Source organism: Rattus rattus, chromosome 13, assembly GCF_011064425.1.
Source record: "Rattus rattus isolate New Zealand chromosome 13, Rrattus_CSIRO_v1, whole genome shotgun sequence".
NCBI lineage: Eukaryota > Metazoa > Chordata > Mammalia > Rodentia > Muridae > Rattus > Rattus rattus.
The window spans coordinates 61,356,781-61,500,959 of record NC_046166.1 but is presented as its reverse complement, the minus strand read 5'-3'; the positions used below and the strand labels follow the sequence as shown (position 1 = coordinate 61,500,959).

Sequence of the window (144,179 nt, the reverse complement as noted above, 5' to 3'; positions counted from 1 at the left end):
GGGAGAAGAGGAGGAAGAAAAGGAAGAGGCGAAGGGAGAGGAAGAGGAGGGTAGAATACTTCGGACTCTGAGGGTTACATCAGCACACTCAAGGAAAGTGTAACACAGTAAGGGACAAGCAGGGTCCTAAAGTCTGCATGGACATCGAGAATCATTATTATTACAGCTATAAGAGAACCACATGCTTGACTGGGCTTTGCTGATATTTCTTCATTTACTAAATTAATTACTAAATTAAATTTAACTACTAGATAACTGAAAACTTCAGTTTCTATGTAGCTAAAAACCACATAGTAGGTAATATTATTCTCATTTTATATGAAATAAGCCCAGATTCAGCATTATGTCAATTTCAGTCTATATTTTTTCCAAACTAGAACAAAGAACTTGAACTTTGGTCGAGTTATAATGCCCTCTATAATAAACCCTGATTCAATATGCTAAAATTGAGTTTTGACATGGATTTCTCTGAAAACTCAACATACTGACTGAAAAGTATCAGGTATCTGAATTATATAAACCTTATCCCATCAAAAGTTATTTCTTAAAATCTGGTTTCAAAACTGAGAGTTCAAACTTCCTATGCAGGAATGGATAGGGAAGGAAGACATGGAAATTCCCAACACATGTCTTCCCTATATCCCATGTTTTAAATTCTAGTTAGAAAACCTAAGTCAAATGCCAAGCCCTCAATCCCACTTGCAGTGTGTGTGTGCGTGCGTGCGTGCGTGCGTGTGTGTGTGCGCGTGCGTGCGTGCGTGCGTGCGTGCGTGCGTGTGTGGGTGTGTGTGCGTGTGTGTGTGTGAGATAAGGCCTCAGTAGGTAGTCCAATAGGTACTCCAGACAAGCCCTGAACTCACAATCCTCCTGCCTCAGCCTTCCAAGTGCTTTACACAAGCCTATGCCATCATGGCTGGCTCCCCACTACATGTTTATCATAGTAAAAGAACACTAAGATTCATAGAACCCTTTTTTAAGATTGCCACCTTCTATGCTAGATCATTAACAATTAATTTAATTATCTAAGACCCATTAAAAAAGAAAGGGCTAAGCACTCATACATTTGTGATCTCTTCTTCCTGAAGGTTTTCCTCAGTTCATCTCTCTTGATGAAGAGGAAAAAGGCAGCCGCAACCAGGGGGATGATTAGGAAGAAGAAGACCAGAAGCCCATCCCTCAGGGCCGTGCTCTTTGCTAGAAAGACAGAATTGACAGTGATGGACAGTTACGTTAGCATCAAACCCTCTCTCTCCACACAGAGCACACCGGTGATCGTACATGGTTCGCATCAGCATCTTTCTTATTTAATCTGCTGGGGTTTCTGCATGCGAATATAGAAAGGACAAAATACATCTCTTGGTCGTCCTTTGTCACATTAAGAGGCCACATCCTACCAACAGACGCTACTGGCACATGAATTTGTCCTCCTGATCCTGTCCTTCCTCTCTCTCAATACAGCTTATAAATAAACAGCGAGGGTTCTCATATGTGCTGCTACTTGTTCAACATCTCAGGACTGAAGAAATGCTACAATGTGTAACAACCACTGTGACTACAGAATGATTTCCCCAAGAGATTTGTTCTACGTCAAGGAAACACATTCATCCTTTTGTAGATGTGTTATAAAGCTGTCCTCCACAGTGATGGTTAAAGTTTGGTACACTCCCAAACAACCACATAAAAATTCTCCACAGCCTAACCTGCTAGGCCGAAATTCTGGCTTTCCTCCCAACATGGAAGGTAATAAAAATGGTATCATATGTGATTTCAAATTAACTTTTATTCTATTAGTTGAACATTTTTCCATGTTTTATACTGAATATCTGGTTTGCTTCTTTTCTATTTTTCTGACCTCACTGTATATCAGAGATTTAGCCCTACCGCACAGCTCAGAACTACCAGACTTTTAAAGGCAGTGGAACAGTGGTGGTCGTCAAACTGCTCCACGCACTACAATGGGAAAGAAAGCTTCAAGCATCACTTGGCAAAGCTAGTGTTACCCTTATTCAGAATTCAATAAAGATGCAGCAAAAAAAGAAAACAAGTGAGGTGGGGGAGGATTATAGATGAATATCCTTCATAAAAACAGACACAAAATCCTCAATAAAATTAAATCTAAAAACATACTTTAAAAATTGTGCACCATGATTAATTAAGATGGTTTCATTCCAGGATATAAGGAAGGCTCAGTATATAAGGATGGCTCAGATATCAATAAAATATCAGCACATGAACAGAAAACCATGGAATCATCTCAAGGTGCAGAGAAAGCCTAAGGAAAACTCAACATCCTGTCATGAAAACCCACTAGATAAACTGTGTGTGGAAAAATCATATGTCATCATAAGTGATACATTGACCATAGCCAGTATTATATTAAAGTATTAGATTACTATAATACATTATATTGGATTATAGTGTATGTATTGTATACAATACATTATATTTTATTATAATACTCTATATTATAACACAGTACTATATTATATTACTTTACTTCCCTGTGATCACATGACCTCTCATGCAGGTGTATGAGCTGATACAACGTCCTTTTGCTGAGTATGTGATGTTAACAGTGGCATGCTACCTGACAATGAGTCAGAACAGGGTCACCTACTTCCCTGGAGAAACGAACCACAGTGACTGTCCACACTGATCGTGAGGAACAAAGAACCACAGCATGTGTGGCAGACAGACAGCATGAGACTGCTACAGTCTCTGACAATACTAAACCCGTGGGCCAGTTACTCCACCCAGGGCTCGCCGGGGAGGAGACAGTCCATCTTCTCACCAGGAACCTGGACTGTAGCGGGGAATGAAAACGAGGTGTTTTTAAAAAGCAACCCCAGTGCCGGTGCTGTGTAGCAGTCCTAGGAGAACAGAAAGAAGGAGCAGACTCACTGAGAGAGGGCAGGTAAGGAAGAACACATGTACAAGGAACACAGAGGAGACTGCAGTGTGACTCGGAGATAATGAAGGATTACTTCTTGCTTGAGGCACAGTGAGTTGCCCTGGAAGCTGAGCTGCAGGAATTCCTGCGGGACACATTAAGTCACGCAGAGGCCTTGGGCATCATCCTAATAGCTGTGGGTAGACACTCAGCTGAGTGCAGGACACATAGCAAGAGCTCAAGAAGAGACCAGAGACCGACAGTGTTATCTGCACATACACGGCAGGAAACAGGGTGCTTCCAAGCTACAGACCAGGCTCATTGGTCAGGACAGGCAGAAACCTGAAAGAAACAGGGCAAAACAGAACCCCAGAAATGTCTGCAAGCCATGCAGGAGGCACAGCGAGCAGCTTCAGTGCACCACTCCGTGGTGAGGGAATAAAGTAATAAGGATGCCAGCTTACGACCAGGGCAGCGCCAAGGCCCACAAACGCCCTCCAGGGTACTTGCCGTTGTACGTCGGCCCACTGTCCACACTCCCTCCATATCCTTTGGTGTCACAGTGTGGGGGAGCCCAGCCATCTTCACAGTGACAATTCTTATTGCTGTTACACACCTTTAAAACAAGCAAATTACCACTTGTTAGCTGTGAGTATGCTCTGAATCAACTCCAGAATGGAAGCTAAAAAGTTCACACAAAACCACGAGTCTCCTGAGTATGTGTGTGTGTGGGGGGGGGGTGTTTGTGTCTCTGGGTCTGTCTGTCTGTCTGTCTCTGTCTCTCTTCCCTGGCTAGACTGTACTGTAACTCACTCTGTGGACATGCACCACTATATCCATCAATTAAGTCTGGGGAGGGGAGTGTAAACGAAATGTCTGCCAACAGGAACCAATTCTCCCAACATCTACCCAGAAACTTAGGAACTCTCACCAACCTCCCCTGGACTATCGGCTCCACACTACCACTAAGAACAAACTAAAGGGAAGGCTGCTTACCCCATGGCTGTGACATTTTCCCTGAATGTCACAGTCATAATTCAGGACAGAAGCATTTACACACTGAAAATTCCTACAAATCTGGAAAAATAAGCAAAGAATTAAGTGACATACAGAAAAACTGGAACATTAAAAAGATCAGCAAACAGGACCAAGATCAATGTCATGACCGTTTCACTGAGGAATTATTGTTTTTACTTTATCACATTCTGATTTGGTGTGTGGAGTATGTGGGTAGATATATGTGCATGCATGTGTACATGTGTCTACATACATGCCAACATACACGCAGGCACATGCACACATGTGAGTGTGTGTACATACATGCCACAATGTGTGTGTATAAGTCAAAGCAAAACTTTTGAGCGCTGGTTCTGTCCTAGGGATGGAATCCCGGGCATGGGCACTGGGAGTAGACATCTTTACCCACTGGGTCATCCTGCCCCTGGGACCCATTGTTGGGGAATTTTTCAAATTTTCAAGGCATGGTTAATTCCAACCTTATATTCTTTTAATGAAGGGAATGAGTGACACTAACTAAATAAAGTATAATTCATGATTAAAAAGACAAAGATTATATGAAGGCAAAAAAGAAAGATTAAATTATAATCCTTTGATATGAGTATATAAATAAAGACCTTAGGAAAATATTCAGAGAATCTTTTTTTTTTTTTCAAATCAAAAGAAACCGCATGCTGGTTATGACAGTGCACATCCATAGTCCTAGCATTTGGGAAACTGAGGCAGGACATCATGAGTCTGAGGCCAGAACAGGCTCTACAGACAGACCATGTCTCCAGAGAGACCTGCCCATCTGTCATTGCTCCTCTCTCCACGACAGTCAGGAAATGGAAATAGCCTATAAGTCTACAAACTGATAACTGAATAATGAAAGTAACACACATTTACATAATGGAATCTTATTCAGTTGTTAAGAAAAATGACGTTATGAAGTTTGCAGGTAAACAGATGGGGGCAGAAGCAATCACCCTGGGGTAGGTAACCAAGACCCAGACAAAGATCATGTCATCTCTCATGTGGATTTTGGCTTTCACTCTTTAGACAGGTGTATTTAATGTAGAATACCCATAAATACCAGGAAATCGGTGAGAAGATATGGTGGGGTGGGTTGTGTCTCAAGGGAAGGGAACTAGAATGGCGTGACCCGATGTGGGAAGAGGGAACAAGGGATCAGGAAGGACTAATAGGATGTGGGATGGGGAGGCAGGATAAAGAGTACAGTGAGGGATCACTAACTCCAAAGACTGGCTGAAAAAGTCATGAGCCACTTAGACAGATATGTATAGAGAGAGTTTAAATAGTTACTCTGTAAAGGGCAACAGTGACTCTACTAAACACCACAGGCCAACAAGAATGGGGTTCTGTTTAGCTATAAAGAGAAAGGAAATAAGTGGAAGAATGGATGGAACTGGAAAACACTCTTTGCATGTGACCCTGACCCTAAGACAAATGCCATCTGTACTGCTATGCACATCAGACCATCAAAGTTTTAGATTTGTCTGGGAAGGAAAGGAACCATAGCAGGAAGGGAAGATGCCTTAAGGCGGGGAGGGTAGAATACCTGTGATGTGAAACTAAAGAAAGGAAAACTGGTGGGCAAGGCTAGACAGGGATGGAGGTGGGCAAGGCTCGGACAGGGGCAGGGGGTATGCCTTGGGCATCCATTTTTGTTTTGCACAATATTTTTGATTAATAAAATGTAATACTTTTATATACACAAAATTCCAATAAAGAAAAAACTTAGAAAAGTAACATCTAGCTGTTGGAGGTGCACTTGAAACAAAATGCCAGGGAAAGGTTTGATTTTATAGTTTTAACCTATTACACAATTTACCCATGAACTACAGAAGCAACAATATCAAGTAAAGGAAAATTTGGCATAAAAACATTAAAGTAAAACAAAAGTGCACTTAAATTAATAAAAGATGTCATCTACAATTAAAATATAATTTCCAAGAAACTGATACAAATGTAGCATTCCTGGTGCAAAAGAGATTTCTGTGAGAAGCAAAAATAGGAGACAGTACTAAGGACTGAACTTTTTCTGTCTCTAAAGCTTTAGTGCATTAAAAATTTGAAAGGCCAGAATGTATAGTTATGAAATACTACATGCTACAAGGTTATATTCCTTGCAAACACATTCAGATTATCATCTGAAGTGTCACATACTCAGCTCATTAACCACGGCTGCTGCATTTCAAACACTTGAAGAGGTATGCGCAAATTTTCAAACAGAAATATTCCCTCCCCCCCCCCCCACTCTCTCTCTCTCTCTCTCTCTCTCTCTCTCTCTCTCTCACACACACACACACACACACACACACACACACACACACACACACACTGCCATTTCTTTTGCTGACTCTTGACAAAAGAGTGTGTGTTTAAAACTGGATAGCCAGCACCTTTTTCTGTCACTGCAATCACTCTAGAGGGAAAATGCCCTGATCATCCATGCATGTGGACGCATGGTTGGATGCCATGGCCCGCCAAACCGTGGCTAGACAAGCACCATGATATTACTGACCCAGAGGCTCCAACAAATACACAAATTCCAGGAACTCCAGCTCCCAAGAATTGCAGAAGTCACCTCAGTTTCCAGTAAGAGTATCTGGGTAACAGATTCTAGCCCGTTCATAGGCAAAGAAACATATGCAGCGCATTCCAATATGGAAGACATCAGAGAATCCCAGTGAAGAAATACAGGTGGGACAATTACTGATAGCTGTCAAGTTTCTTCCCAGTGGCTTTGGATTTTCTAAAATTGCTTCCATAAATACACTCTTCCCCCAGGAAGAGGCCAGCCACCAACTTAGTGTAATGATTTTTACCGTTGTTTGTAAGTAGAAAATATTTAGGTTACCTTCCCAGCATCACATTTTGTGCCTTCATTCACCATCCCTGGGTCTGGGACATCGGAACCAAGCTGGAAATCCACACCCCAACATTTGGTGCCTCGGCTGGGTGTCTGAATGATAGCTGGCACGATTCCGAACACCGGCATCTCCTGCACATTCTCACACTGAAGCTTTCCACACAACGCGTGCCTACCGGGCAAGACAAACAATGTGAATACAAAACGGATCCAGACAGGACGTTCTCTGTAGGCATGAAGGCTGTATCTTGGCTGGAGGGAATCCCAAGGGACAGATGAAGCAGCTCTCCTTAAATGCAGCAGGGAGAGGAGAGGGAGCTTCGGCTACCAGCAGTCACCAGGTGGGGTGGCAAACAAAGCAAAGGGGTTTCCCTCCCCGCTGCCTGCCCGTGGCTCAGGGTAGTCTAATGAATCAAGTTGTTAACAAATTCGGAGTTATATAAGTAGGACTGCACAGGAAATATGACATAAATGCCAAGTAAATAAACAAATACCAAGTAAATAAACAAAAGTCTTAAAGGAATACATCCCATGTGCTGAAAGAGCAAGCATGCAGCTTATGTTTGTGAATGTCCACATATACACATGCATACACACGTGTGCAAGCACACACAGAAAGGAAAAGTGAAGACTGAACCTCTGGATGAGAGGACAGCAAGAACGAATGCTACAAATGACAAGCATCACAGCCCGCCAGCCAGCACACCGCCCACCAGCCAGCACACCGCCCCCCAGCTAGCACACCACCGTCAGCATACTCGGTCTCACTGCAACACTGAGCAATGCCTCAGCTCTCACAGGGGAGGGAAGAGGGGTGAAGGAGAGGTACTTGGTCCAGAGTCAAAGCCCTAAAGTGGCTGAACCAGGATTCAAACTCACAGACTAACTTTGAATTCGCACTCAATCCTTCAGCTAGCCTTGCAGGACTACCAGTGTTCTCAGTAAGCTCCTTGGGAATGTTAAGCAAGACATACTTTGAACATCTTCATCAAGGTAGTCAGGAAGCTATGAAACTAAACAGGGCTAAACACAAGGATGTGTGTCAGGCTGGATGGTGTATGCCTACGTGTCAGTAATCTGAGCAAGCCTAGGCCATAAGCAAGACCACAAACCCAAAGCCAGACAGGAGCAGTTCAGTCCACCAACCTGCCTCAAGCTCCCTTCCATCTCCCATACCACGTGAACTCACGTTCAGCCTACTAACACGCTCCTGACCCATCTGTGCTTGCACTCATGCGTCCAACACAAACTGGCCACCGTGGTCCAGGGGTTACACTAACCACGAGGGAGAAATGTGTGACCAAGCCTCATCTGTACGGAGGTGATAAGCAAGCGATAGGAAGTGACACTGTGGTAAACACTACGGAAGAATATTCCAGAAGGATGAAAACCTGATAACAACAAGGGGAGGACAGTCATTAAGAAGACTTAATCCTAAAGTGATGAGAGCCCAGTAACTGACAATTCGTTAACAAAGTTTACATACAGCACTAAAGAGGAAACAGACTGACAACCCATCAGGGAGTCTTTGCCTCTCTCAGTGAAGAAGCAAGGACATTACACAGCCCCAATGCCATGGAGGCACTTGATTACGACACTTAACCAGCAGCAAATACAGCTATGACATGCAGCAACTGCGGATGACACTCGGTGAAGCAAAGCAGCCTCGCAGACAAGCCGGTGCCAGGTCAGGAAGGGCAGCAGGGGCCAGGCACACAGACTATGTCCTGTCTAAACCACCTTGGAATTTATCTGTTACGTGTGCATGTGTGGTGTTGAACACGTACATACGGTGCATATACTGCGTATGTACAAAGTGGAAGCTGAAGGCCAACACTTGATGTCCTCTCAATTCTCTGTCCTCCCCCCCACCTTTCTTTTTGAGAAAGGGTTTCTTGCTAAATCTGGACTCGCTGATTGACCACACTGGAAGGCCGATGAGCCCTAGGGATCTGTATCTGTGTCCCCAGCCCTGGGACTGTTGATATTCACTGCTGTGCCTGCTGTTTATGTATGTGCTGGAGATAAAACTCAGGTATGCACAGGAAGCACTTTAAAGACAGAGCATCTCCCATTCCCAAGTTTTCTTGGTAAAATTAAACAAGAAAGCAGTTTTGGAAATTAAACAATTAACTTTTAGTAACTCATGAGTCAATAGAGAAATCAGAGCCTCCCAGAGATGGCTAATGAGAGGAGAACATTAGAAAATGGCATTGTGTGGTCTTATTGAATAAGACCAGACCCCAGAGGCTCAGATGCTCAAAACCCACCCCTAGTAACACTTTCTCCAGCAAGGCCACACCTATTAATCCTTCTAATCCTCTCAAACAGTGTCCCTCCTTGGTGACTAGCATTTGAGCATCTGAGCCCACTGAGTAATGCAGCAGTGTGGGTACATGCATAGTGCAAACACAAAACAGGGGACACATGGGATTGATTATGTGTTCTCACTTATTATAGTACATTGGTTTATTATTAACTACTTTACCTATTTTACATGTGTTTATGTGTTTATAAGCATGTATTCCCTGTACACACATCTTTACACAAGTAGGTTAGAGGACAGCTTGCTAGAATCAGGAGATCAAACTCAGGTTGTCAGGCTTGGTTATAAGTACTTTAACCTGTAAGCCATCCCACCAGCCTACAAAATAAAAAAATAAGAGTTTTACTTCCTCCTTTTAAATTCATGTAAGGCTGACAAAGAAATGAGAGGCAGGTGCTCTGGATGTGACTGAGTCAGAGAATGTTTCACTGAAGAAAAAGTGTATGAAGAAACAAGGGTGTGTTCACTCAGGAACCTTCTGCAGATCATGGATAAACAAAAAAAGGTTCTAATCCACTAGATCCACAATGTACATGCGAGGAGATGAATCGCTTCCCCAAACTTGTTCCCAGCACATCCCTCGGAGGCCTGCTGTGCGTGCTACATGTGAGACGGAAAGCACTTGAAGCAGGAGAAAGGCTGAAGTCACAGGAGCCAGTGCAGAGGACTTCAGGGACCCCAGCCCCCTTGCTTAGGACCTTCCACACCCTTGTCATAGTAGCACACACAGGAGACTTCAGGGGCCCTGGCTCCCTCGCTCAGGCCATTGGCCCCACTTACCCTGTGGCACACTTTTTGTAATCACTGCCGGAGACACCACAGTTGCCAAATCTGTCACCTTTAGAATTCACTTCAATGAAGCAATCTCTTGGGGCAGCCTTAGCTTCTGCAATATTCAACATTTAAGAGAAAAAAGTGATGGTAACTTTAGTCAGGAACAGAAGTATTCCATACGATCCCTCACACGCCTTAGGAACTACCTGCACATTCTAAATGTTCCAGCCTCACACACACAGCACTTCTGTTCCACACTCCACACACAGCAGACACATGTAAACTCAGATTGCACATAAAGTCCAGATCCAAGCACTCAGCTTCTCTACCACATACCATTGCATGGCTATCACAGTTACGACCCCCCACAGTCGGACGGTCAGCGTGTTGACCTGATTGCACTGAGAAAGACACAGATTATAAAGCCTACCTGAGAGTGTCTGAAGTGTGCCCAGGGATCCGATCTTCTAGATGCATTCACAATATGACAGGATTATTAACAGGAAATAGGGAAATGAAAGGGACAGAATCTAGGTGGAGGACAGGTCACTGGGAGGGGGGGAAGGGGTTAACGTGCCCTGAAAGCTGTATCTTGCCTCGGCCCTCTCCTGAACCCTTTTCTTCCTGTCTAGCTGATGTGAGGTAGAAAAACCTCTCTACCACAGTACCATTGCTATGGTGTTCCCCATGTGTTCATGGGGCCAGCAAACATGAACTGAACCTCTCCAAAACCAGAAGCCAATGTCTATCTCCTCTTGACTCTTCTCCCGGGGAACTGTCACAGCCATGCAACAGTAGCTCTCTCATGCATTAAGTCACAGCTCACACTCACAGGCATTCACTGTCCACTCTCACACACCCAGCACTCTCTCCAGTTACAGCAGAGACCACCACATGGCTTTATTTTACATGGATGCCCACATTAGATAAATGGAGTGAGACCTACACCGTGTGACAAAGGATTAGCCCACTCGAGTTTTCTTACATTATGGTATCACTTACTTTCATTTTCCCTCCCCAAGTGCACTCTGTTAGTGTTTCTAAGTCAAATCATCAGTCCTTCCTTCCTCCTGAATCAGATTCCCTTACCTAGCCCACATGACTGATGTGAGGTTACGTTAGCTTTAAAGAAGGTGGGTGTGGGTGAAAGGAGGCAGGGCAGCAGAGGGAAGCAGTGAGCACGAGGAGAGATGTCGACAATTCTGGCCAGGAAAAATGCCAGTGTTCCCGCCCAAGTCAGAAGAACAGGGAAAGTTACAGATTTCCTGGACGATATACGGGAAGGGACTGTGTCAAATGTGTTTGCTGCTCCTGCTGACTCAAATATAAAGGAGAGAAGGATGGGAAGGCAGGGTTCTAGGAAGGCTTTTTATAGAAATCCTCAAGTGTCAATCATCAGCCACTGCAATCTGAGAAATGTGCTGAAAACAGGACTGTCACACACAGCCAATTCCAAAACGTAAGGGTGTAGGGGACAGAACCCACAAGCACCATGACAACCAAAATGTAGGCAGCTGAGGTACCACAGTCCGAGTCCAGTGTTCCAAGCCCTTGCCTAGCATCTATGACCACTCTGGGAATCCTACCAAGAACTGACACAGGAAGAGAAAAACAAAGCATTTCATAGACGGTTCTGAGCACCGTGGAAGCATCACCCAAAAGTGAACAGTTGCAAGGTCTTTCTAGAACATCCCTGTAGTACATTTTGTGGTTCGTTTTGCTTGGAAGGAGAAATGGATGAGTTCAGGATTATGACCAGTTGAGGTGCTTAGGCCAAAACAATCAACAAAAAGGAAAACCCATTCTGGGAACTGCACACAGCCTCTTTTCCCAGCCACCTCTGTCGTCACCCAAACCCACTGGGTCTCTGATATGGCACTCTTTCCTGAGCACCAGCCAGTATCTGGGCACCAGGGTAGCTACGCTATTCTCTTTCCCTCACAGAAGGGACAGCACTTTGTGCCCAGGTACATATACACCTCTTCTTCAAGCACTGCTGACTGAGGCCTGTACACACTAGGCAGGTGCTCAACCACTGAGCGATCTCCTAACACTTGTTTACTGTTTGAGACAAGGTTTCACAAAGTTGCACAGGCTGGCTCTCTGTAGCCTAGTCAGGCCTTAAACTGGCAATCCTCCTGTCTCCGCTCCACAGTGGCTGGGATTACAGGCCTATCTGTATCACTAAGCACAGTATTTATTTTCACTAGAATGGCTTGTTAGAGTGGTGGATGTGCAGAGAATACCAGTTACAATGCCAGTCACAGGCGCTAATTGGATGGACTGGAGCATCGTTTCTTCAAAAAGCCGTATACTCTCCAAGTTAGGTCTAACAAATGACAACCTCAACTCAGTGTGCAGATCTTAAGGGGTGCGAATGGGAGTGGTAACACTCAGCGATATGACTCACTAGCAAAAACAGGCTTCCTAGACCTATGACTTCATGCTCTAATAGCTTAGAGGTCTGAGTGTCCAGAGAAGAAATTCCTCCACTAGATGCCACAATAGTGACTCCACTGCACTGGAACAAGCACTACAGGCTCAGTTGTGCTGGGCTCTTTGTGCTCTGAACTAAGAGAGAAAGGCTTTGGCAAGCGGCTGATCACAGATCCATAACCCTACATGGAATCAAGAGGAGCAGGCCTGGAATACTGGAGTTTTCTAAGTATTTACCTCATCCTATTAACAACCAAATCCAGCAAAGCTATGCATGGCCCAGGTCCTTCAGGAATGAACGTTTGGGTCACCCCACCAGGCTGGGAGCTATAACTATCTAAGGAACTCACTGATGGCAAAGAGAATACAGAACGGGCAGTGTAACAACGTAATGTGGACTAGAAAGCAGCTGAAGTGTGAGATATGACCACAGAGCAGTTACAAACTGAAGTCTACAACTACCGTCGATATCTTACTTCATTATGACTACACCTGTGACGAAATGTGCGTATCTTCTTCCCTCTCTCGCCCCCTCGCCATGTGATGTAAGACATACTTGACTCTGAACTTGTAAGAGCGCTCTGAGATGAGGCTGATATGGGTGCTTTAAACAACCAATTTCATATTCAAACAGAACAAACCACGACCAGGAGGAGGGAATTTTCCCCAATAGACACCAAGCTGAGACACCTGTAATGTTCCTACTACTAGAACCGACCTGGGACACCAGCTCCTCCTGGGTCCTGATGTGTGTGTGTGTGTGTGTGTGTGTGTGTGTGTCCCAGTATCTGAGAGTCTCTAGAGAGCATAAACAAGTAAAAACTGAAGACAGAGACATTCTGTTTAGAGTTCTTTAAACAGATTGAAATCAGTAGAACAGCTGATGCCTTTATCCACTTCAAGACAATATCAGAATAGACAGTTTGCAATTTTGCAAATTATTTTGCAATAATGGTAAGTATTAAGCATACTCATTGAAAGGGGACAGATCTAGAGGAAGGAAGTCAGACAGGGAGGGAGAGAGGGAGAAGGAAGGAAAAAGGGAGAATGAGAATCTTTCATTCTAGAGAAAGAAGATGGTAGGAAATCTATTGTACCTTACTATGCAGCTGAGAGAATAGCATTAACATGGCCGCTATGCAATGTGGCCAGCACTGCTGTGAACACTACAATTATCCTACAATGAGGAAAGAAGACTAGAAATGATCATGTGTATGTACATGAGCAGTCAGGGTTGAATGAAGAGTGAAAATTAATTAGCATCCATAAAAATAAAACCAGTAGGGGCTGGAGAGATGGGTCAGTGGTTAGGCACACTTGTTGCTCTTGCAGAGGACCTGGGTTTGATTCCCAGCACCCACATGGTGGTTCACAACCATCTGTATCTCTAGTTCCTAGGAATCCAATGCCTTCTTCCGACTTCCAAAGGCACTAGGCCTGCACATGGTACACATGCATACTTTCAGGCAAAACCCAAACGCATAAAATAAATCTAAAAGAATAAAAATAGTAGTAGCACTACAAAAAAGCTATCTAAAGACCTGGGGTGGCGAACATGGTAACCCAGACCCAGCACTTGGAAGGCTGAGACAGGGGATTGTGATTCAAGGCCAGCTTGACAAACATAGCAAGACCCTGTCTCAAATATAAATGAATAAATACACATATAAATACTTAGAATAAGTAATAAAAGATCAGCTACAAAAGTAAGTTATTATTCAAAGGATGAAAGTATGGAGCAGCAATTGACTTTAATTTTCACTTTTTGTTCATTTTTTGATCCACAGAACACTTTTCATAAAGATGAGAAGTTTAAAGAAAACAAAACCCTGAGAGCTTAAGCTACAACCTCATCAGCACAGCAACTGAAACTAGCAGCTGGGAAGATGGCTTAGCAGGTGACATGTTTTGTCACACAAGTGCTAGGAACTGAGTTCAAATCCCCAGAGCCTACATAAAACAGTTCGTATCTATAAGTCCAGTACTCCTGGGAAGAAAGAGAGGCAACGACAGAAGGATACCAAACGCTCAAGGGTCGACGAGCCTGCGTCCACACTTACACACTAAGACACATGAACTCCCATGCATAAAGACATACTTCATACATACACAAATGAGAAACTAATCAGGGTCCACTTAACTAGTGAATACCCTAATATACTGTGATAGAAATGTATCAATAATCATAAGGACATTTCTAAATGTTAAAGCCATACAGCCAGCCTTTATCAAAACAAGAAACCTGGAGGGTGAGGACACAGCAAAGCAAGTGTGCTTGCCTAGTGTATGTGAGGTGCTAGGTGCAGTCCTCAGTGCCTAAACCTCTGTGTATGTGCATACACGTATACACTTTGTGTGACGTTTGAATATGCTTGGCCCAAGGAGCGGCACTATCAAGAGGTGTGGCCTTGGGGTAGGTGTGGCCTTGTTGGGGGAAGTATGTCATTGTGGGTATGGCTTTAAGGCCCTTATTCTAGGTACCTAGAAGCTAGTCTTTTGTTTGCCTTCAGAACAAGATGTAGAACTCTCAGCTCCTTCTCTAGCACCATGTCTGCCTGGGTGCTGTCATGCTTCCTGCCATGATAATGGACTGAACCTCTGAACCTGTCAGCCAGCCCCAATTAAATATTGTCTCATATAAGGATTTTTGGTCATAGTGTGTTTTCACAGCAATGAAAACCCTAAGATGCTGTGTGTTATACAAAGTGGAAAGAGGGAGAGGGACCACACAAAACATGAACTGATTCACCAAATTAGACATAAAAGTTCCTGACCATGACTACTATAGGAGGAGGGAGAATAGAGATACAAGAACCTCATCAATGTTTGCTTCCTTCTTTAAAAACTTAACACAAACAGATGATAAAATCAAATCGATTGCTTATAAATATCTTACTTGAACCAAAGATGACCTGACACTGAGCGTCATAATACTGGCACATGCCATTGTAACAGTAGGCTTTGCTATTCTGACAAGGATAGCCGTTCTGAATGAAGACATCGGGTGGGCAGAACTGAGAGGAGCCATTGCAGTACTCAGGGACATCACACTCACTGGTCTTCCCTCTGCACATAGAGCCTCCTGGAAGGAACTAAGGTAATGAGATTCAAGTTAGACAGGAATATCAGGAGAATCTCCACAAAGCCATCAGATTTGTACCACAGTGCATACATAAAGGTTCCAACCACAAACATTAACCCACCCAACACAACATGAAGAAAGCCCAAACAGTCAATTCATACATATTATAAAACGAAAAGCGAACCTCATAAGTAACCAAAGGAAACGCAAATCAAATGCAAACACAAGGAGCGCTGCAGAAGAAGTGTGATAAGGAGGATGACAGCACTCCTGGAATCAGCGTTCACAGGATGAACGAGTTTGGGGACGGGGAGATGGCCAACATGGCCGAGCATGGGAAAGGAGGCCAGGAATGCACTGCAGTCAGGGAGCCAGTCAGGGCAGCAGGCTGAGAGCTCCAGGTTCTGTGCTGGGATCAGAGCCACAAGCCACCATGGTTATTGGTTTGGGGTAGAGGGGTGTCTCTAAAGGGTTCTGGGGATCTAATTCAGATCCTTTTAATCAGTTAACTCCCAACCCTAATTTTCTGCAGTCTATACTCTGGTATCCTTTAATCTTCCCTAGCAGATATATGTTCCTTGAAAAGGAGAATCAAGACAATGGAAGATGGAAACATAGCCCTTGGCAGAGTGTTTACCTGTAAGCACGGAGTCTCCGAAGCCTTAGGTTTACTCCCCAGCACCCAAACCAACTAACTCAGTAGCCCCGTCATAAAGAGGGCCGTTTAAATGCACAGAAGTGGGATGAAATATAAAATGACCATATGATAAGAATATATGTAGAGATCTCAGAGGGTGCAATTCCAGAGATCCATTTTCCTTCTCTGATTTGCTCCTGATAGGGAGAAGTCCTTGCCTGGCAATCTTTACAACAGTCGCCATATGCACACTCAGCAAATGACTTGAGCTTACAAGTGCTTCCTTCACAGCATGGATCCAACTCACATTCCTGCAAACAGAAAATGACCACTGATGAATAAACGAGTAGCAGCATTAATAAAGCTCTTTTTCTGCCCTATGATTTCACTCTGACCTAGCGTCGCCTCCTCTCTCCTAGCTGTCCTTTAGGACACACCAATCTCCCCCCACTCGACTCCCCAGGCACCCTCCTTCCCAGGGGCATACATAAAATAATTAATTTAAAAAATTAATAATAAAAAAAGACACTGGTCTCTAGCGCAAGTATTTAAGTCCCAACGTATTTCACAAGGCAGCTGGAAACTCCATAATAAAATACCAAAGACTGAGGACTTAAGAAGGGACATTTATTTTCTCCCAGTTCTGGAAGGTAGAAAAGCAAGGTGATAGTTCTCACAGAGAACTCCGGGCACCCTGCCCTCTCCTGCTGGCTGACAGGCTCGGCCAATCTCTTAGTTGGCACTGGAGAGAACGACAGCGATCCTAGAGAACCTCAGCTCCATCCCCGGTGCTCACTTAATCTCGTTTCCTCAGAGACCCCATTGCCAAATGCAGCATCACCGCAGGTTACAGCTTTGACACATGAATCCTGAGGGACCACAGAGAAGTACAGATCCACTGAGGCCTTTCTCTCCCTGCTCAGGGCCTTTTCTCTGGATAGGCAAACTACTGCTTTTCTTACAGGTAGGAGGTGAGGACTGGCCTCAGTGCCCTCTACATGCTAAGCACACATGCTAAGCACACACTATACCATGCAGCATTTTCCTTGTTTCTGTCACCATGCTCTGCTCCATGACACATTTTTACTCCAGCCTCCCACCCCCAGACACCTATATGAATACAGCAATCTTAACGTCCCACAAACGTATCATAACCTTGTAAGCTATCACCGTTAGGGGAGACTGGCAGAGGAGTAAATGGAGTTCTATGCACTATTCTGCAACCTCTTGTCTGCCTACAATTATTTCAAAGTAAAGTTCTAAAATTAACTTCTCTTCTTAATTAACATGTAATAAATGTACATATCTATGAGACAGTGTAATATTCATATAGTCAGGCACATTAATCAAATCAGGGTCATTATCATTTCTATCACATAGCAAAAATGATAACAAATGAACTACAATCTACACTTCCACACAGTCGCATGTGTGTGTGCACGTGCACACACACACACACACGCTCACACACACACCACTACGTCAAGATGGCTCATGGACCTAAATGTAAAGTCTAAAACTATAAAACTCCCACAGGAGCATCTGTACAAAGTGGGAGTAGACAAAGCATCAGCCATAAAAGGAAAAAATGACAAATGGCTTTCATCAGAATCAAAGTTGTGTGCTTCTAAGACTGTACACTACTGAAGAACTATTAAGATGACATTTACAAATCAAGTTTCTAACAAATGATATATATCTAAGATAAAGACGATAGGAGTCAGCAGAAAATACCACAATTTTCTACATAAAGCTAAAGAGCTGAACATGGACCACAAGACACACACATGGCAAGTACGTGCCCAGAAGTCTTCCCCACAGCCTTAGACATGGGGACATGTGCAGAGAAAAGGCAAGGAAATGGGTGGGTTGCAAAGACAGCATGGGGAAGGTCAGAGAGGGGAGGGAGGGAATGGGAGATACACACACTGAGGGTGTTTGGGAAAGGCATACAGGATATACTGTTGTATGCTTACCTAAAGTTACACATAACATTTATGTGTTATAAATGTTTAAATGAAGTGACAACTCTTGAGGTGATAATGGTTCCTCCAAGAGCCATAAACTACCTAACAAAGCCCAGCTCTAAGCATGAGACACTTCCTCTCTAGTTGTTGGTCAGGAGACTCCAAAAGGCTTAAGAGAAGTCATGGAATACATCGATCACATAAGACAAGGAAACAATTTTCTCTTAAGATACAAGGCAGGCAAGGAAAAACAGTGAGAATAACACAGTGGACCTTACATCTGAACAAGTATGTCCCGGAGCTGATGGCAGCCCAAGGGGAGAAGGGTCAATGGGCATACTGAGAAGAAGGTGGCTGGGCAGCAGTGACAATGAAGGTGGACACAGCTGGGGGCCATGCAGGTAGGGAGCCACAGGTGAAAGACACACGTGCTTAGAGGAGGAAGTGCAGACGCTGAGGATGCCGGAGGATGAACCAGCTGTGGATCACTTAGTAAATGAGTCCAGCTTAACAAGTATGTCTTTAATAGCAGACCAGACTGCAGAGCACGAAAAGGAACTGAACAATTGTGTAATGCCAGTAATAAATAATCCAATGAAAATAAAAGATGGATTGGTAAAATTTAAAAGAAGGGATCATCGTGCTTGCCTGAAGTCACAGAGTCATGACCAGGCCTGTGACACAAGAGCAAGCCTCATTTTACCACAAAAGCCCAGAGTCGCTCCTCTGAAGCCATGACTGACCTTTGGTGTGCCACAGTCACACTCCTCCCCGGGGTCCACCAGCTTGTTACCACAGGAGGGCGCGCTGTAGGCCTCGTCAGGCTTCGGGATGTTGAGCAGGCAGCTTCCTCCCTTGTTCAAAGTTAATTTCTCAAAGTCCTCTGCACTGCAACTGCTGAAGTTCCTGGACCCTCTACAATGAACAGAGAAAGAGACCTCACATCACAGTCACTGCATACCTGAAAGTTCTTAGTCAGATCTTTAACCAATAAGAAGTAAAGACTGAAAAAAAAAAAAAAAAAAAAACCAGAAAATCAAGAAAAGTAGGGGAAATGAGATCATCTATCTCTAATAAATATAGGAATCACTTACTAACCACATCGTTCACCATTAAAGCTACCCTGTGCTGTGCCCCCATGAGAATATCTTCCAAGCACATCACCTGTTAATACACTGAACCAAAATCAGAATCCTTTCAATCTACAGAGACCTTAAAATTTTACCTACTCTCATTCAGAATTGAGCTTCTCTAAAATGCAACACCTCAAATGCTGGAAGCTGCTGCTCTTTCCTAATCCTGTTATCTGCCATATGACCCATTTGTCTTCCCTCCCCCAACCCATATACTGGGAGTCATGAGAAAACCATAAATGGGTGATTCCGGACTGTCCACAGTCACGGTGTGGTTTGAATGAGAATGGCCCTTATCAGCTCATATATTTGAATAGTTTTTCTCTCTTTGTCTTTGTCTCTCTCTCTCTCTCTTTCTCTCTCTCTCTTTGTGTGCGTGTGGGTGTATGTGTGTGTCCCTCCGTCTCTGGCTTTCTGTCTCTGTCTGTGCTTGTGTCTCTGTCTCTCTTGGTATGTCTCTCTGTCTCCATCTGTCTGTCTGTCTATTTCTCTCTGTATCCCCCACAAAATCTTATAAGTGAATATCCACCATAAACACCGAATGGAACACACAGATACTATTTGATAAACAGTGATATTTGTAATACTGTTTTTATCTGGGGTCAGTGACTTTATCCCTTGTAAAACTCTGTTACAGATTTCTATAAAGTATCCTTCCCTCATGTGATACTTTCTGTGCTGTTCAATAAACACAGAGCAAATCCTTTGTTAGGGACAAACATATGTGCACACACTTGTACACACACACACACACACACACACACACACATACACACACACACACATTCAGACAGACACACAAGGACAGAGACAGGGACATGTTCACAAGACAGCATTCAGGCAGACACGGATTTAGATTCATGCAATCTACATATAGACAGCAATGTAAGAAGACACCATGAAGTAGAGAATTCAAATCTGGGCTCACTCAGTAAAAAGGCATCTAAGAGAAATGTTTTGTTTGCTTTTCTTACTATGACACCACCCTAATACTGCTGACTCCAAATTTATTATTAAAGCATTCAACCAACCACATTCTGTTCCTGTGTGAGACATGTATGAGGAACACATGAGGAGCAGCCAGGACACGTAAGGAACATCTGAGCTCACAGGAGGTCTCTTCGGTGCACTTAACCCACATGTGTAATAATTACATGTTACCTGATGATCACCTTTTGGAAATTTGTAGAAAATATAACTATAAGCCAGGAATTGTTGACAAACCCATATTTGTTAAAATTTTACCTGGGATAGTCATCTACCTGTCTACCTACCAATCTTTCTATCTGGTAACCTAAACTTTGGGTATGATGTTATTGCTAAGGTCAGTATCAAGGAATTTCCCCAGATGGTTTTGTCTTGTGTGCCCAGGTCTTTTACCCATTTTGGCATCATGTGCACAAAACATAAAAATCTAATTTTATTCTATAGTATGTGGGGAAAAGTCCTTCTTAGGAAGTATTTGCAAACCATATATTTGACAAAGGGTTAATAATTAAATGTATAAGGAAAAGTCAATATTAGAAAATACCTCAAAAATGAGAACATGGTCTTGAATACACGGTTTCAGATGGAGACCAGAAATGCCTAAGAGCTTACGTGAAGACGGTGGACAGCATCACTAATCCCACGGAAATGCAAAGCATTTCCACAAACCATCATCCCTTGGCCCTGTTTGGTGGCTGTTACAAACCCTAAAAGGGAAGTCCAGGTAGGGCTGTGAACAAGAGCAAACCCAGCAGAAACAGCATGGTATTCCTAAAGAAATTAACAGACATATCAAAAGGCCCAGAAATCCATCCTCTGCTGCAAAGCCAAGAGATTCGAGATCTCCATCATAAAGACATCTGGACTCTCTTGTCCAGCATTAGTCACTGAGCCCAACAGCCTGAACACTCATCAATGGATAAACGCACTACAGTATGTGTGCATTTCATTACACATGTGTGCTTCTACTGTGTGTTTGTGCATGCATATACATGTATGTACACATATGTGCTTCACCCTCAGAAGAGGAGACCCACAATCTGCCACAGGATGAACAAACCTCAGGGGTTCTGTGTCTGTAAAATAAGTCAGACGCCAAAAAGAAAAATATCACACGATCTTGATCATACATGAAATTGTGAAAGAAAAGAAAAAGATGAGCAAAGGTTAGAAAGTAAGACAACTGGAGGGAGCAAATGGGAAGATGGAGGTGAGAGGTGATGTCAACAGATGTGCAGGATTGACCATCGCAGAGGCCATGCACTACGTGAGCACAGACATCACTACTACAGAATACATGGGGGTTTTGCTACAGCAATAGGTTCTAGGCTCTTCTGACAAGGGAAGTCTGGGTAGCTGTGCAGGACAGTGGATAGCTAATCCGCCGACAACGGTAACGTTTCACCGCCCATGTACTGTGTAAACTGTCCCAGCACTCAGGAAACTGAGCAAGACTGTCTCAAAAACAGTAAATATCTATTTCATCTTTTAATACAGTCTTATTGTGTAGCTCTGGTTGACTTAAACTTAAAGATCTACCTGCCTCTGCCTCCTGAGTACTGAAATTGAAGCCATATGCCAACCCTATCCAGCCACATTACAGATTTTAATTACATATAAATTACAGATTTTAAGTTACATATATATATATATAATATACATAGAATACCTGTGTTATCTATAATATACATGTATGTGTCATATAATGTATGCATATATACCATGTATCATTTGTCCACTATGTACATGTATCTATAACTGATAACATATATGTAATGATAGGCATGCATATACAAACACATATAATAAAAAAATAATGCAAAGGCGAAACTGACTTGTGGGGAAGGAAATTCTCCCACAAGTTCTGGACAATAGAACCCGGTTTGCATTTCCCCACTACTCTTGAAGCTATCATGGGCCCCGCTGAGCCCATCACACGTGTACTCATCCACCAGCACACGCTGGATACCTGTGTGCATAAGGAGCTCTCCTCAGTTCAGTGGTCAGAGCCAGGAACATGGCAGAAACCCTTTCTGTAAAGTGAATGCAGCAGACTATAAATTTTGGTGGATAATTTAGTTGGGGTGAGAGAAGGTGGTGATAGTCTGGAGAAAAGGAAGCAAAGAATTCCAGGAGGCCGGGGGTAGGCAGTCCAAAGACTTCATACATCATGACACTTCAGTCCAAACTGGAAACCTGGGGGAAGAGCATCACAGACAGAAAGAGAAGCATGGACAAACACTCTAAGGCACAGTAGCATGTCCTAGGATTGACAAGGAAGCCAGTGGTCCTTCAGGGGAGTAGTAAATAAGAAAATGAATGTAACTCAGCAAAGGTGAAAGAGACCATGGTGAACTCTGACTCCCGAGTGAAACATCGTCACTGTGAATAGGCATGAGGCCAAACAAAGCACACGCCCTTTGACTCACATCAGCAGGCTCACCACTGCTGCTGGCCAAACAGAAAGACTGAAACAGGGATCTCCCAAAATCCCCTCCTCAGACGAGTCAGAATGTCAGCCCTAGGATCCAGGAAGTGCATAAGAATAAAAGAGAAGTCAAGGCAGAGGAAACTTAGCCCCAGTGAGCATGGGGACGTACGGGGATAACCAGGTGCGAAAAGGCCAGCCAGCAAGTAAAGAGGCTTGCAATTGCTGATTTCCTCTCTCTGATTGTGGCTTCCACACAGCCCGTGGGTGGGAAGATGCTGTCTGTAGAATGTATTCATCAGACAACCATGGTAGCTACACCAGCCTGTGTTTATCCTACACACCAGTCCCTAACTGCAGCCTGCAGTGTCCAGCCATAGCAAAGGCTCCTGAAGAGGCTTCCTATTCAGCACTTGAACCCCATTTTTCTCATAAACAGTGTTTGGAAATGTGACCCTAGAGCAAGGTACAAAATAAAAAAAATAAAAAAAACAAAAATGGTTCCAACTATAAGAAATTAATATAGTGCTGAAAAATCTTAACAAAATCACAGGCATGTGTGGCTATTTATAGCAGATAGGAGCTGGGATTTAGAAACATGACCTACTGTAGGCCACCACAAATGCCATAAGAGGACTTTGAGGCAAGAGAGGAAGGATAATCCTCTATAACTGTCACAGGATGGCACACAGCCTGTTACTCTAGATGATACAAGAATTGAGATTTAAAACATCTCCCCTCCCCCACTTGTCACTCAGTGAGTGCTGAAGTTACTCCAAAATGAACTGGCAATGAAGGAAGTGGCCTACCAGGACAAAGATGGCGCTTGTCCTAACTCATCACTTACAGTGCTGCTCTGTTTCTGTGAATAATCCAGACTTGAGCAGAACATGTTTTCCTCATGACCATCCTAGTCTCAAAGGCCTATGACTAAGGAATCCAGGAAGGAGACTAAAGGTGCAGGAGAAGGGAGGCACTCACTATGGAGGAGGTGGGGCAGACTTAACAGAACAGGCGGGGGCCAAGGTTAACCATGCTCCCACTCTCACAGCACCTAGGCACTCGACTTAGCACAATTGCCTCGGGCACCCACCCCAGAGGGCGGTTGGTCCAAATCTGGCCCTCCAGGCCTGAACTGGAGTTGCAGACTGCACCTCACCATCAATGCAGTCGCTTCACGACACATCTCAGAGAAGAGCTCAAAACCCAGCCCACCAGTGAAGAAACGCTGACTGACGGGTACTATTAAGTCTAATGAACATTTATTATACTTTTCATAATTTGACTTTTTTTCATTTACTTTTCTGTATGTTAGGTGTGAATCCTCACTCCAGCACACACATCGCTCAATGTTGTTGCTTAGTCAACTGGGCTATCTGGATGTCCATCCACCCAGTCAACTACTGGGCACCCTAGTGTTTGTCTCGTGCACGGATCTCATGCTTCTTCTCTCACTTTCTCTTTCTCCCTTTCCTTCCTCTCTGCATACTTAACTATACCCGTCTACAACCTTCTGCAGTGGTGTGAAAGAGAGGCTCAGGGAGAGGACCTGTTTGGGAAGGATTGGGAGGTGTGTCACCGGGAGAGAGCTTCAAAAGCCTACACCAAGCTACACCCATAAAGTCTTACGAGGGCCCAAAATGTGCAGAACAAAGACAGCAACAAAGAACATGCCAACGCGAACACAGAGAAGCCCATGACGTCTCAGCCCTCCACAAAGAACTACACGGCGCTGAGAGAATCGGGGTGCATGGAAGTAGTCCTCCTGGGAAAAGCACACCAACCAATTGTCCAATGCCAAAATTATACATAGAAATAACATGATACAGAATGAACAGGGTATACTTAGGAATATAGATGTATATGCAATATAGACACATGCATGCAGTGTAACAATGAAAGGAGAAGTCGTAAATTTGAAGGATTAAAAAACAGCATATGGAAAGGGTTGGAGGGAGGAAGGAGAAGGGGGATTTGCTGTGATTATAATCTCACAAATAAAGATTAAAGAATGAGAAAAAATAGATATCAAACCAAAACTAGTCAGAAGGGATAAGAAGACTTTCGTGCTGATTAAGGAAACAACCTATCAGATTCCAAGAGCTTTATGAAAAAGCCATAAAAAGAACACAAAAGCATTGTGCTTGTGCAGTGGTACACGGCTGCTCGGAATGCTGACACAGGAGCAGCGTGAGTTCAAGGTAAGCCTGGTTCAGATGCTGGGTCTGAGCAAGGCTGGGGATACCTGGCAAGACTCTGGCTGAAAAACGGAGTCGTTCTTACAGTTCGCAAAAAACTAATATATCAGATTACATTCACTGGACAAATAAAATATAAGCAAAACTAAGAATCCAATGGATAGGTTTAACAGACTAAATATATATGATTAAAGGATCATTGAGTCAAAAGATAGTAAAGAGATTGCCCAGAAATAAACAGGACAGTGAGAGAGACGGCCACAGTGGAAATGCCGGGAGAGTCCTTACAGCCTCCCTTGCCCGTACTCTGGAAGCCTAGAGACGCTGACCCTGCAGAGGCATGGCTCCCACCTTTGCTCCCACACAGGTCACCTCAAGGTCTACACTAGAGCCAGGGGGTCTGAAAGCCTCACCTCTCCCATCAGCGCAGCGCAGCCCTGTCAGCCTTTCGCTACATAGGCATTCCTTTATTTCTCCTTTTCTGTCATTCGGATCTCAGGGCTTTGCACCTGCCTGCACACTGCAGATGGACTTAGCATCACTGCCTTTGTTCCTCCTCCTCAGCCACCCGCCCTTGTTCCTGTGTCTTCATTCTCTCATTTAGCCCCGCCCCCTTACTTCTTACTTGTAACCTCCCAGGTTTTTAACAGTGTCTAAAATCTGGGAATTCTAACAGCATCCCAACTTTCCCCTCCCAGCTATTTTACCAACCTGGAATTCCGGTTTTGAAGCTGATCTAATACTTGATCCTTGTCCTTAACCACCTTCCTCCCCTCCTTTCTCCTGACCTTACAAACTAAACCCTGAGCAAAGTCCGTGGTAACTTTGGTTGTTCATCCTTGCACAATTATTGAAGTCAGAGGGGCCACTATTATAAATGCACACACTAGCACTTGAATAGTGGCAATATTCAACATCGGTGGTTGTCCTGACAGTCAATACTCTCTCCAGGGCTAATATAGAATTTCTCCCAGGCACCCTGAGCTCCTGCACTGAGGAAGTACTTTCTTTTTTTTTTTTTTTTTTTTCTTTTTTTTTTTCAGAGCTGGGGACCGAACCCAGGGCCTTGCGCTTGCTAGGCCAAGTGCTCTACCACTGAGCTAAATCCCCAACCCAAGTATTTTCTTAACTATATGCTCAACTCTATATATCCAACTCCCACTTGGAGAATAGAAATATTTCAACTCAAAGAATAGAGCTGCTAAAAATAAGTGAACCAAGCAATAAAATAATCCCAGGTACACAAATCCCCATGCAGTAACATAATAAACATGAAAAATTCAAAACAGTAACTCCTCTGAAACTCTGCACTTGAATGATGGTGCCTGAGAGAGTTGGGAATGTGAAACCCCATAAAGAGAAATCAACAGAATGACTGCATATTTAAAGAGACAAAGGATGAAATAATAAAAGCAATGGATATCAGGAAAGAATTCAACCAAGAAGTAGAAATCCTGAAGGAAACGTCTCCGAGATGCTGGAATAGAAAGCATATTAAGTCAAATGGGGAAACAACAGCAAAGCTTCCGGACAGTCTCAGAAGACAGGTGTAGGAACCGAAACACTCCACAAAGACAAAATCTACACAGGTAGGTAGCAGTGGGAATCCCAAATATACACATGTCACCGCACAGGGACACAGACAAGGGAGGAGAATCTTGTTCTGCAGGAATAAAAATGAAGGAGGAGTGAATGGGAAGAAGGAAATTTGGAGAAATGAAAGCAAAGGGATAAATGTTGTAATTATGCTATAAATTCAAAAAAAATAACATTTAAAAAAAAAGGTGTGCCAAATAAGCCATGAGGAGCACTCCTCTGTGTCAGCTCCTGCCTCCAACTTCCCACCCTGATTTCCCTAAGTGATGGACTGTGGTATGGAATTGTAAGCCAAAATAAGCCCTTTCCTCCCATGGTCACGGTGTTTTATTACAGTAATAGAAACCCTAGCCAAGACAATCAGAGAAGCAAGTGAAAGAGATGCAAACAGGAAAGGAGAAAAAATCAAAGAATTCCTATTTGCAGATGTTATGCTTTTATGACAAGAGACCCTCAGGACTCCCTCTGGAAACTCTTTAAACTGATAATAAACCCTTTCAGTCAAGTAGCAGGATACAAAATAAGTATATAAAAATCAGCGGCCTTCATATATACCAGTAACAACCATACTGAGAAAAAAAATCAGAGAAACGATCTCATTAACAATAGCCTCGAAAAATAAAATACATTAGAATAACCCTAACCAGTGATGTGAAGTTGTCCATAATGAAAACTTTAAAACACTGAAGAAAGAAATTGAAGCCCCTGGAAGATGAAATGCCCTCTCGTGCATGAATTGGAAGGATAATGCTGGGAAAATAGCCTGCCAAAATCAAGCTAGAGATTCAGTGTGATCCCAAGCAAAGTTCCAGTGACAGAAACAGAAGTCAATCTTAAAAATCATGTGAAAGCACAAAAAATACCAGACAGTCAAAGCAATCCTTAGCAAAAAGAACACTTGTGCAGGACTCAACATGCTTGACTTCAGGCTACACTGCAGAGCCACAGTAGTAAGAATCGCATGGGACAGACACAAAAGCAGAATGGAGATTAATAGACAAGCCCAGACACAGGCTACAGACACAATAAGGCTGGCTGATTTTCTCCACATTGGAGAAAACATAGCATCTTCAACACATGGTGCTGGGGAAATTAAATTGCTACATGCAGAGGAAAGAAACCGAATCTCGTGTGGTTCAGGAGTCTGATGGAGGGTAGAGGAGAGGTGGTGGAAGGCAGAAGTCCCCAGGGATAGCAGGCTGCTCAGGGCAGCTTGGCTAGGCCCAGGGGCCTCAGCCAGCAGGGAAGATGGGTGGGGGAAGGAAAGCTAACCTTGTGGTTCAGAAGTCTCAGGTCTGATTGGGGGGAGGGGCAGCAGGAAAATGGAGCTCCCCTGGGATAGCAGACTGCTCAGGATAACCTTAGCTGTGACCCGCTACACTGGGGATACCGAACCTGAAACGGCCAGCCTCCTGTAGCCAAGCAGGAACTCCGGTGGATAATAGAGAGACCAACCCACTCACCAAACTTTCAACCCAAAATGTATCCTGTGTGCAAGAAATCTAGGCCCAGGGGATGGAGCAGAGGCTGAGAGAATGGCCAACCAATAACCAGCCCAACTGGAGACCCATTCCATGGCAAGCACAGATCGCTGACGCTATTAATGATGCTCTGCTATGTTTGCAGACAGGAACAAATTGTCCTGAGAGGCTCCACCCAGCAGCTGACTCAGAAAGATACAGACACCCACAGCCCAACAGTGGATGAAGCTTGGGGATTCTTATGGAAGAACAGAAGGAAGGACTGCAGGACCAAAGGGGATGGAAACTCCACGGGAAGACCAACAGAGTCAAGTAACCGGGACTCTTGGGGCTCTTAGAATCTGAACCACCAACCAAAGAACATACACAGGTGGGACCTAGGTCTCCCACACATATGTAGCAGACGTGTAGCTTGGTCTTCATATGAGTCCCAAACAACTGGAACAGAGCTATCCCAAAAGCTGTTGCCTGTTCATAAAATGTTCTTCTAGCTGGGCTGGCTGCCTTGTCTGACCTCAGTGGGAGAGGAAGTGTCTAGCCTCAAAGAGACTTGAAGTGCCAGGGTGGAGGGATACACAAGGGGACCCCACACGATCAAAGGCGGGGGAGGTGGTTATGAGGGAAGGATTGTCAGAAAGGGTAACCAGGAGGGGGCAGTGATCAGAATATAAAGTGAGTAAGTAAAAATAATAAAATTTAATTTTAAAAAAAAGGAAAGAAACTGAATCTTACCACTAACCTGTACAAAACTCAACTCCAAAAGGATGAAGAACCTTAGCATAAGACCTAAAACTCTAAAGCTACTAAAGGAAAGTAAAGAACACAGTTTAAGCTATAGTCACAGGTAAAAACTTTCTGAATGGGATCCTGCCTATCCATAAAATAAGGTATTGCAATAACTGACAAATGAGAGTTCTTGAAGCTAAACTTTTTCTGTATTAATTTTCATTTCCCTAACTGCTAAAGATGCTGGATGGTCTTTCCTTAGCCACTTTCTTCTTTATACTCTGTTTCCATCTCCTTTGGGTCATTTGTTTTCTTGACTGTTTGAGTCCTCTGTCAGATGTTCAGCTTGCTAAGACTCTCTTACACCATCTGGGCTTCCTCTTCTCTCAAACAATTGTTCCCTTGGCTCTACGAATCTTTTTAGTTTTATTAAGTCCCACTTGTCAATTCTTGTCCTTACTTTCTGAGCAGGGAGAGTCCCAAAAAGCATTTTTCCCACACCTGGGATGGCAGAAGCTTTGCCTACTCCCAGCACCAGGCCTCTGTCACATAGCCCCTCCATAGATTTGTGGCCATCAGTCCCATAAGGGCAATGCCCCAAGCCCTTCCACATGTAGATGAAGCATCTCTAACATCTCAGACCAAGACAACAGGAAAAGAGATGCGACCACAGTCAAATAGGCTCAAAAGAGCTCTCCATGCTAATAAGGTACCGATAGGCCTGTAGGACGTTGCCAATAAGTTTCCATCCCCAGATATTCCTCCCTGCAAAAGGTATTTAACTCAGGACCACCCTGAGAAGTGGGGTATGGTTTTAGGCATCCATTTTCTGCCATGACAATAAACTGTTTAGAACCATAGACTGTCTCTTTTCATCTGAGATCCACCGTGATGAGGCATGAAGACGGCCTTCACCTACAGAGACACAGTCTAGTCTCCTATAGAAGGCCTCACTGAATTTCCAGCCACAACCACCACCAACTCTGCCATCAAGCCCGGGACTCTCCCCGGTGGGACCAGTCAGAGCTCCCCTTTCTCCCTCCGCACCCCCTCCCCAGAACGGGGCTAGACGCAGACCAATGGCCCCCAACTCCATTCTCTGCTCTTCTGTGACTCCCAGCGGCGACTGAATGTCTAAGAGCCTGAGAATCCCACAGCCTCAGGTCCAGGGACCGGAGCCAGTTGTGACTTTCCTAGTCTTCATACTGTGCTTCCCCACCCCTGGGGTGATGCCTCAGCGCTCCCTATATTTCTGGTCGGGTGTGAGGCTTACTGTAAAGAAAGGAATCCAGGTTGGGGATTTAGCTCAGTGGTAGAGCGCTTGCCTAGCAAGCACAAGGCCCTGGGTTCGATCCCCAGCTCCAAAAAAAAAAGAAAAAAGAAAAAAAGAAAAGAAAAGAAAAGAAAAGAAAAAAGAAAGGAATCCATGCCTAACACTATAAGCCCGGTCAAAGCTATTTACAGGAAGGTTTTTAGCTCACAGGTGCAAGTGTCTTCACAGATTTGTGCTGCCCTCAATCTTGTCAGAGGACTCTTCTTTTTGTAGAAGGCAGCATTGAATACAAAGTTATAACTGGTCAAAGTGTTGAGAATAGGCAATCACATACAAACCTAACAGCAGCAATGTGTCACCCTGCTCCCAGTCTCAGGCTGACAAAGACTGTAGAAGTGGGGAGAGAAATGTGGAACCCTGAAAGGCAGCCTGGTTCCTGGCTGAGGAGGCTTGAGACCCCAGTGGCCCTAAAGGGACAGTAGGTCTTTTCCCCTGACTCCCAGGAAACCAGGTATGTCACTAGCCCGAAGCCCTCCACAGATTTGTGACCTTCAGTCACATAAGGGCAATGCCCCAAACCCCACCACAGGTGGAGGACATGACCACAGGTCACAAAGGCTCAAGACAGATCTCCATTGATGAGGTACCTAAAGGCCTGGAGGCTTAGCCAATCACCTTTCCTTCACAGACACTCCTCCTTGCAAAAGGTATTTAATCTCAGGTCCATCTTGAGAAGTGGGGTATGGTTTTCTTCATCTACTTTCTGCCATGATAATGAATGCCTTAAAGCCATGGACTGCCTCTTTTCATCAGGATCTGCTGAGGGGAGCCATAGAGAAGCCCTTCTCCTACAGAGTTCTAATCTCCTGTAGAATGCCTCTCTGTGCTCCCAGCCACAGCCACCACCAAGCCTTCAGCCTACATTCATCAAGCCAAGGACTATCCTCGAGGTACCAGCCGGAGTTCCCCTTCCCCCTCGGCCCTGGGCCAGATCCAACCCACTCCGTTCTCAGCTCTTCCAAGGCATCCAGCGGTGTCTGGCTGCCCAAAAGCCTGAGAACCAGATGGCCCCAGCCTCCTTGCAGACCCGGGGATCCTCGAGCCAGCTCCAGCTGTGTCCTGTGCTCAGACCGGGCTTCCCCGCCCCTGGAGCAGTGTCCCACAGCTTCCCTACAGCCCAACAGCCTGGCTTGGGGTAAGTACAGTCAACTTCCTGCATCCTGCCTCCCGGAGCAGCTGAGCCCTGTGGCAGAGCAGATGTAGGACCCAAACCCTACAAGGAAACAACATGCATGAGAGGCAGAGAAGAGAAAGAGTACTGTGAAACACTGACTTCTGGATATGAGGTGGGTATCACTCTCATGAACTAATAACACCTGCATTCATGCACACACATGCACAAGCACACATACACACATACACACACATACACAAACTCACACACTCACATACACACACATACACTCACACACTCTCACACACACACACTCACACACACACACTCACACACACACACACACACACACTCACACACACACACACACACACACACTCACACACACACACACACACATACACACACACACACACACACACACACACTCACACACACTCACACACATACACACACACACTCTCACATACACACACTCACACACACACACACACACACACACACACTCACATACACACACATACACAAACACACAGACTCACATACACACATACACAAACACACACCACACATATACACACACATATACACACACATACCACACACACACATCATATACACACACCACAAACACAGATACACACACACACCACATACACATACACACATACACACTCACATACATACCTATAAACACATACACACACACATACACTCACACACACATACACACACACTCACACACACACTCACACACACACTCACACACATATACACACACACTCACACACTCACATACACACACAAACACACACACACACATTCACACACATACACACACTCATACACACACGCTCACACACACACTCACATACACACACATACACTCACACACTCTCACACACACACACTCACATACACACACTCACAATCACACTAAGGGACAGAAAAGGCTGTTACTCACGATGCTCCTGAATTCATGATACAGCTCTTTGCTGCACAGAAACACTCTCTCCCATCATCATGATTCATCCCAAGGTTATGTCCCAGTTCATGAGCAACAATGGACGCAAATGTCTCCACGGTGATTTGCCCAAACTGTACAAACACAGGAAGGTGCAATTAGAAAATGGTTTCTGGGTCAGATTTTTTTTTCAAAAGGGGACATATCTACTACAATGCTGACTGTAGGTCGGTCTAAGTGTCCAGTGCCAGCCCTGTATGTACACACTCTGATAAGAAACCATAGTGACTCATGTGCTAATAATAAGGCTTCAACAGACCATTCCCTGGAGCTTTAAAATGGGGCCCATTTCCTCATCCATAAAGACACTATCCTGACTAATTTCTTTGTCATTCTGACACTCCTGGGAAGAGAGATCCTTCAATTGAAGAACTGTTTGGATTGCACATGTCTAGGAGGCATTTCCTTGTTTGTCAAGGGATCTACAAGACCCAGTCCCTATGGGTAGTTCCTGGCATGGGGTCCTGGCATGAGAAAGCTGCCTGAGCATGAGCCAGAGAGCCAGGGCCCATCAATCCTGTAGTTTCTGCTTCAAACCCAAGCTCAGTCTTCGCCCTAACTTCCCTGAGTGATGAAGCTGAAGTGTAAGCCCAATAAACCCTTTCCTCCTCTGAGCTGCTTTTGGTCATGGTGTTTATCACAGCAACATAAAAGAACTAGAATAGATAATAACACATAGTAAGTATTAAAACCTTGACCTAGTCTCTAGGGAACAGAACACATATACTACTATTACTGTGTCCTTCACAGTGTCCGAACCACTGCTGTAAGGATCTGGGGGAGGGGTCCTACTGAGTCAACAGATGCTGCAGACTGACTATCCCAGTGTCTATACCCAAAACTACTTAAAGAACAACATACCACATTAATCCCACCTGCGTGGCTCCTTGAACATACTGTTCCTACAAATGCCATTCCTGCAGTTCCACCAAAGCCTTTCTTCCTAAATGAAAATGTAAATAAGATGTAGTTGGAGGAAAGAGAAACATATCAGCCCTGGTTCTATAGGTAATCTTAACCATATTGACAAAACCTATAGAAACTAGAAGAAAAATGACAAAAATAAATAAAATTTTATTTTGAGGGCATGAGGTCAGTATTACAAACATAATCTTTTAAATTTTTTCATAAAAATGATGTACCTTTGCATACACAAGCCACATTTGGCTTTTTCCTTGGTGGTGGTGATCTTCTGAGTTAAAAATATTTCTAAAAATGTATTATACATACTCATTCAACAAATGTTAGTGAGGAAAGACAGCAACACTAATATATTCACAAGGGATTAACTTCAAATTTGTACAAAGAAACTTCTGTGCGCAGAATTTTATACCTAGCCAAACAGTCAAAGATTGTTACAAAACACTAGGAGAAAAACCAACTCAGATGTGAGTTAGAATAAGCAGAGCTCAAAGTGAGATGATCTTTAAACTCTGTGCCGATTCTGTGAAAAAGTCTTCAGTGGGAAATCAAATATTTTTCCTTCCATACAATCCTTCACAAAAAATAACTGTAAAACATGCTGGTAACAAGGTGAGAGAAGAAGAAAGACATGGGGTAATGACAAGGATAAGTCAGACACAAATGCTTCTACATGTAATAGAATATAAAACCACTGCAATAAAATTAGCAAGAGTCATTTTTCTGATCTCTTCATTCATAGCATTTTCTTAAAGCCACTTACAAAACCAACTGTGCACTGTCATGTCTCCGACGTGTTATAAGAAACTTTTCCCGCCACTGTACAAAGTTGCCCAATACATCTCCAGCTCCTCCAATTATATTGATAGGATTTCTATCTGTCCAAATTTCTAGTCCAACTAGCACAATTCGAATGTTTAACATGATATACATCTGGGGAGAAAAGAGAAATAAGATAAATACATAAACTTTATTAAGAATGTGAGACAACATGGGGAGTTGGCTACGACAGGCCCTGTGTCCAAGCTGCCCTTGAATTCTCTGTGTTCCTAAGGATGACACTGGACCCCTGTCAGTCACTGGAGTCCTGGGATTACAGATGTGTGTCACCACAACCCGTGAAGAAAAACTTTAAAATATTTAAGAAGGAATATAGCCAATAAAATTAAAAACAGGATCCCCTTCCCCAGAAAGAAAAACTATCCTTCACCCATCAAGGACAGAGAACTAAGATTCAAACTCCGTCTTATCCCCACTGTAAAATCTGACAAAGAAGTTGAAAGTTTTGAGTAAATTTTATGACAAGACTTTCCTTTTTCATAGTCTGCTTCTGTGTCTGTGTCTCTGTGCCTCTGTCTCTGATCCCTCTATAACACACACGCGCGCACACACGCACACGCACACACGCACAGGCACACACACACACACACACACACACACGCACACGCACACACACGCACACAGCAGCAGCAGCAGCATTAAACCCTATTCTTTCCTCTGAGGAAAGCAGAGGTGCGTTATAACCATCAGCGTACCTTCCCTGATGTACTCCGAAGATACGGCAGACACTGACTGACATGAAATCTATGAAATCTCTTGCTCTTCTCATTTTGTCTACATCTCTGATTTTTTTTAAACATTATTTGAAAACTTACAGAACAAATATATATATACATCTGACAGAGCTCAAAAATGACACGTTTTGAATTCTGCTCTGCGACTGGGCGAGGACAGCACAGAAGAGAAATACAACTCACGCTATCCAGGTAGTTTGCTAAGCGAATCATCTCTTCTCTCACAGCAGTCTGGTTCCTTCCCATCATGTCGTACTGAAAAGACAGAGGAGAAAAGCATGATGATGGACGCCTGCAGTGCCTACACTGGAGAGCAAACCCCAAGGATTTCCTCTGAACCAGAAAAGGAGGCCTCTCACCCTCCACATTTCAAATGAGCCGTTCAGCGTGGCGATTTGAACGAGAAACGTCTCCCACAGTCTCGGGCATTTGAACACTGGGTCCCCGGCAATGGGACGGTTTGGAGGGTTAGGAAGTGGGGACTTGGGGTTGGGGATTTAGCTCAGTGGTAGAGCCCTTGCCTAGGAAGCGCAAGGCCCTGGGTTCGGTCCCCAGCTCCGAAAAAAAAGAACAAAAAAAAAAAAAAAGGAAGTGGGGACTTGCTGAAGGAGGTCACTGGAGGCGGGCGGGGTGGCCTCTGTAAGTAAAATCCTCCCCCCATTTCCAGTTTGCTCTCTCTGCTTTGAGTTCCTGATAGAGCCGTGAGCTCTGGGCTCTGAGCTCCAGCCACCATGCCAGCTACCTGCTACCAGGCTGTCCCCACCATTATGGATCTAACCATCAACCAGAATACACTCCCTCCTTCTGTAAGGTGCCTCAGCCCAGCAACAGCAAGTAATTAGCACACTGAGGGAAAGAATAACAATGCGTTCAAGTCCTACTTCAAATGCATGTAACTTTAGAATAAGTTTTCTTCTCAATGTTCTGTTTCCTGATGTTACTGCAAAGTAATCTCAAATTTTCACAAAGGTATAATCTTAAACAAAAAGCTTAGATAAGAGAATGAAAAACTAATAAATCTTCCTAATCTTTTATCTCTTAGGCTAATGACATCAACGATAACCTACTTCTAGACCCTACTCTAAAGTAATAATGAGAAATTAGCTCAGGGTCACTAGTTCAAAACTTATGTGGTCAGAAAAAGAAAGGCATACAGAAACTTTACCATGTTAAACCAAACACTTTATGCACCCTTTCTTTATATCTGGCTAAATTAGCATGTCTGTTTTAATGTTATTTGAAACAACCTACTTGCTAACAAAAAGAAAATCTTATAGAGTTTGTGACTTCACTCCGTGACCAGGGTCTTAACAACAGAATCTGTGGTTGTATCTGTTCAGCAAGATCCTGTATTTAACAGAGCTTGAAGGAAATGAGACCACTTTTATTGTGAACCATTTCACATATGAATATAAGCAGTCTCTCTGGAGAGAGGAACAGAGAAGAACGCTTTAATCTACTTTTGCCACTTGTCCAAGGCATTCTACCGAGCTCTGCAGCCACAGAGGCCCTGGTTCACACTGCCTCTCCCTTCTACCACAGGGACCCTGACACTGAGCATATGTGCAGCTCTGGTAACCAAGGCCTCCTCTGCCACCCTACACAGTACGGGACTTGTAAACCAGGAAACAGTCTTCAAAATGTTCCCCACAGCTCACGAGAAAATACCTGCCAAGCAAGTCGTTCCTATAAATAGTTTCTCATCCAAACAAAAAAGATAAAAGTCACCCAGGGCGTTTCCAGTGTGTTAAATTATTTAGGAGCCACATCAGAAACTGATGATCCTGTAGTAGTTGGAGACTCAACATCCCTAAATAAAACAAGAAGCTTGGTCTTTAAGGACAAATATAGAAAGTGCTGTTGCTCTCCTGTACCCTGAAAATACTAAGTGCTTCTAAAGCATGCCAGGCCCCAGACCCAGCCTCACAGGGTGAGGAAGATGTGCTCTGAAGCGCACAGAGCAAACCCACCACATGAGGCAGCAGCCAACTGTCCAGGGTTTGCAGCCGCGGCCTGTTAAGTAATCTGAAAGCTCTCAAGGCCCGAAGTGACTGACTGTGTGACAAATCCAGCATTACACAGTCACCACAAAGAGCAGAGGAGCGCTGTCCCCTTTAGGTTTATGAAAAAAGCTACGGGGACATGAGTGCACACCCATAATTCTAGCACTCAGGCTAGGAGACCAAGGGAGGTAGATTAGGAGCCCAAGACATAGCAAGACCCTGTCGATAAATTAAGTAAGTAATGCACAATTTTAGTCGACATAACTGTCGTGTTTTGTATTTCCTTCATAAGTTACTTCTCAACTGCTTTTTCATGAGAACAGAAAAATGTCAGCAGTTCTTACCCTTTCCTTGTCTACAACAATGAACAGCTCCACGTAGCGGGTCTGCGGGAGAACAGCTCTTCTTCTCTGTTAAAACACAAGCAGCGTAAAGCAGGAATTATTGTGGGACCAGACACATTCTGTATGGCTAATGGTCAGACTGAAGAGCTAGTCATGCGACTTCACGTCTGTAAACAGTATAAATTGTTTTACTTAGCATACCTATGTCAATAAAACAAAAGGTTAGCTGATATTTTAAAGGCTCTAAAGATAAAATGAGTTATCTATGTCTTCAAAGCTGGGTTGTTTCATTTTTAATTAAAATACATACACGCACAAATTTTAATGGAAATGTGACTGCCATGGTAATACAGAAAGAAAGACGCCTACTGAAGCCTGAGAGGAAAAGATGGAGAAGGGTCACCAACATGGCTTCCTTCTGTCCTTTTACAGCCCTTCATACAAAACACACACCTAACATAAGCAAACACCTAACAGCTTTCCAACTGTTAACGAGTTTGGGGAAGAAAAGGTGATGAGGTAATGTCATGATCAGGTGATGCCATGGTCAGGTGATGCCATGGTCAGGTGATGCCATGGTCAGGTGATGCCATGGTCAGGTGATGCCATGGTCAGGTGTCAGCTGATTTAAAATGTGCCTTAAACCAGCAGTGTGGTGCAGGCCTCTTAATCTCAAAACAAAACAAAACAAAAGAAAAACAAAAACTGCTTCATCCAGCATGTCAGCCATGGTGGAGAACCCTGCAGCTGAGTTAAGCTGGCCTGGGGAACCGTAACAGGCCTACATCCTGAGCATTCAGGGTATCTGCAGGGGCCTGGGTGTCCTTGAATGGTATCTAAGGTAATAATTACCTTAAATTCAAATAGCTACCTCTCTCTCCCTCCCTCCCTGTCGTGTGTGTGTGTGTGTGTGTGTGTGTGTGTGTGTGTGTGTGTGTGTGTGTGTGTGTGTGTGTCTGGCCCTCCCTCCTTTTCTCCTTCCTTCCTTCCCTCCCTGCCTCTATCTTTATCTCTCTCTCCCTCCCTCTTTCTGGCCCCAGCCTAGAGCCTGAGGTATCTGAGTAAACCTCCCTGCTCTGAGCCCAAGTGTGATAACTACACAGAAACACCTAACCGGATCGATGCCTAAGAGTTAAGTTAAAACTCAGACGGCCCGGGCTGGAGAGGTGGCCCAGCAGTTATGACTGCTCCTCCAGAGCTCCTGAGTTAATTCCCAGCAACCACACGATGGCTCACAACCATCTGCAATGATGTCCTCTTCTGGTGTGTCTGATGAGAACGACAGTGTACTCACATACATAAAAGAAATAAATAAATCTTTTTTTTTTTTTAATTCAGACTGCCCTCCTCTTGGTCGCCAGAACTACCCATTGCTCATCATTTCACATCCTGGTTCCGATCACAATGGATGGAGCTGGGAAGCGACAACAACGTTTTAGGGTGAAATGAATGAATTCTTAAAAACAGCCTGAGCCCAGAAGACTGCTACTGCCCCTCCTTACGCGCAGCAGCTGAGTCACGTTCGGGTGCTCTTCCTCTTCCCCCTGGGTGGCTTCCTGCTCCGTGTCCCTGTTAGAGACGCCACATCTCAGAGGCTCCTGGTGGACATCATCCATTGGGTAAAATACGTGCTCAAAGTGTGAGCTGTTGTGCAGAGGTTCGATTCCAAAACTGGCATTCTCCAAATGCAGCAAGCCTCTAAACGTTGGGTGACACAAACCATTGTTAAGGAAAAAGAAATACAGGACAAGAATCAGAAACTGAACTTGGGTCCTAGTTTCTAACATAGAAAGAGGCTCTAGCTCAGTAGAGAGTCCAGCAAACACAAATGGTAACTTTCGACCCTCCACTTACTTAGCTCTGACAGGAAGCTGCAGAGCAGCTGAGACGGAAGGCTGGCACCTGGCACTGGAATCCGCGCCCGGAGGACACTGTCTACTACCCCAGAGACTCTTAGCAGGTCACTTATCCCTTGCCTTAGTGCACAATCTACACTTAATTGTTCTCATTAAATTATTTAAGATGCATAAAAGACTACTGCCTGCCACACAATCGCCATTTAGGAGTTGCTTCTTAAGTGAAGACAGTGGGAGCCGTCAGGCAGAGCTGATTTGAGATGAAAAGTTCTATCTATTAGTTCAATAGACCTAGCGAGCAACCAACCAACCAGCATAGTTCTACGACAACACTACTGTGACTTCAACTGGCATGGGACAGGACTTCTCTAAACCTCGTTTTCTTATCTGAATATGATAACAGTAAGACTTTTTTATGTCACTGTGAGAACTGCATGAAATAATATAGGAGAAAAATTTACAAAGTGCTATGGAAATTTAAAATATATTTTGTTTCAAACAGCAAATTTTCATAGTCTCAAATAAAAAAAAAAAGATCATCTACCATTGGATCTTATAATTGGTCAATTACTAGGTTTTCCTAAACAAATATCCCAAGAATATCTGAAGCGTGGCTGGAAAGGTCTTTAGTAACATCAAAGTAAAATCCAACTTTGTTAAACACCAAATGACTCAGCTTGGGACAGAGAGAAGATGGAAGGGCAGGAGTAAGGGAGGGAAAACAGGAGAGTCCTTACCTGAGTCCAAAGCAGGCACTCACAGCAACGGCGGAATTGGGCACTCCCTCCACGTAGCCTCGGTAATGGCAATGACTCTAATGAAAAGTACACACGCTCTTCAAATACTGCTGCACTGCTCTAAACCATCAAGACACTGCACCCCTGAATCTGATAACCTACAAAGCACCACCTAAGGCATGCTTCGGACTATCTGGAGACGATCTGCTGTCACCTGAACAAGTACACAGAGGACACCAGCGAGGAACAGCCCTCCTGTGACCTTTTGGCCCAGAAACAGCATATTTGACATTTTAAGTCACTGTTGGCCCAGGGAAAGTTGACAGACAACTGAGTAAAGACCTTGTTGAGGACTGAGAAGGCTCCATGGGGAGCAAGCCAGGGAAGGGTTGTCAGCATGGAGTAAGTTTCTCTCTTCTCCCAAGGGCACCTTAGGTATATTAACATATTATGTTATATGCTATCTTATAAAGTTTAAGTGCCTTTGCCCTTAATTTGGGGCAAGAAAATCACTAGCTAAAAATTCAAAAGTCACTATCACTCAACAGAAATACTCCTGAGCACCATGACATTTTATTACCTGTAAGAGACTCAAAACACCATGTTAGAAAAACGGCATAGGAATTCCTACCCTACTGGACATGAAGAAGTACATCAGGCCCGGTGATTAAACAGGAAGGCACTGACACCCGGGCCAACAAGCAAGTCTCTCAACAGACCCAGGTACATATACGGCTTTACCTACCAGTGCATTCGAGCACACTGGGCAAAGACACACTTTTCAAAATAAATCCTGCTATCCACTAAACAGCCATGTGGAAAAGAGTAACATTTGTATCATATAAGAACAAATTCCAGATGCATCAGAAGTCAGAATGTGAAAACTGAAAGCATAAGAAATGTTCCAGACAATGTGAATAAGAGCCTCTTTAACCTAGGCAGATGGATGCGGAGAAAATCTCCCTGCCTGACACTCAAAACCTAGACAGACCACGTATGGCAGTACACCACTGTGATCAATCCCTCAAGAGGCTGAGGCGGGAGGCACTAGAGTTCCAGGCCACATAGTTAGACTCTGTTCCCAAAGTAATGACAGTAAAAAAAAAAAAAAAAAAAAAAAAAAAAAACTAGGTGCGATTAAAGAAAAAAACTAAACACATTAAATACATTTACTATATTAAAATGCAAGCTTCTACATGAAAAGATACACATAAACATACGGTCCAGAGAGAGAGAGGGAGGAGGAGGAGGAGGGGGGAGGGGGGAGGAGGGGGGCGGAGGAGGAAGAGGAGGAGTGCTGCGCCAGCTCCAGTGGAGCCTGTCTGACATGAAGCAATCGTGGTCAGCCGGCCAGAGATATGTGTTCCTCGGAACTTGGTCTCCTGGAGACACTTAGCCACTTCCTCCTCGACTTTCTGCCTAGCTGATTCGAGTAGGTGTGATCGGAGTTACATATTTGCTCTTTTGTTTCTTTTTCTACTAATAGGAACATCGAGACCTGATTTGGTCTTTATGGACCATGCCTCTTTGAAAGCACTAGCAAAGATTAAGTAGAATCAGAATGAAACTCTAAGAGATGTGATCAATAACTTACAGCAGGAAGAATTAACTGTGGAAAATCCAGACTTCCTAGATAGTGAAAGAATTAAGGCGATAGCTATTAGAGGAAGGTGGTGGGCCCCTCCTTTAGGTAAAAACAGCCTGAGTAGATACAGGACCACTGCCGAGCCATTGCCCTACCCAGGGACATATGATGAAGAAGGTAATAGAGGGGTTAATATTGATGGAAAGAGAGTACTATATTATTCTTTAAATTTTATAGAACGTTTGGCCAGATCAGATCCCCGTGCTTGCCTATTATCAAAAGGAACTTTCCTATCTTTAAAAAGACAATTACATGAATTTTGGCTAAGAGAGAGTAAAAGACTAAAGATTCCTTACAGCTGGCTGTCCTGTTGTTATCCGAGAGATGATATTTAGAGATTGAGGTAAATGAGGTTTATGACCACCGTCTGGTACCAGTCTGATTCTCAGGAAATTTATTTCCTGTCTTGCTTTCTGTTCTGAACTTCATGTAAACTGTTAAACTTTTTCTTGGTTATTGTTTGAGTGTACCCTGGCAAAGGGCCAAAAAATTAGCTCCTGTTCAAGCATTGTATCTAACCACAAAGCAGATTTCAGTAAAATCGCAGCAGATTCACACCACCCTGAGTGTGCTGTGTCTGTCTGTCATTGCACCGAACCTGTGCCTTCCTGAGTACCAGAGCCCTGCTTCTCCCACGGTGTCCTCCGTCTGAGTGGTCCGTGGCAGAGGAGGAGGAGGAGGAAAACGAAGAGGAAGAGGAAGAGGAGGAAGAGAGGAAGAAGGGAGGGAGGGGGAGTAGGGGAGGGAGGGAGGAAGGAAGAGGGGAGGGAGGGGATCTGAAGGAAACATCTCTGACTTACATAACAAAGAGACAACAGAGTTACTACCTTTACATATAAAGATCTCTTAAATCAGCCATTCTCAGCCTGTAGGCCACAACCACTTTGGAGATCAAACAACCCTTTACAGGGATCCTATATCAAATATCCTGCATATTGGATATTTACATTAACATTCATACCAGTAGCAAACTTACAATTATGAAGTAGCAATGAAATAACTTCATGGTGGGAGGAGGGGGGATTACCATAACATGAGGATCTGGATTAAAGGATTGCAGCATTAGGAAAATTGAAAACCAATGTCTTAATACTGAGTAGGAAATCTGACAAAAGACAGAAGGTCTACAAATGTCCTTACATGCATAGAAAGAAAGAATCCCTGAATCTATACCGATAAACATAAAGCAAGCATGATCACATGACAACCCTCACAGTAACAACAGATCTGAAGCAAATGCTAAATCCTGGAACTCAATACAAAAATCTGACAGTGGAGGGATTTCCACAGCTCTAAATCTAAAGGTAAAAATAGTACCTTTTTCAGCAGTAACTTTCCAGGAGAAACCCAGAAGCCAAATCCTTAACCAGTTACTGAGCTGTTGACAATTGCTCAGCAGGATTCTGGGTGCATTGTCACTGATGGGACACACTGAGAAACAGTAAGCTGGCCAGGCATGACAGGTGACCCTGCAGTCTACCAACCTGATGACATTTGCTTAATAACTTGCCTTTGTGAGGTATTTCCACAGCACCTAATTTAGCTCTGCTGTAGTTACCTTATCTACAAGACCAGATCTGCCAAGAAAGACCCAATACCTTCAGTTTTACTAAGACTTCATTACCCAGAGAAGATGTATGGGATGAAAACCTGCAGTCTGTCAACACGCTTAGGCAGACTTTGTTGTTACACACCATCGCCCTCATCCACAGAGGAACATTACCAAACTACCATTGGTTCTAAGGCCAAGAGGACTTTGTCCCAGGTCACTGCGTGTTCTCCAAGCCTGAATGGTTCTCCCAGACATTATTTACTGCTCCCACGATGCTCCCACGATGCTCCCCAATGTGGTTTCAAGAGCATGTTAAACTAGCTGTGACCACACTGATTTTCTGTAGTCCTTCCCCTTTTGTGTGTTAATAAATCTTTATTTGTTAAATCTCTGTCAGATCATTCCAGCAAACTTTCAAAGAACATGAGCGTTAGTTCTCCAAAACACAAGTCATGTTTGTAAGTTTACAAGAGTGGTAGTCAGACTGTGAGGCTACTGTAAGGAAATGCCCAGTGTGCACCATGTTGAAGCACATAACTGGAAATGCAGGAGCACAGCAAAGCAGACCGACCACAGACCATGCCACTAGCTCAGGGCCCAGGGAGCCTTGGGCGATCTGTTCAGAGAGGAGTTAGAGCATCCGTGCATAGGAGCGAGCTGTGAGCACCAAGACAACCCAAATCCTCAGACATCACGACTTGGGGGCGTATTTCACACAGCAACTCATGTGCTCATTCTTATTATTAAAAGTGGCCTTGTGAGAATCAGAAAACAGCTTTATGAATGTCTTCAATCTTAAGAAGTAGAATCCTAAAGGAAACCATTTAAAGCTTATGAATGTATATGTCAACTAATAGCACACTGTAAATGATGGTATGTCGTCATGACAAAGACGATTTAGCTACATGGGAAGAAATGGGAATAACAGTTTTACTTTGTATTCCAAATCTACAGACACATTATCACTTTCCTGAACAATATTAAATAACCAAGAAATAGCTGAAATACCTCATATTCATACCTGATATTTTCCAAACATCTATCAAAATACTGCCAAATAAAGCTCAAATTATTGGGGCTGGGGATTTAGCTCAGTGGTAGAGCACTTGCCTAGGAAGCGCAGGAAGCGCAAGGCCCTGGGTTCGGTCCCCAGCTCGAAAAAAAAGAAAAAAAAAAAAAAAAAAAAAAAGCTCAAATTATTGAAGTTTCTATACAGTTGAGATCTATCTTTGCAATTTTAAGCAGACAGTATCTCAGTAATGAATAAGTTACATTTATTCATAAACTGCCAGACTATCTCTTGCAAACACTCCTCAAGTATTAATTTATTCAAGTTTCCTAGTAACTCTGAGAAGTCATAATACTGTTTCCATGTTAGAGTGAAGAGAGATACCGAAGTACAAACAGGTTGATACAACTCCACCTGGCAATAAATCAGAGCCAAAACTCAGCTTAAACAGTATCTGTATAGAGAGAAGACTCCAAGAAGGAACAATAATGGCTCGAGTGGCATCATCTGTGGACTGTGACTTCTTACCAGAGAAATCTCTGGATGGTTGAAAAAAATAGATTATCTTTTATCTGGTATATACTACAGTGTAAATTTAATCTCTTCTACGAGCTGCCTATTAAACAATGCTCACATAGTAAGATAAAGGAATCAGAGAGTGGACTAGAAATAGGTCGGGTGAAGTCAGCATTTCCTTACGGTTCTGTATAGTGCAAACTAAAGAATTTGCATCCTGTTCATGTGAAGAATTCCACTGACACACATAATTCCATCTAGCAAGGCAGTACAAAGTTCTAGTGAACTAATACAGTCGATGGGAATGAAGACTTCTCATAAAAGCTATTACCAAAAAAAAAAAAATGTGCAATGTGCAAGTGCCAAGGGGACTATGTGACACTCCTTCCCAGCAAAGCTAGAAATGTTTATGCTCCAAGAAGAAAAAGCACTACAAGGCCAAGCTCAGCTGCCAATATTCGGAGATTCCAGTCCAGCTCTGTTTCTGAGTGTTGTGTTGCCTGATACAGAGAGGACCACACCTCTTAGGAATGTCAGCAAAAACATCAGAACATCAGACTACAGAACAACAACTAAATGTGATTTTGCTGGACATGATTAGCAAAGGGAAGTGCTTTTTAATACTAACATTTTACCAAAATATTAGTAAAACCTTCGGCCTTCAAAATATCACCACCACCCCACTACCTCACCCTACCACCACCCTACCCCACGACCCCTGTGTTTAAACACAAATCCTTACTGCTAAACGCAGGAGAGTGGCCCAGTAAAGATCAGTTCCTCTAGAGCCATCTTGTAAGGGCATGGAAGGTTCCCTGTGGGGCCGACAACAGGACAGCCTGGGCATCTGACAAGAGCATACCTTATATATGTTGGCTTTAAAGTCTCAAAGTATCAAGGAGAAAAGAAAGTACCTGTACGTTGGGATGGTCAGAGAGTAGGAAGCCCTCCTCGTCGTAGGTATAAACTACAAAGTCGTTAGGTAAAAGGTCTCTGGAGGAGGAATAAAACAAACCATTTAAATGTACTCCGCACCAACAGCCTAGGGCACAGGTCATGTTATTCCCAGAAGAGAGGGACAGAAATAAGTTTTTATAAGATTTTTATGTGATCCATTTTTTTAAAGAAAGAGCTACTATATAACTAAAAGCTAGTCAGCAGACTCAAGCTTGAAACACCAGTTGACTGATGTAAAGATACAACTTGCTCTCTTGGCACAAAACGTCCACTGGTAACAACGGTATTCTTAACTTTTTCTGCTGTAACTCATGAGAAAATAACAACTTGGGCTGCTTGACACTGTCATGTTTATATAGGAAAAGTAAGTATTTTCTATTCTCCCCTACCAAGCCCTCTGTAAACTAGAAACATTCACTGTGGGAACCTCCTTATGAAGGCAAATGTCTGCTGTCAACTGGTAAAGAAATGCTTCCCCGCTTGTGCCAAGGGAACAGTTGTGTAACCAGGGCACAGCAAGGGTCTTTCACACTGCTCACAGTAGCTCAGAGGTAATCTCCAGACCTTGTGGAAAGCCAAGGGGTTCAGGGTGCACTGTGCTTGTGAAAGCTCAAAACAGCCAGAGGACGACCAAGACCAACCAATCAGTCCTGTTCGGAGATGAACAGACTGATGGCTTCCCCCAGTCTCATGGCTCACCCTGACTGACTTTAGCTGCATGGCCACTGTGGTGAAACCCTTGGTGAAACTGTCTCTGCTCCCTTGAACACAGGAAGCCTTGTGGTAGCAAATCTCACCAAGAAAAGACCCTGAAATACTTGAGCCTCTGACTCCAGAGTTTTCTTTATCCCTGTGTGCTGTGTCTTTGCAATGTCTTCTGGGAACAATATTCAGAGGAGCTTAGAGAACTGGGTCTTTCCATGAGCTGACCCCTTTGGGGCACTGACGACTATAACACACACACACACACACACACACACACACACACACACACGCACCCTACTCCTTTACACACTCACACACACCCTACCCCTTTACACACTCACACACATAACCTTCATGCACACACAAACTCACACACACACATACCCTTTACACACACACACACACACACGCACACTCTCATACACACATACACACACACCCTTCACACACACACACACTCACACACACACACACACACACTCACACTCACTCAGCCCCACTTCACTCTCCCTAAAGGTGTATTTGGAAAGAATTAAGCTATAGGTATTTGCCCTGCACGTTTCTATGGAAGTCCCAGCCTGCCTAGCATAATCCTCCTGGACTTAGCTGCAGGACTAGCACTGTGCAGCAGCCTCAGCGAAAACTGGATCTGCTGATTCCGGAGCTCAGACTCCACTAGGCCACATCTACCTAGAGAAGAAATCAATATACTGTTGACAGGAAAACATAATTAAAAGGGCAAAGTAAATGAACTTTCTTACGTGTTTCTTTCCAAGTGAATAATATGCTGTTTTCCTTGGGCCTGGATGACATAAGAGATCTAAATGCACAGAGAAGGAAAAAGCAAAAATAAAACACAACCTCTTAACTTCCTCTTGAACAGATCATGAGAGGCAGGAAAGTTCATCCTAAACTAAAACAGCTTGGCACTGGCTACAACTGTCTACAGACTGTACTCTTAAGGAATAAATGTTCTGTTCATCTCTGTCCTTTAACCCTGATCATGGACACCTGCCCACACACGTATTACTCTATTTTCATTTGTTTTAGATTTGTTTATTTTATCTTGTGTTGGTCTCTGCAAACACCACAGCCAACAGAATGTCAATCTTGACAAGACAAGGAGGGAGTCTGGTCCAACATGGCTGAGGAGCCGGTATTGGCTCAAACTTGCAGTTTCACACCGTCTAATGTATTTCAGGCATATTTAAAGACAGCACAGTTTGGGAAAGGGTTTCCTGGTGATAATTAACTCAATCACACATACACACAATAAAGGTTAAGACATGACTATTCGAAATTCTTTGTAAAGTACATGTGACATCTTTTATGAAGATGGGTTCTATAGATAGGCTACCTGTGCTAGCTTAAGGGCCTATGGGAGGACCTGGTATGGTGTCAGTCATACACAGAGCAAAGGTCACAAGGCTAATGACCACCTGCACGCCCAGCCTCCTAGGCAGGAAACAGGTATCTCCCTGCGTGTCTAACATTCCTGGTTTCCCTGCTACACATCTATGACACAAGGATGTCTGTGCCTCCTACATTATTATACATATACGAGTGCTTTGCCAGCATGTCTGTATGTGTGCCACGTGTGCCCTTGGAGTTCAGAAGAGGTCGTGTACAAGGGCTTAGTCCCAAGAACAGCATTACTGGGAGATGCAAAGGGCCCACATGTACACAGTAACAATAAACAGGTTAACAACAGAATAAACTTCCTCCAATAAGGAAACAACACCCAACTTCCTCATAGTCAAACAATTTATTCTGTAATGTTTATAAATAAGCATATAAGGTATTTGATATTAAAACTTAATTTTGAGTAAATATTCCCAAGCATTAGCGCACTATATTCAAATATTCTATCATGAACTAAGTAAAGATTATTCTCAGTGTCAGAGAGAAGTCACTCCCGTCGGCAGGTCAGCAGCCAGAGCTCCGACTCCAGTACAGAATTCCACTCCCTTCACTCTGTAATGTTTGAGGGTTTTGACCTTAAGAGCAGAGACACTGAGGCTCACTCTGTCATTTCTTAGAATAATGTCTGCTGGTACCAAGGCCATAAGGTAATGCATGTAATAACTACTGGCTCCCCACATCAACCCCTGTGCAAATGTCACCTTTCATTAAGAAAAGCAACTAGAATGTGCTTTATCACACTCAGAGTTCTCAAGAGATAACTTACCTGTTTTGAACTGGGCCTCAGAGCTTCCCTTCTTTCTCTACTTAATCTCCAAGGAGTTACAATTTCATAAGAAGAAAGATGGATGGTCTGTTCAGAGTCTGCAGCGAAAAAAACAACAAATAAAACAAAGTGAACCTCCATGGACCTAAACACCGGAAACAAAAACTGAGTGTTCGCATGGGTGCAAAGGACATGTTAGGGACTCTTTAATAATCCCAGCACTTGGGAGTCAGAGGCAGGAGAATCTCTGTGAGTTCCAGGACAGCCTGGTCTACATAGTGACTTCTAGGATGGTTAGAGCTAAATGAGACCTCCATCTTAAAAACTAACCTAAGTGTTTAAATCACTGAGAAACCTAATACGCATGTGATTTCTTTATTTTCATATTTGTCATTATTATTCTATTTTATGAGTGTTTTGCCTGCATGTATGTCTGTTTACCACCATGTGCATGCATGTTACCCATAGAGGTCCCAGAGGTCAGAGGAGGCTGTCAGGTCCACTGAAAGTGGAGCTAAAGACACTTGTGAACCGCCATGTGGATGTTGGGAGCCGAATCTGGGTTCTCTGGAAGAGCAGCCAGTGCTCTTATACAAGGAGCCATCTCTCCAGCCCCTCAAATAATGTTCATATATAAGCCTCTTTTATATCTGTATACTCCAGCCCTTCTTCTCAAAAGTCTTATTTGTTTTAAATTCCTATGGCACAAACAAAAGAACATGAGATTTAGTATGGGGGGGTGGGTGTTATGCTAGAGCTCAGGTACCCTCCCTCCCTCCCTCCTATGCATCTTGAATGACACCCTAAGAGCAGCATGTCTAAACACTGGATGGAGTTGGTAAGAAGGGTAAGATACTTTTACTATCTAATGTATCAGCTCTCGTATACGCTAACAAGCACCAACTGTCTCTTCTGAAGTGACTACACGAGTCCATCAGAAGGACATTTTATACAAAAACTATTAACAGGAACTCCAGTCATGCATCCTGAGATTCTAGTCATCAGTAAAACTGAGGGCCAGACCAGGCAATACAAGTTAATCTCAGCGCTTGGCAGGTTGAGACATGTGGATTGCTCTGAGTTCAAGGCCAGCCAGGGATACATAGTGACATATAAGAGGGCTCTATCTTAAAAAAACAAAAACAGAAAGCAATAAAACCACCACCACAAACTGAACAGTAAGTAATGTGGGAGGTGGAAATAGTCTCTCAAGGAGCCCAACACAAAATAGCCTTCTCTTCCAGTATCATTACTTAAGGGCATAACAATTCTTTTCTGTTGCTGTCTTTAATGTCTATTGCTTTTGAGACAGTTTCCCACTAGTTGATCACGATGACCTTGAACTCATGACCTCCTGCCCTCGGTGTTGAGATTACAGGAGCTCACCACAGAACCCACAGCCACAGTAAAAAGTACTTTCAGTGAAGTCCAGTGAAGTAGATGGTCATTGGTCACCATCGAAGGACCTTCAGAGCTCAGGGCAGAGGGAGGAGCACAGATGCATCTTCTACTAAGGCACAAAAAAAGGAAGTTGGGGATTTCATAAGCTATAAAAGCCTCAGCACCCAGTGCAATACATGGGCCTGTTTGGATCCCTGAGAAAACTTGGAGATAATTCGGAAAATTCAGACACTGAGTAAGTGTCTGATGAGCTTCAACAACAACAACAACAACAATTATTATTATTATTATTATTATTATTATTTGTAAGGTTTTAGTGATTCATGCTGACTATTCACTGATAAAATATGTCTAGAAATATTAAAATTATACAGTGACTGAGGAAAGATATGCACATAAAACAAGATTAAACCTGGATAGTGCATATACAGGGGTTTATTACTTTTTTTCTCTTCTTGTATATGCTTAGAAACTTCTATAATAATGTAACTACTTGATCACCTACAGGGCATGGATGACAAAAAGCCTAAGACTTCTGCTGCATACAACTCTAATTACAAAATACTGTTCCTGAGTTGGCAAGCTGGTTCAGCTGGTAAAAGACTCGCTGCCCAGCCTGAGTTGAGCCCTGGGACCCACATGGTGTTAGGAGAGAACTGACTTTCAAAAGTCATATATTCTGATCTCCCCTGACCACGCACAGATAAATGAAATACTATATTTACGTATTGCAAACGGAGACTCTAGAATGTCCTGATGTATAAACAGCATAAATCAACGAGCCCACTTGTTTAATACATGTCCCGTGTTGAGTAGAGGTAGGAAGCAGTGAGAAGTATATTTCCTAGTGTCTGAGTTTGTTTGTGCAGTATGCTGCTTGCCTTCACTGTAAACCTTTTAGTTAAAATAAAAGCAGTGTTTCTTTTGTAAAAGTCACGGTTCCCTGGTCAAGTGCTATCCCGGATTATCTAGCATCGCCGCCATTCATCCTTCCTAACTTGTTTTCCAGATGCTAGACACCAACCGTGGGAGTTGCGCATGCCAAGCCAAGGCTCTACCAGTGAGCAGCTTCACCACCTCTGACACACCCCCGTCCCCTGACACTGTCCATACTCCATTCACTTAAAGGCCCACGTCCCTCAGCTTTCTCACATATTTGGATAAAGTACTGCGCCTAACTTTTCCAAGTTGTCACTGTATTAAAAAAAAAAAAAAAAACCTCTAGCCCAGGATTTCAAAGACACCGACGGGAAAATATAATAACATATAATATATACTAACAGTTTTCCATCCATCTCCCATGCATACTACTCATACCATGATCAACTACCGTCCAGATACTTTGTCCATGGAGAGCCATGTCAGAAAATAGAAAATAAAAAAGTAGAACCTTTGGAAACCCAATTTACTGGGCAGAAATCCCCGTGATCCTAACTTAACCGAGGCTGGAGACAATTGTTTCACCTGAAATGAGCCTTTCAGTGACTCCTAGTCTTTTCAAATCCCTAAAACACAGGTTTAAACAGTTCCCTTAAAACCTTCTGCAGCAGCCACAACCAGTCCCACTGCTAGAGTGTCACTCTGGGATTGTGGCAAGAGAAACACAATACTGTTGTTGGGCAATGAGTTCTGTGTAAGCCACATCCCAGAAAAATATGGCAAGCAGCTGGAAGAACTGAAAGGTGGGGGTGGATTTGGGAGGAGTTGGGGAGAGAATGTGATCAAAATACATTGTACAGAATTTTCAAATAAAACTGTTTAAATAAAGCAAACTAGCCGGAACCAGGTGTGGTGGGACAAACCTATAAACCCAGCACCCTGGGAAGTGGGTATGTACAGTAAGGGCATGAGTTCAAGGCCATCTTCAGCCGCAAAGTAGTAGCCTGAGTAGATGCCCTATCATAAAAAGGGGGGGGGGCACATTTTTCTCCAACTTTCTGATGTGACTCGATATTTCAGAGAAAAAGTTTAAGTTCTTCACTACAAACAAGAACATATATGCTGACAGGCCACCGTTACAGGAGAGAGAGGCTAAGCCTCAGGCAAGTAAGTTAAAACATTTTCATTACAATTCTGAAGTGAACTCACAGAGGGAGAAAATGGGACTCTTCAATAGGACAAAATTTAAGGTTCTAATGGGCAGTCAGATACTTCAAGAGCTCTCTGGCTAAAGCAGACCATGTGACTATATTCAGTCCTGGCCTACAAAATGTTCTGTCTTCTGGGGAACCTTTTACCTGAATGGCTCAGGAGATAATAAAAGCTGGATATAAGAATAGATGGTAGGCCAGGCATAGGGCTGCACACTTTAGTCCCAGCACTGGGAGGCAGAGTTCTGTGAGTTCAAGGCCAGCCTGGTCTACACAGAGAGTTCTAGGACAGTCAGGGCTCCAGAGTGAGACCCTGATTTTTGTTTTGTTTTTGCTTGTTTGTGTTTGTTTTGGGGGTAGTTTTGTTTGTTCATTTGTTTGTTTTTCTTTTAAGGTAGGATGTTCACTGGTTTCTATTTTAAAAGAAATTTTTGTTGTTCTTGTTTTATAGTTTTGTAAAACAAATGTCACAATCTGCTGGGTTTTGTTTGTTTGTTTTGTTTTGTTTTTTTTAAGATTTAAAGATTAAAGTACCCTGAGAGAACCTCTGTGTAGGACTTGTTACTACTCTGACACTGACTCCTATCAAAGACAGAGGACCCACCTTCTGCATCAAACCCACGCACAAAAAGCCACATACAAAGATTGTGAAAGTTATTTTAAAATAATACACACTAACCACTCGGGGAATCCTCGTTCCTTTTTTTTTTTCCCCCCCCCAGAATTCCCATCTTATCTCTGGTTTCTTTCTGATCTCCTGTTCATACCCTGCATGGATTTTTCTCTATTTCATGCTTCCTGTGGGGACCAGAACAATTCTCTCCTTTTACTGTAAAGGAAATGCATTTAACCTTCCTAACACTGGCACTGTGGGCTGGAAAATCCTTGGTTGTGGGACATCCTGCGCATCCTGTAGGGTGAATTGTAGCACCCCTGGCTTCTACTCTCCCAAACCCAGCCAGTTCTGACAACCAGGGTGTTCCAGATGCCTGAGGGTGTAGTATGCGCTATTGCCTCCAATTAAAAAACAACCTTCTTCAGTTTTTCGTTGTTTTGGTTTTTTATGGGAGGAGGATTTCAAGGGTGGGAAGGTGGGCCTGGGAGGACTGGGAAGGGAGTGTCATGGGGGTAAATGATGTAAAAGTCCCAAATAATCCATAAAAATATTATGTTGGCAAAAAACACTGGAAATACCAGGTGTAGTGGTTTAAGCTTTTAATCCCAGAACTCAGGAGGCAGAAGGAGATGTATCTGTGAGTTCGAGGCCAGCCTGGTCTATATAGCAAGTTCCAGAAGGAGCAAGGGCAAGTCAGAGACTGTCTCAAATGGTTTGGCTTTTTAGTTAAAATTAAAACACAGGGAATGAACGTTCACAATGAAAGTAAAGACCTTAATAAACTGTGGGGCATATAAACTTCGATGTTAGAATTTGAAAGGATAAGTATACTGTTAAAAATAATGACATGAGGGGACACAAACTGAAGACAAAGCAAAGCTGAACCAGAAACTTATGAGACTTAGTAAATGAAAGGGTGTTGGCTGTTCTTAACTCCCCCGACTCCTTAGGTCTTTTCTGCATTTCCAAGGAAGTCTAAGCGACTGGGGCAGTGAGAAATATCTTTTAAAGAATTCTACCTAATTGCAAGACAAACAAACGGGAGAGCCTGGAGCTGTGAGCCTTTCTTCTTTCCTTCCTGCTCATTACCTAGACAAATAGCCACCTTCCCGTACTTTCACCGCAGAGGACAAACCTCCACATTCAGGGTGAGTGAGATAATCCTTTGCCTCAAGTACGGAAGGGAAATGACTGTAATTAGACCCTAACTGCAATTCCCAACTATGCATCCCCATCCTAGTCACAGGGCCAATCCCAGACAAGTGTATTTCCGCCTCTACCTCCTTCAAGCCCAGGGTTGCTGCAGTCTCTGCCACTGTGTCGTATACTGTTACGTGTCTTAAGACCTATGCATCTTTACTTACCTGTCTTTAAAGAGAACATTCATCCTGAGTTATATAGCACAGATCCTGTCTTCAAATAAGAAAACAAATGCTATTTTTGTCCTGAAAGTACCCCACTGGGAAAAATTCCAACCATTTAGAAAATGTAATGCTCTTAAGAATTAAGTTCCGGGGTTGGGGATTTAGCTCAGTGGTAGAGCGCTTGCCTAGCAAGCTCAAGGGCCTGGGTTAGGGCCCCAACTCCAAAAAAAAAAAAAAAAAAAAAAGAAAAAGAAAAAGAAAAAAAAAAGAATTAAGTTCCTCCAGAAAGAAATTTAAAGTGCTAAGAAAGAGGAGCTACTCCTTACGAAGAATCTGTAATAAAATGTATTCTCAGTCAATAGCCACAGACACAGAGAGAGAGACAGAGACAGACACAGACACAGACACAGACACAGACACAGACACAGACACAGACACAGACAGACAGAGGGGACTGACTTAAAGTGAACCTGCCTTTTCAGCAATTAACATTTTCCCACAAATCTGCAGGGCCCGCAAACATTTTTATCAGTAACAGCAAATTCTCCTCTCCAAACTAGGATTGGAGATTTCAAGTTAAGTGTATTTGTCACATTTCTGACTGTGCCATGCAGGTGCCTGCCTGGGGTTCTACCGAAAGGAAAAGGGAAGAATCATGCTAATATGAGTTAAACTATGAAAATAAACCTCATTACAGGATCAATGTACCAAAGGGAAAAGAAGAACATATTTAGAAGTGGAGTTTGTCCTACAATAGAACTTGTTTTGTAGTGATTTTTTTTAACTTTTAAGTTTTTTTTTAACTTACTACTAAGTAAGATAAAAGCAACAAATTCAAACGTAACCGCTCAGTTTAAAATTGACCACTGGCTCTCAGAGGGCAGAGGCAGGGAGAGCTCTAGTGAGCTGGAAGCCAGCCAAAGGTATAAAAAGAAACCTTGTATCAAAAAAAGGGGGGAAAGAGAGGGAGAAAAGAGGCAGAGAGGAGTGTGGTGCTGAACAAGGCTAGGTACCTTATTTTTTAATTCTATCAATTTGGCGGTTACCATACAAAGTAACAAGTTTCATCTTGGCACCCTCATAAATGTCATTACAGCCTGGGCTCATCCATTCCTGCCCTCCTTCCTCACTCTTAAAAGATGTATGGCAAGACAGGAAGTCGAGAGGGCAAGGAGACGGGTGAATCTGGGCAGGGTTAGAGGGTGACACGAGGGTAGAGATAGTCAAAATGCATTGTTTGAAATTCTCAAAACTTAAAAATAGCGCAATGTCCCCCATACTATATCCCCATGAGGATGCTCAACTAGAACAGATCACATCTCCCATCACACAATGAAAATGATCTGAGCACACAAACAAGGCAGGGCGATCAGTCTTAGTTGGGTCCACTTCAGACCCTTCAAAGATGACTGAGTAAGGACAGTTGCAGGGCTAGCAAGAGGCAGTGACTCGGGGACTAGAATCACCCCAAGGCACTAGGGCACACACATTATTAGGTTAACAGGGTAAAAGAGGTATCATGAGGTTAACTACATCCCATGTTTAGGTCTCTCCTGTTATATACTTCTCGTTACCATTTATGAAATCATCTAGGACCTTCTATAGCAAACCATAATGTTTAATAACATATAAATAAACATCATAAGCCAACAAGGTGGGGCATACCTTTAATCCCAGCACTTGGGAGGCAGAGGCAGGCCAGCCTGGTCTACATAATAGATTTCAGGGCAACCAGAGCTACATAGCGAGACCCTCTCTTGAAAACACAAAAGAAGAACAGATTTGAAACCAAATTTGGTAAGGTGAAATATAAAACTAGTTTTCAAAGACCAGAAACTTTGTTCCTATCAACTAGGGATGTTTTGATTTTCTACTTAGAAGTTTGGAAACCAAAATGTCTTGTAAGTCTAAGAGACACCACTTTCTCTTACAACACAGATACATCGATTTTAATCTGTTCTTTCCAAAATATGAAATTCACCTAGATGTTCATCAACAGAGAAACAAATAAAGAAAAAGGAGTACACATGCACAGGGGAACCCCGCTCAGCCACCAAGAACACAACCTGCCCTCAGGACAGCACTGGCGACTACCATGGTTACTGGAATGTATTTTCTCTCACATATATGTGACATGAAAGTTGAGGCAAGAGGATGGGGTGGAGAACATGAGAAGAAAATGAACGACATAAAAAAGTACCATGATGAACACACATGACACTCTCATAAGGAAACCCATGATCTTACATACTGATTTTAAAGTGAATTTTAAAAACCTACAGCCATCTGAAGATGCGGTTGGTGTAGATCTAAGTTCCTATGATTACATCTACTTCATTTTCCAATTATTCACTGTGAGTGGGCTTTCAAAATCATCTTCTTTAGACTATCAGTGTTTCCAAATCATTTTTAGTCTATGTATTGTATTTATTACCTTACTCAAGAAATAAAAAATCAAGAGGTTTCAAGTATCTGATTTCCTTATATTCATTGACCCCAGGGTTCTTTTTTTTTTCTGTTTGTTTTTTTAATCATTTGAATCCACTACTCAAAACTTATTCTGTACTTCCTCGTGGACGCAATATTACAAACGACAGTTTAAAACCCTACTCAAACCAGCTTAGCTCCCAAAACGGCTAATGTGAGGGTGTTCCAGTTCATGTTTTGAACATCCTGTATTCCAAAAACTCAGCTGATTCTGGAAGATCATTCACTTCAGGAAATTCGAGTTGACTCACCGCACCATTGCTAACACTTCAAAATCTGGCTCTGGCTCTCTCCACTCTCCTAGAGCCCAACTCCCCTTATGTTTTAACTAAAACTCTGATGGTCACACTCTTTAGAAATCTTCATGCCCCAAACCAACCTACAGGATGAATGTAACTCCCTAAAGTGGTGCCAGTCTACCTGGCTTTCCCTTCCAGGATCATCTTTACACAAGCTACCTAACCCCACATCAACACTTTCACCCTTTCCTAACAAGTTATTGTCCTTCATACCCACTTACTCTTGGAGGGGGGTAAAATAAAACTCCTTATGTTTATAATGGACTCCACTCTAAGTTGAAATTCACATTCTCAAAAAAAAGAAAGAAAAAGAAGAAGGACCAGGGGGATTTGGCTCAGTGGTAGAGCGCTTGCCTAGGAAGTGCAAGGCCCTGGGTTGGTCCCCAGCTCAAAAAAAGAACCAAAAAAAAAAAAAAAAAAAAAAAAGAAGAAGGACCAAAAAAGGAGAAACAGACAAACAGAAAACCTTCAACATTGCTCCTATATCTTAGTCCACACGGTCACCCTTTCAATCCTCCAAAAGCATCAGGGCTGTGTTTCCCTGGAGTCTGATGGACGCTGGATAGATTTAGAAAGTGAATACTCATGGCTGCGAGAGCAAGCAGCTGGCCCATCACAGCAGCAGTTGAAGAACATAAGGATATTCCATTCATTTTTAGGCCCATGTGTAAAAACAAACATACACATGCGATAACGATATAATGTTTTTTACTGGCAAACACAAGAAGTTAGAGATTACTAACATTTCAGGTCCTCTCATAGCGATAATGTTAACAACAACAGCACAGAAAAAGGTCATTTTCATCAGAAACGGTTCTGGCTGCATCCCATTAAAAATTTGTCAGTATTATGAATTCCAAGATTTCCACACAGGAGGAAGCTAACTTAAAAGGAGAACGACAAGAAACTGTAATTAGTTTCGTGAAGGTCAGCGATCCTGAACTCAGATCTACTACCTTTGAAGGCAACAATTTTGCAAAGCCTTCTATTGTCCCTCCGGAGCTAGTAGAGATAACTCAGCCATGCAAACACTAATTTAATACAAAGGATGAAATAAATAACTTATTTCCAGGAAAAAAAAACTAGAGTGTTGATGGTGTGTTCCCATTCAGTTTCATCATCTGCAATATAAATATCTTACACATTTACGGGAAGTTTCACAATTCAAACGTACTGACCGACAGTAATTTAATTCTTTCCGATAATCCCCTGGGTTAAACAGAGCAGAGATTCTTTGTCCGGATTTAGATCCATTGAACAACGGTCTCTAGAAATGTAGCATTTCGTTCATTTTATTATTTTAAGTCTCCTTACTACAACAAAAACCGCCCAAGGAAAACCCGCCCTCTACTCCATCGGGATCCCTGTGAACCTACTGATGAGTCGTCTAAGACTACGTCAAATCCCAAATTCTGATACACTGAAGCAAAAGTTCAATCTCCCAACCCAGGGCTGGTGACAGCCACTCCACCGGCAAGCACTAGCTGCAGCCTGGGAGCGGCGAGCGCACGGCCACAGTGCAGCCGGCCGCCGGGCTCCGGGTCAGCGCTGACAGGGGCGCCAGAGCCTGGGGTCCGTCTCCCAGCCCGCGCCACCGGGCACTCCCACAGCACCGTTCCCCCGACACCCACCTGGACGCCCGGCCTCGAGGACTGGGCCCAGCAAGCCACACGCCAGCAGCCACCTTAGTCGCAGAGAGGCAAGGGGCGAGAGCGCGCGCGGCCCCATGGCTAGGGCTTCGGCAGGTTCGGCTCAACGCGCGGCCGCCGCCTCCGCCCCTTCGGTCATCCCTGCAACCCCGCGGGGGCCCCAGGGCTGGCGGGGCGCGCGCCCACGGCGAGCACGCGCGCGGCACTGACGCAGCACCCCCCACACCCCGCCCCTTTCTCCTGCTCGCGATCCTGAGGCCAGAGGCTGACGTCGGGAAAATACGGGGTGAGAGAGTGGCCTCCTCCGTTACCGCCGCTCGGGCTCGCGCTCGTCCGCCCCGCCCCTCCGCCCGCCCAGCCGGTACGAGAGAAGGTAGGAGGGGCTGGAGGGCGGGGCTGAGGGAAGCTCCACCCTCAACCCCTCAGCCTCTCGCGCCTCAGAGTGAAGGACCTCCTGGGGGCGGGGCGAAACCAAGCCACACCCTTCCTCTGGCCGCTTCTGATTGGTCGCAGCGGCGGGCGGAGCGTCGAGCTGTGCACCGGTTGGCTGTGTAGCGGGAGGGTTGCGTGCCGACGTAGAGAGGCCTGACAGCGCCGGGCTTGGGTCGGCCGTGGCGGCCTGGCTGTTTTTAGGCCAGGTCTCTAGGACCGGCCCGGGAAGATGGTGCTGGGCGGTTGCCCTGTGAGTTACCTATTGCTGTGCGGCCAGGCGGCCTTGCTTTTGGGGAACCTGCTGCTGCTGCACTGTGTCTCTCGGAGCCACTCGTTTAATGCTACGGCCGAACTGGATCTCACCCCGTCAGGCGCCGCTCACCTCGAGGGTCCCGCGGCCTCGAGCTGGGAATACAGTGACCCCAACTCTCCAGTCATCCTTTGCTCTTACCTGTAAGCTGCCGGGACTTGGGGGCGGACCTAGCGGGGATCCGGCCAGGGATAGGTGGTGGTTGTGGGAACGCAAGGCGGCTTCCACCTAAGGGAGGTGATTCCGGAATTAGTGCCTCTCAATTGCTCTGCAGCAAAAAGCCCTGTATGTTGGTGGTAGGTACTGGGCAGGAGTAGTGTGGGCTGTAGAACCCTTCCACTTCCTGCACCCTTTCTCTGCCTTGGTTACAGGATTAGTTCAAGGCCACCCAGCCAGGGTAATTTGTCTCAAATTAAAAAAAAAAAAGTTAAAGGGCTGAGCGTATACAGTTCCCAGTACAGAAGGAGGGACAAGTATAAGGAAGGAAAATAGGGTTGCGTGCGGCCACATAGCAGGCGGCAAAAGGCATTGATGATGGTCTTACTGATTTGCAGACCCGACGAGTTTGTAGATTGCGATGCCCCAGTGGATCACGTTGGAAATGCAACTGCATACCAGGAACTTGGTTATGGTTGTCTCAAGGTGAGGTTTTTGTGTGTTGTACAGGCTTGCTTCATGGGAAGCAAGGCTGGGTGCTGTTACAGAAGATCACATGGGACTACAAAGAGACATTTTTTTAGAACTTTATCCCTAAAACTGTTGCCGGGAACAGGACCAAGGTTTTAAAGTCGGAAGAGCACACTTGCTTTCCTCAGGAACCAATAGTATCTGGGCCCAAGGCTCCCAAGTGCAGAGACCAACCTGTATTGGTTCCTTTGGCTGTTGAAACTAACAAATTAAAGCCAAAATGTCAGCTGTACTTTCAAAGCAAGCCTCTTCTTAAAAAGAGTAACAACACCACCAAAAAAGAAAAAAGAAAAGAGCATGCACTTGGTAAAGCTGGTGCTAAATTGGGCATTCTTGGTTACACACACACACACTTGGAGCAAGCTCCTCGTGCAGGTGACAAGCAGGTTGCACCATGTCTGTAGGAAGTAGTTAGCTAGGCTCTGTAAGTTAGAATTTTCTTTGAGAATAAAGCATTCCAGAAAAGCATTTGGTGGTAGCAGTGGCCTCTCAGCCTGGAGAGAAGCCATTAATATATCCTTAAAGTGAATGCACCTAACTTGGTCTCTCAAAACCCAATGAGGTTTGGTTTGGTTTGAGTTTTTTGTGCTTGGTGAGGTTGTTTGTTTGTTTGTTTGTTTGACTGTTTGAAAAGGCCTCACCATAGCCCAAGCCTAAAGTCCTGATTCCCCCTCTTGAGCCTTGGTTTACATCACTGGGCCTAGTTCATACTTAAGGAATTAATTCATGAACGACCTTCATACTGTGGACTCAGCACTATGTTATAATGCAGGGTTGAGTTGTGAGAAAACGTTATTTTGCTACCTCAGGCACAAAGGAATAAAGTTTATAACACCACAGCTACCAGAACAGCTCTTAACTATGTGTAAAGAGATATTTTAAATACACTGAAATTTTGTTCCATTGGCAACTGGTAAAAGTCGTACTCGCATTACCTAGAGAGAACTTAGTTATGACTATTTTAAAAGCTAAATGTATCCTGTCACAAGACTCAGACTCTCCCTCAGCCAGTTGTCCTCAGAGACTGGTAGCGCTCAAGGTATGAGACGTGGGCACCCGTGTTCTCCAGTCTCACTCTGCGCAACACAAGGGAAACCGTAGGAAAGCAGTCATAAGACAGAAGGGAAACCGTGTAGCTCTGCTTTCTCTGTTGGAAAAGGGCAAGAGTCTGGTTCTAAATATTTTGTTGGCGCTAACCTTATCCTGGAGCAGACTACACAAACCTATGGCCATGTGTGGCTCAAATTGAGCAGATGATAGTAGTCTGAATTATTTTCTGATTTTATTCATTTATAGTAAATAAGCAGCAAAGGTTTTGATACTCACTGACTTGATAATTTCCATTCCAAAACTGCTACGTTATGTGCCTGTTAATACAAGATACCAAGCCACTGTATACGTCTCTGCAGCTTGTTTCTGTTTTACTATCTACTGAAGAAGCCAGTCAAGAAAAAGAAAGGTTTACTTAAAGCTGAATTCACTTAGGATAGACTACTAAGTCACCTGATGCACCTCTGAATTCCTTGCTTTTGACAGCTTTACCCAATCTTGATAGAATTAGTATAAACTGAAGCAGCTTCTACTTGTGAACATGAACGTATGTTTCTGTTCCTTTCTTCACAGTTTGGGGGTCAGGCCTATAGTGATGTGGAACACACTGCAGTCCAGTGCAGAGCCCTGGAGGGAATCGAGTGTGCCAGCCCCAGGACCTTCCTACGAAAAAATAAGCCTTGTATAAAGTAAGCCTTGCTTTGCTCTTGTACTGTGCATGTGGTGTGATGCTGGGATTTGAACCCAGGGCACATGCTGAGCAAAGGCTCTGATAGTGAGCTACACTCCAGCTCGAACTAAGAGTTACTTTTAAAGAGGTAATGGGTACTTGGCTAGAGGCACCAGCTGCTGTGACTCTGTCTTTGAAGTATTAAGTATTTGTGCTTCCTCCCGAGTGCAGCCCACTGACTGAGGCAGTGTGATTGCAGCAACTGGAGGGAAAGTTGTGGGTTCAGAGCTTTCGGTCTGCCCCTGGGCCAAATGATGTAGCTTCAACTCCCAACCGGGCAAGCATCCTCTGAAAACAGCCTTAGGATTTGTGGAACAACGTTTTGCAAAGAAATGGGAGGGTTCGTCAGCTGAAGTCACCTGATCCTAAATAAATGTGTGAATTCTACCAAAAGATTGAGAATCAACTTAGACTGCTGTGGGACGAGAGAGGCCTTGGTGATGTGCAGTGGTAACTCCAGCTCAGCTAAGTGTTTTCACAGAGACATAAAAATGCTTCAGCAGATAAAGAGGGCAGGTCCCTCCCTCTGCTACTACTGTCTTTTATGCAGTGATCCTTCCAGTCCAACTCTGCAAAACACTGTTAGGTTGTGTGTGTATGTATGTATGTATGTATGTATGTATGTATGTATGTATGTATGTACATACGTATTTATTATTTATTTATTTTGTGTGTTTGTGAGTTAGGATTGTGCACGCTGACTGCAGAGCCATTGCAGGGTGCCTATCCAGGCAGTTGTGAGTCACCCGATGTCATTGCTGGTAATCAACCTGGCCCCTCTCTCTGCGAGATTATACCAAACGTGCTCTTAACCACTGAGCCGTCTCTCAAGGCCCCTTTTGATTCTTAAAAGTCCCTTCATATCTTAGCAAGTATGTTTTAGAGACTCTAGACCAGTGGTTCTCAACCTATGGATCACAATCTCTCTGCAGAACGGAAGGGAGTCACACATCAAATATCCTGTATATCAGATAATATCATTACAATTCATAACAGAAGCAAAATTACAGTCATAAAATAGCAATGAAAGTAATTTTATGGTTGGGGAGGAGAGTCACCACGACATGACATATTAATATGCCAAAGGATTAGGAAGTGTTGGGGTTTGGTCTTTGTTATGTATTGTAAGGCTAAATAGTGGCCCCCAAGGCTTGGTTGCTCCCAGAGAATCCAAATGTAAATGTGACCTTGCTCCTTAATTTAAAACTTGGTTAAATAAAGATTCCAACAGCCCATAGCTGGGCAGAAGAGACACAGACAGGGACTGGGATTCCCAGACTAGGGGTTGGAGAACCATGAGGAGAGAGAATATGGAGAGAGGAGAAGACACCATAGGATAAGAATCTTGAAATCATAGCTGTGAGGGCTAGCCAGTTGGAGCTATGAGCAGCTCAGTCGGAACATGGCAAATCATACTGTGGGGTTATTGGCAGGGAAGTAAACATAATAGCACAGAGGGTAGATATCTGCCCAGCTCTAATGCTATTTAAGGCTTATTATAAATAATAAAAGCTATGTCTTTTATCCAGAAACTGAATGATCAAAGGTGGAGTAGAAGTCTCCGATTGAGAATGTTTTGTACAACAGGAAGGTCTAAACCAACTAGAGATAGGGAGGTACCTGTGAGAGTATATTATACTATATTTAACTTTGCTGTATGTTTCTGGCTGGGGAAAGATCTGACCATCCCAAAACTAAAAAATTCTAGAGCTATCAAAGGACCCAGTCAGGAGCATGTACTTAATATGCAAATGAATGTCCTGACCCATCTGGTGGTAGTCTACCCCAGGAGGCTACTCCTTTGCGTTAATCATGCCAGGCTCAAGTGTCAGGCCACTGAGGCCCACACTTTAAGCTGTTGAAATTATTCAAGTAGCCAATCCTAAATTGCTTATCTGTCCTGCCTTGGCTTTTCTGCAAATACCTCAGCAAAGCTGTGACTTGGACCTACCCTATACTCCTGTCTTCTGACCATAATGTTCTTCTCAGGCCTCCTCTCTAGGACCCATGAATGCAATTAGCTGTTTGTTTGGCCTCTTTACCTCTCCCCACCACCACCACCATCACCACCCCCAGTAGCCACACCTGACTGAATGCATCAAGAAAGAACCCAACCATGATATGAGGCCTTTGTGCCACAGCCAGCCATTGCTGCACTTCCATTATGTTACATTCAGTTTTCATGTGGCAAAAACATCTCCCTCCCGTTCTCCAGGTACACTGGACACTACTTCATAACCACACTTCTCTACTCCTTCTTCCTGGGATGCTTCGGAGTCGACCGCTTCTGTCTGGGACACACTGGAACAGCGGTTGGGAAGCTGCTAACCCTTGGAGGACTGGGGATCTGGTGGTTCGTCGATCTTATTTTGCTCATCACTGGGGGGCTGATGCCTAGTGATGGCAGCAATTGGTGTACTGTCTACTAAACATGGCTGCTGCCCTCTGCCGGCAACTGGTGTACTGTCTACTAAGCACGGCTGCTGTCCTCTGCCGGCCAGGGCCAGGGAAGCGAGCATTTGGCTGGCGGGATAATTAGGAGAAGCTCTGAATTCTCTGAACATCACCGAACTCTTTAGGAGGAAGGACCGACCGAGTTTTTCTACCCAAATCTTAACCTTGCAGACCAGAATGACAAGCAGTATTGTGGGAGCCCAGTCATACCTTTCCTCATATACAAAAGATCAAAGCTCAAAGATAGTGACTTTTATCCAGAGATCATTTTCAGTGATGTTTCTGTGTGGCTGGATTTCAGTCGTTTGGAGCAGGGGACCCAATAGGATAAACGGAGGGAGTGTTTAACCACTCACGGCCTTTTGTGACCCTAAATTTTCATGCACAGACGAGAAGCTGCGCCAGGGAGAAGTCTTCAGAATATAGAAATGACTGGATTTTAATACACACCAAAAGTCTGACTCTGGGAACTTAAATTGCAAAATAAAGTTTTAAAACCTAGCCTGCTGCGTATTTTCAGTAGAGAATGAAACTCAAAAATCGTTTTTGCTGAAGGGTAAGCATTTAAAATGAAACAGCTGTGGTCTGAGTATGAGGTGCTCCTCCATCAACACCACCACTCCCCGGGTCTCGGGTGTTGGAGGTGACTGCCAGCTGACAGGCTTTTACAGAGCGAGTGGAGCCTGAAGATGATCTCGTCAGTGGATTATGGCACTCACTGGAAGGTGATGAAGGGTAGGATAAGGCCTGGTTGGAGGAAGTAGGGCTACTGGGGAACTGGGTCACCTTTGAGATGAAAAGTCTAATCCGCCCCACACTTAGTTCTGCCAAAGCCATGAAGCCAGCCCACCACAGACCGATGAGCCTGCCTTCGTAAGCCACCAGGGGGGCACTTAGTCCTAAGAGTGTAAGTCTAATACAGCTACCCTACTGAGCCGGAACGGACTGCCATAGAGATGGTAATTTCTTCTTTCCAGTTATGTTTTGAAAGCCAACAGTGGTAGACAAGTATGAGTTAACAGTTATCCTACCTAAAATTAGTATTTCCCAACTTGCGGACCCCTCATTTTAGAGGCTGAGTCAAAAAGACTTTGTAAACTAGTGTACACTTCATTAATTCCAGCCCTGGGGAGGCAGAGGCAGGGAGATAATCTTGTGAATTAGAAGCCACCTAGTCTACATAGTTAGACCATGTCTTCAAAAAGGAAAAAAAAAAACATTTTACACAAGTAACTATTATACTTTCCTGCACAAGTAAAATGAGGGACCCCACCCATCTCCTTGGAAAGAAAACTAAGAAAAATGTATGCCTATTTAAAAGATACTACCAGGGTCAAATCAGGATGTTTTAGGGGAGTGAGGAGAAAACACATTCTCTCCTTATAGGCATGACAGGAAAAGGTTTTGCAGTATTAGAGATAGTCAGGCTTCTGCATTCCCAAACCACTGGGAAGAAAAGGAAATGTTCTGAAGTATCAGTGGCTTTGAAATCTAAGGAAAAAGGAAAGAACTATTAAGTATAACATAAATGGCAGACAGACCAAGAGGCCTGTTCTGCATAGCCACAGGTTCTAGACACAGGGTAGACCTACTCCACGTTCATCCCCACAGTAACTGACAGAGACCAACAGTTCCGGTACAGTAAGACCTGGAAAAGTCTGCCTCAGCATCCCAGGTGACAGCACTGTCCTCTACTAGAGAGGACAACAACACGTTCAAGAACCACAGAATCCTCAACCCCACTTATGACAGTAACAGTTGGAAGGCTCAACTCATAATTCCTACACACTTAGGCAATCTCTTTAGATTAATGGTGAAGAAACTCGACCTCCTTGAAAATACACACGTCAGGGGTTGGGGATTTAGCTCAGTGGTAGCGCTTACCTAGGAAGCCCAAGGCCCTGGGTTCGGTCCCCAGCTCCGAAAAAAAGAACAAAAAAAAAAAAAAAGAAAATACACACATCAGGCTTCACATGCGATTTAAGGAGAGCTTTGCCTACTATGTACTGGTCTCTAGTTTGATCCCAGCACCCTCTCGACCCCGGAAGACAGTAAACTAAGATAAAAATGTTGCCCAAAATAAACTACTTAAGCCCTTGGCAGGCCCTACCACAGCTTACTAGGTAAAATTCCAAGTGTACACAAGCTTCATTAAAAGAAAGAACCTAAGTGAAAAGTCTGTAAATGGTTCAAAAAATTGTTTTAATAGAAGACATTCTCAGAAACACTAGAGGTCCAGAATAGTTTCTACCGCTAAAACGGTCATATTCCTGTGTGGTGGTCTGACGTCATCAGTTGCAATCCATCTTAGAGTTGATGACCTTTCTATCCACAAACCCTGGCCCAAAGTGGATATAACCCGGAAATTCAGCATACAGAGGGGTGTTATTTAAAACGTGATTGCCTCTTTACTCCAGATTCAGATCTAGTAGGTAGATTATTTGTACATGTGTGTGACATATCAGTTAGTGGCTATATAGACGGTAAGTAAAGCACCCTGTGAAGATTTAGTTAGGAGTCTCCTGTTTTCCCATTCTTACTGTCTTTACTTTTTCTCTGATCACCATAGCTGCTGCCACTTGAGTCACGAAAGTTTTTGCAGTAGAAGAGCATGCTCAATCCCTCAGGATCCATGAGAATGTGCATGTGTGTGTGTGTGTGTGTGTGTGTGTGTGTGTGTGTATACACGTGTGTACACATGTGCACGAGTGTGTGTATCACACACACATGTACTTATGCATTTAAAGCATCCATTTTTCTTGATACCCAGAAGAACCTGCCATCTCTGGTTCGTCTTCGATAGAAACCAGGTAATATAACTGGTTTTGCTAGGCAGTTTCTCAAAGTAAGGTGCTTAATTGATTATTTCAGGTGTGACTGTCAGAAACAAGGTTTGGCTTCCTCGAAGAACAATGATGGAGAGAAAGGCATTGTCCTTAACAGCTTCAATGACATCGGTTGTGGTCGTGACAGGCTGCCCGTTTATGCTGACAATTACATCATGGTCTCTCAACCCCGAGCTGAGAAGGAGAAAGAAAAGATGATGAAGCCAGGAGCGGTGACGCACACCTTTAAACCCAGCATTCAGGAGGCAGAGGCAGGTGAATCTCTCGAGTTCAAGGCTAACTTGGTCTACAGAGTGAGCTCCAGGACAGCCAGGGCTACACTACAAAAAAAACAAGAGGAGATAAGGAAAGCATAAGAAGAGTCCTACTCATCCCCATTTGGAGTCAATCTGTCTGTCTGTCTGTCTGTCTGTCTGATTCTTCCCTACCCCCACACTCTCCTACTATTTTGCTGACCATTGGAAAAATAATCCAAGAAGGCAGGACCAGCCTGGACCCTTCTAGGTGCAAAGACTGTTGAGGATGTGCTATGAAGGCAGCTGGAGGACAATGATCCTGTGTTTCCAGTAATACTAATGTCTATAGGAAGCTAAGTCCTTTCAAGCATTGGGTTAGGTTTGGAATGGACACTTTAGCATCTAATGTCTCTTTGTCTCTGGCCTGTGTTAGCCTCCCACATTACTAGATACACCAGCAACAGTGCCAAGCCCAGTGTTTTCCCAGGAAGTTGTGCTCTGATGAGTCTGCCTGGACAGCCCATCCCAGTTTCTGGAACTGCACTGTGACAAGCTGCTGTGTGTCCCAGATGTTATGGTCCCAGTAAAGCAAAAGCCACTCAAGCTTCCAAGTCCAGATGTTTACAGCTCTGACTCGAGGCTATAGCTGTATTCAGTCTTCAACACACTGCCCTCACATAGAATATATATTCCAGATCAGTGGCTCTCAACTGTCCTGACGCTGTGACCCTTCAATACAGTTCCTCAGGTTGTGGTGACCCCAACCATAACATTATTTTTGTTGCTACTTTCTAACTATAATTTCGCTAGTTATGAGTCATAATGGAAATATCTGTGTTTTCCAATGGTCTTAGGAGACCCGTGAAAGGTCGTTTGCCCCCCCGAAAGGGTTGAGAAACTGATGTTCTAGATACAAAATCCCACTCCAAAAGCAAAGAGCAATAAATACAGACAAGCTGGTCAATTGAATAAAGATAAGAATGGGCTAAAAGAAGGGCATCAAATTAAATAATCCAGGAGATGCCATTTAAGGAAAATGGGGAGCTCAAGAATAAAAGGACAATGAGTGGTTCCCAAGATAGGTGGATTTTGAAGAACGTGAAGGGTCGGGGCATAGCTGAGTGGTAGAAGGTATGTTTAGCATATACCTGGCCCTTAGCTCAATGGCCAGCACCAAAGGTGGGGCGGGGTGGAAAGGTAATACAGTGGGCTGTGAAGAGAAGGAAGGATAAAGCTGCATGCGAGAAATCCTGAGGAACAAGGGCAGTAGCAGGCAATGACTCAGACTCTGCAGAGAAAGACGATAACTCAGCAGCCGTGAGCAGGGAAACGGAACAAGAAAGAAACCGTGGTGGGGCTCGGGGCCTGCTGTGCACTGAATATGAGGAAGCAGGCTCACACAGAATAAGTGGCCTTTGCCGGTGGTGTCTCACAACTTCCAAGTAAAGCGGGATTCAGTGCTGAAAATTCATTTTCTTGCCAGTGACCTCAGTGTAGCTCAACACAGCTGCTTTCCCGTAAAAACAAGGACTGGGTCATGTCATAAGACTCCTCAAACAACTCTGTAAAAACACTCGGGTCCTGGGACATAATAAATGTTCCTGAGTACCAGCTGCTGTCACTGTAATTATTAGCAGTTATTAGCTATAAATGGATGGAAGCCAGCGAGGGTGGATGTCGGGCTGTTGGAGGCTTACAGCAGGAATTCTTGCTTCAATCAACATGTGTGTAGCCTACCTGGGAATCCATTAAATAGGAAGACTCCTAGAGATGTAGTCTAGTGCTAGGACAGATGTTTAGTACACATAAGGACCTCGATTTGAACCCCAAAAAGCAAGAAGTAAAGTTAAGGGAAGTTGGGGAGAGAGGGAGGGGAGAAAGAGAGGAGGAAGAAAGGCAGGAGATGGGAGGAAGAGAGATTTATCTGCCACAGTTCACACACCTAACCCCAGCACTTGGGAAGTGCAAACAGGAGAATCCAGAGTTCAAGACCAGCACTGAGACAGAGAGAGAAAGAGGGGAGTGGGGAGAAGGCCACCCATTCAGGGGTGGGGTTCCAGCCTGCCTTTCTGACTGGACATTGCTTCTGCTGCCACACTTTGAGAACAACTCACTGAGCTGAGCTCTCTGGCTTTGGAGCAAAAGTTAAAATAAGGAGTTAGGGGAGGCACAGGGTAGGGGAGGGATCCACAGAGTCTGGAAAATCGTATGGCGTGTCATATTTAGGAACGGGAGACCTGACACTTAGCTATGCACCTGTGATTCCTTCCAGGTCTACAAGAGTTGCCAACTGGTAAACAGACCGCTGAGCTCTTGAAGAACAGTGAGCAGTGATTAAAAAAAAAAAAAAAAAAAAGGGCAGGGCCCAGGAGAAGAACATTTGCAGAACAAGCTACCCCACCCTCACAGTAAATATTCTAAAGCAAAACTGAGGACAGCTGCTAAACCTTCCGTGGGGCTGTTCCAGCCCGTGATCTAGTGACACAGGGGTTAGCCACAGCAGTTCCCAGCACCATTCCCACCTCAGAGAAAAGGGTGTTTGAGAAGACCTACTGTGCACTAAGACGTCTGACCTGCTGAATCCTCCCTACTTCTACTGACTGAAAATTACTGAACCGTTCAAATTATTTAATTATTTGTCATTAGTTAATAGCTATCAATAACTGAATAACAGGGACATTGTGGCACATGACTATAATCCTAGCACTCGGGAGACAGAAGTAAGAGGATTGCAAGTTTCAGGCTAGCTTGGGCTGCACAGTGAGGCCATGTCTCAAACATTCAAAGGGAAGATCCAGGTAAGGCTCAAAGGGAAACATTCTCGTCAAACATTCTCGTCGAACATTCTCATCATACATTCTCGTCAAACATTCTCGTCATACATGCACAAGATCAGTTCGGGTCCCCAACACACATGTTCTTAAAAAGCTGGATGTTAATAGCACATGCCTGAAATCCCAGCACTGGGGAGGCAAAGATAGGCCAATCCCTGGCACTCTGGGGAGAGCCAGTATAGCCTAATTGACGAGCTCGGGGTTCAGTGAGAAACCCTGCTTCAAATATAAGGAGAGGAGTGACTGAAGAAGGCGCTCTGTATCTACCTCTGCCTCACACACACATACGCACACGTACATACATGCATACATGCATATATATATATACATACTCACGTACACACACAAACACACACATGCATGCATATAACACACACATGCACACACATGCATACATACATATATACACACGCATGCATATACACACACATAAAAGCATATACACACATACACATACACACATGCATATATACACACATAAAAACATGCTAAATATCATAAGTAGTTATTAAGTATTAAATACTAATATTGAAGGTGTGTTTAAGGGCTAGCGTACAGCTTCTTACTTGTAAAAGGGGAGAGGCTAATTCCTAGCAAATTAACTTTAACCTAGGCTATGACCCTGAGCCCCATCAGCACTGCTCAATAAAGATGCAATACAAGCTGCATGTATCACTTTGAACTTGAAGTAGCCACCTTTTTAAAAAAAAAATCAGATAAAATTCTTTAATAATACATCTGATTTAAACCAACACATCTAAAATTTTGTCAATTTTAACACAGAATAACTACTTGGAAATTTCGAAAAATATTTTGCACTTTCCTATACGCCTTTGAAATCCACATAGCACATGCCCAATCTGTCATTATGCTCTGATTATCTCATCTGATGCAATAATTAACATAACATGTGGGCCTTCTGAAAACGAAAAGGGAAATGGTTTACAGTGTCTGGTGTTTTCATTTTCCCAATTTAAGTCACATAAAAATTTAAGTTGAGTGACTGAGTCACACTGGCCAGCTTTCGGGAGCTCAGTGCACAGTGTGTCTAGGTCATGAGCCAGACACTGGTCCTCAGGTCTAACCGCTCAGAGCTGGGCATGGTGTATGTCTAGAAACTACACAGGAGGCTGGGCAAAGGCTAGGTCTTCGCTTACCTTGCAGCGGCCGATCCTTGAATCACTTCATATACAAAAACTCCGGAGCTCACATCAGGGAAATCGGGATCTTGCCTCTTCATTTCCTGAAGGAGGCTGGGAACAGTATGGAAGTTAGCAAACACAACGTTCCCCTGAGGCCTGGAAAAAGATTTCCCCAAGGAGGCCCAGAGACTATTTCTTCCCCATCTGTTTAGCTGGAGACTGGCAGGCACCCAAGCAAACCCCATCCAGCCAATCAAAACCCATCCCTGCTGTATGCTGCCCCCACCTCCTGTAGGCCAAGGCTTTGCATCTCAGAATGAAAGACTCTGGTACCAGCAGAGTCCCAGGCCCTAGGGAGACACAGCCCTGCAACAAACAAAATCTATGATTGCAAGGGTCCCCAAATGCTTTTGTTTTCTTGGTAAGACTGACAAGCAATGGCTTGTACCTCTGAGATAGTTATCCATGCTTACTTCAGAGTGAGGGGCAACATTCTAAGACCCAGGTATTTCTTCTGCAAAGGAGCCTTTCCTGGAAAGAGAAAGCATGCTGTGTCACTCACAACATAACTTGTTTCCACTTGGCACAGCTTCAGAGACCACCTAGATCCCGGAACCTCTTGTTGGCACATCTGGTCTTAAATGCTTCAGAGTATCTGAGTAGTCAACACAGACACATCTCCAGCCCATAGGTTCATTTCTAAGCTGTACAACACAAGCCATTTCTGTGTATGTCACACTCTGAGTTTTGTGCTTAGTCCCCTGGTCACCCAACCCATTACAGATCTGAGAGCCCATTACTCAACGCCATTAAAAAGCCATGCTCTAACATCTGGGAGTGTGCATGAAAGGCCAGGATCCTCCCACCCCCCTCACCTTTCAATTGGCGCTCATGATAGTCCGCCAGGAACTGTCTGATCCTATCTGAGGGGATTGCAAAAGAGATCCCTGCAGTCACCTTCAGGGTGTTTATACCGATCACATCGCCATCCTAGGAAGAAGAAACTTGGTGTTTCGTCATGGTGCCCTACAAACTGAACCATGCAACATAGGAGCAGAGGAGAACAGGAGGGGCAAAAGGAAATCCACTTCTTCAATAAGAAGAGGTAGATGTCCTCTTCCAGGGCAGTTAGTGACCAGGGAAGGGAGTGGTGCTTTACAGATACAAAAGTTATGCTTTCTTCATGTTCAAAAGATCAATGGAGTAGTTTTGTTGGGAACAAGCAAAAGGAAGTTGTGATAAGTAATACCATTTGATTTTCAGACATCATTTAAGTGTAGGGAGAAACTAAATTCAAGCTCCCAGGACCCTAGGGGAGCTGGGGACTTCCCAATAACTGAAGTTTCTGTTGTAAGAAAACACTTATCTGAGTCCAGACATCTCAGGAACAACTCGTAAGGAGACAGTTTGTCTGAGTCCAGACATCTCAAGGACAACTACTCCATCTTGCTGGCAGGGTCAAACTAAGTTCGTGTTCCCAGGCCCAGGGACCAACTCCTATCCTGATTGGTGGAAACTACCTTGCTCAACCTCTTGTCAAAATATGATTGGACAATGCTATAGCCCTTCCAGTTTCCCCTTTCTTTATGGTTCATCCTTTAAATGTGCTCTACAATGTCTCTTCAAGATCATAGTTCAACTCCCAAGTCTGCCCTGTGGCCCTGATTGATCAGTAACAGCTTGATTACAATATTTTCTTTCCTTTCATTGACCTCGTGTTTGAATTATTTTTTATGGATTTACGTTGATTTAAGTGGATTGCATGACAGTTTAAATCTTCAGCTCATTTTTACTGTAGTAAATTACATTAATTTTTAGAGGTGACTACAGTTTGCATTTTGATACAAATAAAGAAACACAAGATCCCCGAGTGGCACATACCCCCCCAAATCCTAGCACTTGACAGGTAGAGGCAAGAAGATTAGGAGTTCGAGCTTGGTCCTCCTCAGCTACATATCGAGTTCTAAGTGAAACAGGGCTCTGTCTCAAAAAAATTAATTAATTACCCCCTACACAAGAAGCCTCTTTACAACTTAAAGGAAGCTGAAATAAACAGGGAAAAGACAAAAGCTAATCGGCAATGCTTGGGTAGAACTGTCCATCCAAACCAGGTAACCTTCATGAGCCACGGTCAGCTGAGCCGCTACGGTGACGTGGAAAATACTCTCCTGTTCCTGCTCTTCGCCATCCCTTAGCCATTCTTGTTAGGCAACAAGAGCAATAGAAAAAAAATAGTTCCAGTCATATTAAAATACAGATGGCAACTTAGAAATTCTGGAGTGTGGCCTGAAATTCTATATCCCAGCCCTGCTCTACGAACTTGTTGGGAAGATGGGCAGGCAGACAGACAGACAGATACATGCACACACACACATGCACACACACACACACACACACACACGAACGCATGCACACACACACACAGAGAGAGAGAGAGACAAACAGACACACATATGAACGCACGCACGCACCACACACACACACAGAGACATGCACACGCACACACACACACACACACACACACACACACAATTGTATATAGTGCAGAGCAGAAATCACTGTTAGAGATGCTGTAGCTCCGTGACAGAGTGCTAGCCTAGCATGTGCAAGGCCCTAGGTTCCATCCCAGGACTATTGCGGGGTAGGGCTACGTTTGAAAAGAAAGCGAAGGTTCAAGGACTTTTCAGAAGCCCAAGGCGAAGAGTGCTGTGCTCGTGCTTCTACATGTAAGTGAGCGTCGCCAGTAGAGACGGTGGTTAAATTAATACAACCCACAGCTCAATGGAGTCTGGTGATGGCCTTTCTGTCATCTGTGAGCAGGCTGAAGACTAAAGTTCCAAAATTATATAATCAGTGTGTTTTGTCTTCTGGCTTACGCCTGAGATGAATCTCCTGGATAATTATCCAAGGACAACAGATAGCATGTAAAAGATGGAGACTCTGATGGGAACCCTGGTACTCTCGGTGGGATGAGATCCCCGACCAACAGGATAAACACATCTCGGGTTCTAAACTTTTCCCTAGCCATTTACTAAAGACCCCAAAATACAAGACATCATCCCTTAATCTCTCTAGAGACTGTCACCCAAGTCTACATTTCAGATGTTAAAACATGTTTGAAGTTAGGAAGGTTTATGGAGCAGCAAGGACAACAGGCACTTACCAAGTTCACCAGTGGACCCCCAGAATTTCCGTGCTAAAGGCAAGGCGACAAAGCCATCAGTTAGCAAATCAACATATTCCTCCACATCATTTATACATAGCTCTTAATGAGTTTTGCCACAGCAGCCACCTTCTCCAAGGCAGGCAAAAGCATGTCCCTTACCCTCCCAAACTTAAGGTCAGGGTGGGTACATGACAAAGCAAGAGGACCCCACACTAATGCAGCAGCGACCTCTGCAACAAGTCCTGATCATGGTGCTGGTTATATCAAACACTCAGCTCCAGAAACAGGGCATCCAGCCACACCCCTGCCTTAGGGTTGACTTCTAAGAGTCCTCAGAAAACCCAAGGGAAAAGAGATCACTCTAAAGCTTTCTTCTTGCTACATCCTGGCAGTACCCTCTGGGCTGTGAACAGTCAGTCTCCCAGAGTGACTTACGTTAATGATGGCGTCCGTCTGGATATAGTCTATGTCTGAGTCCTTCAGGCCCAACTCTTTGCCGCCTCTCTGTGTGGTGCTGACGATCCCGGCAGTCACAGTGTTCTGCAGGGAAAATGGGCTACCCAAAGCCACCACAAACTCTCCGGCCCGGAGGTCAGAGGATCTTCCCAGCAACAGTACTGGAAGGTCAGTCTGCACGTGTCCGAGAGGAGCAAAGAAGAGAATGATGGCAACATAAGACTACAGTCAAGCAATGTCTGCTGACTGTGACACTGGCCTGACCGGGCACCCTCACCCCGCCCCACCCCCACCCTCACCCCGCCCCACCCCCACCCTCACCCCCACCCCCACACACATAGGTCCTTGCCTTCCTTCTTCCTCAGATTCAGGTCCCACCAAACTCTCCCTTTATTCAAGTAATCGAGATTGTCTCTAAGATTGAAATTTGTAGTTCTAGCTGCTAGGGAGATGGCTTAGAATGGTGGCTCACAACCTGTGGGTCACTACCCCCCACAGGAGTCGCGTATCAGATATCTTACATATCAGACATTTACGTTACAATTTACAATCATAGTAAAATTACAGTTTTGAAGTGACAGTGAAATGACTTCGTGGTTGTGGGTCACCACAACATGAGGAACTGTATTAAAGGGTGGAAGCATTAGAAAGGTTGAGAGCCTCTGGCTCACAGGTTACGAGCACGATGGTCTACCAAAGGATCCACGTTTGGTGCCCTGTACCTCCATGGGGCAGTTCACAACCACCTCTAACTCCAGCTCCAGGGAATACAACTTCCTCTTCTGGCCCCTATGGGCACTTACACTCATCTGCACAAACACGTACACAGACATACGTGATTAAAAATAAAATAAAATCTAAAGCTGAAGTTGTGTAGAAACTACTATAAGTGATCATGAAATGGCTGGCATTAGGAATTCACTTAGCCCCATCCCTGCTCAAACATTTCTTGTTCAGAGTCATGAACAGGACGGAGATCACCCAGAATAGCTCTTCTCAAACTGGACTGTGTTCACAAAACTCCTAAGGGTTTATCGGGACGCAGGCTCTGGTAGACCTGGGTGGGTCTGGGATCCAGGATTTCTAATGAGCCCCCAAGTGCAGTCCATGTGTCTACAGCAAGGAGCTCAAAATGTTCTTAGCAGGGTTGAATACATTGCAAATGATTTACATCTGTTGAAGAAGAAATCGTAGAAGGGAAAATGAGGAAAGTGGGGAGCGGGGTTGCTAGACAATTAATAGAGATTATTAAGGATATATTGATGGGTAACAGAAAACAAAACAAAAACCGTGAAGAGGGAGTGAATTCCTTGGCCATGTCTCCTCCGTGAGGCTCCCAGTTTGGGTTTCCTGCTGGCCATGGCTGAGCACCTGGCTTCAGACTTCTCATTCCTGCTGTCTGCTGGCAGTGACAGGTCAAAAAGACTGGAGCCTTTCTGGGTGGATCCTTGGACCTGAATACACTTACAAGGCCCTGTGAATGGGCCTCGAATCAAGCTAGGGGTTGCAAGTAGTGGGCGTGTACAAGATCTCCCTATTCCCACCAGGGCAGGAGTTCTGTGAAGATGTGACTACTGTAGACCTCAGCTTAGAGTAGGCCTCAAGACCTTGAAGCCTGAGAGCCAGGCAGGAGCCAGAGTGGAAAGCGACTTGGAGGGGATCTCCCATGGGCCTTTAGCTGCCCACCCGGGTACCCTGAAGGTTGAGGAGGTGAAATGAAAACCAAACCCTCCAGAAGTCCCAGGACATGGAAGCCCTGCAGAAAGGCCAGGGACACTCGGCCATGCTGCTAACGCAAATGCGGATAAGACTGAGGTGCACCCAGGCTGAGGTGGGGGAACCACCCGGCCATGGGAAAAGTTTTCAGCCGCTCTGAAGCTCTGCAACTCGGTCTCAGAGTTGTGTGAGCTGTGGCCCCTGCTGCAGAGTTGAGCAGGGAAAACCGACTTTTTAAAAAAAAAAAAGTGAGAACCTTAGGAGAGAGGGGACACAAAGACCCCAGTACAGGCCCATCCACAAGAGAAAGTCCATGAATCTCAAGAGTGGAGGGAAAGGAACCCTAGAGAGTTTGTCCCTGCAGCTCAAGGAGTCCACCCTGCCACAGGTCAGCTCCATCGCAGAGCAGCCTTGGCTGGAGGAGGATGTGGTCCAGCCCGACTCTGTAGCCCATGCCAGGAGGGCAAACAATCAAGCATTGTTCCCAAAGGAAGGAGTGTGAGGCTGCAGGGTCTCCTTTCCTTGGGACTAGGAGGAGCTGTGTCCTTCCCTCCAAACCAATGGTTCTTAGTTTTCCTAATGCTGACCCTTTAACACAGTCCCTCATGTTGTGCTGACCCCAAACCATAAAATTATGTTCGCTACTTCTTCACAACTGTCATTTTGCTACTGTTATGAACCATAATGTAAATATCTGATTGATATGCAGGACATCCGATACATAACCCTTTTGGGGTCGTTAGACCAGAAGAGGTCATGACCTACAGTTTGAGAACCACTGCTGTGTACAGAATCCTGTTGGCGAGCCAAGATAGAGGAGCCCTGACTTTACTAGGCTGCATCCTGCCATCCCTCTTCATGAGGGTGAGTTTTCCCTTCCATTTCTGTCCTCACGCTGGGCTCTCCTATACATTCCAACTGAGTCATTTGTCCTGCCCTGGGATGGGGGCCAGAGGAAAGTGGAAGTAGCTACGGGAAGAAAACCCCAGAGTCTGTACCACTGCAGCTTTGGGGATTAATTTCTTCATTGACTGAGGTGAGATTGGAAGGATAGGGGCAGAAGTGTGGGGGGGGTGCTTGAGGGACGTGAGGGTCAGTGATACTCTAGATTGTAATCTTTACATCACTCATCACCGGGAGGGGGAGGGGGAGGGGGGAGGAGAAGGGAGAAGGGAAAGGGGACAGGAGGAGGGGGAGGGGAGGGAGGAGGGGGAAGGGAGGACAGGGGGAGGGAGAGGGGGAGGGGAGGAGGGGGAGGGGAGGGGGAAGAGGAGAAGGAATAGTAGCAGCAGCAACACCATATACCCTACGTACAAAGAAAAGTCACGGTGAAGAAGTACAAAGAATTCCAGCAAACGAAGCGTGAAACCCCAAATAGGAAGGCTCAGACTCGGCTCTCTAAGGTACTCACATCTGGCTCGATCTTAATCAGTGCAAGGTCCAGTTTATGGTCGATGTCTTTGACAGTGGCTTCATACTGAGCCCCGTTCTGGAGCTCCACCTGGATCTTCTGCTGGTTGGTGAGGACGTGGGCATTGGTGACAATGAGGCCATCCTCAGACACTATGAACCCGGAGCCGCTGGATGAAGGGATTTCCTGGTTGGTGAGAGGTGATCTGTTCCGGAAGAAGACGGGAGTAGTGTGAGCAGAGGGGCAGGAAAAATCAGAGAATCCAGCCTTTGTTTGTAGGTCACAGGAAGCCTCACGTTTATCAACCACATTTCCAGGAGTTTTCTCATGCATTTACTCTTGCCTCATCCACGTCCATGTTCTTTGTGAGCTGTCTGAAGCTCGTTCTGCCCATCTTTTCTGAACACAACTGAGATCTGGGTCCAGGATGCCGCTTCCTCCTTCAGATCAGTGTGGGGACCTGTGTGTCATTTGCTGCGAACAGGTCAAACCTGGTGCTCACACTACTGCCACGGCGTCAGAATCTAGCTTAGCTTCCACTACCAACAGGCGTTGTGACACAGAACAAACTAATGCTCTCCATCTGGGTTTCCTTGCGTCCAAGCGAAGGCTAAGGCTAAACAAGACCACCAAACGCTCGCTACTGCTACAATCAGCCTTTAGTTTTGTTTGTGGGATTCTGGGGAGAAAGAAACACCAGCCACCAATATGCACTGCCGTGGCTTCCGTTTAGAAGCCAGGATCCTTGCGCTTGGCTCTTTGCTCTTTAGCGAACTCACTCTTAGCAATTCAGGTCTCCGGCCCCGCTTTCTGGAGCTCTACTGACCACCTCCACCACAGCCAATTCTCTGAACCTGGGTTTCTTCACAGCGCGTTCTAACGGTCAGATAATGCGCAGCCATCAGGTGAGGAAGTTGACCCAAGGCGTGAGCTTTACCTGCGGAACAGCTGCAAGTGAACCACAGACAGTGCCACCTTCTCCACCACGGCAGCGATGAAGTTGTACTTTGTCCGGAGCCGCCCTGCTCTTGTGGTCCCTGAGCAAAAAAATGGTCCAGGGTGAGTGCGTCCCTGGATGCAAGTGTCACGTCTCAAAATTCCCCAGCATCTCCCTCGTCCCCCCTTTCTCTGTAGGTTCTCCAGACTAGGAGATGAAAGGACATGTCCTGTTCTACCAGAGGGGAAAAAAGGATAAAGGGAAGCCCCGTGGCAGCCCGTATAGAGAGCCACATTAACAAGGCAAAAACACCAGGAACAACCAAAACGGGTTGAAACAGGAGCTGGCGAAAGAGGGCCAACTGAGTTCGCGATCGAGCAAACTCATAGCATTCATTTCATCTTCTTCGGGGAAAAAAAAAAAAAAACAAAACAAAAAAACAAAACTAGAAGTGTCGGGGTTTCGTCCGTGCCCGGCTCACCTGAGTCCCCGCAGGCACCTTTCTGCACCGGCACAGCCGGGAGCGCACCCCGCTGGCGAGCCGCTCGGTTCTCCTTGCGGAGCGCGCACAGGCTGGGGTAAGTGCGCCCATCGCTGCCGCACACCGCCGCGCCCTCTGCACCCTCCGCGCAACCGCAGGTGCCCAGCCACGCGCGCCCTGAGGGCTCCCGCGAGAACGGGGCGCCGCAGCGCAGCCCCGGGACGCACGGCCGGCCCCGCGCCCCGCCACACTCCTCGCCCTCGACCGCGGCGCACACTTGGCAGCAGCCGCAGCGATCTGGCACCAGCGCCGAGCCGGCCGAGCAGGTAGGAAGAGGCGGGCAGCGCGTGGGATCGCAGGCGTCCGGGCAGGGCAAGGAGACTCTAGACCTCCTGGCCTCAGCCCACGGAACAGGCGCGGCCCAGAGCAGCAGCCACAGCAAGAGAAACTGTGCTCGCACAGCCCACAACCGCTGGGAGCTCATCTTGCTCCTTGACATCGTCGATTCTACTTTTCCAGTTCACTCTGGGCTCACAACTGGACCGAAATGAGCAACACGTTCTTTTCCTGGCCTGGATGCTGCCTCTGCCGGCCTCCAGACTTTATAAAGGACAGAGTCTGGCTCACTTCAACACACACACACCCATGTATCACCCACCATCCATGCCATCCCAGGACAAGAGCCATCCACCCCTAAGCCATGAAGGGAGGGTCTACTCTAAAACCAGTCATGGGGCAAGTGAGAAACGTGACCACCCACCCACGGCCACGAGATCTGACCAGGAAAACACACAACCAGATTTCCTATTTCACATGTTTTTTATTACAAAACAAGCAACCAGTTTTAGAAAATTACGTTTTGCTACATACCAATTAGGAGTTTCCATGCACTAAGCTCAGTGCTTGCAGGTGGCTCCAATGGGGCGTGCCACGCCTTCATAAACAGAGGGCCCAGCGGTCACACTGTGTGTTTTTGCCAAATATTCACTTGATTCAAAGCCTACCTGGTATAAATGACTATAATTGACTCCGGCAGGCAATAATACACAGAGAGAATGGGGGGGACTAAGGAAAACAGATTTTAGAGGGGAGAAAAAAATCTTCCCAGGCGACATGGGAAGCTTAATTTCAAAAACACTGCCATTTGCTGCTAGACGCTGTTTATTTGGTTGACACTGAAAACAAGCATCAAGTCCACTGCTCAATTACTGGTCTGATGCTTCTACTCAGACAGTCATTTTAGTCCCAAGGAGAGCTCGAGTAGAAAAGGGGAGACCAGACCAAACCAGTTTGCTTCCAGTAAACTAGGATGACGGACATTAAATCTTCCCCTGGGGGGGGGCGCAGCATTCAACTCGGAAGTAGAGCTGTCACTCCGCCACTTTGACCAGAGGTCCTTCTCCAGTCTGAGGTTTCCCATATCCTCAGCATGGCTCACAGAATGAAAAAGTCACAATATTTTTTGTCGCTTGTCACCTGGCCCTAGGTAAGCAAATCCACTAAACCTTTTTTTTTCTTTTCTTTTCTTTTCTTTTTTTTCGGAGATGGGGACTGAACCCAGGGCCTTGCGCTTGCTAGGCAAACGCTCTACCACTGAGCTAAATCCCCAACCCCCACTAAACCTTTTAAGAGTAGGGAATAGGGCAAACTTCAGCTACAGAGAGCAATGCCTCTGAAACGTTATGGAAGGACCCAACCCCAGAGACTGCTTTTATTCCACAAAGAAAACGCAGTACCTTTTATAATCCAGAAATCCCTTCGGATTTATCCACATTCTAGGCTTAACCACAAACCCGTACAGCCGGCACCCCACCTTCCCCTCCGACAGAGGCCTGTCGGATACACAGAAAACTAAAGGTTCGTGTACCATCTTTGACTCAGGTTAAAATACTGTCATAGGCTGGATACGGTGGCACAGGCCTGTAATCCAAGTACTCAGGAGGCTGAGGCAGGAGGATTACCAGTTCAAAGCCACCCTGGATTACATAGCAAGACTCTAGCAAAAAAAACAAATTTAAAAGGTGGGGAGGGGAAGAATTGTATAAAACTGGCCGGAAATATGGACAGAAGGGGAATTCTGAAATAAGAACTGAGAATTTCAATGTTTTGAGGCTTCACAAAGTTATTCCAGCCACCGATAGTAACAGTGTTCTAACTTGGAAGTCTCACGGATTGGTTGCTTAAGGTCACTGCAACTCTGTACCCTCCCTTCGTCTACATAATATAAACTGCACTGTGTTTAATGCAACATGATTTCAAACTATGTACTAAAACCTATCAGCTTTCTGTAACGACCTGTTGATGGGGCAGTAATGACCAAGCAAACAGTTTCTAGGAGAGGGACGGACAGATTTTGCAATTTAAAAGCCAAAAGATGACATCATTTCCGTGAGCCAGGGCAGGTTCGAGGCCCTTCAGGAGTTCCTGATTTATTTCCCTTACTTCCTCATCTCACATTGAGCAATTCTGTTGAACGGCCAAAGACTTTTCTAGGGGAAGATTTTAAGCTGAAACCAGAGTCAAAGGGCATTGACTTTTGAAGTAGGTTATAATCTTACTCATAAATAAATAATCCCCGAACCCTGAAAACCAAAACACACAAAAGATTTTTTAGGGGGTAGGAGACAGGAAAGATCATGAACAGAGAAAGAAGTCCAGTGGGTTTTTTTGTTTTTTTGTTTGTTTTTGTTTTTTACATCAGGGTCACAAGTCCAGACTTAAAGTGGGGGACAGCTCCCATACACAGAGCCCAGGAGTCTTCAGCGTGGCACCAGGTTCAGGGTCACAGTCACATTAGAAAGAACACGATTCCTCTCACCCTGGAGAGCTTTGTGCCTGCTTTTGCGTTCACTATGGGCATGGAGTGCTAAGTAGCTTAAATAAAAATGCCTCCTAGTTTCTTCTTAGCAGTACCGGTGTCTAATTCACAACAGAGTGAATACACCTAGCAGGGAAAAGTTACACAGATAGGAGTGAGCGATCTCTCTGTAGGGAATGGCCACAACTTTCTGGTAGCACAGGTTCATTGAAGACTGATAGACAAATGCCCCCAAAGGCACGGGAAATAGTATCCTGCCCAGTGGGAAAAGCCACACCCTAAGTTTGGGGTAGAAATCTCTAGCCAGCAATTCATCCTCTGATTCAATTTCTTTATTCCCAGCTGTCCCATGAAAAATGCAATCCTGTTTGAGCCTCTTCGCTAGTGAATCCGGAGGCTCTTATCAGATGCTGGGTTTCCACCTGGTGTGCGAGTTGCTTCATTTACCAGGCCACACAAGGAAGCAAAGGGCAAGTGGGTCAGCAGGGCGCGCAGTGTGCAAGCACTTAGCATTACACAAAAGTCGACCCATCCCGAAAGAGCTGTGAGACAGGGATTCGAGATTCACTGTCAAAGAAGAGTCCTTCTCCTGTCTGGAAAACACGGATCGAAGGTGCTTACTGCACTAAGCAGCCATCCATCTCTTCTCAGTAGCCGCTTTATCTGAATCTAAGCCTCTGAGATAGAGATTGTCTTAATATGAGTGCAGGAGTGTTCTCTCTCTCTCTCTCTCTCTCTCTCTCTCTCTCTCTCACACACACACACACACACACACACACACACACACAGTCACTCTACACTTAACCACCACACATACATACCTACATGCATACACACACACACAATCACTCTACACTTAACCATCACACATACATACATACATACATACACACACACAATCACTCTACACTTAACCACCACACATACATACACACTCACACATACAAAATCACTTTACACTTAACCATCTCTCTCTCCCTCCCTCTCTCTCTCTCTCTCTCTCTCTCTCTCTCTCACACACACACACACACACACACACACACACACACACACACACCCCTCAGTGTCAAGGGAAGTGTCTATTCTGGTCCCCCCCCCCCAATCATAACATTTAAGCGCCTGACACAGAAAGTAGACTGGTGGCTCTGTCACTCAGCTTTATAGCATTTGGGGTCATGGAGCATCAAGAGGACATTGTAATAACTGCAAGTGGCTGTAGCATTTTAATTAGCCCTCATGACTCACAGGAGGTCCTGTCCGGTCCCTTGGGAGGTGGTCCTGAAGGAACTGCTCCGGGGAGATCTCCCAAAATTCACTTTTCACTCCCTAGATTCTAATGACAAGTCTCAGATGGATCCCAACCGAACCGTGTAACCTGAGTCCCACCCCATGCCTTTCAGTCTGGATGTTAACCATCTGCCTGATCCCCAGACTTCAGCCAACACACAGGCATAGAGGAAAGCAGTTCTTAGCCTGAGATCCTGGAAGTGAAACCAAGAAAATAAAAGAAACACAAGGGGGGGGAAGCTTATCAGTGAGATCGGACTCTAGCCTCCTCTAGACAGGAAGCCTGAGAACTAACCCTCAACTAGGAAACCTGGGGGGCATTCAAGAAGTAATGGAGTATGCCTGCCGGTCTAACCTAGTGACTTTCTCCGATTAAATAAACTGTGTCAATAATAGCAAAAACAACGCCAGTTAGATGGGCTTCTCTTCTGCGAGTGTCATTGGCCTCTGTCCTCTACCGAGGCAGAGACAGTGACTCATAGCCCCCGGCTCTCCTGCACTCGACGGCACTGTCCATCACACATCAGAGGTTCGTATGTTTTCATCATCAAGGTTGAATACAAATGGCTTCTCCTTAGGGTGCTGGGGCTCCGACCTGTGCCTGACTCTCGAACTTGCCAATGCCCCTGTAGCATTGCTCTCCCCAGGGTTGGGCATAAATAGAGAGTCCTCTGGAGCATTCTCGGCTGACAACAGCTTTTCCTTGGCCTGGGGGACAGGTGTCCAAGGTTGCCAGGATGAGGCCATGGAGGGGGCCTTACAAAGAGCTCTTTTTTCTTCCGCTGGTGGCCGCCTCCTTGACAAGATGGAGTTAGGCCCACTTGTAAGGCCGGAACTTCCAGGTCGAGGCAAAGAAATGGATCTTGAAAAGGATGGTTCCTAGACACAGAAAGAGGAGGAGAGGGCAAAGTGAGGGATTTTCCTTGCAATGTTTGTCTCGAAGTCTCAAGGACCCACCCAGGACAGCCAATTCAAACAGGGACACTGGCTACAAACTCAAGTAAGTGTATGGATGCCAGGGACACCTTTAGTCCCAGTTTCCCAGGAGGCTAAAGCAGGGTGGCTTGAGGTAGTCTGGACCACACAGCAAGACCCCTACTGTAAAAATAAATAAATACATAAATTTTAAAAAGATACGAGGCAGAGTTCGTTCCACATGTCTGCAGGGTTCTGTCTGGCACTGAACTTGCAGGGAAACTTCACATCTCCTCTGTCCAGCCCGAGTTCATGTCCACTAACAAACCAAAAAGGAGGCAGGGGTGGGGTGGGGAATGTACCCAAGTTAGCAGAGAGAGAGAGAAAAACAAGTGAGCCAGCATTCACAGCCGGGCTGCCTGCCTACATAACCAAATAAAACACGTCCCATTCGAAGATAATTTATCTTTAAGCTGACACTGCGGCACAGAAAGGAAGTGACCTACCCTGGGGTGGCACTTGAGGGCCTGGACAGCTGCTCCGATCCCCTCAATCCAGCTGCGCATGTCTTCAGGGCTGTCTGCCTGCAAAACATCCATAACACGTACACACTTTTTTTTTTTTTTTTTTTTTTTTTTTTGGCATGTGACTTCAGCTTCTAAGTCTTGGGCTCAAGTTCATAAAAATCACATCAGAGTTCAGAAGGAGCTTGGAAGCCATGTCGTCTGGTGCCTTGCCGACTTTTGAGGGCATTCTTTTCCCCTGCAAGCTCATCCTTGATTCCCAATAACTAAAACTGCTCTCAGGTTAGCTGCCCTGAAGACAGAGAGGGGTAGGACGTAGGGAACAGCCTACTTTTCCATCTTCTCACTGAACCCATTACCCCATTTGAAAAACAGCCCAGCCCCTCCAGACTCCTAGGAAAATGAGGCTCAGAATGCCACGGCTATGGGTTCGAGGGTGGTCTAGACTCCACCTGCCTCACCTCTCCCATAACTGTCTGAACAGGAGACTCCTGGTTTAAATTCTACTAAAGCGAACTTCCTCTCTAGACCCTCCAAAGCACACGCAAGCACGTGGACAGCTCCTTCCTCAAAGTACAAGCCACCTGGGTCTGTCCTGAAATTTCACCCTTGGACTGAGAACTAAGCAAACACCACCCACGGCAGAGCCCAGTGAAGCATTTCCCCTAGAAATAACCACTTAACCCCAGAAGGGGGCAGCAGCTTCTCCATGGAACGAGAAGCCGGAGGAGGCTTGGCTCCTGCAGGCAGAGTCTCTGGGCGCCACCAAGCGTTGGAAGGAAGAATGCAAGTGAACTCAGTTACAGAGAGAAACAAGACTGAGCTTTACTTCCCCCAGCACCTTCCTTCCCTTAACTGTCGTCCGCCAAAGCACAAAGCGTGTGTGTGTGTGTGTGTGTGTGTGTGTGTGTGTGTGTGTCCGTCCACACGCTGTGCAGGCAACTGTGCTTTTCCAAACCACTCCTCTTTGAATTCTACCAGGATGAAACAGGAGCGTTTCCGTTTTCGTTGGGGATTTCATGTTTCTCGTCATCCCTCAAGCTTACAATGCTATCCCTTCCCATCATCCCATCATCCCAGGAGCCCCTTGGTTATCCTTGTGCCACACATACCACTATGTGCACTAGGTCAAAAAGGAGGATGAGGGCCTGTGGTGCCTGCCTCTCACACTCACCACCTGCTAACGCATTTATGCTTACTCTTCCCTTGATGCTCCCTGGTTACTTGGCAGTCTAGTCGCTGTCCAAGAAAAAGACAGGTGCATCCCTGGTCCAAAGAAGGTAGTGAGAATTAGGTCAGGGTGAGAGCTAGCATGTTCCATAGACAGGTCTAATGGAGAACTAGGTAACTTGTGAAGTTCTGCTGTTTGAATAGCACCCAGGCCTTGGGGCCCTCTATGTATTAGTAAGGTTGCTATTTTTTCTATTCTATGGCTAGAAGGAAGCAAATAAACCTGAAATTCTACCATCACGGGCCAGCATGGAAACACACACCTTTAATCTCAGCACTTGGGAGGCAGAGACAGATGGTTCTAGGCCAGCCGTATCTATATATTGATGTCCAAGCTAGCCAGGGCTATGTAGTGAAACCGTCTCCAAACACAATATACTTCACAGTTATTGATTTATTTAATGCCCTCCTCTTTTAACGTCATATAAATCCAAAGGATTTATATGTGATCCCCAAAGGATCACAGGCTGGGCTGGGGCTCATCGACAGAGCATTTGCCTAACACATGCCTAACACTCTGGGTTCTAGACTTAGCATCAAGCCAAAATTTAAAAAGGATCAAATAAGATAACATGTAGAGTGGAGAGAGAGTTATTTTGAATTTACCAAAAAAAAAAAAAAAGGAACAAAGAAAGCAGATTGGCGATTGATATCCTATGAAATTATAAAATATACATTTCTAAACGTTCTTCAGTAGTTTTAACCACTGCTTTACAAGGCTCTATGAGGCTGGAGTTCAATGGGAAAGAGTGCTGCTATATAAGCAAGACGACCTGAGTTTGAATCTCCAGGACCTATAGAAAACCTGAGCCTATAAATGCCTATACCTCCCCAGAGAAGACAGACAGACAGATTCTGGGGGCTCACTGGCCAGCTAGCCTAGGCAAAATGCCAGGTTTCATGTTAAGTGTGAAACTATCTAAAAAAATAAGGTACAACCACTCTGGAAATCGGTCTGGAGGTTCCTCAGAAAATTGGACATTGTACTACCTGAGGACCCAGTTATACCACTCCTGGGCATATACCCAAAAGATGCTCCAACATATAACAAAGACACATGCTCCACTATGTTCATAGCAGCCTTATTTATAATAGCCAGAAGTTGGAAAGAACCCAGATGTCCCTCAGCAGAGGAATGGATACAGAAAATGTGGTACATGTACACAATGGAATACTACTCAGCTCTCAAAAACAATGACTTCATGAAATTCATAGGCAAATGGATGGAACTAGAAAATATCATCCTGAGTGAGGTAACCCAATCGCAAAAAAAGAACACACATGGTATGCACTCACTGCTAAGGGGATATTAGCCCAAAAGCTCGAATTGCCCAAGACACAATCCACAAACCTCATGAAGCACAAGAAGAAGGAAGAGTGTGGGTGCTTCAGTCCTTCTTAAAGGGGGGGGAACAAAAATATTCATAGGAGGTGATACGGAGACAAAGTTTGGAGCAGAGACTGAAGGAATGGCCATCCAGAGCCTGCCCCACCTGGGTATCCAGCCTGGAAAGACAGCAGCTAAGCGCTCTGGCTGCTTTTCCAGAGGACCCAGATTTGATTCTCAGCCCCTACATGATGGACAGCTGTCTGTCACTCCAGTTCCATGTGATCCAACACCCTCTGCTTGTCTCTATGGACACCAGACATGTTATGCAGGCATTCATGAGGGCAAAACACCCATACATAACAAATAAAATGATTTTAGAGACAGACATCCAGTAGAAAAAGACATGGCCATCCTCCTCTGCATATACATCACAGGCATGTGCCCCTACATATACATGAACACATACGACACACACATACAGTCATCTTAAAAATAGTATTCAAATAGAAAACAAATAGTGTAGATGATTCCATACTAGAAAGAAGCAGTATTTCAGAGCTGGGGTCTACCCAGCCCTGGTGACTTTCTAAGAAACCAAAACGTGCCCAACACAGAGCAGATAGAGTGGAAAGTGCCACATGTCCCTTCCTCTCTCCCTGCCCTGGTCTTATGTGCATTCTGGCTTTGATGGCAGTTTATAAGGAGAGAGGGACAAACATTTGAAATAAATTCATTCAACCTGTGATTTTACTGCAGTCCAGTGAGCTTCCGAGGGTCTGTTATGAGTCCAGTACTACACACATGCAGTGAGTTATGGCAGAGACCAATAAAAGACATCCCAGTTCTACCTCTGGTTACTGCCGTTATCCCTAAATCTCCAGCAGTTACTTTTTCCTTTGATCCCCAACTTCTTCCTTTCCCAATGAACCAATCTCATCTTTAGATTGGTGATTATATAAATTATGCGTTACATAGCTCTAGATCCTTGGTTCTCAACCTTCCTAATGCTGCAACCCTTTAAAACAGTCCCCCAGCCATAAAATTATTCATTGCTATTTCATAACTGTAATTTTGCCATTGGTATGAATCACGATGCAAACATCTGATGCGTCCAATGGAGACTCCACAAAAGAGTCATTTGATCATGACCAACCCCTGTTTTGGTGGTACCCTTCACCTTAGAGTCTTAGTTCACCTTATGAGAGAGACCCGTGTTCTGTATTCCAAGGACTGGAGGTCAAGTTATGCTTGGAGGCCATATGTATGCTGGCCATTGAAACCAGAACTTTCCATAGTCAAGGTAAGTGCTAAACCACTTCGGCTGCAGCCCAGCTCTGAAATCTCATCTTGAACGCTTGCTCAGAACTTAGAAATATCTACTTACTGAAAGGCTGCTTCGTCACCACCTCATCCATCTTGATGCCTGAATACTACCTGGATCCGGACACCGACCCACCATCCAACATACCCAGTCGCCATAAGCTGGACAAAGGCAGATTTTTCTGGCAGTGGCTATATTCACTACCTTCTGTCCACTACACTGCATCCTTTATATAGTGGTTCTCAACCTACAATCAGATATTTACATTATGGTTCAGTACAGTAGCAGAATTACACTTATGAAGTAGTAACAACATGGACCACCACAGCATGAGGAACTGTATCAAAGGGTCGCAGGATTAGCAAGGTTGAGGACCTACAGTTTAGGATCTGGTCATTCTGAACACAAGCAGGTCTTGCTTTAGTACCAAGTACCTCTCAACTGGCCCCACGACTCACTGGGTTTATGATCCTGAATGTTCTCCTCACGGACAGACTACATACAGACCAGGCACGGGAGCATTAAGTGATATATCGCCAGCTAGCTAATGCTCACTAGATGTTTAAGCCGCTTCCCCTGAATCGCAAAGAGTGCTGTAACATGAGAGATGGGAGTACAGGTGGAGCCTACAGCACAAACATCTAACATCTGAGTCATCAGTCTTTTCTCTGCCTTGCCTTGCTTGCTGGTCTCACTCTCCTAGATCCTGGGCATGGACAGAAGGTTCGTGCAGACTTACTATGCTTGACTGAGGGAGCAGGTCAGAAAGTCGCTTGAGTTCAGTGGACACAAACCTCTGGCCCTACAGGACACACTGTGGGAGCAAACAGAGCTCACCCAGGAAGCACGGTTATTTTTATTTAACACAAGCGACTGACACAGAAACCATGATTCCGGTTTTATTTAGAGGCGGGTATTTTTTGCAGACTTTGTATCAAAAATGAGCCAGTGATGCCAAGGGAATAGCATCATCTCTTTTTTTGGCCAACGACCAACCTTGAGCTCCTGAAGCAAAACAGAAGGATTTCACAAAACTCCTCTCCCTCGTTGCATGAGCTAACATCCTTCCATACTCAAAGGCCCTGCTAGTGACGTGAGTGAGTGTGACTTTAAAAATATTACATAATAACATGTGTCAACATCTCAAGGATCAGCACGGCTCGCCGAGAGCGGTGCTTTCCAAAGCGTGAGTGCAAACTATGGGTCAGAAGGATGCACGTCAATGGTGATCAGTGGACCCTAGCTGTGCGTATGCAAATGTATGGAGAAAGCTCCAGATTCCACAGTCTACCTCATAGTAAGAAACCACTCTCTCTCCCATCACTACCCTCCTAGTCTGAAGGTAGATTTTTCTCTTGCTAAAGGAACACAACAATGAACACCTTACTTGTAAATTGATATTTAGTAACTAGTGCTAAACGTGAAATGGTAGGATTCTTTAGAGCCTAATCCTAGGTAGCCTTAGAGCAATGTATCTTAGTTACCTTTGAACCTGTACTCTCCTTGTCTTTGCAAGATGTTTTAAGTTATATTTTCTTTTTCAGACCTGCTCTTATTTGGGGGCTACTTTTTTTTTTAAGTTGAGGCATAATTCATAAAAGATTACATTGCTTTGATGAGACGTCTTACAACTTAGACAGGTTGTCCTTCTCTAGCCTTCCAAGAAGGGTCATTTTACTCTTTTAGACTCACTTTTAAAGTCACGAGCACCTTCAAATGTAAAGTAATGCAAAGGAAAGCCCAAGCTCACCTCATCATCGGTTTCCCTCTGAATGTGGACAATGGAAGGAACGGCCTGCCTGTTAGCATCCCGTTACTTGTAAACTGAAATGCTGAAGAGACTCTGTTTTCTTTGCAAAAATCAAGGTCTAGCTAAGGTTTCCTGGTTGACTGAGCACATGAGGTGAGCTGACGTCTTAGTGCAGAACGATCTGTCTGTGTAGATTCACAGTCTGTGTACTGCTGGCTACGTGCGAGAGCTTCTACAGTTCTGTGCATGTCCCGTAGGCTCCCGTCAGTTACTGAACTCTTAGAACTGGCATTGTGACATTATAACAATTTTATAAACCTTTACAGTGGGATGTGTGTTACCTTTCCGAGGCAAGCCAAAGGTATATTTCTCAAGGTTCTGCTGCCTTCAGCAACATTCGATGGAGGATTTTTTTTTTTTTTATACATTTGTAACAGATAGAGATGAAGTAGATTGCAGTTTGGTTTTTGTTATTTTTTTTTTTTAAATTGTAAACCATGTACCAAGTTTCTGGTCAAGACTGTATAGGGTTAAGTTGAACATGATTGCATTCTATTAACCAATGGGAGTGTGCTTTCTATGCATATGGTTACATTGAAAGAAAGTTCTAAACCATCAAAAAAAAATCAGTTTTTCAAGTTCTTGTAAGAAAGAAAGAAAGAAAGAAAGAAAGAAAGAAAGAAAGAAAGGAAGGAAGGAGAGAGAGAGAAGAAAAGAAAGGGAAGGAAGGAAGGAAGGAAGGAAGGAAGGAAGGAAGGAAGGAAAGAAAGGAAGAAGATCTGAAATACATATTTAGTAAGACCAGATTTTCAAACTCCTCAACGTAACACATGGACACGGACTCCAGGCTGAAACAAGAATGAGATTTCTGTTGTCTTTTATGACCAGCCATTAAAGAGGTACACAGAAATAGAAAGCAATACTACTCTTAATATTTTTAGAAGGATCATAATTTCACAAGATATTTTGTTAATGTGTCATGGGTTTCGTGACGGTTTGATGCTTGGCCCAGGGAGTGGCACTATTAGAAGGTGTGGCCCTGTTGGAGTGGGAGTGACCTGGTTAGAGTAGGTGCGTCCCTGTGGGTCTGGGCTTAAGGCCCTCCTCCTAGCTGCCTGGAAGCCAGTCTTCCACCAGCAGCCTTCAGATGAAGATGTAGACCTCTCAGCTCCTCCTGCACCGTACCTGCCTGGATGCTGCCATGCTCCCACCTTGATGATAATGGACTGAACCTCTGAACCTGTGAGCCAGCCCCGATTAAATGTTATCCTTATGAGAGTTGCCTTGGTCATGGTGTCTATTCACAGCAGTAAAACCCCAACTAAGACAGATTTATGGTTGTGACTTCTAAGTGAATCAACAAATATGTTCCCTGTTTTTTTCATCCACTCCTCTCCAACACAGCACTCTCTTTGTCCCATGTGTTACACCTGGATTTGACCCCATGCGTGTATTCAGGATGATGCTGGTGTTCTTCCTCCTTAGAAATTTTAGCACAGAAGGGAAGGAGTAGAGAACTGGGAAGGTCCCTCTTAGATGATACAAGGTCTTCTGAACAGTTTTGGTTGAGCCTCTTGTCTCCCCAGTTATTACCCTCTTTGCAGCGTTCAGAGTATCATCCACACAAGCACCAACATGCCAAGCATCATCTAGGCAATGATCATCACCAAGTGTACCCCTGGATGCTCTACAAGCACAGTAAACTCGGTGCTTACCCCTGTGTTGTTGTTTGAATGAGAAACGTCCCCCACAGGCTAGTGTGTTTGAACATTTGGTCCCCCATGTTATCTGGTCTCCCCATTGGTGACACTCACTGTTTGTAAAGGTTAAAGAACTTTCAGGAGGCAGAGCCTTGCTGGAGAAAATGCATCACTAGGGACAGGCTTTTCCTCTCCTCTTTCTGCTTCCTGCTCCTGCTGCCATGGCATATATTTCCTGGTCTGATGGACTCAGTCCCCGTGGAGCCTTACACTAAATGAAACCCTTTCTTCCTTGTTGCTTTTGGTCATGCTGTTTTTATCACAGTAACAGAAGAGTAAGCCCACCCCAGTGCTAAGCCTGCTTGCCCTCTATACTCCCAGGGAAATGACTACTGGCTGTCATCAACTAGTACAAAACTCAAGCAAGCCCAAGCCCTGGGATTTATGTGTCTGTCCCTTCCCCTTCACACAACCAACTCTCGAGTCCTAGAGAGTGGACCCCTTCCATATCCATATCAAGTTCATCACTCGCCCTCATCCCCCTAAGTCCTTCTGAAGGACTGTCTGCCATGGCCTTCACACTGGCCTTTTTAGTCCTGCATTGCCCTTTTCTAATCTATCCTTTGTGATACCTGGGACCAAGCAGACTTCAGGGTCATTAGAAGGGCTTGGGTTGAGTTTTTCATCTCCATTTTACACATACGGAGACTCTGAATATTAAATAAGTTGTCCAAGTCCAGGAGCTGAGTCTTATTGCCCTCATCTTACCTGTGACTCTAAGGACCAGATCAAGCTCGCTAAGGGAGCAGGCAGGGCAGTGAGTCCATAGCTTCTCAGACTCCCTTGCAGCTATTTCCTTTCCTCAGACTCCCTTGCAGCTATTTCCTTTCCTAGGCCCTTGTCACAGAGCTGTTCCATTGCTTGGCCCCCCTCTTCCCATGAATCCTTTGGTCATGTATGTGATTCCAGCTGCCTGATTATTTAGCTTCAAGATCAGTTCTGTTTTACTCCATGACCCCAACCTCAGACCATGCCTAGACCCTTGACCATAGCCTATAAATATTAACCGCAAGAACTAGAAACTTTCATTGAAGCACAGGCTAGACCTTGCTTCTAAATGGAGAAAATTAGATTTAAGAACGAGGTGACCCGCCCATGATCCAGTCTCCTCTCTGACATCTCTCTTCCTGGACAATGTGCTTGTCCCAGTGAGAATGGCCTGAAGATACCCAAGGCTACCAGCATGGCTGCTGGCCTAAAGTAGAAAACAATGAAGACACAGACCTATTACTCAAAAAGATGGGAGAGAGGCCTCATCCTTTTGTGGGAGGGATTCGGTGGGGAAAAGAGAAAAAAGGGAGAGGGATGTTTCTAAAACCCCACTTGGAAAAACTGCATATTCTAAGGCTCAGAATCCCACATCGGCCTCTCTCTGTAGGTCAGTGTACTTACTCTGTGGGCTGCTTAGGCAGCCCAGGCTAAGGACTTGGCCCTGGATGCCTTTGCCCTGCTTGGAAATCTGCCTTGCTTAGCCGCTGTGACTTCATAGAGATTGGGAGAGTTCCAGATCTCGGGGATGAGGGGAGCTCCTGGTAAGTGAACTGTCAGAGGCCAAACAATGGCTTTCTCTGTGTGGCTGCCTATGCACCTGTGCCGGCACAGGGCCCTCTGTGCTTCTGTCGGATCTGTACACAGTAATGTCCATACATAGACAGACTTATAAATACCCCCCCAGAGCAGAAGTGAAACCACCCACCAGTTCTCCTTTTCTGTGCTTAGTTAGAGCTCTGCAACCCAGTGCAGCTGCTACAGAGACATGCATGCTCCGGCACAGCGGATGGACCTGCTCGTAGTATTCCAGAGTAGGGGAGCGTCTGGCTAACTAACGTCCTCCTTAAAATGAGAGGAGCCGCTGACAGACTAAGGTACTAAACTGACCACTGAAGACACTAACAAGCAAAAGAGAAGACGAGGGTGCTGGAGGGAGAAGAGGCATCCACTCACACTCACAGAGACGGAATGCTGGTCTTGGGGCGGACATTTACCTGTACGTAGAACGTCCTAGAAGTGGTTATGATTTCAAACAGGTTGTCCCTCATTAAGAGATCACTAGGCAAGGAAAGAGAGACAGCATTAGACCATTACGCCAGGCATTGTGAGCACTTTTCTTTTCACGTCATTTCCTACAGCTTTCACGATCACCTACTAAAGCAACTCAAGACTTTCTCCTTCCTGTGAATAAGGAAGCCCCAGGCTCAGAGACTGTAAATGCTATGTCTGTCCAAGATACTGGAGGTAAAAACCCATTGAGTCCAAACGTGCCTCTTTTAAGGAAACTGACACCATTTCTAAAGCACCACCTACCTGCAACCCACCCCCACCCCGCCCTCGACCTTGCCCCTCCCCCAGCAGCGGCTCCACCCACAGCACTGAGTTCCTGCTGTCTCCCTCAAGGAGCTAAGAAGGGAATCTGAAACTGAGAGTAGCCGACTTTAAGATTTGCTTCCCAAGAAACTGTTCACCAACCTTAGCCTTCAGAGAAATGCAAATACGACTTATTTTGAGATTTCACCTCACATCAGTCAGAATGACCCACAGCAAAAAGATAACAAATGCTGAGGAAGATGTGGGGAAAGAGGAACCCTTGCTCACTAAGGGGAGGAGTGTAAGTTAGTGCAGCCACTATGGAAATCAGTCCAAAGGTTCCTCAAGAAACTAAAAATAAATCCACCATATGAGCCATCTATACTACTCCTGATATACGCCCAAAGGATGCTACATCCTACCAGACAGATCCTTGCACCCCTAGGCAATCTCTGCACTACTCACGATGGCAAGAAAACAGTATCAGTCTTGAGGTCCACCAGCAGATGAATGACATACAATAGAATTTGCTTAGTTGTAAAGAAAAATGAAGGCATTGGCTTAGGGTTTAAGAATACTTTTTCCTGCTCTCCTAAAGGACCTGAGTTCAATTCCCAGCACCCATATCAGGAGGCTCACAACCAGTAACTCCAGTTTCAGGGGCTCTGACACCTGGCAAGATGGCTCAGTAGGTAAAGGGCCTGGCTAACTGCTACCTGGTCTGACATGGCAGAGGGAAAGAACCAACTCCCACAGGTTGTGTTCAGACCTCCAGACCCACACATGTGCGCATGCACCCACACGTACGGATGATAAATCAATAAGCAAATAACTGACCACAAAAGTGTTGAGAGAGAACCCTGAAGGGGAAAAAAAGAAGTTGTAATGGGTGCGTGTGTGTGTGTGTGTGTGTGTGTGTGTGTGTGTGTGTGTGTGTGTGTGTGTGGCAGGCAGGGATGACTATGAGCAAAGAGTCGGGGACAAGGGTCTGGTATGATAAAACCTATTCCTCTGTATGTTTGTGTAAAATAAATTTAAAATTGGTTTTCTTCATTGGGGAAAAAAAAAAAAAAAGATCTGCTTCTGGGGTTAGGGTGTAGCTTAGTGATGGTGTGCCCAACAGCAAACAAACAAACAAAAATAACAAGCTTCATGGACAGACAGACAGGCAGGCAGGCCAGGAATTTGATAGAGATTAGGGAGGGAGATATGGGAGGGTTTGGAGGGAGAAAGGAAAAGAATAAGAAGAAAAGAGAACAAAATAAAGAAGAAAAACAAGCTTTAGTCTGGGTGTGGCTTTTAGAAGAGAAGTCCTGGCTCCTGCAAGGCTGAGGGCAAGGGACAGGTGGTGTTGACACAATACCAAATGGGCCGAAGTTGTCTTCTATGATCAGGGCCAGCCGTGTGCATCCAGTCATTGTGGGGACTATGTAAGGAGTAAAGACCCAATTACTACCAAGAGAAGCACCCGAGGAAGCAAGACCAGAGGCAGGTAAGGCAGCATTCCATGCCAACGGAGAGCCCTTGTGCCAAGGAAGGGCTGTTCCTAGGCAGAAGTGTCTTAGAGAATGAAAACACAGAGTGGCATACCCTCTGGGCAGAGGAGGGACATGTCTTAAGGCAAGGTAGTGTACACAGACCTGGCCCAAACACCATGATGAGAAAAGGTCTTTGGAACGTGGACGATAAATGTCAGTCCTTGAGTGTGAAATGAAGACAAAAAAAAAAAAAAAAAATGCTTACTGAGCTGACCCATAAAGCCATCAAGAGCAGCTTGAACCACACAGATCCCTCCAAATACATCCTACCAACTATTACTCCTGCTTGCTCAGCTTCTGAGCTCTGTTCTGGGATTGTGCTAAATAGTTTTATGTTAACTTGACACAAGCTAAAGCCATCTAAGAGGTGGGAACCTCAATTCAGAAAATGCCTCCCTAAGATTGGGCTGAGGGCAAGTCTGCAAGGCATTTTCTCAATGGGTGATGTATGGAGCCCATCGTGGGTGGTGCCACTCCTGGGCAGGTGGTCCTGGGTTCCGTAAGAAAGCAGGCTGAGCAAGCCATGATGAACAAGGCAGTAAGTAGCATCCCTCCATGGTCTCTGCGTCAGCCCCTGCCTGTTTGAGTTTCTGTCCTGACGTCCTTCAATAATAAACAATGACTTGGAAGCAAGTGTAAGCCAAGTAAGTCCTTTCCTTCCCAGCTCCACTTTGGCCATTGTGTCTTGAAGCAGCAAGAGGAAACCTAACTACCATAGTGCTAAGTGTTCTAACCTTCTAGATTATTCATGCAAATGCAAGAAGTCCCAGAGTCCACTGAGGAGGTGAAATCAACCAAGGAGGGAGCCCTCCCCACCTTCCATCCACTGCCCCAGCTGCATGCTGTTTTCAACGGCATCCAGTTCAACAGCCATCATTGCTGACAGTTGTCCTGAATTCCCCTGAAGGTCCCAGAGAGGTGACACCGCCCAACAGAGCTGAGGCCACAAAGCCACAGCCTTCCCCATGTACTTCACCTCTCCACTCAAGTCCAGTGTGACTCGGGTAGAGTTAGAGGTAGGGGCAGTTTTCAAGAGTCTCAGGCTAACCACTACCCCACCTCTCCAAGCTGCCCTAGCGTGTCCATCCGAGTAGCTTCTTCTCTACACGGGCCCTCCAGGGTCAGGGGGCAATTGGGCATCTCTCATGATCCAGTCATGCTGAGTTCTGCCCCCTAGAGCCACACTTGGGGCAATGTCTACAGCTATTTTCACAAAATGCAAATTATCCCTAGGGCCCTCTCCAGTCCTCTGCGCCCACCGCCCCCCCCCCAACTGCTATCTGAAGCTCAGAACAGCATTTCTACCCTGCTTCACTGGGTCACACAGCATGTGTGCTTATGAAGGGCTGTGCTATGCTTTCAAACATACAATCTGGACGGACTACAAACTCATGGCCAAAAAGATATGCTTGGGGTCTACTGAGACTCATTTCTGAATTTAGGAATGGGGATGGGGTAGTCTCCTGTCAAGTCCTGGATCCTACACAGTGCTCTCAGAAGGTGCCTCTCCTAGTGGAAAGAGGAACGAAATAAAAATACTTGTTCTGACTGTCAAGTGGTAGCAACGGGGATGCTGTGAGTCACCCCTGTGTTAATGGGGACATCAAGAACAAAGGAGGAAAGGCCTGAGAAATTCAGACAAGGGCAAGTGTGAAGCCAGGGGAAGGCCCTGGTCTCTGTCTGAGCCCCATCATCCCTGACACCCAGGGCCTGACACCTGACTCTACCCTTGAGAGATACCTAAGTGCCACTCTCTGCTGTCACCAGAAGTTAGCACATAGGCATCATGGGAGCAAGAATGGGGAAATGGGAAGAGGGTACTTTGTCCAGTGCGATCTTAACCCTGGATCAGCTACGAGGCACTAAGTCAGTGGTTCTACACCTTCCTAATGGTATGGCTCTTTAATACATGGTGTGGTGACTGCAACCATAAAATTATTCTCACTGCTACTTTGTAACTGTCATTTGAATCATAATGTAAATATCTCTGTTTTCTGCAGGTCTTAGGCAACCCCTGTGAAATGGTCATTTGATACCCACAAAGGGACTGTGACCCTCAGGTTGAGAGCTACTGCTCTATAGGGAAGGCTCTTCAACAGAGCCCCAAAAAGGGTAGCCAATGAAGATTCCAAGATGAACAGAGGCTCTCCTCAAAATGAAGAAGAAGAGGCAATTACCCGGACTTGACCAGACACTCGTGAGTCTTGAGAACATCCTTGAGTGGTATGGTGCGCAGAGGCTCTCTGTCCTGATGGGAAAGACGGAAGATGGGCAGGTGAGCTGTGCACATGGCCCAGTGAACCACGCCAGTTCACCAACACCCCTCTCTCAGAGTATTGGCTAAAACCGAATCCGGGGAAGACACGTATGCGGCAGCTGCTTTGTGGCCCCGCCCCCAAAGCGGCTCACCGCACGGACAGACGCTGGCAGCCATCCGGGCCCTTTGATAATCGCATCATAAAGAGACGCAGGTTGGACAGAGATAAGACAAGAAGTGGCTTGGAAGTCTACATGGGCCTGGCTTCCACGCATGCTCACTCTCTGTTTCTCAGACCTCTCCGGAGGGACCCGAACCCACTACCTACCTGCTCGCACTTGAAGTAGCAGATAGTAAAGTCATCGAGGGCAAAGAAGCGCCGTTTCCAACTCTTCCGCTGAAAGGAAAAACAAGGAGTCAAACCATCAAGGACAGGTCTCCAGAGCCGGGACTGGCACTGTCACAGAAAATGCCCAGACACCATGGAAGCCAGGCTCCCATCTTCAGCAGGGACAAAGTACAGGAACAATTGGAGTATGAAGTCAGTGAAAGGCCTAGGCCTCCATCTGAGCTCCCATCTGCCCAAGGACCAAGCACCTAACGCCTGAAGAGCACCTGAAGGTCCTTCTCTGCTGCCACCGGAAGCTTCTACTGTGCCGGCTAGTTTTAAATCAACTGACACAGTCTGAGAGGAGGGAACCTCAATTGAGAAAATGCCTTCATAAGATGGGGCTACAGGCAAGCCTGGAAGGCATTTTCTCAATTAGTGATTTATGGAACAGGGCCCAGGCCATTGTGGGTGGTGCCATCTCTGGGCTGGTGGTCCTGGGTCCTAGGAGAAAGCAGGCTGAGCAAGCCATGAGGAGCAAGCCAGTAAGCAGCACCCCTCCATGGCCTCTGCATCAGCTCCTGCCTCCAGGGTCCTGTCCTGCTTCAGTTCCTGTCCTGACTTCCTTCAGCGATGGGCTATAATGTGGAAGTGTAAGCTGAATAAACCCTTTCCTCCCCTAGCTGCTTTTGGTCATGGTGTTTCATTGCAGCAAGAGAAACCCTGACTAAGACAAGTGCATTGGCTCATCATCTTAGGAGCTAGAGTGGGGAAATAGGAGGAAATCTGACCATCAGTTTCGTACTGCTTCGGGTTTGAATGCGGTGGAGAAGCTTTTAGCACCCCAGGCAAGCCTTCTGGGGACTAATGGCTAATTCGAGTGGCAGTTAGCATAGAGGGTACAGTTCTTCCTCTCATCCTCCTCTGCTACATCCATGCTCACTGGATCCCAGGAGCATTAGAACCCCAGTGTAGCCCCTATGCTGGCACTCACCACGTTCCCTTGCTTCACACAGTAGCCACTCTTAATAAGAGAAGGCCCGGTGGGAGGACGGCAGCCTGACGTGGGGACGTAGCTCTGAGACCTTCGCAGGAAGGCGTGAGTCCCTGGCTCGCTCCCTTCCTGCCCATCCCCACCATTCTACAAGGAAACAGAGGCACTGTTAACACCCCAGCCATTCCCCTGTGCAGACCAGCCCCTCCCAACCTCCCCACCACACCTCGGCCTTTTTGGTACAATGTCAAAGAACTAAGAACCGACTCTGACTCCCATTAGCCTGTGCTCTACTGAGTGTTTTCCCGGACAACAACAATGGCTAAGAAGAAGAGGAAGAGGAAGGAGGCAACACAGAACCGTAGAAGGCACAAGCACACAGACAGGGCTGCAGACTTTTGTCCCATTGCCTCCCTCAGCCCCACTGCCTTTACATTTTATGAGTGTTCACTGCCTGGGTCTTAAGCAAAAGCACAGAGGCCGCACACCCTCAAGATGTCACAGCCCCAACCTCTACCTTGGCACCGACCACATCCCCCCTGCACTTATCGCCCTGGTCATCTTCTTCACTAGCTCTCCCATTCTAATGCTTTGGGCTGGTCCTTGGGCACAATGGACATGTCTTCACTGTCCCTGCACAGCACCCCTAAGCAATGGCACCTGGCTGATGGGTGTCTGCACCACCACTCCCCCGATGATCTCAGTCTTGTAGGCCACCTGCGGTTTCTTCTCTAGGGTGGGAGGAGCTGTCAGGTTTTTGAGAACTTCTGTGGCCACAGGTACCGTCCCAGCCTTGGGTACCTAGGAAGAACGGTGATATGGTCAGCAAAAAATAGAAAGCTTAGGAAGAGCTCGGAACCACAAACAGGATGTGGGGAGAAATGGAAAGCTAATTTACTAAACTATGGTGAGAACACTCTTCTCCCCAGCTCTTTCATGGATATCCAAACCCAAATATGAGGAACTCTCTCACACAGACACACACACACACACACATACACACACACATACACACACACATACACACATGCATACACACACACACATTCATACACACATACACACACTCATACACACACACATACATACACACACACACACACACATATACACACACACACACATACATTCATACATACATACACACACATACACACACATTCACACAAACACACATAACACACACATACAAATACACACACACACACACACATACATACACACACATACACACACACACACACACACACACACATACACATACACACACATACACACACACATACACACACATATATACACACACACACACATACACATACACACACACACAGAAAGATACTTCCTGTAAATTATACACATATACACATAATACAATAACACACAAGGGCATATACTTATATGTACACATACATATACACACACACATATACATGACACATCAAACACATACATATATATACACACATATATAGATAAATATACTATATACATACATTCACAAACACAGGCATATATACGGACATACACAGACACAGACATATATACACATACACATATGCATATACACATATACACACAGGCACCTATATACATATACACATACATATACATGCATATAGATATATATACATGTACATATATGCACACATACACACAAAGATACACATATACACATAACACATAGGCATATATATGCATCATATACATACATGTAGATATACACACATATACACATACACACATAGATACACATGCACACACCCTATACACACATATATACACACACAAACACATACACACATATGTATATCACACATATACATACGCACACAAGCATAACACACACATACAAATACATAAACATACGCACAGAATAAACTTACTGCATGCCTATAGGATGAGCTAACCCTGGTTAGAAAGCGAAGAATAGACATGAGCCCTATCCTATTGACAGTCACATATATCCTAGTATTTAGACTGAACAAAAAATTCTCAGCAAAACAAGGAGCCAGAAAAAATGAACAGGGCATGGTAGAATATATACATGTGTGTATGTGTATGTGTGCACGCGTGTGTACACAGACATGCGCACACATGACATGCTCACACACACCTATATCCTGCCACCACCTTTTCAAATCAGCCCAGCAATTCATCCTTCTCCTCTCCTTCAGTGGCCTGATGTGTAGCAGTCCATAACATGACCCAGCCAGTGCCAAGGAGAGTGTTCAGCTCCCCGCTGTGTCCTCTTAGCTCGAGAGCACGGATTTTCTCAATTTACATATAAGGTACACACAGATCATTTATGGTGTGTCCTTTACTCCTAAGATAATAACTACCACTACCTCTGCAAGTCACCCTTGTTAATTCTCTGTGGGTATCTGAGGTAGCAGGCCATACCCACAGCCCAGAGACAGCACACAGGGAGACCTGTCATCCACCAGCCTTGCCTTACCCTCTCTATATGCAGGGTTACCAGAACAGTAAACAGTTGTCACTCAGCTTAAATAGCTACCGTTTACCCTGCTTGGCTCCAACAACACAGATGCTACTACTAGTCGTTGGAACCCTACAGTTTCTGGAAGAACAATTTGTCCTGGAGATGGGCATTTTAATTCAAAGTCATGGAAAGACCAGCACTTCTGATTGTACAACACAGAATTTCTGTTTTCAGCAACTGTGATAGACCAGACTCTGTCTTGCTGAATTTCGTCTTGCCATTGTCCTCCCTTTCCCCCCAAAGCAGTTTCGCTACCGTTACTAAACATTCCCCATGTTAGATGCTTGGTCCCCAGCATGCAGGGCTATTGGGAAGCAGGGGAACTTTGCAGAGATGGCGCACAGTGGGAAAGTTGGGTCCCTGGGCATATGCCCTTTGTGGGGATATTGGGACCCCAGTGCTTTCTTGTTCTGTTCTCTGCTTCCCAACCACTAGGAGATGAACAAGTTTCCCACATCACATGCTCCACCTTAATATTCTGCCTCACCACAGGTCCAAAACAACAGGGATAAAGCCCATGAGTTACACAAACAAAAACCACCATCGGTAATTAACCTTTCCTTCTTATAACTTGTTTCAAGCAGGTTATCACAGTGCTGGGAAGCTAACAGATTTTTTTCCCCTTAGTTTCTTTCTTTGTTTTAAAAATATTGGGGTTGGGGATTTAGCTGAGTGGTAGAGCGCTTGCCTAGCAAGCGCAAGGCCCTGGGTTCGGTCCCCAGCTCTGAAAAAAAAGAAAAAAGAAAAAAAAATATTTCTATGGAATAAGAAATAGATTCTTCATTAGCCAAGTCCAGTAAAAAGAGAGTACTTAACACATCCATGAACAAGTTTCAAAGTTCACAAAGCTCTTAAACAGAAGACATTTCCAGGCCCAACTAAGAATATCCCCCAAACGGGGCTGGGGATTTAGCTCAGTGGTAGAGCACTTACCTAGGAAGCACAAGGCCCTGGGTTCGGTCCCCAGCTCCGAAAAAAAAAATCAAAAAAAAAAAAAAAAAAAGAATATCCCCCAAACTGGAAAGAAATAGACCTGAGTTCCTCCTCGTTGGCTTTCCCCATCCCTCTCCCTCTTGTCAGTAATCCCTTTTCCAACACTACAGCCATGAATCAGCATCCCACAATTACCCAGAACATGACTGACAGAAGCCCTCCCAGGAAGCACAAAAAGAGACACCCCATAAACTTCCTCTTGAACTCGATTCAAACTCAAACTCTCAAGTTCACTTGTAGTTGTTAGCCAATAGCCAGGCAGAGGTTAGAGAGAGCCGGGTCTTCACAGGCTCTGAGGTGAATCCCTGCTGCCTTCTGAGCTCTGCCCCTTCCCTACTGAGGTCAAGAGCCTGGACACCCCTCTTCCCCTACCAGAAAGGACACAAGGTATACTTACAGTGATCTTGCTGGCTTGGTTCAAGGCTTCAACCCAGTCCTTCAGATCTTTCTGGTCATTGGCTTGAAGAAAATATCTCTGAGACAGAGCATTGATAACTATAAAAGCAACAGGAAAGGAAAAAGAAGGTACCGGGTCAAAATTGGGAGACCACAAGAGCCCAGAAAGTTACGGTGTCTGAGGTGACAAGATCCATGAAGGCCATTCAGAAGATCAAGAACCAGTCCATGGGGTTAAGTCACTTGCATAGTCAGAAGCAGCAGAACCCAGCAACTCACTGGGTGACCAGGACACTGGCATTAACGGTGGCCGCTGGTAAGACACTGGAAGCACAGGCTTGCCGGTGCGTTTAGTTGGGACCCTGGGGCTTGCTTCTACCGGTATGATCTTGTCTGGGGAGATGGGAAATGGAACAACACTTGCTTGAGACCTTGGCCTCATTTCAACCTGCTCTTCCCTCAACAGCTTACCTCGATTGATTGATGATTGATTGATTGATTGATATTATTATCACTAATAGAACTTTAGATGAGCTGACCACAAAACTGGAAGAGTCATTTCTAAACTTAAGCAATGATATTTGGAAGAAAACAGGAAGAAAAAGAGTGCCAACCTGAAATTGGGAAAAGGGAGTTACTTCGTCCCTCTGGCCTAAGTCTGAAGCCAAGAAGCCGTTGCAGAGCAGACAAAGAACTCGCTGTTTTCATTCACATAACGAATATTTATTGAGGACCCACTATGTGCCAGCAGCCAGCTTATGTGCTGAGAACGCACAGTGACCAAGCAGGAAGTGACTTTGCCTCCCTGAAGCTCCTGTTCAGAGCCTCCCTGGACACAGAATTGCTTAGAGGGAGGGTAGTCTCGGTGACTGAGCGGTTTCACTGACTAACCACAGACAGGCTCGAGGCCTTGATGGAGTGGCTCTGCACCTTCACCACCCTCATCTCCCGACTGCAGCTCACTTGGCAATCTTGAGACTCTCAATATGCCTTCCTTCATTTTAATTCTCCCCTGCCTTCCCCCCCCCCTTTCTCAGACCTTATCGTGTCCTGAGTACATCACTGCTCAATTCTAAAGGGAAGGCTCCCAGAAACTTCTCCAAGATGCTTCCTATCCACCTTAAAGAGAAATGCAGCTCAGCTCGTAATCTCAGCACATTGGAGTCTGGGTGCAACAGAGGCAAAGTGCCAGGCCAGCTTTGGCATGGGGGATTGGGGAGAAAAAGAAGGGGAAGGAGGACGAGAAAGAAGGTCAGGAGACAGACAGACAGCAGAAGCCAGCCTGGCTAAAATGCTGCTGTCCCCTGTGTGCCTCATCGCAAGGTATTAAAAATCTTTGCAGGGGTACTACTCGGTACCCAGACCACACTGTCCTCTAAGATACGCAGACATATAGGATACAATTCCCATGCGATCACAGGGTTGTCTTCCACCGAAAAGAAGTTAACACAAGTCTGTGGAGAAAACCCACTGTGGCCCAGTACTTACCGAAGCAGAATGGAGTTTTAGGCTTCTGCTTTGGGGTAGCTATGCTCACCTATATGAAATAAAAACAAAAAGGGAGGTGAATGTGTTGCCATCCGTGGGGGAAATGTTTGCCTTGAAAATATTTCATACATAAAAAGAGCATATCAAATACATGTATAGTTGAAGACCAAGAATTGAGAGTCTTGCCTCCATCCCTTAAGAAACAGGCATGACCAGTCTTATTCCTGAGAGCAGGGCTTCTTGCCCTTCCTGACGCAGCAACCCTTTTTAATGTGCAGCTCTTCCTGTTGTGGTTACAACAAGTTCATTTCATTGCTACTTCATAACTGTAATTTTGCTACTGTAATGAATCATAATATAAATATCTGATATGCTTGATGGTGATAAGTGACCCCCATGAAAGGGACATCTGACTCCCAGAGGGGGTCACAGCCCTCAGGTTGAGAAACACTGTCTTAGATGCTCACTATAAACATCCGTGACAGAATTTCTACCATCCACGTAACTGGTACCCTGATGCCTGTATTAGCTTTTGTCTCTGCAAGAACACTCTAAAAGCCACTGAGGTCCAGACAAGATTTTCTCTGAGCTGCAAGATCTAGCAGAGTCCCATTCATTCTAGCAGGTTTCTACTATGCTCTCAAGAGCTAACCCCCTTTTCCCAGAACTGTCTCCCAACATAAGGTACTTAGGGCGTACAGACTCTGATCAAAGCAGAGGGGAATGGCAGGCACTCCTGCATTTAGATATGCTGTCCGAAGGCCTAGCTATCTATGCTGGCCATGAGCAAAGGCAACTCTGTAGCAGCCCAGAGAGCAGGCGACAGATGGGTGAGCTCACCTGGATATACTCAAGAGCAGGGCCTGTGAAGACAGGGACACTGGTGTACTCTCCCTAGGTTTTACAGTCCCGCTCCTTCTATGGATATTGCTGAGTTTCTGCATAGGAGCCCACGTCACTCAGGCTCACGATCCATCACTGCCTACAAAGACCTGGTGATTATCCACCAAGTGGACGCTGCTTCAGCCATACTGGAGCACTCCATCCATTTCACTCAACTAGGGATGCCTAGAGATGCAGCACCTACCACAGAAACCATCCACATACAGTCGCCATCCTGCCCTGTCTCTCAGTCCCCTTCTATGTTTCCCGAGTCTTCTTAGTCTCCTCTCTGGACTCTGGGACTTGGAATTAGAAGCAGGGATTAAAGTCTTGAGGTGAAAGCGATGTCACTTTGAAGCTCACAGTTGCTAAGATCTAACCTTGATTGACACACTGGTTTCTAGACTCTTGCTCTTGACCCTAAAGTTGACCTTAGGGTCAAGTCTTCCTAGAGACCCGCCTTGATTCCTTAGGCAAAATAACATTGCCCCGAATACTCAACAGGAACTGAGGTGACCCCCTATAAAACATCAAATAGTAGAGGTTTGTTTTGGAACCAGTCTCAAATCATAGGTGTGTGACCTCCATTACATGTTCTGTCAGGAAAAGAGTCACAGCCATGCTCCTATGGAGTTAACAGAAGCATCAAATATATCAGTGCAAGCCAGGGACCTGGCTGCACTGCCTTGCAGAGTTTACTCATGAAGGAGAAACGATTATGTCAGGCAACGCAGCATACATTTGCAATCCCAGCACTTGGGAGGCTGAGACAAAGGATCTTGGTTTTCAAGTCATCCTCCTAGGTTACATAGCAAGTTTCAGGCTAGCTTTGGTTACATGGGTGAACCCCATCTTAAAACAAATCACACACCCACATATAATGGTGGTGGTGGTGGTGGTGGTGGTGATGATGATGATGGCGACGACAATGATGATAAATTTAAAATATGACCTAAAATTCACCTATCTTCAAACATTAAAAAAAAAAACATGCCTGGCATTTTCAATGTTAATAATTAACATTACATCATCCTCAGTGACAAGTATTTAAAACCCAAGAGGTCACATGACCCCTGTTTCTGCAGGTGCAAGAATGAAGGACTGCATCTACTGATGACCCTTCCTACTAGCAGAATCCCAAGGCTGCCCAGACTATCACCAAGGGAGGGAGAGACAGAGACTACATAGATGTGTGTGTGTGTGCATTCGTTCCACTGTATTGATGAGGAAACCCTGAATCGAGGTGGAGGCCAGGTGGCCTAAGAAAGTTCTGAAACCCACCAAGAGGAGCTCAGACAGACAACCAGCTGTAGTCATGTCTACACGCTTCACAGTAGCATTTAGGAGGCTTCCAGTCCTGGCCCTGTTTTCCTGGGGTACAGTCCAAGCCACTTGCTGATCTGCAGCTACTCATTTCGTGGCTGTGACCCTCAGCGTTTGTGTTCCCAGGCAGCCTCCAGTCCTCTGCCTGTGCTATGCTCTACTGGGCAGAGCGGGGCGGAGCTGGGCGGGGGGCGGAGCTGGGCGGAGCAGGGCAGGGCTGGGTGAGGCGGGGCTGGGTTCCTGTATTAACCCTGAGTGTCACAGAGTTGCTGTTTTCTGGGCCTGGGAACCCACCCACCTCCCAGCTTCTTTCTCATCCAGCTGGCAATTTTGATGGCGTTGAAAAGCTTGGTTCCCAGAGATCTCTCTACCTTGCCTGGAGCATCACCCTCTCTTGGACAGACTCATATTTATCACGGGCTGGACAGAGTCCCACTGGCTGACCCTTTGACCCTACGTGGATTACAAATGATCATGCTCACTGTGCTGATTAGTCAGCCTGGGAAAATGCTATCTGTGCAGTTAGTGTGAGAACCAGAGCTTCCAAAGGCAACACGTGGCTTCTCTGCTTGTTCACATCCGGGAACGCACTTTAGTCGGGAGGTCCGTATGCATGGGCATTTATAGTGTGCCCCGGCCTTATGGCTTAGTGTGGAAGTGTTGCTGGGCAAAGTGATTCATTGCCAAACTAATGAGATTAACCCCAGTTCTGTCCTGATTAGCTGTGGGCCAGGGTTGAGAACCTCCAGGGATCAGTTTCTCCCTTAGGAATGCTATAGTGAAAAGGTAAATGTTCTTCTCACAGACACAGGGCATGGGAAATTAATTTGTCCACCTGTGGCTATGTCCACAAGCAGGGCCTTTGCAGAACTCTGACTTTGGCCTCTCTTTCTCCCTGACTGCCTGCCCCCAGAGGCTTGAACAGCCCCTCCCACCCCCATATCCCCACACCCCAACCCCACCCCAACCCCACCCCAACCAACCCCACCCCACCCCCGCCATCCACTTTCCACTTGGTGAAAGCGTCAGGCTACAGTAGCCATCTTCAAACACAGGAAGAGCATAGGCCCTACAGGAAGCAGTGTGGCCACAGGTGGGTGAGGACATCCACCAGTCTGACTCAAGTGAAGGCACCCAGGCACAAACATCCCAGCACCACAAGGTGGCCACAATTGAGTCACTGCTCAACAGTGGCTGACTGGCAGGTCCTGTGAGCACGCCAATAGGGGTGCGAAGAAAAAAGTGCCAATGGAGCCCCCCACAAGTACCACAGAAGAGCCACTTGGCAGTGGGACAGTCTTGGGAGCTTTCAATTATCAGACACAGTTAACAACCCCTGCATTGGGACACTGTGAGAGACAGCCACACCCTGTCTGCCATTGGCCGGAAGTGAGGTCTCTCCAGTAGCCAGGACAAGAGCAGAAGAAAGCCTTGGAGAACTCAAAAGCGTGCTCCAGTGTCTGGGGAGAGATCGTCCCACAACAAAGAAGCCACCAACACAATTATCAGAGGCCTTTTTTTTTTTTTTTTTTTTCGGAGCTGGGGACCGAACCCAGGACCTTGCGCTTGCTAGGCGAGCGCTCTACCACTGAGCTAAATCCCCAACCCATCAGAGGCCTTTCAAGTTGGTATATACGTAAGCATATTTATGTGGAACTGCGTCAGTACTCTTCAGTGAACTCTCTAGAGCAGGGCTTCTCGGCCTTCCTAACGCCATGGCCCTTTACAGTTCCTCATGCTGTGGTGCCACCCAACCGTAAAATTATTTTTTTGCTGCTTCCTAATTGTAATTTTGCTACAGTTATGAGCTGTAATGTAAATATTTCTGATTGCCTTTGGTCTTAGGTAACCCCTGTGAAAGGGTCACTTGACACCTCAAGGGGTCACGACTCACAGGTTAATAATCGCTGTACTCAAACATCCATACCCCTCCGCGCTTGGCCCACAACACACAAACAGTTGGCTATAATGCAAAGGTAGCATCATAGACTAGTCCCCGTTATTTTCCAGTTTCCAGACGGGTTCTGTTGTCATTATGCCCTGGAGACAGATACTTCCACCTCAGGGTTGTCTCTCTGGAGGACAGCCCCTCCCCCCACCTCTCCTCCATCCCTTACCCCTGACCCCCCCCCCTAACATGCCCGCCCCATCTTCCCTACACTAGCCTTCCAGAGACCAGGGACAAAACAAACCAGTCTGTCTCACACTGTGCAAACACTTGACCCCAGGAATGACCCAAGGATGATGACAAATAGAAGAAGAAGGAGGAGGAGGAGGAGGAGGAGGAGGAGGAGGAGGAGGAGGAGGAGGAGGAGGAGGAGAAGGAGGAGAAGGAGAAGGAGAAGGAGAAGGAGAAGGAGAAGGAGAAGGAGAAGAGAAGAAGAAGAAGAAGAAGAAGAAGAAGAAGAAGAAGAAGAAGAAGAAGAAGAAGAAGAAGAAGAAGAAGAAGAAGAAAGACAGACAGACAGACATGTGGATTGATGTCTGTGTGTCAGACAGACAGATGAGGACCTGGGTTGTTCTGGCAGTTCGTCAGCTGGAGTAAAGCTACTCAGTGACCTGTGACCCAACCCAGTGGCAGTTGTAGGTTTTTCTAAGACCCGAGCGGTTTGCCTGTCTCAGGAAGGGGGGGGGGGGAAGTCAGGGTCATCCTTTCTAAATGAGGCAGAGGATACCGAAAGCCTCCTCTGAGCTGCATTTATAAACCATGATTCAGCAGGAGATTATATTCACTGGCCCAAAAAAAAAAAAAAAAAAAGCGTTCCCCCTCACACAGGAGAGGGTTTCAGTTTTCATCTTTGACAGGGTTTTCTGCTCCCCCTCCCTCCCAATTCTCCTTCTGGAGAAATGACCTAATGAGCTCTCAGAGGAGGAGAAGAAAGGGCCCCCTATGGGGGGCAGGGGTTGGGCTGGGCTGCCTGGGCCTGGAGAGGCTGCCCGGGCCTGGAGAGGCTGCCACATTTCTTATCAAGAGGCATGCACAAATTGCCTGCAGCTGTGCAAAGCTGCACTTTAACCACCGCTCTTCCCCCGAGGCCATTACCTCCCCTCTAATCAGCTTAACCACTGCCCAGCATCTTCTCCCTCTGCACTGAGATCTATCTGCCGCTGGCAGGCATGGGATAAGCCCGCCGGTCCCGCGGAAGATGGCCACTTCTCTCAGGACATCTCTTGACCCCCATCTTCAGTGGGAGCTTCTCACAGATCTTAAATCTGTTCCCAGATGGACTTGGGAGATCCTTAGCTCAACCCCTTAGCCTCTAGGACCTCAAAGTCCCTCGGGTGGGAGGGGCCAGGGAAGAGAGCAGCAGCCTCTGTGTGGACAGGCAGGAGGGACAGGACTTCTTCGGCTTTGGATCTGGCTGGGTGCCACCTGGCTTCCCTCCTGCTTTCTGAAGAGGATCTAAATCCCTGGCTTTTTTTTTTTTTTAAATCAGTGCTGCATCAAGGGTCAGCAGCCGTGGCTGCCCCGGGGAGGGGCTGCTAAAAACAGCTGAATTCAGCAGGTTTGGTTTTTTTTTTTTTTTTTTGTGACCATTGTTCATTGGCCCTAGCCCCAGGTCTCGGAGAAGAACAAGAGTTGCTCTTGCCCCTACATGAATGCTGGAAGGGGGTACAGACTGCCAGGGGCCTGCCATGCTCCCCAGAAGGTAGCCAGATGTTGGGTATGGTCCTGGCATAATTTAGGGCCAAGCATTCTGTCTGGAGAATTGGTAAAATTCCAGGAGGCCTGAGCCATTTCCAAGATGGATGCTGCCCATTAACTTCACACTTTGAGAGAATCCTTTACTGGATCAGGGTCATTGTCCCTGTGTCCTTTTGTTCTAATTACAAAAGAAGAGGTTACATCCTATGTGGTACTTTATTTCAGACGTGATGTGCCTCCCAGAGGCCAGTGGTTAACAGCAGGAACTCTTAGGAGGTGCAGCTCCATAGGAAGTCCTTAAATGATTAGGGACACCCTTAGGCGAGATTATAGGTATCCAGTCCCTCTATAATTTGCTTCTTAGCCATGAGGTAAGAAGCTGGCCACCATTGCTTCTGACATAATGTGCTACCTGAAATCATGACTAAGACCTCAAACAGTGTGACCCAAAGTAAGCCTTTTCTCTTCAGAGAGTACCTCAAATGTCCCTACAGGTCTGCAGCGATGGCTAGCTGGCAGATCCAAAGAATAAGAAGCTGTGGGACTCCCTCTCCACTGCCAACCATCACCACAAAATAGCAGATGCCCGGGAAAGGGAAACATGTATGGTAATGTCTGTGAAGGCTCCCGAAGGCTCAGAGCCCCAGGACGTAGAAATTTCTGGTGCTTAAACATTAAGCCTGCTTCAAGAACATGGCTCCCCCACCTGCCAAACCAACATTACCTTGGAGATGTAAGTCAGCTGCAGAGATCCGACAGCTCCTGCCCCAACTGCCAGGTTCTGAAAGACAAAGGCATTTTCTTAAGATGTGGGCTGTGTGAGGGCCTCAAGCAGCAATAAGAGATAGGGCCACTGTTGTGGTCTCATCTGTGCCACTGCAGCCTTGGGCAAGTCCCCTTGCTCACCTACAAGACACCAGTGATAAATCTAGGGGAAAATAGTAACATTAACAGTACCTGCTGTGTTTTATAAAAAAGAAAAAGGAGCCAGGGATATGTTTGGTAGAGTGAGATAGGGTGTGGGGGAAGGGGTGCCTCTGTGGGCCCATCCCTTCCCCCTAAGTATAGTGTGGAATAGAGTTTATTTAGGACATGAGGAGGGGAATTGAGGGGGGAGGGAGAGAGAGAGAGAGAGAAAGAGAGAGAGAGAGAGAGGAAGAAGAAGAGGAGGAGGGAGGAGAAGGGAGAGGAGGAAGAGGAGGAGAGGAGTAGAGGCCGGCCACGAGGCCATGAACACATGGAGAATGAGGAGGGGAGGGGAATGGGGAAAGAAGAGACAAAGGTGGGGAGGAGGGTAAGAGAGTAAGAAATCAAGAGAGCAAGAGAGGAAGAGAGTGAGGAGGGGGCAAGCAGCACCTTTTACAATGAGTCAGGCACACCTGGCCATTGCCTAGAGGGGAGGAGCCTAGAAGAAATGCTAACAGGGGGGTTGGGGATTTAGCTCAGTGGTAGAGCCCTTGCCTAGGAAGCGCAAGGCCCTGGGTTTGGTCCCCAGTTCCAAAAAAAAAAAAAAAAAAAAGAAATGCTAACAGTACCCCTCACCTTCTTACACTAGGACAGGGGTTAGCTGTGTGTATGCCACCATTTAGCTGGCCCCTGGTGTCCCCTGGTGTACAAAACAAAGAGGCAATCTGAGTTGCCCTTATTTAAACCAAAATGGTTGAGATTTCAGGGTTTTGTTTTGTGTCTTCTTTTCCTTTTCTGGGGGTGAGAGTTACTAGTGGGTGGTTTGATCCACCTCCCTCTGCGTCCTGGGTGATGAGATTACAGGTATATGTCACCACAACAGGCACTTAGACATTTTACATAAAAAATGGGAAGTCCTGAGGAATTTCATTTGTGCGTCATATGCCCATGATACAGATTGCCTGAGGACCGTAATTTTAGACAATGATTTTTGGTCCTCTGTGTTCTGGCTGTCACACACTGCCACATGAGGCTAGGTGTAGAATTTTCTACTTGTCATCCCATCCACATTCAGAAAACTGCAGATTTGACATCATTTCAGACTTTCAATTTTTTTTTTTTTAAGCTTGGGAATTTTCCGCTGACAGCCCCACCCTCTTAGCACAGGGAAGACACGAAGTTAATCCAGGGAAGGATCTCAATATGGAATTTCCCTGGCACACAGGGGTGCTCTGACAGTGTGGCCCCATGACATCTTTTCTGCACAGCTATGCTGACCTGGATGTCTTTGTCCTATTTCTGTCATTTCAAATCCATTTCTTAACATGTAGGATGATAGAGGTGTTTTTTTTCTTCATCTGCCTGTGAGCTTACTTTGCAGGACGACGATAATACGTGCCAAATGAAACTACTGTCTGAACGAAAAGATAAGACCGCTAAGAGAACATACTACAAAAGCAGCAAGAATGGCTAAGGTTTCTGAGCAGGGGCAATGCTAGCCTACCATATTCAACAGCCTGGGTTCTATCTCAGAACTGCAGAACACAACACAGAAGCAACTCTTAAAGAGCACAGCAGAGAACTCCAAATACAGAGTCAGCAAAATTCCACCATGATAGACACTTCCTGGCTTCCTGATTTCTGTTAAAGGAAAATATATGCCGAGGTAGCAACCAATGTTAGAAATCACACCAAGGAAGTTCCCGAGAGATAGACAGAAAACTCATTCCTTATAACCTGAGAGCCCGTCTGAGAACTCGCTCCTATAATCTGAGAGTCCATTGAGAACCCATTCCCATTGCCTGGGAGTCAATTGAGAACCCATTCCCATAGGCCAGGAGTCCATTGAGAACCCATTCCCATTGCCTGGGAGTCCATTGAGAACCCATTCCCATTGCCTGGGAGTCCATTGAGAACCCATTCCCATTGCCTGGGAGTCCATTGAGAACCCACTCCTATAGCCTGAGTGTCCATTGAGAACCCATTCCCATAGCCCAGGAGTCCATTGAGAACCCATTCCCATTGCCTGGGAGTCCATTGAGAACCCACTCCTATAGCCTGAGTGTCCATTGAGAACCCACTCCTCTAGCCTGAGCCTGCAGCTCCAAAACTCACACCATTATCCTCCAGGAGAACAATGGAAGCCCCCACTACATGGGGTTATCTCAAAGCAATGGAAGGAACAAAATCTTGGATAAGAAAAGTTAGTAAATTTCCCTAAGGATTAGCAGTGAAGTGGTCTACCATTCTAGAAGAAATATCTTAGGTGGAGAGATGGCCCAGGGGTTAAGAGCACTTGCTGCTCTTACAGAGGACCCAGTTTGATTCCTAGCACCTACATGGTGGCCCACCACTGTCTCTAACTCCAGTTCCAGGGGCTCTGATGGCCTCCTATGGTTTCACAGGCACTAGATGCACATGGTACACAGATATGCATGCAGGCAAAACACCACATTCATAAAATAATTTTTTATTCAAAGAAAATTCAGAAAAAGAAATGTCTTAGACTTGGGAGGGACGTTCTAGCCTGTTACCCAAATCTAACTCACATCTCTGAAGTAAATTCAGTTTGTCGAGTTTCCTGTTTATAAGGAAACCGATGGGACTAACACAGCCATTTAATAAGAGCGCTGAATCTCAGTGACAGACTAAAAAAAAAAAAGACTCCATTACAATCATTTATATGTGAAATATGAAGTCCGAGGAAATGCCTCTGAGGGTCTGAGAGTGCATTTCAGTGGTAGAACACGTTCTGAGCATCTATGGGGCCTTCGATATCAACCCCCCCCCAAGTTCTGCAAAAATAATAAATAAATAAATAAATGAGTTACCCTCAAATGTGCAGATGGGTTATTACTTATGACTGTCCAAACTTTATAATGACTTCTAAAAATTCATTTAAGAAACCCTATTGTGTTAAGAAAGATGGGTTCTGTCATTCCCGAGGCAAAAGGCAAACTCCACGTGGAGCCATCACTGAGAGTAAGGAAAGAATGGCTAAGGGGCCATGAACTGCTCTGGGCAAAGCTGCAGCCCTGCTGGGTACCAGAGGCAAGCCTTTGTCTCCGCAGCCTCACCGTGGCCTAGACTTCCAGGGACGTGTGGAGCCCAAGGCTTTCAGGTCTCCTAGGAGCAGCTCACTCTAATTGCAAAAGCCAGAGCCACTGCCCTTTGTAGTATTTACACTACTGATGGCAGACAAGGTCTTCCCTATAGCATACAGGCGGAAAAACCGTGCCAGATGGTGGCCGGGAGAATTCCATAAAAACAGGGTGAGCATAGCGCAAAACAGCCACTGGCCTGCCCCTCAACCAAGCTAATTACAAGATGCAAACACTAGGGTCCAGGGCTACTCTTAAATAACTACTCCCCCCCCCTCACCCCAAACCACATCTCAGAAGCCTCTGGAGCCCCATCCTGAACTATGAGTGAGGTGGGATGGGGGAGCAACTTGCTCTCTAAGCCACACGTAATAACGGGGTAGATCAGATTTCAAGGACGTCAGCCCTCTGCTCTAGCCGCGCTAGCCTCCTCCCACTCGCAGTGAGTTACCCTGGGGACGAGGGTGGGGGAATCGCATGTCTACTCCGCCCTTTCTGCTCTGAGGCACAGATAAATGTTCTCTCCATCCCGGGAAGCCAGGAAAACATGACGAATGTTCGAAAGGCTGTTTGCCTACCGCCTCCTACCCATCCAAGGAGGAAATGGTTAACGCTGGGGGGAAACATCCCTAAAATTCCTGAGGCTTCATCCAAAGTAAGACTCAGTATCTGCTCCAGTTATTGGATCTACGAGCTTAATGACAACATCTCATCGTTATTGGCCAGAATTCATTGTCATGGTTGCACATGACAATCCTAGGCAGACGCTTCCTTATCAAACAAGGTTGCACAAAAACACCGGAGCAGCCAGGTGCCAGCATTTAGCACCCAGGAATCAGCACTCAGTACCAAAGTGGCGGGAGGAACCGCAGTGTTGTGTCCAGAGGTGAAGAAAAAACTCAGGATTCTGCTGAGGCCTTCACTGACTTCTACCAGCTACAAGCTCCTGTCTCTCAACTCACAGACAGATCCTGGACTTTGGGACAGATTCAAACCCCTGGAGAACTCACTTGAGAAAATTCTGGCTTGAGCTTTACCCTCAAAATATAGAGTCTACATCAAATGGGATGGGTTAGAAGACACACATTTCCAAACACTCCCAGTGGTCCCTAAATAGACCTCAGTTTAAGAACAGCTGAGAAATGGGGCAGAACCTAGCCCCGCATGCTGCGTTGCTGTATATTTATTTCCCCGTGAATAAAGTCTCTTCTCACCATGTTAACTGCGCTCTAAGCTTACCGAGGACGTGACTAGGAATATCAAGATAAAAGTCTTTCTTAGGGTTTTAGGGCTGTGAAGAGACCCGATGACCAAGGCAACTCATAAAAGACAACATTCACTGGAGCTGGCTTCGCAAGTTCAGACGGTCGGTCCATTATCATCATGGTAGGAAGCATGGCAGCATCCAGATAGACATGGTTCTGGGGAATAGGCTGAGAGTTCTACATCTTGATCCAAAGGCAGCAGCATGAGACTGTCTTTCACAGGCAGCCAAGAGGAGAGTAGATTCTACACTGGGTGGAGCCTGAGCTCCGCTGGGAGAAGATCTCAAAGCCCCCGACAAGGCTACCCCTCCTCCAACAAGGCTACACCTCCTCCAACAAAGCCACACCTCCTCCAACAAAGCCACACCTCTCCCAATAAGGCCACACCTCCTCCAACAAAGCCACACCTCTTCCAATAAGGCCACACCTCCTCCAACAAAGCCACACCTCCTCCAGCAAAGCCACACCTCTCCCACACCTCTCCCAATAAGGCCACACCTCCTAATAGGGCCACTTCCTGTGGTCAAGCATTCAAACATTTAAATAAATCAATGAGGGCCAAACCCATTCAAACCACCACACCAAGTGTCTATAGTCCCAGCACTGAGGAGTCAAGAGACAGGATTCCATCACAGGAGGGTAGTAAAGTGTACTTTATTGGTGCTATGGATGGAAGCCAGTTCCTTCAGGAATGTCCAGCATATAATGTCCAGCCTCTCTCACACCTTTAAATGTGGAACTGAGACTTCTAGAAAGGCAGTATGTTAATCACCTGGGAGAGTTTTTTTTTAAAGATTTATTCATTTATTATATATAAGTACACTGTAGCTGTCTTCAGATACACCAGAAGAGGGCATCGGATCTCTTTACAGATGGTTGTGAATCACCATGTGGTTGCTGGGAATTGAACTCAGGACCTCTGGAAGAGTAGTCGGGTGCTCTTAACCGCTGAGCCATCTCTCCAGCCGGGGGGGGGGTTTAATTGACACATAATTATCTTACATCATGGGGTACAGTAATACAATGCAGTCCTTAGAGAGGAAACAGGAGCACAGCACCAGCAGTCCTCGGGATAGAGGCTATGAAGAGGGGTGGGTGGGAAAAGGAAGCCCCAGCACTATAACAAGTAACTGGCAACCACCCGGACGAGGTCTATAAGTAAGAGTGACCTGCATGCTTCTAGTGAATTTTCTGGAACAGGACAGGTGCCTGTGCACTAACAGGGGACTTTAAGAAGACCTTGCCAACACCTTGCATTTTACTCAAGGTCTCTTCAGCCAGCAAGGATCTCAGAAGACTGGGAAATATTTGGTTTATTCTCTCTCATGACCAAGAAAGAACTGAGCTGCCCACAAAGCCATGCCTCTACCTTATGTCCTTCTGTAGAAACAGCAGTTCTCTGTGCTCAAGTAGAGAATGTTACTTTGTTACCCACTTCCTAGCAAGAATAGCAGAGAGCCTAGAAACAGCCAGAAGACCCAACTAAAGATTCGTCAATCAGCAAGATGTTGGTCCTGACAGCTCTTCAGCTACCATGATTTTCTGTGTGGTTATTGCAGGAAGCCCGGGGAGAACAGAGCTTGTCATCCCAATGGTCCTTTGGCAGAGTGCAGCATGGGAAACAAGGCAGAGACAGATAAGACTGAGAGACTACTGTACCACACACGCTGCTAAGCGCTTCACAAAGCCACCTTACCTCCACAGTCCCATTTCTCAGACACAGAAGCCAAAGATCCAGCAGGTGAGGCAATTGGACCAAGGTCATACAGATGGCAAGTCAGGCCAGATCTCAAACCCAGCCCTTTCAGATTGCCAGAGCCTCCACGGTACTTTCCTTCATGCCAGGGCCACTTCCCCTGAGACAATTATCTACAAGTTGATTGTCAATGAAAGGTAAATACAAGAACAGAAGCAGGGTTACACTGAACAGGGTTACACTTAGAGACTTGCCCAGGCTGGGCAGGGCAGGAACTAGTCCAACTGGCTGTTAGGTGCCAAGCTCCAAAAGATCAGGGGTTGAGGGATGCGAAGGGAGGAGGAAGGGTGCCCAGGCAGCAAGCAGCAAAGAGTCCAGAAGGCATCAGTAACTGCTGCTGCCTGCCAGTAGGAGAAGGAAAGCGAATCCAGGGAGCAACCTCATGCCCAGGGCGTGAGCCCATGTTGCTGCTCGTGGGCTAAAACAACAGCTTTCAACACCAAAGCCAAGACCATCCAGGCTCACAAGGAGGCACCTGTGGCAGGATGGCAAAAGGGAGAGCTGCCAGACCTGCATTCCACAGTCCTCTTGGAATGAGAATGGCTATATATAAACGAGGCCAGCTACCCTGGGCCGTTCTTTACCTCCGCCCTGTAGGTTCACTTCCAGTTAAAAACTCGTTGGCCCACATGGTGCCCATGGCTGCTTCTCCCATTCTTCGGTTCCAAATGCATATTTTAACCTTGCCCTTGTTGGGCAGTCAACATCATAGGACGCAGTGCTGGTTTAACACTCTGGGGTCTCTAGTCCTGGCTGACTATGCTATCACCTTCTTAGACAGGACAGGGATCCTCTGTGTAAGTGTGTTGGCTTCCATATCCCTTGCACCCCTCGCCCAAACCTGATTCCCCAGCCTGAACTTCATAGATGCCCACAAGCAGGCGAGTCTGAGGCTTTCCGGAACCTGAATGGCTCTCAAGCATCTTCATCCTTTCTTTAACCCAGCTTCCTCCGAGGGTGCCGAAAACTCAATGTCATTTCCCCTTCCTCTTCTCTCCCCTCCCCAACCTCTCCCAGCTTCCACATCTGTGTCAGTGGGTATGAAACATTTTACTATAAATACACAAAATGTATTTTTTAAAAAAATACAACTAGCTACTCGAATGACCCCTGAGGGGGAAACGTGTGGTTTTAAACAAAGAGAAAACAACTATAATGTATCCTGTTCAAAAGCTTAGCTGAAGCAACATGGCATTAACCTATTGTGATGTTTAGTCTTTCTTATCCATCATTTAAGAATTGGCAAAAATGGGTTGGGGATTTAGCTCAGTGGTAGAGCGCTTGCCTAGCAAGCGCAAGGCCCTGGGTTCGGCCCCCAGCTCTGAAAAAAAGAAAAGAAAAAAAAAGAATTGGCAAAAATGCAGCACAGGGATGCTAGAGTTTAACTGGTTTGCTCCTACAGTCTCCTAACAGGGCAGCTTTCCCAGTTCATAACTACCTGACACACCAAAGAATTTCATTAGCACAAAAGAAACAAAATGAAGTAAATTCAGAAGCATTCACCCGACATCTAGGGGTCAGTTGGCAGAAGCCTAATATTTAGCTTCTATTATTTAACTAATATTTATTAAGCACCTCTTACTTTCCTGGCCCCCAAAACATTACAGAAGTCTCAAAGCCATCCTTGAACATACTATGTAACAATATTTCTGTATTTAACAGAAGAGAGAACTAAGTCAGACTGACTGGAGCTTGCTACAGAGCTCCAGGCTGACAGATGCTCACTGCCTGTTTCAGGAGATTCGCCCACTGCCCCTCACACTTGTACTCTTGACATGGTCTTTGTTTTTGTTTGCTTGTCTGTTCATTTTTGGAGACAGTGTTTCTCTGTGTAACAGTCCTGGTTAGCCTGGAACTCACTCTGGAGACCTTGTTGACTTTGAACTCAGAGATCTGCCTGCCTCGACCTCCCTAGTGCTGGGACTAAACACATTAGCCACTACTGACCCGCTTAACTTGGTCTGTGTTATTACTTTTCTTAAATTTGTCTAATATAACTAGCATACTCCTCTATATCACCAGGGCTCCTCCTTCATAAGAGAACCATGCCCTCTGGCTCCCAAAGATCATAATCTCTTGACTATAATCCTGTGGTTATCAATTTGAATTATATTATATATGGGGATGTATAACTCTAAGTATTATTTGGTTGATTTGAAATTTAAATAAGGCATGAGCATATACTTTAAAAGTTTGGTTTGTTTGTTTTTTTAACTAAGTTTGGTAACCTGAGTTTCATCCCTTGGACCCACATGAGGGAAAGGTAGAGTCAAATCCCCCTTTCAAATTGCTTTCTGACCTCCACGTGCACACAGAAACATGGGCATTGTTGGTTTTTTTTTTTTTTTAAATATCTATGGCTTCTAAAATATACAAATTTATGATTTACCCCATTACAATTTTTTTGGCTTATGAATATAACTTTCTAACTAACTAGAGAAGAGACTCAGGGTAGAACACTTGCCTAACATCCACAGAGCACTAGTTCCAAGCTCCCAGAACCACAAAAGCATATGATTTTATAAATCTAGACTGTTAAGAGGCCTACCCGTAAATATTGCTATGCAAAAGCTACCCTTTTGGTTAGTCTACATCACTCCTCCAGTCAGCCCCCTGGTCTATCCTTCTCCTCCCTCATCCAGTCAGTAGCCCTGTCCTCCCTTGGTTCCTACCATTCACCATGCCAGACACAGCTATGAAAGTGAAGACTGAATCGAGTTGGAGACCTCAGGTTGTTGGAGATTACCAGAGCCACAGGATGTCTGCCAGAGAGATGAGATGCCCACCAGGGAGACCTACAGTCAGGGAATGGAACCAATCCAGCAGAGAGAAGTGTATTATGGTCCCCAAAGCTGAAAGGGAAAAGTCAGCTAAGCCCTTTGCTTTCAGACACAGAACTATAGGATTTGGAGTTGCCCCTGCTGGGTTTTTAAATCTTGTTTTGGTCCAGTATTTCCTGGCTGTTTCTATGTTCCTCTATTTTGGAATGGTAATGTATATTCTAGACTAATGTATGTTAGAAGGAAGTAATTTACTTTTTGATTTCACAGGGGGTTACAGTTATGAGATTGCCCTGAGTCTCAGAAGAGACTTTAGACTTTAAACAGTCTTGAGACTGAAAGACTGGGGACTTTTGAAACTGAACTAAAAGCATTTGATTATGCTGTAGCCACAAGCCCATGAGAGCCAAGGAGTGCAAGGTAGTGGTTTCAATGGGGATGACCCCAATAGACGCATATATTTAAATGCTTGGTCCCCAGTTGGTGGAACTGTTTGGGAAGGATTAGGAGGTGTGGCCTTGTTGGAGGAGGTACATTGCTGAGGGTGGGCTTTGAGGTTTCCAAAGCCCACTCCTGGCCCAGTTCATGTTCATTCATTCTTATTGTCTCTCCCCCCTCCGTCTGTCCTCCTCTCTCCACCCCCTCCATCCCTTCCTCTCTCCATCATGGTTGTTGACTCAACATTTATGCTTTCAGAAATTTCCCCAGCATCACGCCCGCCTGCCTGTTGCCATACTCCCGGCCATAATGGTCATGAACTCTTGCCCTCTGGAACCTTGAGCTGCAATAAACTCTTCCTTCTATAAGTCATCTTAATCATTGTGTTATAGCAATAGGAAAGGAACTAAGACACATATATAGTCAGTTATCAACCACAGAAAGCTAATCTATCTTTCAAAAAAAAAAACCCACAAACTAAGATTTAAAAAAAAAAAATAAGACTATTAAAAAGAAAAGACTTTCACAAACCGACTGGGAAAGAGTTGAAGGTTACAAGATGCCCATCTGTCCGTGAACTTGGTAGGTAGATACTGGAGAGAGAGCAGTCCTGTTGCTGCCTGCCGAGGGGCTACAGTCAGAGGACAGGGGCGGGAGGCAGAGTTGTTGCCATTACATCCACTTTTCTACACTGAATTTGCACCAGGTGAAGGCATTGCCCGTTTTCAATGAAGTTACTTCCTGGTTCTCAGCATCTGAGTGAGCTGAAGCCAACGATGCAGAAGCCATTAAAATACTGATGGAGCCCAAACTTTTCCAAAGGAAGTTTCTGACACAAAAACATCACTCTTAAAACATTGCTTTCACTCAGCCTTTAAGTGACCACATATATATATATATATATATATATATATATATATATATACATATACATATATATATATGTATATATATATATTAAGGTACATATTAATACACTCTTCCCCTCACTCTGTAGCCTTTCCACTGAAATGAGACCAATATCCACTTGCTGTGAACACTGCGTTCTTTGCCTGGCCAATGAAAAGACCTGCTTTCAGTCTTTGGTTGGTTGGTTGGTTGGTTTTTAAACAAAGCAAATGTCTTTCACTGGGCTCCCAGATTTGCTAGAAAAGATGCAATCTTTTAGGATATTATAACGATCCTTAATTCACATGTAAAAGAAGTATACCAAAGTAATTTTTTTTTTTTTTTGGACAAGGAGAAACATTACACTCTACTGAGGAATCCTGACGAAAGCCACCATCAAATGTCATATCATGCCCATGCTTTGGTTTACTCTTGTTCAGAGCCGTAGAATTTGCTCTTGTAGTTAAGCTTGTGGATGGGCGCTGGCAGTGCTGAACACCAGTGTGGCTGAGCAGCTGAAACCCAGGTCGTCATTCATAGGTCACTACGGAGCAGAGCAGCCACATAAGTGTTCCAGCTTCTCTATTGTCATAGGGACCAACACTCAGTACAAAGGAAAACTTCCAGGCCCTGAGTGTAGCTCAGTGGTCCAGTATTTATCCAACATATGCAAAGTCCTGGTTTAATTTCCAGCACTACTAACACATACATACATACATACATACATACATACATACATACACACACATGCACATACACACAACATATAATGCACATTCACACACACAACATATAATGCACATTCACACACACAACATATAATGCACATGCACACACACAACACATAATGCACATGCACACACACACACACACACACGCACACACACACACACACACACCTCTGCAAGTATCGTGACTTGAAGGAAATTTGGGCAGTGTTTCAAGAACCATTGGCCAGGCATGGTGATCACTGGTATGTGCCTATAACCCAGCAGCTCTACTCAGGAGGCAAGAGAAACACAAATTCAGATCCACTTGGGCAATTTAACAAGATCTTCTCTCAAAATAAATAAAACTTGTTCAGTGGAAGAACACTTACCTAATGCGCATGAGACCCAAGGTTCAACCCCCAGCACTGAAAACATCAAACAAAAACTACTGCTTGTTTGCAAAATGACTGGGTTTTAGGGAGAGTTGCACTATTCTAAGTTCTATATTGTTATTCTCCACCTATAGTTAGCAGTATGCTATTATGAGTTTAGAAATTGGCCAAATTCCTAAAGATGCAAAAAGATTATTGCAGTAACAAAAGAGTTGTTTGTCTGCTTGCTCGATATTGCCCACATACTGAATTGTAAACAAACTAGCCAATTCAGTGGTCTAATCCATAGCATTGGTACTGTCCACTCGGCAAGGTCCATTTGAGCTATTGGGTTTCAAGTCATACTTAGTTTAGCGCCGCAAATATCTTTGATTGAAACCTTAACTCCTTACCACACAATGATTCAAAACACTGCCATTCAAAGCTGCACCTAGTCCATGCTGTGTCCAGATCCCTCTTCCTCAGGTCCCCCACATTCCCTTCACTGTGCTTAGGGGACTGGCTAACATGGGGAAGCCATGTTGACTATGTTTACAGAGCTGTGGTCATCGGTAGTCAGCACAAACATAAATGAGCCAGACAGCTCTAAAGCTGAACTCACCAAGAGCTCCCTCAAGGCCAGGGTAAGCCTTCCCTTTTGACTCCCACCTGAGCACACAGCCCTGAGGAGCTTCCTCCTTCCTTAGCCAGGCTTCCCCATCACTTCTAGGAGGGCCTGTGGAAGCATTTCTTTACTGAAGAATTTTGTCTACAAATCTTTGTCTGGGTACCTGACATCATAAGGACTTCTTCTGGGGGTCCTAACTGAGAGCAATCCTTTAGCCAGGTAACCTCACGTGTCCACCTACGTCCGCATAATGGCTGCCTCCCCTCCTCTACAACTCTGACTAGATCAAAGTGACACAACAGCTAAATAAGACTTGTACATGAAAACAGGTCAAAATAAATGTTCCTCAAGTCTGAATGATGCAGAGTAATGGCCCCTCTAATATCACACAGCCTCCACAATCTGGCCACAGTTGGGTGTGGTGGTAAATCCCCATCATCCCAAAAACTCAGGAAATGGAAGTAAGAGTGTCTGTTCAAGTCCAGCCTGGGCTACATAGTATAAGATACTGTCTCCAAAAAGTCTTAAGGATAAGTCCAGCCTGGCCTACATAGTATAAGATGCTGTCTCCAAAAAACGCTTAAGGATAAGTCCAGCCTGGGCTACAGAGTATAAGATACTGTCTCCAAAAAGTCTTAAGGATAAGTCCAGCCTGGGCTACAGAGTATAAGATACTGTCTCCAAAAAGTCTTAAGGATAAGTCCAGCCTGGGCTACATAGTATAAGATACTGTCTCCAAAAATGCTTAAGGATAAATCCAACCTGGGCTACATAGTATAGGATACTGTCTCCAAAAAGGCTTAAGAAAATTAAAAGATGATAATTTGGTGCTACCTCGCCCATGAAGATATGGCTCTCAACCATCTCTCGACCCAGTTCTATGTGATCATCTATCTCCCTACCTACAGTGGGTAGGGGGGTTTGTCTTGCTCACTCTGGTGCCTCCACACTTAAGCATCTAACACACTGGACAAATTTAGTACATACATGTTAGGAAACATTACTAAGCTTCAGGATAGAAAGGACTTGCTTAAAACACCAGTCACCTGAGAAGACAGGCCAAGATTGCAGCCTTGATCTCCTGTCTACCAGACCTGAGAAGTTCCCATGTGAGACTCCACCTCCTAGTGCTCTGTCTTCCTCAAGTAGCAGCAGAAATGGAAAACTACAGCCTCTTCTCCTCCAACCAAAACCCTGATATCCTGGCGCTGGCACCAGCAATGAACGGTGGGTGTGATGTCTGGCGGTGATGGCTTAGTATTATTTATTGTTACAGCTTTGAGGTGTTAAGAATGTCATTTCTATTTCCTCAACTTGAAACTTCCTAGAGGCAGAGACATGGTTGAAGTCACCTTCCCCACCATCTCCAGGAGCCAGCAAACTATCAGGAGAGAAGACAGAAGTCAAGAATATCAAGGATACAGCCTTACCCCAACCACATTTCCAGCCTGCTCAACACCGAACTAAGGAATTTCAGTCCCAAGGGCTCACTCACACTTAGTCAGGGGATTTACTGAGATGCACAAGGCACTGCACAGGATGCCTGGTGTACAGTGATCCCTCAGGAAACAGACTGAGGTCAGTAGCAACGGAGGCAACAGTGGTAGAATTGAGACAGGCTCATCAAGACTAGACATGCAGACTTTCAAACAGGAGATGATCAGACACCTGGATTCTGAAGACTTAGTTCTCCATGCTAGCTAAATCATTACAATACCCATTAAGAATCCCCTCTGCCCCAGAAAAGAAAGGCATCCTATCCCATGGCCAGATTATGGAGGCTGGGTGATATTACAGGGTCCTCAAACTGTGGCCTTCTTCTTATGGCCCTCTACAAGAATGGGTCAACATTCCCAGAGACCCAGGCTATAGCTTGTCCTGGGCTTGGGTTCTGTTCCTACTCCCAGGAGAGCAACATCAACCCCCTTCCTAAGGCATATCTCTGGCGGCTCATTCACTGCCCCTCTCAGCCCCCTATTCATTCACTGATGCCTGGAGTACACGTTCATCCAACAACCCCAGATATGTCACTCATCCTGAGCATGTGAGCTCTGCAGCCCCTCAGGTATCTCCCCTCCTCTTGCTTAATCAGAAACTCCATTCACAGGCTTCTCTTCCTCACAAAGCCACCTCAAGATGACCAGCTTGTTGCGAGTAGCAATGCCAGGGGTACGGGAGTCAGATTGACAGGCTTATAGCACTGGGCATGCTTCCTCACATCCCCCTCCACACCACCTCCTTCACTTTCAGAACGAAGGCAGGAACTCCTTCCCCACCCATCCCTTCAGAGTAAAACAAAAGCTCAGAGAATTGGGCACAGCATGGTAACCACACTTTACCAAAACACTGTTCTCAAATCTGGAAAGGTTGCTTGGCCATCAACATGGCCGATAACTAACACAATAACCAAAGAAGTGTTCTGAACGGTCACGGACATAGCAAGACCCATCTGGTTCCGCTCTCCTGCTTCCAGGAAGAATTACAACCCAAGAGCCCTCCAGCAGAAAGGAAAGAAGGCTGTCTTAGGCAGGGTAGACACTAGTGCAGGGGCAGTCCTAAGAGCCAAGGTGTTGCGTGAGCCCAAGGTCCAGGCCCGTGAGACAATCTAACTGAGGGTGGGTTACAATAAGGGGAATCCTAACAGCTGGCAATATTCAAGACCCAAGATGAGGACACCATAGTGACGGGTGACCTGTGATTGACAACAAGACTCTCTGTGGCCCGGAGTATGAGCAAAGGTCCAGTTGGGTGTATGGCTCAGTGGGTAAAGCACTTGCCACCCAAACCGGAGGACCAAAGTTCAGATTCCCAGTACCTTTTTAAATGCTGGGCTGCCTGTGATCAGGTACCCTGGAGGCAGAAACAGGGGTTCTCCAGGGCAGGTAAGCTAGTTTAGTCTAGCAGAATGACTGAGGTCTGGGTTCAAGCAAGACACTCCACCACAGTATGCAAGGTGGAATGCAATGAAGGAAAAGTGGCATCAAAGTTTGGCTTTCAAACTCACATGTCCCCCCCCACACACACACACACACACATGAACAAACATTTATACATGCCCGCCACACACATACTCATATATAAACAAAGGAAAGACAGGTTGGTTGGTAGGTACAAAGCAGGACTTGCCAGCAGCTAGGCAGGACTCCTCAAGAAAGCGAGTCTTGGTTCAGGACAGCACAAACACAGAGAACAGCATAAAGAAGGTTAATCGAGATGAAAGTCCTCAGGGAAGTGACAAGCAATCCGGAAGGCAGAGCAAGACTTGAGGGTGATGGGAGACAACCAGAGGACACAGCAGCCTCTGGATCCTGGGTGGATCCAGTCCAGATGTCCAGCGCTTAGTGAAAGTCAGCAGCTGCCTTATGGGAGACATCGGGCGAGATGTGAGCGCGGTTGTTTGGAGCGTCCATTCAGGACCCTCTCTACATGTTTTCTGCATCTACAATGTTCTCATCCAGCTCTCAATCCCAAAGCACAAGCAGTGAAGACCCACAGGAGGTTAGCACGCGGGTAGTGATCAGGGGATTCACAGAGCTTGTCCTACTTCATATCTTTTAAAAACATTAATTTTGTTTACAGTCATGTGGTGGGGGAACATGGGGAACATGTTTACAAACGTGTACAAAGCATGCGACAGTCAGAGATCACCTTGCAGGAGTTGCTTCTCTCCTTCCACCATGTGGACCTTGAGGAGTTAACTCAGGTCATAGGCTTAACAACCAGCACTTTCACCCACTGAGCCATCTTCTCAACTCCCCAGTTCACATCTTAAAGCACATATCCAACCCCTAACGCTGAGACTCTCCTCTACAGCCTTTGAACAGACCCGCACCACAGGCCCAACATTCATGCCTGTCCCTATACAGCCACGTTCTATGACTCTGCGGTTCAGGTACATGCCGTTCTTCACGGTCTCGCTTCCATGAAACTGCTGTGGACCAGTTGGAAGGAAGAACATGACAGCACTCGGTGGAACAAGAAAAAGTTCCAAGATCCCAAAGAATAATCATTCTAGTCACCAAACCCCAACCTCTGCCAAGGCATAGCAATAAAAGCGATCAGGATAGGCAGGGTGGTCTCAGCTTTAATCCTGAGACTCTGGAGGCAGAGGAAGGTAGATCTCAGCAAGTTTGAGGCAAACCTGGTCTGCATGGTGAGTTCCAGGACAGGGAAGGTTACATAAAGAGTCCCTGTCTCAAAAATAAGAAACAGAGTGGATAGAGGAGAGAGGGAGAGAGACAGAGACAGAGACAGAGAGACAGAGAGACAGAGACACACAGAGAGAGGCAGACAGGGGCGGGCGCAGGGGGACTTGGTTCCTCATCTTTAGTCCTAGTCTCCACAAGATATTTAAGGCAATGACTTCTCCTTGCCTAGGGGTAGATTGCAAAGTCCAGGACTCCTCTGTGGCATGAGGAAGCAATACCAGGTGACCTGGAAGGTCACTGTCAACCAAAAACTCCATGACTTCCTGATTCAGGAGACCAAAGAAGTCCCATATTGTCCAGCTCAGGGAACCAGATCACATTCTCGGCTAGGGAGGGGCCCCAGACTGGAAGAGCAGGAGCCGTCATTAGGCCACAGCCCTGAGGGGTGAGGGGAAGCGCGTCAGATCTGAAAGACACTGCGGCCTGACTCTTCCTGAGCGTTAAATTCCTGCGTACAGATCTAGGGCTAAGAGACTCTGTCTCCCCCAGATCTGCTCCTCAGTTTTCCTCTCCCTCTCTCTCTTCTTTCCCCCAGTCTAACGCACCCTACTCTGGACTAAATCAAAATTCTCCTATCTGCTAAGCACACACACTACTGAGCGCTACCCCCATCTCTGGAGAAAGTTCCCTTCATTAGATGTAACTATTGGCCTGTGTTGGAGGATCTCTCACTCCTTACTGAGGTCCCTTGAGAGAGACCCACGCCCCACCCCCCTCCCGGCTGTGGCAGAGGGTAGGGCAGCCGCCCTGTCCCCTTCCCATGTGGCTTCTCACCTGGGGGTTGTCCATGTACCAGAGGAGGCAGTTGGCCTGGGTATCCAGGATAAAGTATCTTCGTAGGAACTTGCCACTGTTCTCATTGTCTTCAATATCCAGAAACCCACAGATTCGGTTCTGCCGATCCACATAAGGCATTCCTGGGCTCTGCTCACATCACCCTGCACCACAGGAGGGAGAGAGGGTGAGAAGGAGGGGGAAGCAGGCTCTGTCCGAGAGCCTGGAGGAGCCTCACCTGTCCCTGGTTTGACTCACCTCTGTGACATGCTAGACTCCTTGCTACCAGCTTTCCTCCCCTGGGCACCAAACGGCTACCCCACTGGACCCTGGAAACTTCTACCAACTCTGAACAGTCATTAAAACCCATTAGAATCAACTAAGTTAATTTTCCTGAGGTCCTACTGTGTGCTAAGCATAGTGACCTAGAGGATATCGACTTCGTCATGCACCAGTATGCGCTCGTGTATCGAGAGGCTCAACTTAGTCGGTATTCTGTGTTGTCATTAATTACTTCTTGATCTTTCTGCACCCCGGCTCCCGTGCCTGTGAAATGGGAATAATCGCCGTACCACACCTTACAGGATTTTTTGCCACGAGTTCAGTTGGAGGCGTACAAGAAGCACTTCCTGGTTACTACTCTTTACAAAACCTCAGGAAGTAATAGTGACTTACTTTACACGTGGAGACACTCTCTCAGAAGATACCTCCAAAACACAACAAAAACAACAGCATCAACGAAACACATCCGGGAATTCAAACATAAAGAAGCTTGAGTGCCTAGGGATTAAATGCTACTGTGGGAGGTTCTTGGAGTGAAGGAGGTTCTCCTTCTCCTAGAGAAGGAGAAAGGCAGGCCTGACACATCCACCCCTGACCTTGCTCTTCTGGCCTGCAGACAGTAAGAAAACACCTCCCGTTGTTCGAGCTCTCTGGCTGTGGTACTTTGTCGTGACAACCTGAGCCGCCTCCTACAGCCACCAAATGCCCACCGGTTTGATTCTGCAGGTCAGTGTAATGCATTCCCTGGGCTCTGCTCATATTATCCTGTGTGGGAGGGGGAGGGGGCTGGTGAGGAAGAGGATGAAGTAAGCTTTATCCCAGGGCCTGGATAAGCCTCACCTGCCTGACTCATCTCAGTTGCATGCTGGGAATGAACAGAAAGTAGTAATCGTGAGTCCAGAAGCCTGGAGTACCTTCCCTGACTCCAGGGCCTCTGGCAATGTGAGAGGAGCCACATGTCCTGGCTGCTTCATCTCTCCAGAATGTACTCTAAGAGCCTACAGGAAAGGGGAAGAACTCCAGAGCCCTCAGAGGAGAGAAACAGCCAAGACACCTGGTCTGGACTCAGGGGCCGTGAGGAAGTAGGTTAGAAGCCCCACAGGGCTACAAAGGGTCATATCATCTTCAGACTTCCAGAGCCACTGAGCTCTGACTCACTTCAACAGAGCGGGACTTACAATGGCCCCAGCCACAGAAGCCCTGCGGCCAAGTAAAAGTTTAAGGTGACTGATGAAGGCACCCTATGACCCAACACAGACTCGGAGAAACTACTATCCCAGCCTTCTAAGCCCAGAGTGGGGACAAAGCCCCAGGAAACAAGGGGACCCATTTCCAGGTCAGGTTTGCTCTATCCGTGGGGTGGGGTGTCCTCTAACTCTCCAACGAGCCTGCAGTACTGAGAGGGTACACCAGGAAACAAGGGCCACATACATGCATGCACACACACACACACACACACACACACACACACACACACACACACGCAGACCACAGAGAGCTATCAGTGAACCCCGTGGTTCAGGCATGTGCCAGTCAACTCCAAAGAGCAACAGAAGCCTTGGACATCTGGAGATCTCATGGCTACTCATAAGGGGTGCGGGGATCAAGAAGAATAAAGCAGACAGACAGCCAAGAACAATCCACCATAACAAAAAGGGAAGCAGAAGAGGAGGTGAGAAAGGGATCCAAAGTAGGAAGACGAGGTTTTGAAAAGGAAGCTAACTGTGTAGCAGAAGTGATGGCCATGGAGGGGTGGAGGAGGGGCACCCTGCACAAAGCGACCGACTCTAGAGGTCTTACCCAGGGCCAGTCTCAGAGTGGAGCACGTTTAAGGGCATAGATGTTTTCAGGAGTCATCCCAACACACACCGGGTCGTGGGTAGAAGGCCCGAGAGGCTGTGAATGCCTGGGAATATATATGTCTTGTTGGGAGCAGGGATCTTGAATAGAAAGACAAAGCAGGGGTTGGGGATTTAGCTCAGCGGTAGAGCACTTGCCTAGCAATTGCAAGGCCCTGGGTTCGGTCCCCAGCTCCGGGAAAAAAAGAAAGACAGACAAAGCCACTGAGCATGGAAAGGTACAGAACCTTTGGGTGAGGACGGGAGAGACACCCACCCACAGATGCCAACATAAGCTCTAAGAGCAGAAACCCCAGAGACCACAGGGCTCTGAGTACTCCGATGAAATCTCTTCCAACTTTCATCAGAAACAGGGTCTCACCGTGCAGCCCTGGCTCAACTAATGCAGCCCGGGCTGGTCTAACTCCTGATGATCCTCCTGCCTCGGTCTCCCTAGTGCTAGGATTACATGCCTGTGCCAACATGCCCTGCTCTCCAGGGTAACATCCAAGAAAACACGCTCAGCTGCCCGGGTGAGCAAAGCTGACTGGCTGGGCAGCGTAGTGTCCAAGAATGCTGGCTTTTGAAGTTCCCCTTTTCAGCCTGCAGGATTTACCAGTTCCTGCTTCTCCCTCAAGACAGAGGCTGGAGGACGGCTTCTTCCTCCAGAACTGTTGTCTGTTGAGGGACTGCCCATGCGCATGGATACATAAGATGGGGCTTCCGTGCACCAGAAGGAAAGATCTGAAGCAGAGCTCTGCACATAACATCAGGAATGAACTGAGTGTGTGTGTGTGTGTGTGTGTGTTGCGGGGAGGGGATCCCCAGATGCCTAAGGCAGCTCTGTCACACAGCTCTGTCACACAGCTCGTCAAGACTGTGGGAGGGAGTCAGTGGCTCCACACTAGGATAGCATTGTTATAACCACTCCTCTTGTCCATCAACACTTAATCATTTCTCTATACTAAATAAGTGAGTCTAGAGCCAGATTTTCACTATTATAAGTAATACCAAAACTTTGTTTCTGCTTTATATTTTCCATATGTTAAAGATTATGTTAAAGATAATAATATGGGGAATAGAAAAAAAATGGTCTACACATGAAGCTCAAGAAGAAGGATGACCAAAGTGCAGATGCTTCAGTTCTTCTTAGAGGAGGAAACAAAAATATTCACAGGAGGAGATACAGAGACAAAGTTTGGAGCAGAGACTGAAGGAAAGGCCATCCAGAGGCTGCCCCACCTGGGATCCAGTCCATATCCATACAGCCACCAAACCTAGACAATATTGCTGATGCCAAGAAATACATGCTGACAGGAGCCTGATATAGCTGCCTCCTGAGAGGCTCAGCCAGAGCTTGACAAATACAGAGGTGGATGCTCGCAGCCAACCACTGAACTGAGAACCTGATCCCCATTGGAGTTAGAGAAAGGATTGAAGGAGCTGAAGGGGTTTGCAACCCTATAAGAACAACAATGCCAACCAACCAGAGCTCCCAGGGACTAAACCACCACCAAAAGAGTATACATGGACAGACCCATGGCTCCAGCTGCATATGTAGCAGAGAATGGCCTTGTTGGGCACCAATGGGTGGAGAAACCCTTGGTCCTGCCAAGACTCGAACCTCCAGTGTAGGTGAATGTCAGAGTGTGGAGAGGGGGAGGGAGGGGTGGATGGGCAGGGGAATACCCTCATAGAAGAAGGGGAAGGGTAGATGGGATAGGGGGTTTATGGATGAAAAACCAGGAAAGGAGATAACATTTGAAATGTAAATAAATTTAAAAAATCCAATAAAAAACAAAACGAAGGGGAAAAAAAGAAAGAAAAACTGGTCTGTGGTTAAGAGTGCTTGTTCTTGCTTTCCAACACCAACTGTCTGGGCGCCAGGCATCACAGGGCACATGCATGCATGCAGACAAAACACACTTTAATATACACCAAGTAAAGGCAAATAGATATTTTTAAAGGGTAGTGTGATTACAGCACAGGCTGTGTGATTATTTAGCGTTATTGAGACCTAATCGATTCATCATTAGACCTTGTTTTAGAAAGGGTCTCAGTGTGTAGACTTGGCTGGTCTGGAACGCACTATGAAGAGCATACTGATAACTAATTCACAGAGATCCCCCTGCCTCTGTTGGGATTGAAGGCCTGTACTATGGCCGTGCGCCTACACACCATGTCTGACTCTGCCCTTCCCTGCACTGACGTTCTCACTACTTGAGTTCCTGGTTGGAAATGCATAATGGTGACTGGTTAAGATGGATGCTCAAATTCGTTTCTTATTTTGTGTATTTTAAACCTTTGGCCAATCCCCCACTCACGTCCACCACCCTCACCCCCTCAACCCCCACCTATCCGCTTGCCTCAGCCCACATAGCAGTAGCCTCTCTAAGGGAAGTTCTTGATGATCCAGATGTCCCGGGTAGAACTTAAGTGATAAGCATTACTATAAATGAAAATAAGTTATATATTTCATTAGTATGAAAAATGGCACGTTCCTTTAATCCAAAGAGTTAGGAGACAGAATCAGACAGATCTCTGTGAGTTCAAGGCCAGTCTGGACTATGAAGTTCATTCCTGGCCAGCCAGGGCTACATAGTAAGATCCTGAATTAAAAGAAAAAAATTAATTTGAAAAAAAAAATGTAAGTCAAATGTAGAGAACGAGAGTTGTCTGGGTTTGCCTGGGGTAACTAGCAGCAGGAAGTGGGCTAACTGGTCATTCAACTGGAATTCCTGACCAGGATTTACTAGGCAGTGAGAAACTCTGTGATAGCCCAAGGCTGCCCATTCCACTCTGTAACGAGTAGCCCCCAGAAGCTCCCACCCCAAAGTATTTCTTTGACCACTAGATATGCAAACCCAGAAATTGTGAGCTTTAATGGGCCCTGTATCCTAACAGAGACAGATACAACAGAGCCCTAAGAAAGCAGACCACGCCCTGGAGAGTACACAGAGGCACCAGGGAGGCTGAGCTCTGAGAAGAGTGAGCTCAAAACAGAGGACGTTCCCTTGGGAGGGCGGGGGTGGGAGGTCCTAGGAGTTTTATACACCTGGGACCTTTCTGAAAAGCGGTTTGGCCGTATGTAACAAGAAATGCAGCTAAAAATGTCCCTGCTCTTTGACCCAGTATTTCTAGTCTTAGGATTCTATCCAAATAAACAGAAGTAGAAAGATGAAAACTGCATTCAAACTTGTAACAAAATAGTTGAAAACCACCCAAACAGCTCAATGACCAAGTAGTAAATAATTCAATTCACAGACACTTAAGTATATTAAAGATATTGAACAACTGTTTTTAACACTGCCTTCAAGTAATTTCTTCTGGGGTGGTGTACGTGTGCACGTGCGTGCGTGTATATGTGTGTGTGTTGTGTGTGTGTCTATATGTGTGTGTCCATATGTGTGTATGTATGTATGTGCATGTGTATATGTGTATGAGTGTGTGTACACACACATGTGCATGTATATGTGTGCGTGTCTATGTGTGTGTGCGTGTGAGCATGTATCTGTATGTGTGTGTGCGTGCACGCGTGTATACAGTATTGTATACAGTTGTCTACATGTTCTATAATAAATGTGTGCTAATTTATTTAGAGGAGAAGGCTGAGCGATTCCATAAACACTCCCCGCAGCAGAGTTGAGCTTCTCCATCCTCCGTAATTCTGAAACACAATCTCAGCTAAAACGCAGCTTTTTGGTGTTTCATGGACTCCAGTCTAATAAATCAGGATCCTAATCACCCAAAGCCAGATCCCTGCGGGAAGGGTAGCCTCCCTCTACCCTTTAAGTTGGGTTTCTTGTTTCCTTCTCCCAAGGACTCTAGAGGCTCATTCTTCCCCAGCTGGTTTGTTCTGAAGTCATCTTAAGAGGGTCCACGCGCTCGGGTCTAACCAAGCACTAAGGCCTTGGCTACAATATCTGACCACTGTTCTGAAGAAAGGAACTGGGAAGCCTTGGAAGAGCCCCTAGGGAAGTCAGGTGTGGTGGCTCATGACTAGGCAGCTGAGACAGGAGGATTGCTATGAGGTCCAGGCCAAATCGGGCTTGACTCAAAACAGCAAAAACATCGAAAAGTCACCATAAGCACAATGGCTTTTCCTTGTTAAAACTTGAGAGTGGGCTGGGGAAGTGGCTCAGGCAGTACAGTCCTTATGTCACAAACACCTATTTCAATCTCCCAACCCTAAAATCCCGAAAATGTAGGGGTGTAAGCCTCTAGTCCCGGCAATGGTGAAGAGGTGCAGGCATGTCCCCGAGCTCCCTGCCCAGCCAACCAGCCTAGTTAGTGAGCTCCAGGTCCCTATAAGACCCCAGTCTCAAAACCGAAGGTGGAGCTGGGGAGATAGCTCAGTGGGTAGGGCTGGAAAGACTGCTCAGTGGGTAGAGCTGGGGAGATGGTTCAGTGGGTAAAGCACTTGCTATGTAAGTATGAGGACCAGATTTGGACCCCAGCACTGAGGTACAACTTGTTCTCATCTGCAACCCAAGTCCCCGGGTTGAGGACAGACAAGCATATATTGGGGACTTGCTGGTCAACCAGCTTAACTGAAACATCAAAAAACTTGGTTACCAGCACTGACATGGTTTGGTCATTTGAATAGGAATGGCCCCATGGACTCATGTGTTTGAGTGCTTGGCCCATAGGAAGTGGCACTATTAGGAGGTGTGGCCTCGTTGGACAAAGTGTGTCACTGTCAGGGCAGGTTTTGAGGTCTCCTATGTGCAAGCTATAGCCAGTGTGGCCCACAGTCTCCTGCTTCCTGTAGATCTTCTCCAGCACCATGTCTGCCTGCACACCACCATATCCCACCATGTTCAATCCTGAACTGAACCTCTGACACTGTAAGCCAGCCTCAGTTAAATGGTTTCCCATATAGGAATTGCCATGGGCATGATGTCTCTTCACAAACCCTAACTAAAACACATAGCCATTCATACTCATGCAAAACCCTAGTTCAGGCATAGAAGCAAAACAGTCATGCACATAAGTAAGTAAACCTAAAAATCTTTAATTAAATATTCAGCTGAACAAGTAAAAGGTGAACAGACAACCCCACATTTGAAATAAAACTTTATAGAGAGCTAGGGGTGTCGCTCGGATGATTGAGTGCTTGCCTACCATGGCAACCCTTCCACCACAGGAACTGGGCATGAAGGAGCACACTTGTAATCCCAGCACTCAGGAGGTAGACACAGGAAGATCAGAAATTCAAAGTCATCTTCTACTCTATATTGAGTTTGAGGCCAGCCTGGGCTCTGTGAGACATTGTCTCAAAAGAGATAAAACTCTAGCGCCATTAGATGATGCAAGCTGCAGTTGGCCAGGACTAAAGAAGTTTCCTAAAATGCACATGTACGCAACACACACACACACACACACACACACACACACACACACACACAGAGAGAGAGAGAGAGAGAGAGAGAGAGAGAGAGAGAGAGAGAGAGAGTGTTTAAAAAGTACTTCCCTCTAACAGAGAGATAATGCCTCTCTCAGACACCATAGAGTAGCAGAAAGAAAATCAGGTGTAGGTTACCACTTTTTGAGTTGTTGGTCACTGAGGTCCCTAGAGGCCTCTAAATATTACAAGCCATTGGGTTCTCTTTATTGTACCCCAGAACTTAATGGTTCAATCCTATTGCTAAAAAGACCATGGACCCGAGTCATAGAATGTAGAGAAGTCAAGCTGGTACTGACCTGGAAGCTTCATTCCTACTGGCTAAGCCTTCATAGTGCCCAGAGGTTCTATTTATGCCGGAAGAGAAAAGTATTTGACAATCTTACTTGGTGTGAATCCTACCGGCTACAGCAATGGCTGACCGGTAAGACCTGTCTGCTAGCATAACAGTGGCATGAATCCTATGAGAGTAGCCATGACTGCAAGGCTAGCCCATGCTCCGGTGGAGGCTTCTACATTCATGGACACACAGGCAGCAGGAAGTGAATTCAGTGTGGGGGTGGGGTGGGGGTAAGGATGTGATGAGGTTAGGGGATGTGTGAGGGGGATTAAAGGGAAGGGAACAGGGAATGAATTTGATGAAAACAAAACAGATATGCGTGAAAAAAGTTGTGGTTTGGGCCAGAGTGTGGCTCAGCTTTAGAATACTTGCCTAGCATGTACATAGCTCCCCCTACACACACACACACACACCACACACACACACACACACATGCACACACACTCTCATACACACACACTCATATATACATGCTCACACACACAATCACACTCACACACCACACACTCTCATACACACACACTCACACACATACACATTCACACACACACTCTCATACTCTCATACACACTCTCATACACACACACTCTCATACACACACACACTCTCATACACACACACTCACACACATACACATTCACACACACACACTCTCATACACACATACACACACACTCTCTTTTTTTTTTTTTTCAGAGCTGGGGCTCGAACCCAGGGCCTTGTGCTTCCTAGGCAAGCGCTCTACCACTGAGCTAAATCCCCAACCCCACACACACTCTCATACACACACACTCACATACACACACACTCACACACATACACACATACACACACACACACACATACACACACACACACACACACACACACACACACACACACACACACACACACTCATACACACACACACACTCACACACATACACACTCCCACACACACACACACACACACACACACACACACACACACACACACACACACGGAGAAAATGCTGGTGCCTGTATCATCTCCTCGATTCCTGGTGTAGTTAACGTGGTTTGCAATAAGAGAGATTCACTTGCTGGACTATTCTGATGTGTGTTGGGTCAACAGAGGCGAGAGACAGTAGCAATAGAAACCATGCCTCGTGTGGTGTCGTCCATCTTAGAAAAGAAATCTACAAAAGAATATTCTGTAATCCCAGCTCAAAAATGATCTGTTTGGGGCTGGCAAGATGGTTCAGCAGTTAAAGCTCTACTACTCTTTCAAAAGAGTTTGATTCTTAGCACCCACATAGGGTAGCTCACAACCATTTGTAACTCCAGACACAGGGGATCAACAGCCTCTCCTGCCCTGGGCATGTACACACAAGGGTACACACACACACACACACACACACATACACACACACACACACACACTTAAAATGTTTTAGTAAGAAAATGCACATTTTTTTTCCTTTTCTTTTGGAGCTGGGGACCGAACCCAGGGCCTTGCGCTTGCTAGGCAAGCGCTCTACCACTGAGCTAAATCCCCAACCCCACATTTTTTTAAAGATTCCTTTTTGTTCTTATTTAGAGACTTCTTTTCACATTGGTCCATGTTAACAAGACAGAAACTTTCTAGAATTATGACCTAGTAAGAGCTTAGATGGTGGCTCTGGATGTGTCTTCCCTCGTTGCCCTCCAAGAGCATAAGATCTGGAGAGACAGCCCTAGCCACAGGAGGGAAGACTCTGACCTGGATCTGCTAGACGCACAAGAGAAGAAAGTATATAGGAAATGACATCAGAGGTCTCAGACAGGACCTGGGCGTGGAGGTAAGAGCAGCAGCAGCAGCCGAGTACACGCCTACTTCATAAGCACGCAGTGTGCCCACAGATCTGCAAAGCCTTAGCAAGGCTAACGGCCCTGGGGGGGTGGGGGGGAAGAGCACACAGCACAGCTGCTCCCCAGATCATCCCTTGGCCTGGCCACAGAGCAGAACCTGGGAATGAGTTTCCAGAATCCGGCTACAGGATCCTCCAATTTTGCAGGAGTCACAAGAGCAAATTCCAAACCGAGGATGGAGGAGGAGTAACACTGAAGGGAAGGGAATGTACCGACCGGGTCCTGTGTCCCCAGCGGAAGCCTGGGTGAGGAATGCAAACATCTTCTGGAATGGGGAGGTTCAGAAAGAGTGCCGCCACTTTGACCCTCAGACAGCCTGACCTCCTCTGGATCCCAGGATTTGGGGGAGGAGGAAGACACTTAGTCGGAAGAAAATTTTAAAAGAAAAGAATATTGGAAGGAAGACAAACAAAGACAAGGCCAATGAGCTATTTTAAACCTTCTGGACCTCTTCTCTCATGTACACTGGGAGAGAAGGCAGTCGGAATAAAGGCTCATCAGGTCACCTTCTCAGAAAGGTCCCAGAGCAGGGGTGGCCACATCTGGGATATGAACAGCATGGAGAGGCTGAGCTTCACCGTGCTCAGAACCCGAAAGCCCCAACTCAGGAGACCCTGAGCAACAGGCTCACCGTGGGGGCTTCCTCCTGGCAGCTGCTGGGGACTGCAAAAGAGAAGGAAGTGCCATTATGTTTCCTCTCAGCTGCCCTTCTGCAAAGTGTACACTATGGCCTACGCCATAGGGAAGGAAGAAGGGCTGGGTGTGGCAAAAGGCTTAGATAAGCAGGTGACAAGAATCAATGTGTGCATTTTCAAGGAGAGAGAGAGAGAGAGAGAGAGAGAGAGAGAGAGAGAGAGAGAGAGAGAGAGAGATCACCATAAAAAGAATAGGCTGGGGCTGGGGTTTAGCTCAGTGGTAGGCCGCTTACCTAGGAAGCGCAAGGCCCTGGGTTCAGTCCCCAGCTCAAAAAAAAGAACAAAAAAAAAAAAAAAAAAAAAAAAAAAAAAAAGAATAGGCTGATTTCTGTCAGCCTCAGATCACAGGAAGCTCTAGAGGGTTTAGAGTGAAGAGAACCTGGGTCCGAACATGGACAAGCCGATGAACTCCTGGACCTGTTTCCTCATTTGCAATAGAGACTATCGCTCTGAGGATTAAATAAATAATGTGTTGAGAATTCTTAACTGCTTACCAGTGAACACCAGGCAAAAGCTGCTGTTTAAACCTGCATGTTTGGTGGGAATGCATGTGTTTTGAGAGATTCTGGGAGCCAAGATTTGCATCAAAGTTCTCACAAATACAATCCCCCAAGTGTTGGTGTCCCTGTCTTCCCGTTCTAGCTGACCCTTTCCCTTGGTAATGGGCTTTGGCAGGGCATGGCAGTGGCTTTTCTCTCCCCACAGCCTGTCACACTGTAATAATGTTTGTTCTGCTTCCTTCCTTTCCAAAGCCTAGCAGATTAGATTGCTAAGTCCTATCCCGGCGGAACCAAGACAGACAAGAAAGTGAAAGTAAGACTGCCCTAACTGTTCATGGGGGAAGAGACCTCACTCACAGGAGCAGCGCTGTGCCCAGCCCAAAGTCCTAGCAACCAAGCCCCTGAAGGGGACAGAATAAAAAAGCCCCCTTGCTTTCTGAGACCCCAAAAAGCAATAGCGGTCTACATCCAGTTCTGTCTGAGCCATCCAGCCTGTGACGGGGACATCGCCCAGCTGTGTACCTGTATCATGACAGGAAATCCAAGAAGTATCAGCGAGATGCGCACATGGTCACACGACTGCTACTTGGTCTGTCCAGTGTTCTAGCACGTGCAGCAAACACCTGGGAGGAAGGCAGTGCCGCTCTCCTGGGGTTTGACCTAACACTGGTCTCCATCCCTCACCGCCTCTGGGGCTGGAGGGCAAGGGGGTGGGGTACGGGGACTTGCAAAGCAGGCTCTCTATCCCTGAGATACACTCTGCTGCCCTTTTCTCACATTGGCAGATTCGCTTCAGCAGCAACCAACAACCAAGGCCTGCGTGTGTTCAGGATTGATTGTGTCCCACCCCCACCCCACCCCAACCCCCAGTAAAACCCCAATCTGAAGCGATCTGAGTTCAGCTCATTGTGATGACATGAGGGAGGTTGCAGGCCCTACTTCCTTTCACACAAGAGAGAAGCAGCTAATATAAGGGAAGAGAAGGGTGTGCCGTCACTCTCCGCCACCAGCAGGCAGTTCCCAAATCGATGTCTAGAAATTTGCCAGCTATGAGGTGGGCAAGGCTCCCATGTAAGCCAGCTAAAACTCCACTAAGGTACGGGTAATCTGTAGAAAGATGTCTACAGATACAGCCCAAAGGGTTCATCAGTCTAAAGACAACAGCTACAGAAAAGTCCTGTGACCCAACCTGAGGCCCCATGTTTGCTCTTAGTGATGGCTTTCATTCATTTGTTCAACAAACTTTATACTCTTGCTAGAACCCTGGCCCGAGCAGCACCCAAGGGGAGCTAAACTCTGCTGTGCCAGGGATTAACTGTGCTTCAAAAATCCTCCTCTGGCTTCTCCAAACATCAGGGGCTCCAGTTTGATTTCTAGGCACCCTGCATAGCCAGGGTCCTTTGCCAGTCTGACAGCTCCCTAAAGACCGGGTTGAGCTGCTCGCCCACTGCTAACTCAATACTTTCTTATTACCAAGTTATTGTTATTAGCAAGTCACTGGATGCAACCAAGTTGGAGATCAAACTTCTCCCCTTCCCATGTCCTTTGCTTAGCTGTTGTTGAGAGCTTTGTACTCCTCCTGGGGTGGGGGTGGGGGGAGGCAACAAAGAAAGAGCGGGGGAGGGGGGGCAGCTAATCAAAGATATTAAGAACATTAGTACTATTTTGGAACTTCAACCTCTACTGCAAAGTAAAGCGCTCCCAGGAGCCACAATGGTTCGGTCTCCCTCCCTGCTCCTCCTCTAGTGTTATGCTCCTCGGAAAAACTCTTGAGTCCAATCGGGGACAGAAGGAGTTACAAACGGAAGATGCTCATGAAGGAAGGAAGCCTTAAAGGTGAAAGATTCGGGGCAGAGCTGCCCAGGGGAGAAGGTGAATAAGGGTGTCCTGGTCATGCCCTGATACTTTTTTCTTCCCACACAATCTGGCCCCATCTCTCGTTCTTTTCTTTTCCTTTAAAATTTTAAACGGCATAGTCTCTGTGGCTGAGCAGAACAGGGAAGCGCGGACGTTAAAGGAGACACAAGGCAAGCTTCCCCTCGAAAGGGTTACCTAACCTGGCACCGACCTACGTTTTCCACCAAGTCACCTCCATTGCCAGAAATCCCAGAAGCCCATGGCGGGACTAGACGAAAGGAGGAGTCTCCCCGGGGTAGCATTCTAGGCCCGCCAAGTTAAAAGAAATGAGAAGGAGAAGGAAGAGGCTCTAGCACCCAGCTCGTGCCCGAGGGACTTGCCTGGGACGTTCTCTGCGCTCCTCCCCTACCCGCTTCCCGGGCAGTCCTTGAGGGGCTACTACCCCTGTGCTTGAACCGCGGAGAAGTTTCGCCGCTGCAAACGTGAGAATATGCAGCTCCGCAGGACGCCGCCCCCACACGCCCCACCCCACAGCCCGACCCCTGGCGGTGGCGACCTTGGTCACCCTGGAGGCGCCAGTGCACTGGAGGAGGGGCTGCATTTGGGGCTTTCCTGGGAGCTAGGGAGGTGGCCCACGGGCCACCTCCGGTCGCCGTCCACCACCCGGACTGGCGCCACCAAGCCCAGGAGCCCTGCTCCCCTCTGCCCGCTGCGCCCCGGCCCTTGCGCCGCGCGCCTCTCCGCCCGACTCACCGCGCTCTGCACAGCAAGGGTCGCATCGGGTCCCAGGGCTCTACGCCTCGGAGCTGTGTCTCCCGCCTGTCCTGCTGCACACTTCTCCCTTACCCTCAGATGTCCTCCAAGGCCGTCTCTCGACTCTTTTTTCCGGGTTAATTACGTTTCGCATTAAAGCAAAACCCAGCCCCGGATGTGAGTACAATGCTCCTCGGGCCTCCGGGGGGGAGGAGAGGGGTGCGGAGACCTCAAGGGGACAGCAGCGGAGGGTGGCGGGGGAGAAGGGGTTGGTGGGATGTAACCCGGCTGCAGCAGGTGTCCGCGCTGGGGTGTGCGACCGTCACGTCCCGAACCTACTTCTCTGCACCCTACAGCCAGCCCAAGCTGCGGCTGCCCGGAGGGCGAGGGGGCGTTGAGTTTAGGGGTGGAGAGAGGAGCGCATCGCCCCCAGCAGTCTGCAGTGCACCCCGGGAGCGCAGAGGGTCGCCAACGCCCTGGCCCAGCTTGCCTGGCCCTTGGAGCACAGAGAGCAGTGGGAAACAGAAGCTGGATTCAATAGGTTCAGTCTAGGGTGACCAGACAGAACTCCTGCGCCCTGCCCTACAGCCACGCAGCAACCCATAGGCATTAACCCGGTGCTGGTGCCGATGAGGAAACCGAGACTCCAAGTCATTAGGTAACTTGCTCTAGGTCCCCAGTCAGTAGAAGGCAGGTCTGTCCGGTCTAACGCAGGCCTCCCTCGTAGAGACATTGACATTTAAATATAAGTAAAGCCAGGCGGACAACATCCGAGACCTAAATGTGCTGGACTTAATTGTACTGTATCGTCAGCCCATGGACCGAGCACTGGGAGATGCGGCATTGGGGCGGGGGGTGGGGGTGGGGATGCTGATGTCAGCCGCGTGGGTCCAAGGAGTCCTCGAGGGAGTAGTGAGAAACTCGCCCCAGGAGGCTCTGCAGGACCAGGCCTGGATTCCGCGGGTGGGAAGTCCGGTGCAAGGCAAAGGCAGCCTGGTAGCATAACCTGGGGGGCTGAGGGCCGCAGCCAGGTGAGCCGGCAGGAAGGCGGGACCGCCTGCAGCACACGCCCTGAAAGCTCTCCCGACGAAACCGCAGGCGCTTCCTCTTCTATTTTGATAGCCAAAGCGAAAATGAGCCGCCCAGTTCGCTCAGGTGTGAAAAAAGACGTTTGCTTTAGAACATTTTGCTCTGAATGAGGAAGGAAAAGACTCGAGGAGGGGGGCGGGGGGGCGCAGCCGTTTCCCTTGAAATAAACATCAACGTCAATTTTGCACGTTCGTGGAGGTCTCTTGCCCTTCGTTGGGCTTCAAGCAGCGTTACTCCAAGGGGGCTCCCATTCCTTAGGCAGCTGGTGACCCGGAACCCCGCTCAGTGCCTCAGTTTCTATATGTGGGTCAAGTGAGTCAATTCTTTCCTACACAAAGGTGCTATGTAATTTTTTTTTTTAACGAGATGGTCATTTTTACCGTAAAATGGAAGCTGCTATAAACCATCAGCTCCGGTCGAACTTGCTGAATGAGTGCTGCCGAAAAATCCCGCTGGGATGATAGCTTAGCACCAGCGCGGTGGAGCATCAGATTTCATGGTATGGTTCCTATTAAAACCCATAAAACTGCTCCTGTGGGGCCTGCCTGACTCACGCCCAGTCACAGACCCACAAGTATTTTCTGAGCACTACTGTATTGGCTGCCTGGGAGGCAGAGAAGCCAAAAGCCTCAGTTTCCACCACAGACGAGGTGGGATGGCAGGGGAATCCGCCTTCAATATTCCAGGGAGCCGGAAGAGCCTCTGTGACTGGTAGTGGTTTTCACAGACTGTAGATCTGTGAGCTTCGAATGAGCCTAAGTACAGCTGAGGTCAGCTTTACTCCCTGGGGGAGAGAGCTGAGGAAGGGTCATAGCTCACTGGGAGCCTCATTATTGCTGCTTCCGTCCCGGTAGGGACTAGATGATAATTTCTGCACGGAAACTCCTTCTAGCATCCTGATTTCCCATGCTTCCCAGATAACCTCTCCATGTCCTCTAACAAGCACCTTGGAGCAGGGCTTCAACTCAACTTGCTCTAGTCTGTCTGTCTCTAAAAATACATATAGCAGACATGGCGCCATTTTAAACATTTTAATGAGCGCATGGTGACATCTGGCATTACTGCTCACCTGTGGCCACTGTACAGTTCCAGACAATATCCATCCTCTCCTCTCTTCTTCCAGCCTTGAGTAAACACTAATTTGCTCTCTGCCAAGTCTACACATTTGGGACATTTCGCATGAGGGAAATGTCAGCGGCTTTTGTATGTAGCTTCCTCGTGCATTTCGCATCTCTTGATAAACTCATTTTGAAATATTTCCCACGTCTTGACTTTATGCATTTTCCCTTTTCCTCACTGTACTAAACCAACGATG

General features: G+C 45.9%; 4 protein-coding genes across 5 annotated transcripts in view; 1 reads left to right on the top strand and 3 right to left on the bottom strand.

Moving 5' to 3' along the window:
• Positions 1–58,157, bottom strand: part of Adam9 (ADAM metallopeptidase domain 9) — an 82,295-nt gene extending 24,138 nt beyond the window's left edge. The window contains exons 1-19 of the mRNA XM_032918540.1: positions 57,920–58,157; positions 48,032–48,129; positions 46,605–46,663; positions 45,096–45,174; positions 39,460–39,536; positions 38,369–38,564; positions 36,867–36,932; positions 34,703–34,774; positions 33,709–33,878; positions 32,886–32,967; positions 31,965–32,098; positions 18,748–18,919; positions 16,256–16,348; positions 15,215–15,410; positions 9,889–9,994; positions 6,771–6,954; positions 3,887–3,967; positions 3,401–3,506; positions 1,062–1,194 (exon numbers count right to left, since the gene is read on the bottom strand). Of these exons, the coding sequence (XP_032774431.1) occupies positions 1,062–1,194; positions 3,401–3,506; positions 3,887–3,967; positions 6,771–6,954; positions 9,889–9,994; positions 15,215–15,410; positions 16,256–16,348; positions 18,748–18,919; positions 31,965–32,098; positions 32,886–32,967; positions 33,709–33,878; positions 34,703–34,774; positions 36,867–36,932; positions 38,369–38,564; positions 39,460–39,536; positions 45,096–45,174; positions 46,605–46,663; positions 48,032–48,129; positions 57,920–58,016 (2,201 nt within the window). The 5' untranslated portion in view covers positions 58,017–58,157. The remainder of the gene's footprint in view (positions 1–1,061; positions 1,195–3,400; positions 3,507–3,886; positions 3,968–6,770; positions 6,955–9,888; positions 9,995–15,214; positions 15,411–16,255; positions 16,349–18,747; positions 18,920–31,964; positions 32,099–32,885; positions 32,968–33,708; positions 33,879–34,702; positions 34,775–36,866; positions 36,933–38,368; positions 38,565–39,459; positions 39,537–45,095; positions 45,175–46,604; positions 46,664–48,031; positions 48,130–57,919) is intronic.
• A 339-nt stretch (positions 58,158–58,496) lies between these two features.
• On the top strand, positions 58,497–64,101 carry Tm2d2 (TM2 domain containing 2). The gene is made up of 4 exons (XM_032918856.1): positions 58,497–58,822; positions 59,234–59,321; positions 60,990–61,105; positions 63,362–64,101. Exons 1-4 carry the CDS (start codon positions 58,599–58,601, stop codon positions 63,573–63,575), a joined length of 642 nt encoding a protein of 213 aa, XP_032774747.1. The 5' UTR covers positions 58,497–58,598; the 3' UTR covers positions 63,576–64,101.
• Positions 64,102–65,781: 1,680 nt separating this feature from the next.
• Htra4 (HtrA serine peptidase 4) lies at positions 65,782–79,324 on the bottom strand. Its single transcript, XM_032918857.1, has 9 exons — positions 78,826–79,324; positions 78,345–78,444; positions 77,408–77,612; positions 74,260–74,454; positions 73,822–73,854; positions 71,534–71,648; positions 71,132–71,189; positions 70,674–70,769; positions 65,782–66,620 (listed from the first exon to the last, which is right to left on the bottom strand). The coding sequence occupies exons 1-9, from the start codon at positions 79,322–79,324 to the stop codon at positions 66,455–66,457; spliced, it is 1,467 nt and encodes a 488-aa protein (XP_032774748.1). The 3' UTR covers positions 65,782–66,454.
• A 3,859-nt stretch (positions 79,325–83,183) lies between these two features.
• On the bottom strand, positions 83,184–141,902 carry Plekha2 (pleckstrin homology domain containing A2). 2 transcript variants are annotated; one of them, XM_032919190.1, is made up of 12 exons: positions 141,776–141,902; positions 128,238–128,401; positions 111,137–111,193; positions 104,562–104,610; positions 103,075–103,172; positions 99,842–99,982; positions 99,182–99,328; positions 98,188–98,256; positions 97,780–97,850; positions 93,746–93,809; positions 84,352–84,429; positions 83,184–83,809 (listed from the first exon to the last, which is right to left on the bottom strand). In XM_032919190.1, exons 2-12 carry the CDS (start codon positions 128,376–128,378, stop codon positions 83,447–83,449), a joined length of 1,278 nt encoding a protein of 425 aa, XP_032775081.1. In that variant the 5' UTR covers positions 128,379–128,401; positions 141,776–141,902; the 3' UTR covers positions 83,184–83,446. The 2 variants fall into 2 exon arrangements, with proteins under 2 accessions (XP_032775081.1, XP_032775082.1); XM_032919191.1 differs by lacking the exon at positions 141,776–141,902 and adding an exon at positions 141,403–141,493.
• Between the last annotated feature and the right edge of the window lie 2,277 nt (positions 141,903–144,179).

Excerpts from the sequence above, each read along its gene's own strand:
- Tm2d2 (XM_032918856.1), top strand. The coding sequence starts at position 58,599 with ATGGTGCTGGGCGGTTGCCCTGTGAGTTACCTATTGCTGTGCGGCCAG. Across the intron at positions 58,823-59,233 it reads GTCATCCTTTGCTCTTACCT|ACCCGACGAGTTTGTAGATT; the intron begins GTAAGCTGCCGG and ends ACTGATTTGCAG. Across the intron at positions 59,322-60,989 it reads TTGGTTATGGTTGTCTCAAG|TTTGGGGGTCAGGCCTATAG; the intron begins GTGAGGTTTTTG and ends CTTTCTTCACAG.
- Htra4 (XM_032918857.1), bottom strand. The coding sequence starts at position 79,324 with ATGTCAAGGAGCAAGATGAGCTCCCAGCGGTTGTGGGCTGTGCGAGCA. Across the intron at positions 74,455-77,407 it reads TGATTAAGATCGAGCCAGAT|ACTGACCTTCCAGTACTGTT; the intron begins GTGAGTACCTTA and ends GGACACGTGCAG. Across the intron at positions 66,621-70,673 it reads CAAGGATCGGCCGCTGCAAG|CTCGGGGTTGAGAGACCATG; the intron begins GTAAGCGAAGAC and ends TCTCCTTCTCAG.
- Plekha2 (XM_032919190.1), bottom strand. The coding sequence starts at position 128,378 with ATGCCTTATGTGGATCGGCAGAACCGAATCTGTGGGTTTCTGGATATT. Across the intron at positions 97,851-98,187 it reads GCTACTTCAAGTGCGAGCAG|GACAGAGAGCCTCTGCGCAC; the intron begins GTAGGTAGTGGG and ends CTTTCCCATCAG. Across the intron at positions 84,430-93,745 it reads CTAGGACGTTCTACGTACAG|GCAGACAGCCCTGAAGACAT; the intron begins GTAAATGTCCGC and ends GATGTTTTGCAG.